The 144,179-nt window shown below is 37.3% G+C and overlaps 1 protein-coding gene across 3 annotated transcripts; it reads right to left on the minus strand.

The window, feature by feature from the left end:
* Positions 1-893: 893 nt before the first annotated feature.
* ESR2 (estrogen receptor 2) lies at positions 894-105,016 on the minus strand. Of its 3 annotated transcripts, none has more exons than XM_072629437.1 (10): positions 104,499-105,016; positions 103,968-104,365; positions 74,237-74,719; positions 66,761-66,936; positions 58,659-58,775; positions 40,070-40,366; positions 26,340-26,478; positions 12,670-12,803; positions 5,011-5,191; positions 894-3,064 (listed from the first exon to the last, which is right to left on the minus strand). In XM_072629437.1, exons 3-10 carry the CDS (start codon positions 74,668-74,670, stop codon positions 2,872-2,874), a joined length of 1,671 nt encoding a protein of 556 aa, XP_072485538.1. In that variant the 5' UTR covers positions 74,671-74,719; positions 103,968-104,365; positions 104,499-105,016; the 3' UTR covers positions 894-2,871. The 3 variants fall into 3 exon arrangements, with proteins under 3 accessions (XP_072485538.1, XP_072485539.1, XP_072485540.1); XM_072629439.1 differs by having other exon boundaries at positions 2,737-3,064; positions 4,997-5,191; XM_072629438.1 differs by lacking the exon at positions 103,968-104,365 and having other exon boundaries at positions 104,499-104,613.
* Positions 105,017-144,179: the final 39,163 nt, after the last annotated feature.

Here is a 144,179-nt window from a genome sequence, read left to right on the forward strand (position 1 = left end):
ATAAAATAATTTAAATCTTGTGGTTTCCTAAAAAAAAATTGTCTTTTCTAAAGCTCCAAAGTAATAAATATCTAGAGTGACAAATACATTCCTTGAAGCTTTTCAGGGATTGTTGGGTTTTCTTTATGCGTAGCAATAGATATTAACTCCAGTAGGGGAAGATACCACATCAAGTATAGAACTGCCCTTCTGGTAAGCTCCAAGATAATCTTCCAGTTTTCCAAAATCACACTCACCTCTGCACTGTATGAGATCCTAGCAAGACCAGAGAGAAGTAACTCACCGAAAACACTGTTAAAACCTCTCATAATACAAAATCAGTGACTTTACAATTCAGCTGTGATTCCTCTAAGTGTACTTAGCTATTTTCTGATCCCATTTGTATTATCATTTCTAACTACTAAGTAAAATGATTTTAAGAAATAATTAAAAACTATTATGTACAGAAGTCCCCTGGTATTAGTCCACCTGTCTAAAACTCAGGGTATGGTACCCAACATATGTTAGCCAAAGGAAAGATGGTTAGCTTTATTCCACTGAAGGCAATAAATACATTGAATCCCAAATCATAGGCACATTGCTTGTACTTTCCAAAGATGCTACCACCAAATTCATCAAATATGATGACTTAATTGCCTTTTTCTCTCCAAAATAAATGGAGACCTCAGTTTATGTATTCATTGAATTCCTAGAAAGTATGCATATTTGGGTGTTTGTAAATGGGATTTTATAGCAATTCTATTCCCTTAGCTATGTAGTAAAATTATTTAGGAGGCACTAATAATTTATGTCTCATTTTCCAACCCTACCCCATTAGTTGTCAATTACTGAATGCCATGTAAGCACACAGCTGAATTAGAGCCACTCCAATTAAAAAAGAAAGAAAAACTCTCTTAAAATGAAAAATTCTTTTATTATTCAACTACTTATGCCTTCAAGATTATCAGACTATCAGGTATTATAACATTTGGTGGTGAAGAAGACTGGAAACCATTCCTCAGAATAGGAATTTCTGCAGGATACTGTCCGTTTGTTATTAAGAATTCATCACAGTAAGCATATAAAGCTGAAAGCAATCAGACCTTCACATCCAGGATCCCCTACTAGTCTTGGAGGGAGGTGGTTCATTTTTTCTTTAAAGCATTTCACTCTTTCCTCCCTCCTCCTGGGCAGGGGGAAGACTTGGAAATCTGTTAAAAGATTTACCTCAACTTTGAACCATAAACCTGAATTTATCATCTCTTCATATGATTCTACAACACTCCAGTGCCAAACCCATGTTTATTTGTTTAACTCCTTGACACCAACCTTATATTTCATGTTGGAGGCTTACAACTAGGCTGCTCCTGTCTCCCACAGAGGACTCCAGGAGACCAAAGAGCCTGGGGGGTGGAGAGGCAGAGAGCACAGGGAAAAGACCCAAGAGATAGAGAAAGCTAGCTCACCCTTTCACATGGTTCACAGTGTGCCCACCAAACAGCTGCTAGCCGCATCACCACCCTTAACTTCATGTCCTACTCGCTATAATTTCTTTTCAAGTCTACTTTATAACCCTGGCCTCAAATTTTAACACTGCCTATAAAACCTATTTACAGGAAAGAGAGAAAAAACCCAGTTCAAATGGGATACATAGTCTTATGCCTACTAAAGTAAATAATACCAACATTAGGGTGAACAATGTTCTTCAGTAGTCAAAATTCACACTGTAACCAATAATCAGAGAATAAAAATACAACCAAAACTAATGGATTCTCCACCAAACAGTAATTTGCAGGTGACCACAAAGCATAGAAGGGGCTTTGGCCTCACTAGTGAGAGACTGGAGTTATGCATCCACTTTATGGTATACCTAAGTTGGTGCAGTCACAAAATGAGCTGGGGAGGAAGCTGGGGGATAAGTTTCATTTCTGGTCATCCCTACAGTCCCAGAGACATTCAAAGACTTCTGTGCTCAATAAAGTGTACACAGATGGTGTCGAGCATAGGCTATTTTGCCAGAGCATTAAAGGACTGGTTGGTGTCTTAGATGATTATTTGTCAGGGATGTTAGTCACTTGTGGTTGAGTTGTTGCAGTCATGCCTGACTTGTTATGACCCATTTTGGGGTTTTTTTGGCGAAGATGCTGGAGTGGTTATCATTTCTTTCTCCAGTTCATTTTGCAAATGTGGAAACTGAGGCAAACATAGTTAAATGACTTGCCTAGAGTGTTATAGAAGGGATTATTGATTTAGATTTAGAAGGGACTTCAAAGATCATCTGGTTCAATACCTTCATTTTATGGACACGGTATGTGAGACCCAGAAGGTGAAGTGATGTTGAATTCCAGCCATTTTCCTTGGTTTCCTAATTTAGAGCTCTTTCTCCCTATATCACAGTGCTTTGGGTAAGGGTTTTTTGTTTGTTTGTTTGTTTTTTGTTAGGTGACCAACTCTGAGGTCCCTTACAGCTCTGGGATACTCTAATGTTATCTCCTCTCTAGCCTCCTTTCCCATCACTCATCACAAAAATATTATGTATGTGTTTTTTAAAGGGGGCAAGGTAAGAGGGGGCAGAAGGGTGATGATCTGAGATCTAAGATCCCAGGAGATATAAACCCTGCATCCCTGTTTACTATTTAATAATGGACACAGTGGTTTTCTTATTCCAGCCCCTAAAAATCACAGTTGTGCTCATAAATAGGCCATCAGTGTCACATAGCTGAGCACTGAGTCTTCAACCAATGATGAAAGGTGACATAAACTGGACAGTTTCATTTCCCATGAGTTTCACAAGACACACAACAACCAAGAAAGGACACTACTTTGGCTCAGGTCTCAGTCACCTCTGTGTCCAAGTCAATTTCAGTCCAGTTCTTCCTGGGTAAGAGGAGATCACTGAGACAGCAGGTTCTGAGGGCCCACATCCGTGCTCTCACTCTGCTCTGAAGGGCCATAGTCTGACACAGTGACAGGTGACTTTTTGTATCCCCTCAATGTGTGGGCATTCAGCATCTCCAGGAGCAGGTCGTAGACAGGGACCACATTTTTGCATTTCATGCTGAGAAGATGTTCCATACCTTTGTTACTGTGGGGGAAAAGAGGAAAAAAGAAGAGAAAAAAGAAAAACTAGGATTCTGTGGGGGAAGGAGATCATGATGCTTATGGAATACAGAGAAAGGGAGTAATAAAATCATGTTTCTTTGTCTCCCATCCCTGGGTAAAATAATTTGTGTGTATTGTCTATCTCCAAATCTCTGACTTTAAGAATTTTCAGTGTTTTACATGGTTGCACATATATGAACTATATTGGCTTGCTTACCATCTCAGGGAGGGGGGAGGGGAAAGAAGAAGGGAGGGATAGAATTTGAAACTCAAAACTTTTGAAAAAATGTTAATTTTCAACATGTAATTGGAGAAAAAAATAAAATGATATATATGCATATATATGCACATGTATATATGTGTACATGTAGATGTGTGTATATATATACATATGAATTTTCAGGTCAGACCCTATGTTTCTTTTACTGTTTTATGTATTACTCCCACCTCATCCCCTCCCTGCCCATCAGGTAAAATGGGTATGGATACATGGTGGACTCAAAATGTTTATCATCATCTCATCATTAATATCAAGCAGTTAGTCCTCCAATGTAAATTTTTTCCTTGACCTTGGGTAAATCACTTTGCCTCCCTAAGCACTAGCTTTCTCATTTGTAAAACAAGGGAGATGAATCAGATAATCTCTAAGAGCCCTTTCCATCTTTAACATTCTATGAATCCATGAGCTTTTAAAAGAATCATTATATGATTATTAAACTAGAGGATACAGAGCTTTCTCTTGGAACATAACAGTATAATTGTATTTTTTTTCTTTCCTTGAAGCCTATTCTACCCAATGGGTCATTATTTTTAGATCTCTTTCCTCCAATTATCACAATAGTCACCCCTTCCTCTCCCCCAACTCTCCACTTCTTGCTCTTCCTCTGGGGATAATAATTAAATCAATACTATCATTACTACTGGAAAAAGAGTGACAATCCATTATCTAGTGGGAAACACCTTTCATCAACTCTCTCTCATTAGAAAATAAGTTCTTTGAGGTCAGGGCTTACCTCACCTTTGCCCAGGGTCTAACACGGTGGGGGTGAGGGGAGGGATGGGGATGGAAGTATTGGGTTTCGTCAAATGCTTGTTGATTCATAGCAGCTACATCAGTGAAGGAGAAAATAGGCTCTTTTTGGGAAAGTCTTTGGTAGCGTCCTCCAAATCTCATAGCTTCAGAGGGTTTTCTTACCTTGGAGGTGGTGGGGAGAAATAGATTTAGACTTTTTTAGGCAGGGGTTGTTAACCTGGGGCCTGTGAACTTCTTTAAAAATTATTTTTTGATAATTGCATTTCTATATAATTGGTTTTCTTTGTAATCCTATGGTTTTTGTTTTACTCCTTTAAACACATTATTGTGAGAAAGGGTCCATAGATTTCATCAGAAGTGGTCCATGACACACACACAAAAGGTGAAGAACCTCTTAAGGGCTCTGTTGTGAGTGGAACTTGCAAAGAAAAGTCTGAGGGTCTCTGTGGTCCCACTACGATAAGCTCTACGGTGAGTACTACTAGCATTAAACCAGAAAGACCATGCAATGCACCTTAACATCACTGGTTGGACAGATACTTAACAAAGCACCACTTTCCCATTCAGGGTATCTTTCTCCCTCTTTCTTTCTTTCATTAGAATTTTGCCTTATTAAGCTAAGTAAACTATGAAACTTGCACATTCACAGAATTACAAAATGTTAAATGGAAGGGATATTTGCCCAACCTCCTCATTTTACAAATGAAGAAACTGAGAACCCAAGAGTATAAATAGCTTCTTAAAGTCACAGGATTCATAAAATGTAGGGCTAAGATTTGAACTAAAGTTATTATTTTTAAACTTTGAATCCCATTGGATTCACTACACTGTCCATTCTTGTATCGACAACCCCCCCCCCCCAAAGTCCATTAAAGCATTTACCGCCACATGTGTACCTTGCGTGCCTAACATGAGAAAGAAGCATCAGAAGGTTAGCCAGACGTATGGACTGCTGCTGTGAGGAGATGCCACTCTTTGCAATAACCCACACCAGTGCATCAGTCACAGCATTAAGCAGGTGATGTAACTTCCTGCTGCTTTCGGGTTCTTCAGTGGCTGTTGCTAAAGGAAACATACCTAGGCAGAGACAAAAAAATCACAACACATTTTCTGTTGTGAAAGAAAGGAGTAAAAAATCCCTGCCTTCAGCAAGCCAGTGGGCATACCTCCTCTGGCAAGAAGACCACATTTGCTCTGAGTTGTTCTGACAGTTTGCCAACCCTGAATCTGAAAACTAAGGTTTTGATTTTATGCAAAGTTATTAAAGCACCTCTTTAGTCCTTCATCTTAGCTGTACAGCAACAATGCTCCCAGAGGAATGAATAATTCTGCAGAGAGATAAACTAGGTAACCTCTCTAGGTCCCTAGGAAACCTGGGTGGGGTTCACATCACCCCTAACATGCATATTTGCATTAATAAAGACAGAATAAGACTTCAATAAAATTCATCTCCAATTCAGGACAAAAATGTTGAGGAAAAGTAAAGAGGGATTTTGCTTAAATAAAATAAAAAATTACCAACCCTAAGCCAAGAGTCCATACCAAATCTTCAGTGGAGAAACATTAGAACGATTCCTACTAAAAACAGGTACTAAAATCAAAGGATTATTTTGTAAAGCTGGATAGAGTTCTTAACTTGGGATCTATAGATTCCCATAAGGGGGTCTGTGGATAGATTTCAGAGACCATGAACCGAGATGGTTAAAAAAAATTATTTCAATATAATTGGGTTCTTTTGTAATCCTATGTAGTTTATGTATTTAAGAATGATATTCTGAGAAAGGTTCAACAAATTGCCACAGGGGCTCATGCAAAAGATTGAAAACTTCTGACCTAAATAAAATCATCCGAAGGAACAAAAATTTAAGAATCTCAAAGAAAATCATGAAAAAAAATGTGACGGAAGAAGGCCTAGAAGTACCACATGTTAAATTATACCACAAGGCAGTAATCATCAAAATAATGTGGTACTGGTTAAAAATAAGGTTGATCAATTGAATAGATTAGGTACACTAGACCCAGAAACAATCACTGCCAGCTACTTTTGTGTTACAACTTCAACAAAAACTACTTGGAAAGCTAGAAAGCAGTCTGGCAAAAATTTATGTTTATAATAGTGTCTAACGCTGTATACAACAGAAAACTCTCAATGATTATGGAAGCTAGTTATAAAAAGTCACATAATAAGGAAATTAGAGAATCAAGGAAGTAGACGTTTTTCACAAAAATGAATATGGGGAGATGCTTTTACCGAACAAGGAATAGAGATGATCACAAAAGGTAAAATGGACAATTTCAGTTAAACAAGATCACTGTAGCTAGAATTCGGAGGGAAACAATGAACTGTGAAAAATATTTGTGGCAAATTTCTCTTAAGAGGCTGATATTCAATATGTGTGTAGAATTCATATAAATACATGGGAACAAGAGCAATTCCCCAATAGCTAAATGGCAATAAACAGGCAGTTTCAAAAGAAAAAATTCAAAGTATCAACAACCACATAAAAAAATGTTCCAAATCACTAACATAAGAGAAATGCAAATTAAAACAACTATCATTTTCTATCTCAGACCCATCAGATTGGCAAAGATAACAAAAAAGGAAAGTAACAATGGTTAAAGAGGTTGTGCACAAAACAGACAAACTAATGTACTATTTATGAAGCTATGAATTGTTCCAACTACACCAACCTAAAAAATCCTGTATACACCTTTTGATCAAGAGATACCACAACTATGATCTCAGAAAGAACAAAGAACAGGTTCATATGTACAAAAATACTTGTAGCTAACTTTTTTTGTAATAAAGAACTAGAAAGAAAGTGGAAGCCCAGCTGGTCAAATGATAATATATTAATGTAATAGAATAATACCGTACAATTAAAAATATTAAAAGGGATAAACTCAGAAAATTTGGGAAGATTAGCATGAACTAATGCAGAATGAGGAGGAATTATAAAGCAACTGAAGCAACGTACAGCAAAACAGCTTTGAAAGAATTAAGAACTCATTGCAATGAGTGGTCAGGCCTTCAGAAAACTAACAATGAAAACTAACACCTCTTGGCTGAGAGGTAAACTATAGATTTAAAATGAAACATACATCATTTTGAGACTCAATCAATGGGTGATTAAAAAAACAACTATATCCCTTTGTTACAAGGGATGATCTTTCTTGGTGGGAAAAGAGTTGTGTCAAGGATTGGTGAAATGAGTGATTTTCTTTTATTTTTTAAAGAATAAAATAAAGAAAATAAACTCAATGAAATCTCAAAAATAGAAGAGCAGAAGGGAGGTCAGAAAGGGGGACAGACAAGTATAGTATTATTGGTAATACTGTATTAAGTATAACAAAAAAACAAGCTGCATGTAATAAAGATTTATATAAAAGCCTCTTTTTCTGTTCACTATGTACTGTTTACTGATGTTTGTTAAGTCCATTAATTTTTTTTTTAAGTTAGTTAACAAGGATGTCTACTTTCACCACTTAAATTTGACAATGCACTAGAAATCCTACCAATTTCAATAACAGGAAAAAGACTCTTTAAATCAGATTGATGATCAGATGTATGATTTCAATGCATTTCACAATGAGGTAAGTCCCTTTCCTAGTGCAGATCACCAACTACTTTGCAACTACTAATCACAGAGAATTTTCTGGGGGATTGTGAGGTGAAGTTACTTATCCAGGGTCACATAACCAATGTCTGGTCACAGTCAAGACTTGATCCTTTTCTTGTCAAGACCAGATGTCTGTCACTAGGTAGCACTGCTACATGGAGAAAAGATAATAGAGGAATTAACATTGAAGATAAGGAGATTAAAGTATTATTTGCTGATGACATGATAGAGCATCTAGAAAATCCAATTTCTAACAAAAAAGAGGACAATGAATGAAAGTTGGCACATTTAGTCTACAGAAGAAACTCTCAGGGTGGGAGATTATAATTTCAAGGTGCTGCCACATAGAAAGGCAATTTTATATGTTCTGTTTGGTTTCAGAAGGCAGTACCAGAAGCAATGAGAACAGTTTGAATGAGGCACTTCTAAAAGTGGGGAATTCCCTCTGGATGGAGCTTTTCAATCAGAAGCCAAGATGACCTCTTGTCTGGTATGGTGGCAATGTGGGGATTTCTTTTAAACATGGCTTGGACTAGATAAGAACTGAGGTCCCTTCCAACTCACCCTGTCTGTGCCCCATGATAGTCCCTAGAGATGAAATGATCCAAATAATTACCCTTAAAGAGGTATAGTTACTATTCAATTTTGCAGATGAAGAAATTTAGGCATAAAGGTTAAGAAGCTCACAAGTTCTCAAAGCTAGTGAATTCTTCTAATTCTAAATCCAGGGCTCTTTTCACTAAACCATATAGGATACTTTTGATGATAGGACTTTTTGTCACTGGTGACTGTCTAATGCCAAAAATTCTTTTGGACAGTGAAACCTATTGGTAATATCCATCTACAAATAGGACCAATTTTCCTCTACAATGAGAGACATACTACCAGACTCAACTATCCAATCTCAACCAGTTGGGTAGTGCAATGGATAGAGTTCTGGGTCTGGAGTCAGGAAGACCTGAGTCTAAATTCAGCCTCAGACATTAGCTGTGTGACCTTCAGCAAGTCACTTAACTACTAATTGCCTCAGTTTCATCATCCATAAAATGGGGATAATGACAACATCTTCCTCCCAGGGTTGTTGTGAGGATCAAATAAAATAATTATAAAGATCTTAGCACACTGATAGTACATAGTAAATGCTATATAAAAGGTTTTTATTATTATAATTATTCCCCAAGATGTCATTAGGAGTTCCTCTACAAAAAGCTATATTGAACATGGTATACCTGTAATAAGAGAATGTCTTAAGTAACAGATTCACCTCATTTTCCACACAGAAAGATCAGAGGTCAATGAACAGCCATTAAATGATTACCATCAAGAGAACTCCCTGCCCCTTACTTCTCCTCTTAGTTGAAGATGAAAATTATTGTGGTACAATCTAGAATTCTTAATAAAAGTACAGAAAATCCTATAATTTGCAAAATATAGTGTGAGCTTTTATTATTATTATGTGAGTTCAAAGGGAAATAAGTCTCTTCTGGAGTTCTAAGCCTAACTCTTGGTCACAACACATTTTTTCAGTTCTTTTGGCTCAGGGATTTCTTCAGCCTCCTCTCATCCCTTCCTTCAGCTCCATGTGTTGTCAGCAGCTGCTTCCCAACTAGAGTAATAGAAAATGTTGGTAAACTTTCTCTTTCACATGGCATGACATAGTCTTTGACATGCTCCCTTTCCAATTCAACCGGGAAAATTTTTCCTAAAAACTTTATCCTAAAAGGATAATAACTAGCATGTACATAGCACTTTAAGATTTTCATATACATATACATGTATGTGTGTGTATGTATATATATACATACATATACATACACATATATACATACACACATATATATGTGTACATATATCTTTAAAATCTCATTTGATTCTCACAAACCTGGGAGGCAGATGCTATTATTGAAATAGTCCATTAGTAGATAATAGAAATCATCCAGAGAAACAAAATTCTACCTCAGAATAGCAGTAGCAAACTTTTTTTAGACAAATGTTATAGTTAACAAAAAAGTAAGGGGCTTTCTTAAAAGGAGGAAAAAAGAATAATATTGTATTTGCCTTAAATACACTGGCATGGCCCTTCTAGACACTGATTCCAAAGAAGCCTCATTTTCCTCTTTTGATCTTCTGAATGAGTTAGACATGGAAGATACTACTGACTGAACATGCCAAACATTAGGCAAAAAGCAAAAAAAACCAACAAACCTCTTTTAAAAAAACCAACTGTTTCCTGAGGAGTACTTTGCAGCACAGAAATGAGCTTTAAATTACTTTTGAAGATGAAATAAAAAATAAATTCCATGCCAGGAGGTAAATGTATTTCTCCAACCACATCTAACCCTCCCTTTCTCCAAGATGGCAGATGTGCCTGTGGCATCATGCCTGGTAATCAGGTCCAAAGAGAGGGCCGGAAAAATATAGTTTCCCCCAACAAATAACTTCAAAAGTTTTGGACTGAGATCTCCCGCACACATCAATTACATCCAGCATAGATGTAAGAGGTGCTTTCTTTGTAGTTAGAAAGGAAAATGACAAGTCTAGTTTTTGGCAAAGTATGGAAAATAATCACCATAAAAGACCAGGATAATCTTCCTTGAAAAGATCAGACTACTTTCTAGCTCTTTTCCCAAATTGAATTTTGTCCATCTTTCCTTTTTCATTGTTTCCATTCTATACGTTTTTTTCTCTACTTGTGCACCTTTCAGAATTAGAGTGTATATGGGCAAGGCCAACTCAAGGTCAACTGTTAACCTGAATTAGGGAAAGGTACCATATGTCATTCTTATCTCCTCTTTTCACTTTTTCCCAGTGGCTTCATATTGTCCCCTGACTACTTACTCATCTGTCACACTCAGGCCAGTCCTCTGAGTTTCCACATTCATCTGAACGTATCTGTCCTCTGATCTCCTCAAGCAGGATCTTATTAAGAGACTGAGCTAGCTAATTTGCTAGCTTAGCTCCAAGCAAAGTTGTCACTAGGTAACCCTAAGGTTACTACTACTCTACAGCTTCATTTCTCCATTGTTTTAAAGAAACAATGCCTTACCAAGGGATTAACTAATTTCAGATTCCCTTTTGAGTAGGTCTCCTCTCCATCAGAAGCCAAAAACTGGAAGCAGGTATAGAAGGGAGTGAAAGAATGACCGTAAACCCTTCAGAAAGCTGGCCACTCCTTTGTTCATGGAACTCAGGCTCATTTCTGCCTAATGGCTAATTTGATTTGTCTTAAGGGTCACAGTTCATATAAGAATTCTTAATAAATATACTTACATTCATACATACATTGAAATATATATACACATACACAAAAAATACATAACAATGTCTCTGGACATTTTCTGGGACTAAATTGTTGTAAAAGAGGTAGAATCATATTCCTAAAGGCATTACATGTTGCTTGCACCATGATGGTTCTAAAAAGTTCTCCTGGGATTAAAAAGTGGATACAGGTTATTTACCAAATATACAGAATCCCAAAATTTGAGAGTTGGAAGGGATGTTGAGGGTTGTTTAATTCAACTCAAACCTGAAAGGAGTCTCCACTGTAAACTAAGTCAAGTGGTCATCCAATCTCTGCTTGAGACCCTCTCCCTGGGCTCTAACTTTTCCAGTTTTCTAATCCTTAATTTTCCTCCATTCACTCTGTGAACTTGCTGTACTTGGCCTATTTGCAGTTCATTTAACACAACATTCCATTTTCCATTTTTATGCTTAAACTGACTGCCCCTCCCCCTGCCTCATGCCTAGAATATTTTAGCCATCCTTCTACCTAGAACTTTGCATTGTGCCAGGTGCAGAGCTCTTAATCAATGCTTGTCAAATGACCTCACATGACAATCCATCATACTTTTGAACTGCCCTACTTGTTAAGAGGTCTTCCCCAACATCAAGCCTAATTCAGCCTCTTCGTAACTTCTATTGCTTTGGTTTCTCCTCTTAGGGACAAACCAGAACAAGTCTTCAATGAGTGTCCTTCAGTTTTATTTTAAGACAGTTACCATGTCTGCCCCTGAGTATGCTCTTCCCCAGGTTACACATGCCTAGCTTCCATCAACCACTCCTTATAGGATATGGACTCAAAACTCTTCACTATTTAGGCTGCCCTTTCTCTACACAAGCTTCAAATTACCAATGTTCTCCTTAAACTATGGCGCCCAGAACTCAGCACAATATTCCAAATGTTGTCTGATAATGATAGAATATAGAGGGAATAGTATATCTTTCTTACTGGAAGCTAAGTATCTCTTAGGGCTGCTAGGTGGTACACTGGACAGAGTGCCAGACCTGGAGTCAGAAAGACTTCTTGAGATCAAATCTGGCCTCAGACACTTCAGGCAAATCACTTTAACCCTGTTTGCCTCAGTTTCTTCATCTGTAAAATGATCTGCGAAAGGAAATGGCAAGCCACTCCAGTACCTTTACCTGGAAAACTGCAAATGGCATCACAAAGAGTCAGACACGATTGACTGAAAAATAGATAATAATAGCACCTACCCCCAGGGTTGAAATAATATTTGTAAAGCACTTTGAAAACCTGAGAGTATGTCACATAAATGCTAGCTATTATTGTTTTCTTCTTACATTCTATTGATAGCATAAAATACGTAGTTATGTAAGAATAAAGTATATACAAAATTAATGAATCCAGAGACAATATCTTATCTAAGTTCGGTCTTGTTCCCAGCACCTAAAACTAACTGATACACATGGGATCATCATTTGCTGGATTTAGCAGAACTTCAGACCAATTTAGCTGTATAATTAGGAACTGATAAGAACCAGAGCGAAATCCATTGACTCATTAGCATGTCAGGAATTACTGAAAAAGTTTTCTTTTTACAAGAGTAAATATATTTTGATGTTGTCCTACTCTTCTCACTCTGGAAATATGCATTCTGGGGGAGAGATGCTAAACACAGCTGTGTGTTTACTCACTGGAATTCAGGAGAATCATAGCCTTGACACAGAGATACTCCTTGTGTTGGAGTTTCAACTCTCGGAACCTTGAAGTCGTTGCCAGGAGCATGTCAAAGATTTCCAAAATCCCTTCGACACATTTGCCCTCATCCCTACAAAAGAACATTTGAATCTTACTTAACATGTTTCATATAACTTTTTTTCTTTTAACAGCACCAGAATCAGTGGGGGAGTAGGTTCTGCGTCAAATCCATGCTTTTCTAACGACCTTTAATGGGGAAGGGGAAGACAACTATTTGGAAGAGCTGGAATTGTACGTAAAATTTCAATTAGTCAAGAAATTAATTACATTTATTTTTCCTGAGAAAAATAAGTTAAACACTTCTGTGTTTGATGGAAGTCTCCATATCTCTATGAATAACAAAACCCAGGTTATACCAAAGTTGAACCAAAAAAGAAATTGGGGAATGATATAATATAAACAGCAATGGACTTGGAGCCAAAATATAGTATTATTAGCAGCAGTATTAAATACCATCACCACCACCACACATTTATATTATTCTTAAGAAATTGTAAAATGCTTTATATGCAACATTTTAATTTAAGCCTCCTCACAAACCTATTGTGAGCATTAGAAGTATTTGCACATCTATTTTACCAAGTATGAAACTGAGCATCAGAGAGGTCAAGGGACTTGTCTAAAGTTAAGGTAGTGCAGTGGATACAGCCCCTGACTTGAATTCAGGAAGACCTGAGTTCACATCCAGTGTGACTCTGGGCAAGTCACTGACACTGTTTGCTTCCGTTTCCTCATCTGTAAAATGCGGATAATAACAGCATTCACCTCCTGGTGTTGTTGTGAGGAGTAAATGAGATAATAATTGTGAAGTGCTTTATAAAGTAAAAGTAAATTTCAGCCCCTGGAGGCCCTCAGTCATCTTGACTATTATAAATACCGAAATCAACTATAAAGGACATATGAAGAAAGATGCTATTTACATCCAAAGAAAGAACCGATAGATAGATGTATAGGATAATTTTACATACACACACACACACCACACAGTGCATATACACATACATACATACACATATATGTATATATATATATATGCCTATTTGTGTCTAATGGTAGCCATTTTTGAAGTGGGGAGATGGAAATTTACAAGATTGTTGTATATTTAAAAGGAATACCAAACTATACTTTGCAAAGTTACGGTTTCATGTGCAATCATCTTTTTATTGTACTATGCTATGGAAATGCTTGTTTTATTCTATAAATAAAAAATTAATCTAATTTTTAAAAAATGCCTGGTACATAGTAAGTGCTACATAAATGTTAGCTGCTCTTGCTGCTGCTGTTGCTGCTGGTGGTGATGATAGTAGTAGAGGTAGTGGTAGTAAAGGAATGAGGTAGGATTTGAACCTAGGTCTTCTCTACTAGGTCAGCATATTATATACTCTGCCACACTGCTCCGCGATCTGGATTCGAGTCCTGCTTTACTGCTTAATAGCAGTGTAATATTAAGCAAGTGGCTTCATATTTCTGAGCTTTGGTACTTTCACCTATAAAATTAGAAGACTGGACTAGAAGAGCTTTGTGCACACGTGGAAAGGAAGGGCTATCACAGAATTTCAGAATTGGCAAAGACCTTCACAAATCTCCTAGTCCCATTTGTACTTCAAAATGAATTCCAGTTACAAACACCCAGTAAGTGGTAATCCAACCAGTGCCTGGAGACTTCCAGTGAGAGAGAAACTTCTGCCTCCCCAATATAGCCTGCTCCATTTGAGGACAGTCCAAATTGTTCAGAAGTTTTTCCTTATGAGAAACCTAAATTTTCTTTGTTGTGACTTCTATCCACTGCTTTGTCTTAGCCCTCAAGGGCTAAACAGAACACATCTAACCTCTCCTGTATGACAGCCCTTCTCAAACACATGAAAACATCAACAACAAACATTTATTAAGCATCTACTGTGTGCCGGGCAAAAACCGTTCTACCCTCAAGGAGCTTACATTTTGATAACATGCAAAAAAAACTATGTACAAGCACCACATACACAGGATAAGTTGGAGATAATTTCAGAGGAAATGTTTCCTCCTTCCTTTCCTACTCCCTCCAGTCTCCTCTTCTCCAAGTTAAACATTAATAGTTTGTTCAAGCAGTTTTCCTATGGCATAGACCCTCACCTCCAAGGGTCCTAGTCCTATCTCCCTTTACACTCTCCCACCCAATTTTAACATTCTGTCACTTCTCCTTGTCACTAAAATCTAAAATTGATTTGTGCTTTGAGTCAGTCAGATAAAAGCCAAGTATGATCTTTTAAATATATTCTTGTAAATATATCTGGCCTAATCATCTTAATTGGTTAGAAAAGACATTGATGAGGTCAAAAGAGAATTAGTCCTTACATGCACCAGTTACCTCTGTATGAGCCTCAGAGTCCGGAGCAGGGGAGGGCAACTCTCTGAGTGATCTGCATTTCTAAACTAGGCCAGCTTTGGAAAATAGGTACCAAATACAGAAGAAAATGAGCTGGCCTAGTTTAGAAATGTAAACCATGAGCCCAGAAAATTATCACCTCTACCAGAAAAATATCTCAAATTACATGCTTAATAGCAATTGTATAATAAAGACAGAATTTTATTATAATTCCTAAAATACATTGCAGTTCTTCAGCAGATGTGTTATTTCACTGATAGGAGTATGCCTTCTACCAACGTAAATTAAAATCCCTCTACACTTAAGCACATGACTTCATGAGTTGCTATAGCCAAAACCATCTGGTCGTCAATTTTTTCTTGATAATGAGTCCCTCTGAACATTATTAGATTCATGCAAGAGACTTTTTCAGTTTATAAGAAATAGTTCTCCATGAGCATAGCTTTTGAATGCCAGGTAAAAATCCCATGAATAGATTTTTATTCATGCCAAAGTCATGTTAATCTTGATAATTGAAAGATTTTCTGAGAGCAACATCATTTCTCTGCATGATTTTGCTAAACTAAACTAGGTACAGCCAAAATCATTCCAGGACTACCAGCTACTAGAGAGGGTCAATCCACATCCTTAGAAAAGAACAAGGTCTGAGGAGCGGACAAACCAGATTGGATGTTCCTGTTCTTCTGTTGTTTTGAATCATTTTTCAGTTGTATCTGACTATATGGATTTTTTTTTAGCAAAGATAACAGAGGGGTTTGCCATCTCCTTCTCCAACTCATTTTACAAATGGGGAAATGAGACAAACAGGATTTAGTGACTGCCCAGGATCAAAGAGCTGTCTGAGGCCAGATTTGAATGCACAAAGAGGAGTCTTCTTGACTCTAGACCTAGCTCTCTATCCTTTGCCCCACCCTAGTTCAGACAAGAAGAACTTCTGATGACTGGATTTTGATGTATTCTTCTTGATGGCGAGTGAGGGAAGCAAGATAAATTCAAATCAGACATGTAGTAATTTTTCCTTATTATCTAAAGAAAGACCAATACTCTTTGATGGAGAAGACAGATAGATAATAGCTTCATTTATATAGTGATCAAAGGTTTGCAAAGCATTTTACAAATATTATCTCATTTGATCTTCACAACAAGTATCAGAAGTACCTGGCATTGAAATCTCCATTTTAAAGATGAAGAAAGGCAGGCAGAGATCACATAACTTACCCAGGATCAGCAAATAAGTATCTGAGTCCAAATTTGAACTCAGGTCTTTCTCAGTCTATCCACTGTACCTTCTAGTTGTCCCTTAGTCAGATTAGCACCAAGGGAAAGATGACAGAAGATATTTCTTTTCTTTTTCTTTCTTTTTATTTCTCTACTTGGAATTCCTCAATGAAAAATGTCATGTTTGTAGTTGTTAACGATGTTTTTGAACACAAGTCTTATAAGAAGCTTCGATTAGACCATTTAATCACATTTATTTCCTTTTCCTGGTAAACATGAACTATAAAAGATATATTACATGTTACATGATTTCAGATTTGGTTCTTTGTTCTGCTAAGGAAGAAATCTTTCAGAACTTTCAAGTAATTTCACTTAAATTTCACTTAGAAAATGGCAAATTTGACTCATTCTAGAAAAATTCACACAATTCTATGACTGTCCCCAATACCTAGAATTCTCTCCTTCCTCATCTGTGCCTTCTGACTTCTCTGATTCACTTGAAGTCTCAGTTACAACAGCACTTTCTGCAAGCAGTCTATGTTGGTCTCTCTTCATGCTGGTTTCTTCCCTTTGAGACCACCTCCAATTTACCTTGTATATATATAGTGTTTGAACACAGGTTTTTTCCATGTTGTCTCCTGCATTTGCCTGTGAGCTGCTTGATGGCAGGGACCATAATTTTTGCCTTTCTTTGTCTCCCCAGTGCTTAGCACTGAACCTGGAACATATTTGGTGCTCAATATATATCTGTTGACTTTCACCACTCAGTTCTCTCAATAACGTTATTAAAGCACAGCAGACACATAGCTAGGCTTAATTTAACAAACAGACATTATTATACTGTGACCTTTTTTTTCTTAAAAATTTGCAACTCATTTTTTTTTTTTGTTCAAGTCATTTCAGTTGTGTCCAGCTCTTTGTGGGCCCATTTGGGGTTTTCTTGGCAAAGATATTGGAGTGGTTTGCTGTTTCCTTTTCTAGATCATTTTACAAATGAGAAAACAGAGGCAAACAGGGTTACATGACTTGCCCAAGGTCACACAGCTAGTAAGTGTCTGAGGCTGGATTTGAACTCAGACCTTTCCAACTCCAGGCCTGGCATTCTCTCTACTATGCCATCTAATTGCCCCTAGTGGAGGGTTAATAGGTATGGAAAGGAGGGAACCATTTCTGTGGGATGTTTCTGTCATTCATATCTAAGCAACTACCCTTCTAGGGTTTAGAGATGAGAAAGTCTTCAAAAAGGACACTTTATGAAACCCTTTCACTAGAGGCAGCTAATGGTACAGTGGATAGGTTGCTAGGCTTGGAGTTCAAATCTGACCTCAGATACTTACTATGTGACTCTGGGCAAGTGACTTCTGTCTGACTCACTTTTTTCAACTGTAAAATTGGAATAATAATGCTATGTCCCTCCCAAGTCTGTTGTGAAGATAAAATTAGATCATATTGGCGAGGTTTTTAGCACAATGCCTGGCATATATTAGCCACATAATAAAGGTTTGTTTCCTTCCTTCCATTCCCTCCATAATATCTGGCAATTTAGGGTATGGATGATGGCCTTGAGGACTCAGGAGTCTCTTTGTAAAATTTTATTTAGCAGTACAAACTAAAATAGTCAACTCTGCTCACATCCATACCTGTAGTGCCTTTTCTTCCTGAACAAAAGAGTTTCCCCTCACTTCTTTCAGCCTTGTCAATGTTGAACAGGATTTAGGGTTGGATGAGAACTAGGCCATCTTGAGTAACACTTCCTCATTTGATAGATGAGGAAACTAAGGTCCAGAGCAAAAAGCAACTTGCTCAAGGACACAGAAATTATAAGCAGCATTAAGATTGGTGCCTGATCCACGGAATTTTTAGAATGTCACACCTCTCTGTTGTGACTGGGGAAAAAACTCCGTTGCTATTTCTTTAACTTTTCTTCAGGAAAGCATTTCAGGAGGCTTTGAAATGCTAGTGAGAAGAGCAATGAATTTGGAGTCAGGGTATGGAAAAAAGGTCTTCTAACTCCAAATGCCTTACTAAAGAAAAGCTATGGACATATGAACTGAATACAAGGCTCTTTGCCCAGTCCTACGGGGCAACTTCTGAGACATTCTGATTTGCTTGGTCAAGAATTAATATTCACTATATTACTAGAAAATCTCTTGGTTATGCCACCACTAGGCTTTCTTGAAGTTACAATGCATAAAATTCCAAGGCCTAAGGCAAAAGGGGACTGAGGATGATCATTACCTTGGCTATTAAAGATCCCCCTCATACAACATCTACCAAACTAACTTCTCTCTGGACAACTTTAATATTTTGGAAGTTGTACTTACTCCAACTTTTCACATTTATATAACACTTAAAGTTTACAAAAGGCTTTTCTGACAACAAGTTTATGAGATAGGTGAGATTTTGGGACATTATCAGTTATTGCATAGCTAGTAAATGTCAAAGACAAGATTTGAATGCACTTTGCTCCTCACTTCAACTTTTCCCATTACACCACAGTGACTCAAAGGCAACTCTCCCACCTCATCCCATAAAGGAAAAGTAGAAATTTTCTTTTGATAGTTCCCTAGGGGCTGCTTTCTAGGCAACAAAGAAGCAGCTAAGTGGTGCAGTGGAGACAGCTCTGAGCCTGCAGTTAGGAAGATTCCCCTTCCAGAATTCAAATCTAGTCTCAAACACTTACTAGCTGTGTGATCTTGGGGAAGTCACTTAACTCTGTTTGCCTCAGTTTCTTCATCTGCAAAATGAGTTAGGGAAAGAAATGGCTCACCATTTCAGTATCCTTGCCAAGAAAATCCAAAATGGGGTTACGGAGAGTAAGATGTGACTGAAATGACTGAACAACAACAACACGTCATAAATCTTGGCATGGATATGGGGTTAGGTGAGGAGTAGTGGGGCTCCCTTGAAGTCAGTCTTTGCTTAGGCCCCTAAAAGACTGGTGTGTGTGTGTGTGTGTGTGTGTGTGTTTGTGTGTGTGTGTGTGTGTGTGAAGAGAATTGCTATTTTTTTCCTCCAGAATACCCTAAGTTGTTAATGACACTCATGTATTACTGGAAAGAATAACTTGTTCCATTGTCTTCATTTTACTGTGAAGGTGAACTGATTTGCTCAAGGTCACACAACTAATAAGTAATCAGATGGGAATCAGAACCCAAGTCTCACGTCTCCCCATTCAGCGTTCATTGTTCCACAACACTTTTAGAAACTTTTCATGGATTTATTTCAAAGCCTTCTGTATTTTATTATCTTGGGCATCTTATCACCTTATACTGTAGCACAGCATTCAGAACGTGTATCGTAGGTCTGATTACTTCCTCTTCAGCAGACATGATGCCTAAGTACTTCATTTTAAGGGGTTGGAAGGTTAGAATATTTTTACTCATTTCAAGGCTTTCAAAACGAACACATTTCTGGCAAACAAATGAGAAATATTGAGGTGGTAATGTACAATACCTCTAAAATGACCCTATAATTAATTTTTAATGTAAGGTTAAACATGCAAAACAGCTGGGATAAGGACCTTTGAAAGAGAAAATTAGTAGAATTTGTTCCATTTAATTCTCAACTGCAGATTGATAATGAACAGTGAGTAAGAAATTAGGCCTATATTAGGAGAACTGAACTTAAAGCGAGGAGAATATACTTTGAAGGCTTAAAGATGAAACCCAATATGCCAGTCAAACCAATGCTCTGATGGGAGTTCACTTCTGTATAGACGTGCCATATAATCATATGCTGAATAAGACCAGTCCAGGTGTAGGATGGTTGTTAGTGGATACTGGCAGCACTTCCATGGAACAAAACACTAATGACCAAATAAATACTGAAAGAGAAGCCTTTGTTTGAGAGTACATTATTTTGCACCTAAAATAAAATCTTTCTAGAAACTCCTACAGGCATTCAGGGCCTGCAATTAATCAAACTCTCCCTCTCTCCATTTTGGAATTGTTTTCTCTTTAAAATTTGAGAAGGCATTTCCTCTTGCCTTGATCTCTTTCAGGCATAGGCCTAGATGGGGTAATCTGAGGGAAAAGATATACACAATTTGGGGCAGATTGCTTTCCAGAATGGTAGGACCAATTCACAGCTGCTCCAATAATATACCTGCTTTCTTGCAGCCCTTCCAACATCTGTCATTTTATTTTTTCAGGTCATCATTGACAAGGTATGAAATTAGCAGAACCAGGAGAGCAATTCATAATATAACACTATTATGATAAAAATAAACAATTCTGAGATTCAGAATTCTGATAAGCACGATTCCAACACAACACATTTGATTAACACAATTATTCCAATCAAACACAAAATGAGACATATTTTTGAATGTGACCAGTGTGGGAATATGTTTTGCTTGACCAAACTTATATGTTACAAGGGCTTTCTCTTCCCCCCCACCCAGTGAGGGATGTGGGAGGAATGAAAAAAATGCTTGATAATTTTTTAAAAATTAAAGAATACACACAAGGATCTGACACCACACAAAAATATAATGAGGACAAACGAAATAATTGACAAGAATGTTCCCTGATTATCTTAGAGGAAAAATACCACAAAATTATTATTGCAAATGCACTCTTGGCATTTATTAGGAGGTCTCACTGTACATGCTCGCTTATCTGAATAGATATATAAGAAGGAGGGAAGAGAATAAGCATTTATGTATTTATATATACAAGCATTTATACTATATTTATAGGAGTGCCTACTATGTTCCAGGCATTGCACTAAGTTTTTTACATTTGTCTCATTAATCTTTATAACAATCCTGAAAGGTAGGTGCTATTGTTACCCTTATTTATATTTGAGGAAACTGAGGCAGAAGGAGGATAAGTGACTTGCTCTGGATCACATAGCTAGTAAGTGTCTGAGGCTGGATTTGAACTCAGGTCTTCCTGACTCCAGGCCCAAAGTTCTATCTTCTGCAGCCCCAACTGCCTAGATATTGCACTAGCAATTCTGTTGCAAAACCTAAGATGATGATGGAATGGATATTAAAACAAACACACATTCTTAACTCTCTTTATCAGATGACCTGGGTTCAAATTTTGGTTCTACTATTTCCTACTTATGTAATCTTGGGCAAATCATTCAACTTCCTGAGCCCCACTTTCCTTGGATATAAAAGAATGGTATTGAATTAGATGATGTTTTTGGCCCCTTACAGCTCTAAGTGCACAATTCTAAGTGATGTGTCCAAGGTTATACAGTTAAAGAACTGCTTTGCTGGGGTTCAAACAGCCCAGGGTGTAATAAAAAGAGCTCTAGATGTAATTAAGCAGGTAATGAGGAGCTCAGTTCTCACTGTAGACTTTTCATAAATATACATGGCTCCTCTTTTCTCTAACAGGACAAACTGCCCTGTCAGAAATTAACAAGACTGGCCTGTCTGTCCACCCTTCAGCAGATTCGATCATTATTTCTTCTTTTCCCTCAGCAAGCATAAAGGGAGGACATTATAAGTTGCTTCAAGTATTAATAACTTCAAGCAAGCTAGACATTACCTACACAGGTGAACTCCTTTGTTAAGCAAACCTGATGTGAAAATCAGGATTTACAAAAAGGATTGTGGAAGTCTATCCACCTTGCCAAGCAATTTACAATTCTCTTTCTATGAAAAGTAAACTCCTTTCCTTTAAAAAATAGATCTTAGATACACAGATTTAGATACACATTTACAAGAATGTACTTTCTCTATAACATGAGATAGAATAATGTACTAAATATGGATGGAGGCGTAAAAATCAAATTCTAAAAGATAACGCCACTGTTACAACTTTATCAAAAAACCCATACCAGAAATTACACAAGGTGTTGTCTGAATGCATACACAATTCTTAGTAGTCATCAAGGGAGCAGCATTCTCCCTCCACACCCACGCAATCACAAATGTAACACTTAAAGGGGCCTTAGAGATAATGTAGTTCAATTCTCACCCTTAGCCTCATATTTCATTGGAGGAAGCTAAGACTTGCCCAGAATCACATGAGTCATAAGTGTCCAGCATGGGATTTGAACCAAGATCTTTTGATTCTAATAGCATTCTTTTCACTAGAACCCAATGACTTTCAAGGGTATTTGAATATTTTGCATTTTCTAAATATTTAGCAAAAGTAATATGGATTTTGCTAGGCAGTATAGTACATGCCTATAATCCCAGTTATTGGAGAGGCTGAGGCTGGTGGATCTCTTGAGCTCCAGAGTTCCGAGCTTCAGTGAATTATGTTGAACATGTGCCCACACCAAGTATGGCATTATTATGGGGGAGAGGGTTCAAATGGTCCTAGGTGGGAAATGTAGTAGATCAGATCAAAGTGGGAACAGACTAGTTGGTAGTTCCTGCAATTCTAGACTGGATGAGATAAGAATATAGATTTGTGTGTGTGTGTGTGAAGAAATAATATGGATTTAAAAACAAGAAACATGGAACAGGAATGGTACTTTGTCATCATTTGGTCCTGTTCCCACATTATGCAGCTAGGTGGTGCAGTAGATAGAGTGCTAGGTCTGGAGTAATGAAGATGCCTCTTCCCGAGTTAAAAACTGGTTTCAGACATTTACTGGGCAAGTCACTTAACCCTGCTGGCCCCAGTTTCCTCATCTGTAAAATGAGCTGGAGAAGGAAATGGTGATCTAATCCAGGATCTTTTCCAAGAAAACCCTAGTCACGAAGAGTGAGGCACAACTGAACAACAGCCACGGTCTGCAGATGACAAAAATGAGTCCCAGAGAAGAGAATCAATTTATCCAGTATCACACAACTAAATAAATGGCAGACTGAGATGTCAAACTTGGGTATTCTTACTCCAACTAAAAACTTGTGGTATAACGACTTGAACTGTTATTTCTCCACCCCTGGGCTAGCCTATCTTATGATTATAACATGTTGTGGTGGCTCCCTGTGGCAGGGGAAACACATTCTTTACCTGATTTTTCCCCGCTGAAGGAAGGCAGAGGTCACAGGCACTAGGCAACTAATTCTGTTGCAGTTTTGCCTAGGATCCACCCTTCTCCTAACCTAGATTGTAACAGGACTAATTATCTACAAGCAGTTCCCCACAATATGGGTTAGATTCACCTTTCTCCCTCCTTCCTGAGACAAGGATTACAAGAGGTAAAGCAGTCCCCAGGACCTCTGTTTCCTTCGAAATGACTTCCTAGTCACCTATGAGCATAAAGTCCCACCCACATGCAGTCAGTCCTCCTGACTTAGTGGATTTCTGAAGACCACTCAAGTCACCTTTGTTTCCCCTATATCTATCCTGATAACCAGATGCATTTCATAAAGAGAAAAGGGGAGGGGAGGTGGTCAGAGACCAACAATGCTAAGTGTCACTGTCTTTTTGTTGTGTATCCTTGCTGTATTAGGGCAAAGTGAGCCTCCTTTTTGTTAACTGTTCAATGACTTACAAATTGTTGCTGAGTCATTTCAGTTGTGTCCGACTTCTTGTGACCTCATTTGGAGTTTTCTTGGCAAAGATGCTAGAGTGGTTTGCCATTTCCTTTTCTAGCTCATTTTGCAAATAAAGAAATGGAGGCAAATGGGGTAAGTGACTTGTTTAGGATCATACAACTAGTAAGTGTCTGAGGCTGACAGATGACAATACATCTTCTGATTCTAAGCCTAGCGTGCCATCAAGCTGCCCTAATTTGCAGGTATCTCATTCTGAATGCTACCACTCTCTGTTCAGGTTAAACATTGGAATGAAATGACTTACGAGTACTTTGTTTCATTCCAATGTTGAACCTACACTAAGAGAGTGGTGGCATTCAAGTTGTCTCCAATACAGATGCAATGGAGAAAAGGGCCACATCACATGATACTATGTCACAAGGTGATGCATTAACAGGAAACAAGGGGCTTCTGGAGGGGACAGTGAAAAGGATGACAGGGAACTTCCAGTTAGGATGTGGGCACCCCTCAAATGTACCAATGTCTCCAATGTCCTAGTATGATTACGGTCCTGAGCATGGCAGGGAAGGGGAGGGAAGGCTTAATCAAAATGTTTGTGTGGGAGGCTTTGGAGAGCTGGGGCGTGGGGGGTGGGGGGCACAGCCTATGAGCCTGGGAAGTGTCTTGGGGGAAAGAAATACTAGAAAGGTATTGGAGGGATGTGGGCAAACAAGACAACCCACCTACTTTGTAGAGTTTATACAGAGCTCTAATGGTGGTGCTAAAAACTGAGCAGCCACTGGCATCATTCCATATGTTACTTATACCTAGAATACATTCTTTGTACAAGGCTATGTTTATAAACACTGTAACTGTGAAGTTACAGTAGCAAAATACTTCATAGATGGAAACACTAGTCATTCAACATAAAGTGTTTATGCATGAATCTGAAATTTCCCATCTGTGTGACTGAGGACTTGATTGAACTGAAAATATGGAGATCGGGAATCTAGCTACATGAAATAATTTAGCTCTATGCTAATCAGGTCATAGATGACTTAGAAACACCAGGATGCCACTATTCAACATGGGCAGAATAGTTAGAAAAAATTTTTCCAATAGATTCAATCAGGATCTTTCTTTTCTCCTAGCGTACAGTGGTAATTCATATATTTAGAGTCTCTGTAATAAAAGATGCCCATTGAACACCAACTTACCAAACACATAGTGGAATCATGGTAAGGTCAATGCACTGGGAGACAGAAGACCTAAGTCCTATTCTAGGATCTGCTATTACTGCTATAAACTCATTTTCATGTAGTTTTTTAAGTTTGAGAAAGGGTTTTCCTCATAATAATTCTATGAGGTAGGTAGTACAAATATTATAATCCCCATTTAATGATGAGGAAACTGGGACACAAAAAAAGTGAGTGATTTGCTTAGGGTCCCATAGCTAGCATGTGAACAGCACAGGAATCAGATTTATTTTTCTTGATTCTTCTCAACACAATGACCAACCATGGTTAGAGGACTCATAACAAACCATGCTTCCCATCTCCTAACAGAGAGATGATGCATTTCTGAATACAAATTGAGACTTTCTTTTTTGGACATGGCTAATGTGGGAATTTGCTTTGCTATACATGTTTGTAATAGAGGTTTTGTTTTTCCTGCTTTCTGGCAGGGGTTGGGGGAGAGAATGTAGATTTTTGTGAAAATAAGATAAAATTGAATTTTAAAAAATTTGTCTTCTGTGTTTAGTACCAGTGACTTCTAGTACACCATTCTATCACCCAGTATTAAGAAGTTACATGACACTGAACAAGTCACAACCTCTGTGGGTCTCAGATTCCCCATCTACAAAATAAGGAATTGTGCTAAGTGATTTCAAAGGATACTTTCAGCTCTAAAATTCTATGATTTTTAAATCAGCCAAATACTGCATGTTAACCTTTGGGTGTTTGTAATTATTATTCTTAACAATAACAAAAATAATGATAATTTCCCCAAAAGAGTGCTTGACTTATACATTGAATATTCAGGTAACTACATTTCATGGTGCACAAATCAACCTCTGAATGCTTATCATTAGTATTATTAATCATAAAACAACAATAATTTTCCCAAAACAATGCCTGAGTAACCAGGCAACTCAGGTCTTTTTACACTCTCCCTGTCACCCCCAAATTCAACCAGTCTATGGTAATTAAGCAGCGGCTGGAAAGAATAAGCAGTGACCTTTATGGGAAGTATAAGTTGAAAATGATATTTAATATAAAAAAAATGAATGGACCCAAACAGTTGATCAACCACGTATTTCACAAAACATAATTGACTTTTATGTTTAATACACCATTGGTCAAATTTTGGAAAACTTGGCCATTATATTGTTACGTAATCTAATAACATGATTTTTAAAAAAAAAAGATTCATTTGGTTTTCGGAAACTTGTAACAAAGTTCTCTAAGTTTGGAGTTCTTGACCCAGTGAAGGAGCTTATGACATTAACATCACCTAATTGCACTTTCAGGTGTGAGATTTTAATTGCAAGACAAGTAGCCAGGTTCTCTTTCACTAAGTGCTACAGACGGATCTAAGTCAGAAGAGTCAATTTATATTTTTCTCACCTGTCCAGAACAAGGTCTGGTGCAAAGATGAGTTTGCCAGGATGATCAATTGATCGCCACATCAGCCCCACCATTAACACTTCCATCCAGCAGCTTTCTAAAAGCCTCACTTGGTCATATAGACTGAGCTCCACAAAGCCTGACAGAAACAAAAGGATAAATGTCAGCCATGTCCACACATGGTAAGAGTTAAGAAAACACTTCACAGGTGATACAGAAAAGCGATCAATGTTTATGAAATGAAAAACAAAATCCTAGTAAAAGAAGAATATGAGTCTAACACATTAGCTATTCACATTTTCCTGTCCTTGGCATATGAAATTGATTTTGTTTAGAATTATAATGGACCCCCCACCTGGACCCTTGCCTCTTGAACTTCTGCCAAGGGAAACTGAGGGAGAGCAGGGGCAAGAAACTGCAACTCATCTTCATTAGCTTTACCTTTATTTGCTTTGAACTGTAGAGAATTTCAAATCAGTAACATTCAGTGAGTACCCACCATAAGCAGAACACTACGGGAGGTGCTGTGGGAATAGAGGTGGGAGGAGGGAGGAGAGAATAAGCATTTACATAGTGTCTAATGGGTGCCAGGCACTATACTAATCACTTTACAAACATTATCTTATGACTGGAGATATAATAAAGAATATTTTCTTTGGGGTCAAGAGAAGTGCTGGTAGAAGTGGAAAGGGGAGGGTCAGATAGAGTCTTGACCTTGGTCAAAAAGTTAGCAAGTGACAAAGATGGGATTTGAACCTAAGTTCTCAAATTCTAAAGGAAGGAAGAGTTCAAGTGAGAGGTCATTTTATCATGTGGAAGGATTTAACTTCTGCTTAGTCCCAGAGATCAGAAATAGGAGCAACAGGTAGAAATTACATACAGAAAGCTTGGTTTAGGCTTAAAAGGGAGGGAATGGCTATCTCTAGATGTAGTGAGCTATCTGTCCCCATAAGTCCTCCAACAAAGGCTTAATGACTCATCGTTAGGCATGTGGTTAAAGTGTCTGTTCTTCAGGTTTGGGTTAGACTAGATACTCTCTGAGTTCTCTTCTTAATTCAAACATTCTCAGACCATAAGGAAGACTTTAATAGAGAACTTGAAAGAGGACTTTGGGGGCTGGAGTTGCAGGGAGTTGGAAAGGGATTTCAGTTGGAGAAATAGTGTGTGTAGCAGAGGGGAGAATAGTGCATGATAAACTAAAAGGCAGGATTAGCTGCAAACAAGGTCCATGCATGATAAGGGTTAATAATAAGAAATTATTTCAGTAAGATGGGGGCCAAAAAATGGACCCATTTTCTATTGGATCATAAATTCCAACCTGGGCCCATTAGTTGTATCTACAGCTCACCAATGTAATCTCCTAGACAGGAAGTTTAAAGGGAAATCGTAAGAATGAACCTAGCAGTCTAGTAAGCACATTGAGTTTGAAAAGCCCTTACATATGATGCATATATAAAGTATTTTGTAAACCTTGCTAATAATTATATAAGTGTTATTTCATTTTGTTATTATCTCGTTTGATCCTCACAACTACTCCGTGAGGTAGGTACTATAATTATCCTTATTTTGCACTTGAGGAAACTGAGGTTGAGAGAGGTTGACCATGATCCCACAGCTATTAAATGTCTGAAGCAGAATCTGAACTCAGGTCTTCTCCACTTCAAGTTCAGTGCTCTATCACTAGCATAAAGTGGGGAAGAGGGTAGGGAGTAGATGAGGAAGAGGTAGGCATCAAGGACAGGGATATAGTCACCCAAGGAAAGGAAAGGCTGCTAGGTGGCACAGTGGATAGAGAGCTGGACCTGGAGTCTGAAATAACTGAGTTCGAATCTAACCTCAAACACTTACTAGCTGTGACTAAGTGAGTAGGTTATTTAATTTGTTTGCCTCAGTTTCCTCATCTGTAAAAGAAATGGGGATTATAATACACCTACCTCCCAGCATTGGTGTGAGGATTAAATGGGAAAATAATCGTAAAGTGCTTAGCACAGTGCCTAGCACATAGTGAGAACTTGTTAGTTCTTTGTCATATTCATTGTTATTTTTATTAGGGTGGTGGCAGTATGAGGCACCAGCAGGCAAGGCTCAGGGACTGGCCTGTAGCAATGGCCAAGAAGTCTCCTCTCAAGGATGGAGTACCTTCTCTTACAACCACATATCAATCCCCTGTGATAAAACCTTGCTAACTCTATGCTACTTATGTCTCAAACCGTGTCTTGTGTCAGTGTAATGGGAATTAAAAATCTCCACCCACTAATAGACCTCAGGTGCGGTTATTATGGGAAGCTTCATTAGGAGAGGCTTGTTTTGTATGACGGCAGACACTGGGTCATAAAGGGCTGTGCCTTCTGGCTCTGAAAAGTGTATATATACTCTTAGGTGAGATTTTGCTTTGGGGGCTCAAATCATTGGAAAAGTGTTTGTGTGATTAGTCCAGATGAGACTCTGGGTAGTCATTAAGGAGCCTCCTGACTTTGAAAACCCGCATGTTGGTGCTTCTCTTTCTGGTAACAATGTATGTATCATCTTTGGTCAGACAGTTGGAAGCCCTGTCTGTTGACCTTTCTGTTTATAATTTCTGCTTATATTCTTTTCTCTGAACTTCAGGGTGCTGACTTTTCCCCTTGAACTATGTGCTTGATTGAAGTAAGATTGTTTACCCCTTTTAAGGTTGCTTTCCTTAGAAAAGCAGATCTAAGAACCTATACAGCAGGCCCTCCTGTGTATGCCGGGGTGCTTGCTGTTGCAGTCAGCCAGGTTACCATTCAGTAACAGCACAGTCTTCTAATACACAAATATAAGTGGGTACTTCAACTCATCATGCAACAGTGACGAGTGATTGATATCTTTGACTTCTCAGAGATCTTGCACCAAGAAAGAGACAAGTGTTTTTGAACATGGCTAATGCAGGAAATTTTCCATTCCAAATTAATCTTGACTTCATATTTATTACAAGGGATTTCTTTTTCCTTTTCTCCTCAATGGGAAGTGGGACAGGGGTGAAGGAGAAGGTGAGAAAATGGGTTTTTGTTAATTGAAAAAAATTATATTACTATTTCCAGATGAGGTCTTATACCATCACAGCTATGTATAAGTCAACCCCTTGCCTGTTGGGATTTGAATTCCACCAGGACAGGTTTGCTACAGTACCTGAAGGCTCCATGATTGAAGTATGTTTTAGGCTGGATTTTGTGGTTGTTGTTCTTACTATACAGTCATTTTCAGTCGCTTCTGACTCTTCATGATCCTATTTCAAGTTCTCTTGGCAAAGATACTGGAGGAGTTTGCCATTCCTCCCCCAGATCATTTTAAAGATGAGGAAACTGAGGCAAACAGGGTTACATGACTTGTTCAGGGTCATACAGCTAATATGTATCTAAGGCTGGTTTTGAACTCAGGCCTTCCTGACTTCAGGCCTGGTCCTCTATCTACTGTTCCACCTAGCTGCCCCTTAGGTTGGATAGTATTACCTAAATCACAGGGTTACTATAAAGGAAGTTCTTACCACTATAGTGTTACATACTTATTGTGAACTACTTTATTATGTCACAATTTTTAAATATGTTTTATGATATAATTCCAGGTTTAGAGATATGGTAAACAAAAGGATAGAAAAGAGACAGGGCAAGAAGAGAATAAGAGATGATGAGAAATGCAGTTTAGCTATTAAAAAAATACCTGAAGCGAACAGTATGTGATAAGCCATGAAAGTTAGACTGAAACAAAGATTTTAAAGTGTCTAAATTGCTGGGAGAAGGAATGTAAACATTATTTGGTAGGAATGAAAAATCACTGAAAAAAAAAAAGATTGCCATGCTCTGACCTGAATATTGGAAAGATGGCTGAGACTTAACAATTCGAATGCAGCCAATGATGAACCAAAATTGTAGAGGACTGAGGATGAAGCAAGCTATCATCTCCTAACAGAGATGTGGACATGGCCAATGGGAGAATTTTTGGTTTATTTAACTATGGATATTTGTTACAAGGGTTTTGTTTTTCTTTTTTCTAATGAAGGGGAGGGGTGGGAGAGAAAAGAGGTAAAATTAAATTAAAATCAGAAGTAAAAAAAAGGTATTACTCAGGTAAGAGGCAGCTAGATGGCTCGGTGGACAGAGTGCTGGACCTGGAGTTAGGAAGACCAGGGTTCAAACCTGGTATCAGATACTAGTCATGTATCCTTAGGCAAGTCACTTTTTTGCCTCCACGCACTGGAAAAGGAAATGCAAATCACTCCAATATCTTCGCCAAGAAAACTCTATAATGGGTTCATGAAGAGTAGGACACAACTGAATGACAACTATGTTAATTACTCAGCTAATCATCCTTCCTGCTGCTGCATGTAGGATGGGCTAGAAAAAGGAAAGAACATATACAAGATTAAGAGAGACACTGGTGCCTTTCTTAGATCTCTTGACACAGATGCTGACTCCCTACTCCACAGATGAACTGTCTGGCTTCGCTGAGAAGGATATGTGGAAATACCAATGGAGAGATTGAAGACAGAATAGAAAAGAAGCAATAGATGAAAGACCGTATAAAAGACGTTTTAGAAGTAGAAATGAAAAGATGTGGCTAGAGATGGGTGGCAGTTAAGAGTGAAGGAATGGAGAATGATTCCAAATCTCAGGACTTCATAAACTCTGATATAGTTATAAAGCTATGTCTGAAAAACAGGGAAGGGTTCATAAGATACTATCAAGAACATAGTTGTTATCCTTGTAAGAGAATGTTCCTCCCTCCCTTCTTTGCTATTCTCTGTTTTTAAGACCTCAACTAGTCTCCAACATAACCTGAAACATGAGTTTCCCAAGGACACATAGAGAACAGGGGAAAAAAAACCCCAGACACAAGGAAAACTTGGAGCCTCATTGTTCTACCACAGAGTTCTTACCCTATTTTCCGGTTCTCCCTTTTCCTAATATTATTGTTTTGCCACTGTTAATATAATGGATTTACTGAAGTACCAGTCTAGAAACTCAGGCCCTTCTGATTTTCATATACTACATACTGGGAGCCTAAGAGTAAGAGACTGGTGCCCTTCCTAGATCTGTTGATAAAAGATGATGACTTCCTACTGTACTGATTGGATTTGCTGAGAAGGCTATGTGAAAAATATCACAAAATTTTGCCTTAAAAATCTGATTTAAGAGCTTTAAAATGAAAATAGAGAAGGGAGGAATTACAGCCAAATCAATATACCAAGTTAGACAGCCCAGAGAATTTAGGTATGACTTAGGAAGTAATTCATAGAAGATAATATCTAGGGGCAGTAATAACACCTACATATGGCCTTGGATGTCAATATATTCAAATATAGAGTATGACCAATGAATAAGATGATCACTTGTTGGGTGTATTAAAGAAGGAACTTTTTTTGGGGGGGGGGAGTAATGAGTTACAATAGACAGTTACCAAGTTATCTTTCAACTCTAAAATTGAACTTGGTGAGATGAAACTCAGGGATATGAAGAGGTATATTTTATGAAAAGGGAACAGATCAAAGGATAGTGTGTTCATCCTTTGTTGCCAAAGAAGACCATGCATCAGAGAAATGATGACATGACTTGCACTTGACTTTGTTTTAAGTTAGGGAGGGCTGTGCAGGTCACCAGCTTCACTTCTCCACAAAGGACAGTGGATTAACAGTGAATACCCAAAATGATATACTCATGTGAGGAAATCCATGAACCAAAATCAACATTTGGCTCAGGGACAATCGATCACCCAGGCAGATAGAGGAAGCAAATTATGAGAAAAGGAAGTAGGATATAAATCTGGCACAAAGATCTAATAATAAGAGTGAATTTCAACTATCCAGACATCTGCTGGTACTGTCTCATGGTAAAAGTAGAGTAGTGGTAGTAGGTGGGGGTATGGTAGTAGTAGGTTGTTGTTATTGAGTCATTTCAGTTGTATCCAACTCTTTGTGACCCCATTTAGGGATTTCTTGGCAAAGACACTGGAGTAGTTTGCCGTTTACTTCTTCAATTCATTTTATAGATGAGGAACTGAGGCAAACAGGGTTAAGTTACTTGCCCAGGGTCACACAACTAGTGTCTCAGGCTGGATTTGCACTCATGAAGATGAGTCTTCCTTATTCCAAGCCCAGTGCCCTCTCTATTGGACCACCTAGCTGCCCAAAGTAGAGTAGAATAACTAGTAAATTCTTGACTTTCCATAATGACAGCAACATTCTTCAAAAAGTGAGAGTGATGAGGCAGACTTATTCCAAACCTGATTCTGGACAAAACCATAAATTGTTTTCTGGAGTACAGGGAATGGGAGTCTTGGGGTGAAATGATGTACTGATACAGCAGAATCCAAAAAGTTTGGGGGAAAGGATAAGCCAGATCCTATTGTCTAAAATGCTACAGTGAAAGTCAGACTAGGAAGAATATGATGGTCTTTTAACAAAATTCTGATGACAGAAATAACAAGGATTCTGATGAGGAAGGAAAGGAGAGAAAGTGATAATGGTGATGATAATAGCTAATAGTAACTAGCGTTTATATAGCACTTTGAGGTTTGCAAAGAGTTTTATGTATGTTGACTTATTTGATCCTTGAGATATAAATGAATATAGAAGTTAATCAACTCACTTGGATTTTAGAAAGATGCCATAATAGAATCAGGAGAACTGATAAGTACAAAAGAGAGACACCGTGCTATTCAGAATGTGGTCAGGAATACCTAGAACTCAGAAGGAATTAAGCTTGGGGATGAACACTAAGGATAAAAGAAAGGGTTTTATCTTTAAAAGCTTTGTTAAGGGCCAAAAGATTTAAAAAAAGAATAAGGGGAAGGGAAAGAAAGGGGATAAACATTTATATAGCACCTACTACATGCTAAGGTGCATCTAGGTGGCAGAGTGGATAGAGTGCCGAGCCTGGAGTTTGCATGACTCAAACCTGAGTACAAATCTCAGACAGTTACTAGCTCTGACAGTCATTTAACCTGGTTTGCCTCAGGTTTCCTCATCAGTAAAAAGAACTACAGAAGGAAATTGCAAACCACTCCAAAATCTTTGTCAGGAAACCCCCAAATGGGGTCACAAAGAATCAGACATGACTGAAATGACTGAACACTAACACAAAAAGCATTTGTGTGTTTACTACATGCCAGACTTTGCTATGTGCTTAGTAAACAAGAAAGGTAAAAAACAGGCCCTATCTTCAAAGAGCTCACATTCTAATGGGGGAAAGAGTGTAGAAGTAACTAAGAACATACAAGCTACATACGAAGTGGAAGGTAATCTCAAAAGAGAAAACACTACTAGTTGCTAGTATCTAGCAGAGCTAGGAAAAGCCTCCTATGTAAGGTGAGATTTTAGTTAAAACTTAAAGAAAGCCAGGGAAACGAAAAAGCAGAGGTAAGGAGTGAAAATTTGCTAGAATTGCCAGTTCTAAGGCTTGAAGGCACAAGGAAGATGGAGTGTCATGTGTGAGGAACAGTGAGTAGACCATTTGGATTACAACTGGATCATAGGTGTGGAGGAGGGTAATGTCTAAGAAGATTGGAAAGGTGGGAAAAGGTCAGGTTATTAAGAACTTTAAATAACAGACTGATGAATTTATATTTTATTCTAGAGGTAATAGTAAGACATGGGACTTTATTGAGTAGAGGATGACATGGGCACTTTAGGAAAATCACTTTGACAGCTTAGACCAGTATGGATTGTAGTGAGGACACTCTTGAGACAGGGACACCAAATCGGAATCTTTTGTAATAGCCTAGGCAAGAGGTGATAATGGCTGTGTGAGTGCAGAACAGAGGACTTACAGGACTCATGAAAGTAAAAGAGATAGATTTAGCAGTAGATTGATTGAGAGTGAGGAATTGAGAATGACACCAATGTCGCAAGCCTGCATGAAGAGGAGGATGATTGTACCCTCAAGAGTAAGAGAGAAGTTCAGAAGATGAAAAGGTATTAGGAGAAAAGACGATGAGCTCTGTTTTGAACATGTTGGGTTTGAGTTGCCTACACTGTGTCTCATGTGAGATGTTCAAAAAGCTGTTACTGATGTGGGAATGGAACTCAAGAGAGAGATTATGGTTGAATAAAGACATATTTGACATATTGGAAAGACATCTCTATCATACAGGATGAAAGGAATGGAGGTTACAGTGAAGATAAATAGAAAAAGTAATGTATTGTAAGGCCTAAGGAAAGATGAAATAATAAAAGATATAAAGATATAAAGAAAGTTTGGTGTTCATGAACAAAGAAGTGGAACATTTGTGGGTGATGGCAAATTCAGGGTACCTGTGTGTAACTGAGGTAGTGAAGAGTAGGTCATGGAAATTGTAAGGATTGAGAAATTGGAAAGTAAAGGGATTTAAGGGAACATCAATATATATACAGTGTGAGGAAGAGAATTGAGGTAGAAAGAAAAACTAAGCCAGGTACTAAATTCACCAAGGAAAGAAGAACAGTCTGGGTATCAACAGATAATGGTGGATTCAGTGATAAATCTGAATACTATGGATCTCAAGGGAAGAGACAGTATGATGAATGGGGATCAAGGATTATCCCAACTTTCCCACCAAGACCAATGAGTTGGGAGAATGAGAGAAATTGCAATCAGTGTTGGAAAGAGTAGTAGAAGATGGGAGGGAGGGAGCCAAGTCTCAGTAAGTGCTGGAAAGTGGAAGGAACGAGAAAGAAGGATTAAGATAAGACAAAGCTTGTTGGTTATGAAGCAGACATTGTACGGGACCCAGTGCAAAGCATGGCTAGATTTGGAGAGGGACATGGGGGCAAGGCTATGAGGAAGACAAAGAGGCTGGATTGAGGTTAATGGGAGTAAAGGAGAGGGCAGTTGGGGATGAGGAATAGATTTGACATACCAGGTGCACAGAAATCAGAGCATGGGGGTGTGTGATCATCCTTCGTTGCTGAAGAAGACCATGCCATTGGAGAAATGATGACATGACTTGCACTTGACTTTGTTTTGAGTAAGGGAGGGCCATGCAGGTTACTAGCCTGACTTCTCCTCCAGAGTCATCTGAATCCAGTGACCAGATATTCATCAGGATGACTGGAGATAACCCAGGATGAGGCAATTGGGTTTAAGTGACTTGCCCAAGGTCACCCAGCTAGTGAGTGTCAAGTGTCTGAGGTGAGATTTGAACTCAGGTCTTCCTGACCCCTGCACTAGTGCTCTATCCACTGCACCACCTAGCTGCCTGCTTAGGGTTTTTTTAAGAGAGTACTGAACCTAGAGTCAGGAGGACCTACATTCAAATTTGGCCTCACATACTTACTAGCTATGTAACCCTGGACAATTCAGTTAACTGCTCCCTGCCTCGGTTTCTTCATTTGTAAAATGGGGATGATAATAATAACACCTACCTCCCAAAGTCATGGAGGAAATGGAAAAGGATGGAATCAAGGGCATGACAGAAAGATTAACTTAGGCAAGGAGGAGAGCTGTGATACTGGAGGTAAGGAGACGAAAGGGCAGTTTCTGCCATGTACCAGCAATGTGATTTTGGGACAAATCACTCAACCTCTTATCCTTATCTGCAAAGTAGGCATAAGAAGACTAACCCAAACAATCTCACAGGTTTGTTAAAATCCAGTAAGTGGATTCTAACTCTATACCCCTGCAAATGCTACGAAAGTGCTTCGAAATGCAAAAGGCCCATTACAAGTTTAAGTTATTATTATTAATGGTCAAAATACATATCCAGCGAAAGGAATAGTTTTAACAAAAAGTTTGATTTCACACCAATAAAACGTAAGTTATATGTTTTACCTTCATCCCCTTCATTTTTTCCCACTTTAAGAGTAAAAAGAAAAAAAAAACTTTTTAAATTAAAGTTTCCTCTGGGACTACATTGACTACAGGATCTGATCAGACCCCAGCAATAACAGTCTGACAATAGGAGTAAAAGATAAAAGCCTACTCCATCAGTTTGGATTCCAGGAAAAACATGCAAGAATGATTCAAAAATGAATAAGTAATTTCAAAAGGACAAAAATAACAATTGAAAGAAAAAATTCCCAGAGGGAGCCTGTGGAAACCTTAGCATTTTTCTCTGACAAATGCTGTTTTTCCTATGCAGGAAGAAAACAGAAAGAAATCCTTTTTTTTCACCTCTAGTCAGAGTAGCCAGATGAGTACCTGCAAGAGTTCACAGGTACCTTTCTCCAATTGTAGGAGGCATTTTCATAAATTGGCTTAAGTTTAGCTGCTGCTCTTTGTACCACTATTATAGATCTCCACCAGCTCTTAAGGCTTTCTACAAGGGAAACTGTTTTGTGAATTCTGGTCTGCTTTTAAATGAAATATCTTCCTCTTTCTGCCCCAAACTTAACATTTTACTTATGCTTTCTTCTGGATTTGCCTTTAGAGGCTGATCACTCCCAGTCTAGAATTTTCTATTTGTTTAAATAAGAATACAGAAGATTTAAATTTAATTATACTTCAGTGAATCTGTAACTTCATTACAATGCATATATTGGCACAAATCACAATCTATCTATGCTTGCTCATTCTGTTGCTGGAAGATTTACCTCCTCTAGGACCCGAGGTCTGGGGCTTCCTAACTTCCCTATTTCTGTTGATATCACCATCCTTCCAATCACACAGGTTCTCAACCTTTGCTACTCCATCACTCCCTCTGTAATGTTGGAATGGGCAGATCTTTTCCTCTCATTAATAGGCCTATGTGACCTGCTCTGAGCCTAGGCCCAGCTGACTGCTGTGATGGACACTGAGTCACATGAAGCCCATGGTGGGAGGGCTTGCCAAACAGGTGGAGCAAGAAGTGAGAGTGAGGCAGAGATGGGAGAGAGCAAGGCAGAGCTGAGGCAGAGCAGCTAGTGTGAGTGAGAGAGGGAAGAATTTGGCTTAGGGGAGCTTGTTTGTGGGGAGGCCTAATGGAGGGAAGACTTGGGGATGTTGGTACTCCTTGGATTGGTGTGTATAAACTTCTTTGTTATCATGATGAAATTGGGTTTCTGCTATTTGAATAAATAACTTTGGTTTTGCCTCTGAGGAAGAAAGTTATTTATATTTTGCAAATTTATCCTGGAAATACACATGCATATTCATAGCAGCTGCTAAGGGTATTACATTGGCATTACACCCTTGTATTCAATTAATTGCAAAATCTTGTTGGCTTTATCATTACAAAATGGCCTGTGTCCACTCATGTGGTTGCCACCCCACTTCAGGTCCCCATCCCCTCTTCTCTTGACTATGGAAGCAGCCTCCTAATTGGTCCCTCTACATTCAGTTGTCTCCCTTCTCCAATGTACCCTTCATAAAGTTTTTAAAGTGATATTCCTAAAGTAGATTTGACCTTATGACTCCCTGCTCAACTGGTTCCCTTTTGCCTCTAAGACCGGTCAATCAGTCAGTCAACTAGCATTTGTTATGCACCTACCATGTAGCAGATGCTGTGCTAAGTACAAATTCTTCTGTTAAACATTTAATACTCTCCAAAATCTGACTCCAGACACATTTCCAGGTTCACTGCATATTACTCTCCTTTATACATACAACATTCCTTCCAGACTGGACTATTTACCATTTTCCCCATAAACTACCTTCTTGCTCCCATCTTTAAGTCTTTATATAGCTTCTCTCCCATACCAGGAATACACTCCCTCCTTACCTCTTTGAATCCCTCAAAGACTCAATTTTAGGGACATAATCCATATGATAACTATCTCAATTCTTTACCCCCAAGTTACCATAGTCCTACCCACTCAATAGATCTTTACTTTTTACGTAATTTCTATTTACTAATTTACATACATGTTGTTTCTCTTAAAAGAACATAAGCTCCTTGAGTCCTTAAGTATTTGTACTGCCAGTGCCTAACATAGTGCATGGGCATTTAATAAGGGCTTCTTGGTTGATTACCAGGACAGTGCTGAGGTCATTCATCTTTTATCCTTCCTTCTTATTAAATGACCTTCACCCCTCCTCTTCTAGTCAGTCTGTCCTTGACAATGTCTTTTATACTACTTCCCACACACAAGACATTCTTGGGCTATATCCACTATGCAACTTTCTATTGCCTTTTTGGTCAACCACCATTATAATTCTTCTGAAAATTACATGATTCAGTCATATAGAATCACCAGGAAGAATTCTGATTTTTAAAGAGGTGCATTTTTAATAGCAGGAAGCAACTTAGGATCATTAAAAGCACTGTGAAATTTCCTAAATGTGACTAAACACAACCTGCTCCTCCTGTTCAATTATGAATCCAGCTTACCATCCATAGGTAGTGCCTGACCAAGATGTACCAATCTATTAAATAAGTGAAATTCACTATCTAAAATTTCTTTTTTAATTGCCTGCTGCAAACCCACACAGAATACACTGTGAATCAAGGCCTCTTTCATATGAATTTATTTTAACCTTCCTAAAGGATTTAACTAGTTACACAATGTTCAGGAAATATTTGTCTATATTTTTAGGTGGAGAAAAGTTGAGTACTTGGGTTAAAAAAAATCAACCATACAAAAGACAGAAGAGATGCACCTTGAAAGCAATTCGTATTAAAACAAACAAAAAGAGGACTTTCAATGACTTGGTATGACTCAGTGGCATGATGTGGCAGGTGATAAAAATAGTCATGAACCAAGCATCATGAAGGGGCAGATCTGAAATTCAAGCCCAGACTCTCAAAGTGGCTTATATATAGTACACAAAGCATTTCCCTCATGGCAATTCTGTGTGGAAGCTAATGCAATGTTTCCTGTTTTACAAAGGAGGAAACAGGCTCAAAGACAGTAAAAGTCTTGTTCATGGTCACATAGCTAGTTTCAGAACTGGAATCCAATTCTCCTGACTCCAAGTCAAGATATCAACTACATAGACCCAAACCATTTAAAAGGAATCTTCTCTCTCTACTAGCTCTTTCCCTTCTCCCTACAAACATGCTCATGTCTCCCTTATCCTAAAAGGCAAAACAAAAAATACCTTCTCTTTACCTTATTTCCAGGTTATGGTTAGATTTTATCTGTTCCTATTACCTTATATATACATTAAGATGAATAATAGCCATTGGAATCTCTGAACTATTCAAACAGTACATATGGTGTGTTTTGTTATTATTTCTAAGTTGGGCTGGTTTTTTTTTTTAAAGTTTATTCAGATGAATTTGCTCTCTTAAATACAAAGTATTTAAAAAATTTTTCAGATATTAAGACTGTTGTTTTTTATTTTAACATTTGAAGATTATGTAAAAACTAGTAAAGGCATTTTCTTGTACTGTCTTTGACATAGGGAATTCCCTATATGCCCTTTCACTGATGGAGGAAACCCCCAAAGAGGAAATTCCTTTATCAATATTGGGCACCTTCTCTGCAATTTACAGTCAATGAGAGTTGCCTGGAGCATTGCTAGGTTAAGTGACCAGCCTGTGGTCACACAAACTATGTGTGTCAGAGGTGGTATTTGAACCCATTGAACCCACTGAAGTTAGACTTTGAGTCTGGCTCCATCCAGTGTCCATGCTACTGACATGCCATCTTCCTAGAGGCATAAATGGCATTCAGCCACTGAAGAATGAGCAATAACAAGTCTGTGACATTTTTAGATTCCTCCCACAGTACCAGGCTGGCCATTTCCATTACCTACTTCCGAATATAAATGAATATATTCACATTTGATTCAGGGAGACAGCAACTGACCATAGAATTTTTGCTGGAACTCTCAACAGACCTACAAATCAATGACAAAATAAGCCCCCAAAACTCCTACCAGGAATTTTCTTGGCCCATCCAATCATATGAACCAACTCCTTGTCAGCAAGCTTGGTTAATGACATCATCATGGAGGCTTCGGTAAATGGTTTGCTGGGGCGACTCACAAATACATTGGGTGGCTCTGCTTCCAGGAGAGATAGCACAAACTGCTCAGGGCTCAGGGCATTCATCAGCAGCTCCTTCACTCGGGTTACATTTTCACTGTTTTTCTTGGCTTTGCTGAGACAAATTTGCTCATCTGCATTCCGCTGCCTTCGGATAACTCGATACCCGCAACGTTCTCTCCGGGAACCTACAGATGCAGGGAAAGGGAAATATTAGTAAAATGTTTTACCTCTATTTCTCCTGCCAAACCTTAGCATTTCCTGTGCCCCTCAGTTGTTGAGCCAGAAGTCAATTTTCTGGAGAGGTGAACTTCCCTTCTTTGTGTGTGAGCTGTATATTAGTAATATATTATATATAAAACAAACCCTATAATATATGATTAATTATTGCTGAGTCAATATAATATTATTATGACGTATTACTAGCATTATTATATAAAACTTTATCTTAATATATAATATATTTAATATCTACAATTATATACAATATATCCATGCAATTATATATTATCTATAATATTGTACACATAACTAGAATGCCTATAATAGCATATTATGTTACATTAATATACTACAATAGGCATACTATATTATTGTATTACTATACAATATTATATTATTATATATTATTTATATCATACATTGTTATATATTATATACTATATGTACATTATACATACATATGTGTGTATATGTATATGGATAGATTCCATCTCTAAAGTTTAATTCTGTTTTGCTGGTGATTACTGACTTTTGTTCTGTGTTATCAGTTTTAAAAGCGCTAAGAAAAGGGAAGGGAAAAGAAATATACCAGCGGAGGAATAGGGAAAAAACAGGAGGAACTTACTATTTTTGCATTATTGGAATGCTGGCCTTATACTGATTGGTCTTACTGTCTAAGTTCCTCCCCACCTTGCTTTCCTTCAGGGCCTCTCTTCCTTGTTTTCCCCCATTCCATGTACCTCTCTGTCTCTTTTCTCTACTCTCAGCAGAGGTACATCATTTTAAAACTGCGGATAAATCAAACTAGAAGGGTTGAAGGTATCATTTTATTTTGAAAACTAGAACAAAATGGAATAGGATTAAGAGACAGAATATTCCTTCTCCAACTCTATCTTCCCTGATTGACTCCCATCTCCTCTCTCCCTGTTCCCACCTTTTTCCCTATTGAGTTTACTACTACTACTACTACTACTACTACTACTACTACTACTACTACTACTACTACTACTACTACTACTGCTGCTGCTGCTGCTGCTGCTGCTGCTGCTGCTGCTACTACTAGCTAACATTTACTTAACTCTTACTGTGTTCCAGGTTGGTGCTAAGCACTTTACAATCATCATGTCCTTTGATCTTCACAATAACTCTGGAAGGTAGGTGCTATTCTTATCCTCATTTTATAACTGAGGAAACTGAGGCAAACAGAGGGTAAGTGACTGCCCAGGAGTCACACAGCTAGGAAGGGTCTGAGGACAGATTTGAACTCAGATCTTCCTGACTCCATACTCAGTGCTTTAGCCACTGTACACACTTGCCCTAAACGCTTTGTGTTTGTATTTAACTCTTCTTTACCCAGCTCAGATAAGAATGAAGTTCATGAGATGCCTTCTATCCTTGTGTTCTCCTACATATATTTTTATCAACTCCAATTCTGCAAAAACGGTAAGTTCCACTTGCTTTTTTCTCCATTTATACTCTGGTATATTTCTTTTCCGTTCCCTTTCTTACCACTATTAAAATTTATAACACAGAACAAAACTACACTTACTACTTGTGTGACCTTAGGGAAGTCCCTTAATCTTTCAGCCTTAGTTTCCTCATCTGTAAAATGAGGAGGTTGGACGAGATGATCTATAAAGTCCCTTCCAGGTGTAAATCTATGACCTTGTGATCCTTCCCCCAAGATTCCAGGACAAAGCTAGCTAGTTTTAAATAGAGACAGAGCCAAGCCTAAGATATCAACAGTTGTGAGAGGAACAGCACAGAGGAGAGCCTAACTGTAGCCAAAGCTGTGCTGAGCAAGGGAGCAAATCTGCACCATGTAGTGTAGTCCAGAAGAAAACCAGGAGGTAGAGAAACCAACCAAGGTGGGAGTCATGTGGCAGTAGAGAGAAGAGTGTAGTTATACTAAGGTACAATTATACTAAGAAAGATTGTCTCAGTCTGACTGAGACCTGTTGAAGATCTTAGCTTAAAAAAGGCCAAGGTCTCCCACTGTATCCAAGGCCATCCATATCCATCCTGATCTATGTCTCATCATTGGACTTAGATGGTTCTAGAGGATAAAGTGAGACTGGTGACTTTACACAGCCTTCCCTCACTTAAACCCAATTCACTTGCAAGTCGTGGCATCCCCTCCCTGATGTCATGGTCCTCTTGGAGAATGAAGTATCAAAAGCAACAACAACTAAGCAGGACAGGAAGATTTCACAACATAGGTCAGCAGAGGGCAGGATCTGAAGGATATGGTCCTAGAGTCACCACAGAAAAAATAAATGTCCCTAATATCAACACCCTGGGAGCAAAATCTCAGAGATACCTAGAACTCTAAACACAAAAATGGAGAGAGTGTTTTGAAAAGTATAAAGCTCTGTATAAATGTGAGAGAGTGGTATTGTTTTATAAAAAAGTGCTAGATTACGTGGTCAAGGCTAAATGCTGTACAAGTTCAGAGAAAAATGGTTAGGAAGACCTGAAATCAAGGACCTAAGGTTCAGGTAAATGGCTCTATCATTAGTTGGTAAGCAGCCCTAGACAAATCACTTCCCTTCTTGAGGACTGTTTTGCGTAAAATGAGGGAGACAGATTAGATGACCATCTCTCAGGTACCTCTCAGCACTAACATTACACAATTGCCTCCTTCTGCATGCCCTGCCCCAGATAGATCTCCACCTCTGGCTCTTACTGATTCCTGACATTTTACCATTAGGGTTTCATTCCTTCAAGCAGATCCTGACTCTTCAAAAAAATGTGAACTGTCCTAAGAAAAGAGTAATATATCAAATCATTTATTTATATTTTAGGATGAATCAATTTGGCTGGCATACGGGCATGGAATACCTAGGAAGGGGTCACTAAAAAAAGAGATCTAATTCAGGGGAAGAGAAATTGGGGTGGGGAGGTAAGTAGTGAAAACTTCATGTAGAAGGTGAGTGATGCCAACTCTGCCTATCTTCATAATTTTGACCAAGATAGGATATTTACAGGGAAATTCAAGAAAAAAAATTAAGTCAGACAGAAAAGAGGCTCCTCTGCCTTAGTTTCCTCTTTTACAAAATGAGGGAGTTGAACTCAATGGCCTCTAAGCTCCTTGCCAGCTTTAAATCTAGTTTTCTATTGTATGCCACATACCATCTAAAATAATTTCCTAAAGCATAGAACTGGCCATGTCACTCCTCTACTCAGATTCCAGTGGCTCCTATCATATAATATATCAAATTAAAAAATCCTCAGTTTGGCAAAGTCCTTTATAATCTAACCCTCTGCCACCTCAATCCACTACCTTTCCAATCTTCTTACATTTGACTCCTTGTCACATAATCTGTGATTCAGTGAATGGATCTTAAAGTATTTTTTTCTTTTTAAAAAATTAGTTTGTTTTCCCCCAGTTACACATAAAAACAATTTTTTAAACATTCATTTATAAAACTTTGAGCTCCAAATTCTTTCCCTTGCTCCCTGCCCATGTCTCCTCATTGAGAAGGCAAGCAGTTCAATACAGGTTATACATATATAGTCATGTAAAACATATCCAAAACAGTCATAGAGTGAAAGAAAACATAGACCAAGAAAGAACCCTCAAGAAAAATAAAGTAAAAAAAATTATGCTTCAATCTGTATTCAGACACTATCAGTTCTTTCTCTGGGGATGGATAGCACTTTCATCATAAGTCCTTCAGAGCTGTCTTAGATCATTGTATTGCTGAGAATAGCTCAGTTATGCATAGGCGATCATTTTACAATATTGCTATTAATTTGTACACAGTACATTTCACTTTGCATCAGCCCATGCAAGTCTTTTGATGTTTTTCTGAGAGCATCCTGCACATCATTTCTTATAGTACAATAGTATTCTATTACTATCACACACCACAACCTGTTCAGTCTCTCCAATTGATGGGCATCCCCTCGATTTCTAGTTCTTTGCCCCCAGAAATAAGCTGCTATAAATATTTGTGTACATATATGTTCTTTTCCCTTTTTTTATATCTCTTTTGGGATACTGACATAGTAATGGTACTGTTAATTCAAAGGGTATGCATGATTCTATAGCTCTTTGAGCGTAATTCCAAATTGCTCTACAGAATGGTTGAATTAGTTCACAACTCCACCAAAAATGCAATAATGTCTCATTTTCCCACATCCCCTTTTCTTTCCTATTAGCCAGTCTAATTGGTATGAGGTAGTACCACAGAATTGTTTTATTTTGCATTTCTCCAATCAACAGTGAATTAGAGTATTTTTATATGACTATAGATACATCTTTTGATCACTTATCAGTTGGAGAATGATTCTTATTTTTATAAATTTGACTCACATCTTTATATGTTTGAGAAATGAGGTCTTTATCAAAGAAACTTGCTGCAAAATTTTTTAAGTTACTAGTGCTAACTGTATTTCCCTACATCATATTCCCCCTCCCCCATTTATTCTGTTCTTTCTCTCTCCTTTTACCCTGTCCCTCCTCAAAAGTGTTTTGCTTCTGACTATCCGCTCCCACAATCTTCTTTCTCTATCACCTCACTCCCCTCCTCTTATCCCCTTCTCCTCCTACTTTCCTATAGGACAAGATAGATTTCTATACCCACTTAAGCGTTTATGCTCTTTCTTCTTTGAGCCAGTTTTGATGAGAGTAAGGTTCACTCACTCCCTCTCACCTCCCTTCCTTTCCCTCCAGTGTAAAAGCTTTTTCTTGCCTCTTTTATGTGAGATACTTTATCTCATTCTACCTCTCCTTTTCTCTTTCAGTACATTCCTCCATCACCCATTAGTTTTATTTTTTAAGATATCATCCCTTCATATTCAACTCACACCTGTGCCCTCTGTCATATGTATGTATGCATATATATCTCATATAATATATATATATACTCTTTCCAACTACCCTAATAATAATAATGAGAAAGGTCTTATGCACAATACATATCATCTCATATAGGAATATAAACAATTTAGCCTTATTAAGTCCCTTATAATTTCCCTTTTCTGTTTGTCTTATATTTCTCTTGTGTCTCATATTTGAAAGTCAAATGTTCTATATAGCTCTGAGGTTTTCATCAAGAATGCTTGAAAGTTCTCTATCTCATTGAATATCTATTTTTCCTGTAAAGGATTATATTCAGTTTTGCTGGATAGGTGATGCTTGGTTGCAATCCTTGCTCCTTTGCCCCCTGGAATATCATATTCCAAGCCCTCCTAATGTAGAAACTGCTAAATCTAATATTGTTCTGACTGTGGCTCCACCATACTGAACTATTTCTTTCTGGCTGCCTGTTATATTTTCTCCTTCATCTGGGAACTCTGGAATTTGACTACAATATTCCTGGGAGTTTTTATTTTGGGATCTCTTTCAAAAGGTGATCAGTAGAATCTTTCAATTTCTATTTCACTCTCTGGTCTTAGAATATCAAGGCAATTGTCCTTGACAATTTTTTGAAAGGTGATGTCTAGGCTCTTTTTAAAATCATGGCTTTCAGTTATTTCAATAATTTTAAAATTATCTCTCCTCGACCTTTTTTTCCATGTCAGGTGTTTTTCCAGTGAGATATTTCATAGACTTCCATTTTTTTTATTCTTTTGGTCTTGTTTTTTTTGTTTGATTTTTCATAAAGTCATTGGCTTCCACTTGCTCCACTCTAATTTTTAAAGAATTATTTTCTTCAATGGGCCTTTGGACCTCCTTTTGTATTTGGCCAATTCTGCTTTTTAAGGCATTCTTCACTTTATTGGCTTTTTGGACCTCTTTTAGCTTTTAGCCTAGTCTGTTTTTTAAGGTTTCAGTTTCTTCAATATTTTCATGGGTCTTCTTTACCAAGTTGTTGACTCATTTTTCATTATTTTCTTATGTCATTCTCATTTGTCTTCCAAATTTTTCCTGTACCTCTTTCACTTGATTTTCAAAATCCTTTTTGAGCTCTTCCATGGTCTGAGACCAATTCATATTTTCTTAGAGACTTTGGATGTAAGAACTTTGACTTTGTTATCTTCTTCTGAGTACGTGTTTTGATCTTCCTTGTCCCCACAATGACTTTCTATAGTCAGAGTTTTCCCCCACTGTTTGCTCATTTCCCCAGCCTGTTACTTGACTTACTGTATTTCTAGGGTTGAGGGAGAACTGTCCTAAGCTTCAGGGACTTTTGTGCAGCTGTTTCCAGAAATACTTCTAGGGACCTGTCAGTTTTCAATTCTTCCAAAGTGCTATGATCTAAGGAGAAGTATTTACTACCCTCCTGGCCTGTGCTTTGGTCTATGAGCAACCACAAGCATTGTTTTCTGCACTGCAACTGTGGCTCCAAATTCTGCTATTCTAGTTCTCCTCCTTACCCTGGGACTGCCACCCAGGACTAAGACCTGGACCCAAGTATGGGCAAAGCAACAGAAACCACCTCAGTGATAGCAAAAAGACCTCTGTAATCTCTTTCTGACTAGTTTTTTGACCTCCTTACCATTAATGGGCTGAGAATTCCAGAAAGGGCTGCTGCCTCTGCCATTGCCATTTGTTGATTTAGTCACTTCTAAGACCTGCTTCTCATTTGCAATGGCTGTGCTGTGCTGGTGTGGCTTGCACTGGGCTGTGCTCCTCTCTTACCCTGGTGTGATAAACTTTTCCTGCTGACATACCAAGTTGTCTTGGGATGGAAATTTGTTTCAATCTGTCTTTTTATGGGTTCTACAGCTCTAGATTTTTATTTAGAGTCATTTTAAAATGGCATTTAGACAGTTTTAGGGGAGAGCTCAGGAGGGTTTCTATCTTTACTCTGCCATCTTGGCTCCAATTCCAGTGATTCTGGACATTTTTACTGGTTGTCCCTCATTTCTGCAATTCTCTTCCCTTTCATCTCTGTTCATGTCATCATCTCATCTGGCTTCCTTCAAGTTCCAACCAAAATCCTACCTTCTACAGGATTGTGAGCTCCTTAACAACAAAGACTCTCTTTTGCTTTTGTTTGCATTCCCAGCACTTACAAGGATCCCTGGCACATATTAGGCATTTAATAAAGGTTTATTGACTAGCAGACCATCTATCAGTTCTCTTCCAGAGGGTGGAACTAGGATCAGTGGACAGAAGTTGGAGAGGCAGATTTCAGTTTTATATAATGGAGAAACTTCCTATTGATTAAAGTAGTCCAAAAGTGAACAGGTTGCCCTCTGAGGTACCCAGAGCCAGAAGTCTAAGTGGAAAATAGATGCCTATTTGTTGGGGGTGTTCTTGCTCAGAGTGAAATAGATGGTCTTTGAGGTCCCTTTCAACTCTAGGATTCTATAACATGGAAAAAATGACATTATCATCTGTATACTAACACAATGGCTGCCTTTATGATTTGTAAACTGACACCTTGAATAATAATATCTACAAGGATTGTTAAAAAGAGGCTTGTTTTCCGGATTTAAGATTGGTACATTTTCTCAGGTGATATTAAAAAAATCCTTGGTGGTAAAGAAATTGGCATTGGTGGTAGCTCTGGTGTAAACTGCTGGGATAGCATAAGACTAGGCATAGGCCTGATTTTATCAGGAATTTTTTCCCTTAACGGATTCTTTTGGCTTAAATGCAGTTAAAATATGTAAGCTTCTTTATCTTAGTATCAATGGTCTGTTGTCTAAATTCAGTTCTACCACTGCCTATTTTTAAAAGAAATGTTAACTTAAAACAGTAGCCCAGGATTGGAACCTAATCTTCCAAATATAAATAAACAAGCAAACAAACAAGTAAATAAGCAAATGAATGAATGAATGAACAAAAGAAATCAGAAAGGGTCTCTTACCTTCCACTAACTTCAAAATAAATATCCTCAGAGATAAGAGACCTTCCTTTCAGAGGCACTTTGAAGCAAATTTAGTCCATTTATTGGCAAGATTTAAAGTCTAAAATGCAAATATTTCTGGTAGTGACCTAATAGTGTTGTGCAAGCACTTGACCAGTTATATTTCCATCACAAAATGTATAGGTGCAAGTATAGCTAAGGAAATAATAGCAAATTTCTAATCATTCAGTTCTCCTTTCCAGAATGTATATGGGTACAAATGAACTTCCTATTCGAAGTAAATGTGATTTAATTTAATTCAACAAATGCTTATAGATAATCTAATATGAAGCTGACACTGTGCTAAGCACAGCAAGAGATAGAAATAGGAGTAAGATGCATGAGCTGCTTTCAAAAATTTCAAAATCTAGTGTGACAGAAAAGGGAAGAATTAAGGTATTTTTCCACAATCAATCAACAAGCATTTTATCAGCATGTGCTTATTTAATATAATTTATATATTTGCAAATATATTTAATATAACATGATTTATTATAACATATAATAAGTATGCTAAGTGTTAGGAATATAAGGAAACACCAAAAAAGTCCCTGATCTCAAGGAGTTCAGTCTTCAGGGAGAGACAACCAACAACTATGTACAAAGAGAGGGAAGAAGTTTGCATTAAGGGAATCAACAAAGTCCATGACAGAAATGATGAATAAGAGAATTGAAAATCCTGTCTAAGAAGGGAGGAAAGAATGCCCAGCCTTCTTAATAGACAGGACAACTTTTTTTTTTTTACTGAGATGTAAGTCATTCTCACATCAGGAAACCATTGACTTGTTACAGCAAAGATCAATATTTATACAAAACTAGAAAAATGAAAAAATGAGAAAAAATAAGTAGTGTCTACTTAAAATTCTAATCTGACCTTATAAGAAAATTATTAAAAAATAAGAAATGAAAGAATGTACATCAATAACAACTGAACAATTTCAAATAGATTATTATAACTAGCAAAATTATCTTAGTTTGATTTTCTTTCTGAGTGGAAAGATAAGGCAGTCAAGGGCCACACCAATTTAAACTGAAAATTCCTTTGTAAAATCTTACAAAAAAGGATGATATAAGGTGATACTGTAAGTACTATCACCTTAGACAGGAAATAGAAGGAAAAACAAATTTAAAGAAAGCTTGGTATTATATGAAATGGAGATAAGCTAGATGCATTTCCAGTAAGAGCAGGGTTGAAACAAGAATGTCCATTATCACCACTATTATTCAATATGGTAGTAAAAATGTTAGCTGTAGCAATTAGAGAAGATAAAGAAATTGAAGGAATTAGAATAGGCAAAGAAAAAACTAAGTTATCACTCTTTGCAGATGATATGATGATATACTTAGAAAATCCCAGAGATTCAAATAAAAAGCTACATGAAATAATAAACAACTTTGGCACAGTTGCAGGTTACAAAGTAAACCCATCCAAATCTTCTGCATTTCTATATATTACTAGTAAAGCCCAATAGCAAGAGATAGAAAGAGAAATCCCATTTAAAGCTAGGGTAGACACTATAAAATATTTGGGAGTCTACCTACCAAAACAAATCCAGGGACTATATGAATACAATTACAAGACACTTTTCGCACAAATAAAATCAGATGTAGGTAAATGGAAAAACATCAGTTGTCCATGGGTAGTCCGAGCAAATATAATAAAAATGACAATTCTGTCTAAATTAATTAACTTATTTAGTGCCATACCAATCAAACTATCAGATAATTATTTTCTAGAGCTAGAAAAAAATACTATAAAATTCATTTTGAAGAACAAAAGGTCCAGAATAGCAAGGGAACTAATGAAAACAAAATGCTAGGGAAGATGGCCTAGCACTACCATATCTCAAATTGTATTATAAAGCAGCAATTAGCAAAACCACTTGGTACAGGCTAAGAAACAGAAGGGTAGACAAGTGGAATAGGCTACATACTCAAGACACAATAGTCAATGAATATAGCAATCTACTAGTAGTTTCATAAACCTAAGGACCCCAGCTTCTGGGATAAGAACTCACTGTTTCACAAAAATTGCTGGGAAAACTGAATAATAGTTTGACAGAAACTGGGCCTGAACAATGCCTGACACCATACACAAGAGTAAAGTCCAAATGAGTACATGATCTAGGTATAAAGAGTGATACTATAAACAAATTAGTGGAGCAAGGGATAGTGCTTTTATCAGATTTATGGAGAAAGGAAGAATTTTTGACTAAAGAGATAGAAAGCATTATGAAGTGCAAAATGGATAATTTTGATTACATTAAACTGAAAAGTTTTTGCGCAACCAAATCCAACGCAACCAAGATTAGGAGGGAAGCAGAAAACTGGAAAAGAACTTTTGCAACTAGTGTCTCTGATAAGGGCCTCATTTCTAAAATACATAGAGAACTGAGTTAAATGTACAAGAATACAAGTCATTCCCCAATTGATATATAGTTAGAGGATATGAACAAGTAGTTTTCAGAGGAAGAAATAAAGCTATCTATAGTCATATGAAAAAATGCTCTAAATCGCTATTGATTAGAGAGATGCAAATCAAAATACTCTGAGATACCACATCACACCTATCAGATTGGCTAACATGACAGAACAGGAAGATGGTAAATGTTGGAGAAGATGTGGGAGAGTTGGAATACTAATTCATTGTTGCTGGAGCTGTGAGCTGATGCAACTATTCTGGAGAGCAATTTGGAACTATACTCAAAGGGCTACAAAAATGTGCATACCCTTTGACCCAGCAGTTGCTTCTAGGACTGTATCCCCAAGAGATCATAAAAATGGGAAAGGATCCTACACGTACAAAAATATTATAGCAGCACTCTTTGTGGTGACCAAAAACTGGAAATCAAGGGGATGCCCATCAATTGGGGAATGTCTGAATAAATTATGGTATATGAATATAATGGAATACTATTGTATAAGAAATGATGAACAGGAAGACTTCAGAGAGTCCTGGAAAGACTTACATGATCTGATGCTGAGTGAAAGGAGCAGAGCCAGGAGAACTTTGTACACAGCAACAACCACAGTGTGTGTGGATTTTTTCTGGTAGACTTAGAACTTCACTGCAATGCAAGGACTTAAAAAATTCCCAATGGTCTTTTAAGGCAAAATGCATTCCACACCCAGAGAAAGAACTATGGAATTCAATTGCAGATTGTAGCAGATCATTTTCTTTTGTATTATGTTTTGGCTTGTTATGTGATTTCTCCCATTCATTTTAATTTTTCAAAACAACATGACTATGGTGAAAATGTATTTAATAGAAATGTATGTGTAGAACCTATATAAAATTGTATGTCATCTTGGGGAGGAAGGGGGGATTTGGAGGGGAGGGAAGGGGAGTGAGAGAAAGAAAAAATCTAGGTTGTATGGTAGTGATTGTGGAACACTGAAAATAAATAAATAAATAAAATAAATAAAGCTTGGTGAGTTGTATGTAATAAATTCATGTGTCCTATTCAAGCTTCTTCTTTTTAGTTCCTTATGTAAGAAAATATTCATATTTGTTGGCATTTATCTACTTAATAATTTTTTAATTAAAAAAAGCTCAGTAAGAGGATGAGTTAAGCAGCGCTATTTCAAGGGCTTTGAAAAATGGAATTATTTTGTAAAGATTTTTATTCCAAACTATTTTCACTATCAAGGGTAGTAGAGCCACCATTTTAGACTCTAATATCATAGTCCTGGACATACTTCTTGAGGAAGTAGAAAGGGCACCAAGAAAAAAAAAGGGTGAGAAAAGCAGTTGCAAAAATATTCAGAGATCTATATTGGTGGCAATATAATTTTGATGGTATTGAAGGTGAAAAGTGTATAACTGCAAGTTATAGAACATAGTAGTCTTTGAGGAACTGAAATTCAAGACCACCCAGAGGTTAAGAGAGAAGTGGATGAAGGCCACAAAAAGGCTGAAATACATGACAAACAAGGAATTCCATAGAATTCCATAGAAAAAGAAGCGAGGGAAAGAATGTCAAAGAAATGTCCAACCATAAAAAATGATATGCTGGTTCTTTTTGTGGTAGCAAAGAATTGGAAATCGAGAGGCTGCCCATTTATTGGGGAATCGCTAAACAAACTGATAGCTAATGTGCTATGAGAAAGCAAGATGCTTTCAGAAAAACCTGAAAAGACTTATATGAACTGATACAAAGTGAAGTGAACAGAACCAGGAAAGCAGTGTACATAAATAACAACACTGAATGCTGGTCAACTCTGAAGGACAGCTTTTCTCAGCAATAAAATGATCCAAGTCAATAGGCTTTTGTTCAGCATTCCCTACAATAATGGCCCTATTACTTCTTTAAAACATCATGATGTTAGAAAGTGAAGGTATTGATTTTCAAATCCCGTTTCAATTCAAACATTTATTAAATGTTTGTCTATTATGTCCAAGGCACTGTAGAGATGAGAGAGAAACAGATACATCCAGGGCCTTCAAGGAGTTTATATGCTAGGGAGTTAGGAGGTAACATACAACATGAACACAGAAATGACCTCAGATATTTACTGTGTGACCTTGGGCAGGTCACTTAACCTTGGTATGCCACAGTTTCCTTATTTGTAAAATGGGTGTCTTAATAGCACCTACCTCCGAAGTTGTGAGGATAAAATGAGATAATAATTGTTAAGTGCTTAGCACAGTGTGTGGCACATAGGAAGGGCTATATAAATGCTAACTATGATGATGATTGTTTCTATTATTATTGAAGTGCTTTGCATTCTATAAAAGTTTTCTATAGAAATAATAATAATTATTAAGTAAATAAAGGGTAATTTTAGGCAGGAGAGAGCTGTTCTTGAAAGCAACTGGGAATTCCAAGAATCAGGGTTGAGGAAGCAGTGAATTCTGGGTATATAAATCTATGTTTATACTCAGAGAGAGAAGATCATTAAAAAAATTATATCTAGCATTTATATAGTATTTTAGGATTTTCAAAGAGCATTACCAATATTTTATCCTCAAAACAACCTGGGCAATTAGATATTATTATTATTATCACCACCATTTTATAGATGAAAGAAACTGAGGCAGATGGATGTTAAGTGCCTTCCAGAGCATCCCACTGCTAGTAATTGCCTGAGGCTAGATTAGAGTTTAGAGTTTCCAGCTCCAGGTTCCATTGGAATGGCAAGAGTTCAGGAAAGATTTAGTAGTTCAATCTGACTGGAAAGTAGAGTGTGTAAAAGAAAGAAATATAAAATAAGGTTGAAAAAATAGTCTAGAGCCAAATTGCAAAGAGCTCTAAGTGTCAGACTGAATTGTTTGTATTTTATCCTAGAAGTATAGATTAGGAAAGATGTGAGGAGGGAGAGGAACAGAAGGAAGAAATATAGTGAGACTGGTGACATAGGATTGCAATACTTCGGGCAATCTTATTTTGGCAGCTGTGTGGAGGATGTATTGGAGAGCAGGGAGATTAGAAGCCAGAAAACCATTAGCAGGTTAGTTTGACTTTGAAGGGAAAGAGAGAAATAGCCTAGTAGTTGAAAGGATAGCAGACCCTAGAGAAGATTTTTCTGTGTTTGATTTTTTTTTAATGATAAGGGAAATCAGAAAATATTTATAGACAGAGAAGGGAAATCAGTGGAGAACCAAAAAAATTGAAGATGTAAGACAAGGTAGGATGATTACTATTAACAAGGCCATGCAGTAGACTGGAAAATATATGATCGAATGCACATGTGCAAGGGTTAGCCTTGGCAGGGAGGAGGGATCCTTGTTCAGGGACGAGGGCAAGAAGATAACAAGAGATTCTAAAGTTGAAAGAAAGGAAACTTAGGGAGTTCATAAGGGAGATCTGTGGTCTTGGAGTCAAGAAGACTTGTGTTTAAACCCCTCCTCTCAAGTTTATTCTTTATATAACCATAGGTCAATCACTTAATCTCCCTAAGTCTGTTTCCTAATCTGTAAGAGAGAAGATAATACTTATTGTACCTAAAATGAGATAATTTATATAAAGGACTTTGCAAACAATGGAGATGTAATATATAAGTATGAGTTATCATGGTTATTGATGATTAAAGCTATGACAGCCATTAGAGATCAATGCTATCTCATTTTAGAGCTCCAGTTCTGTGAATAAAATAAGTAAGTAATGGTTTTCTATTATGATAGAAATCAAAAGATCTTCTTCTATAAGATATTCAGTTATACCAAAGAAGGAAGTGATTCAAAATAAGGAAAGAATCTAGTTATGGGAACCTAACTTCGAGAATGGTTGGGAGACCATGAGATAATTAACTTTTTATATATTCTTTGCCCTTGTCTGTCTTATAGTATTCCATTTTATTTAAGCACCACTGTTTAGTTACCTATCCCCCTTTTGTTGGGCATTTAAGTTGGTTCTAGTTTCCCCAGTAGCAAGATTAAGTGGTGTGAAAGATGATGCCTCTCAGGTTTTGTTTTTTTGTAACACTCTCATTGTATATTTTGAACAATACTAGTGATGTTTTAACTGCTAAATCAAACAGCTTCTTCTCAGTTCCTACTCCATTTGGCCCTTTTATTCACTTTCTTTTGTTGTTGCTCAGTCATTTCAGTCCTGTTTGATTCTTTGTGACCCCATTTGGGATTTTCTTGGCAAAGATACTGGAGTGGTTTGCCATTTCTCTCTCCGGCTCATTTTACAAATGAGGAAACTGAGGCAAACAGGATTAAGTGATTTGCCCAGGGTCACACAGCTAGTGAGTCACACACCTGAGACTGGAGTTGGACTCAGAAAGATGAATCTTCCTTATTCCAGGCCCAGGACTCTATCTAGCACCCTGTAGCTATCCTTATTCACTTTCTACCCTGGTGACATTCTTCCATGAATTCGGATTCTCTCATTTAAACTCTGTTTTCTCTTATCATTTCCACCTGAAAAATCAAACAGCATGTCTAAAATCAATGACTGCTTTTCCTCTTAAGACACCACCCCATCCTTCTAGTCATCTAGATATGTAAGCTTGGAATGATTATTGATTCTTGCTTCTAAACTCACTGGCCATACCCAGGCAATCTCCAGGTCTTGTCAATTCACATCCCTCTCCTCTTCCCTTGAGTAGCTCCCATCTTAAATCAGGCCCACACCATCATGTAATAGTGAATTCATTGAGGATGGGGACTGTCATTTGCTTCTTTTTATATCCCCAGCACTTAGCATTGTGTTTTGCACATAGTAGGCACTTAATAAATGCCTATTGACTAAATGACATCCGACAACTCTACAAGCTTCCCCATTGATCTCCCTGCTTCCCTTGTCTTCTACACCTCAGCCAAAATAACCTTATTACATTAAAGATCTGACAACGTCATTCTCCCTCTTGAAAACATCCCACTGATGCAAAACTCTTTAGTTTGCATTTAAAGGTTTCTGCTACCTTACTTTGACTTACCTTTCCAGAATGGATTTGGAGTCAGGAAGATTTCTGTTTGATTTCTCTCTGCAATATGCTCTATGGGACCACAGGCAAATTACTTAACATTTATTACCACCTTATGCCTGGACTATTAAATCATGTTGGTGATGTAGCCTACTGGCTAATCCTCCCTGCCTGAAATCTCTCCCCAGTCCACTCTCCACTCAGTTATTAAACTAATCTTCCTAAAGTGCAAGTCTGACCATATCACCTTCTATTTAATCAACCTCTGTTGTGATTGATTAAGTTGCTCCCTATTACCTCCAAAGTCAAATATAAAAATCTGCTGTTTGATTTAGAAAGTCCTCTATGACTTGGCACCTTTCCAGTCTTCTTACATATCCTCACATGCTCTGGGATCCAGAGACACTAGTGTCCCTCAGTGTTCCATCTCCAGAGTCCAAGCATTTCCCCTGCCTAGAATTCTCTCCAATTCTATGCCTGGAATTCTTTCCCTCCTCATCTTTATATTCCATAGTTCCTGGTTTCCTTCAGTTACCAGATGAAATCTCACCTTCTTCAAGAAGGCTTTCCCAGTCCTCCTTAATCTTGGGGCCTTCCCTCTGTGATTATCTACAGTTTATCTGGTTTATATCTTATTTGAGCAACTAGGTGATGCTGTAGATGGAGTGCTGGGCTTGGAGTCAGGAAAACCCAAATGAGGTCACAAATAGTTCAGACATGACTGCAAATGACTGAATAAAAAGACCTTGTTTGTATTTACTTACTTACATGTTGTCTTCCCCAGTAGACTGTGAGATCCTTGAAAGCAGGGGCTGTCTTTTGCTTTTTTTTGTATGCTCAGTGCTAAGCATAGTGCCTGGCACACAGTAGGTGCTTAATATATGCTAGATGACCGCCTGAGCCTCAGTAACCCCTTTGTAAAACTGGGATAATGATAACCCCAGAGGGTTGTTAAGATGTGCTTTGAAGCTGAAGTGCTTTAAAACTTTCAAACTTCAAAGTTGTGTGTAAATGTCCATTTTAACGATTATTCACAAATTCTGCTCCAACCAAAAGGGACCACTAGCTAGGCCCAGAACTAAATATCTCATCTCCTGCCTCTACGCATTTGCATAAATTGTTCCCCATGCCTGGAATATGCCTTCACCTCATTTCTAACACCTGTTCTGTGAAGTTTCCTAAGTATATCAATTTGATGTAGGTTTTCTTCCTTAAATTACCTTATCTGATACACATTTGTATGTACATATATATGCATACACATATACATACATGTACACACATACACAGGCATATAAATATACATACAGATATGTACATATGCATACATGTGCATTTATGTGTATACACATACATATGTATATACATATATAGATATATACATACACATATCTATATATGTATTTTCCCTTTGTTGTCACCTGCCAATAGATTATAAGCTGCCAGACAATGGGGATTTTGGGTTTTTTCTTTGTATGCTCACCATGGATGTACTTTTCTTTCCTTTTCTCCCTTTCTCCCTCCCTCCCTTCCTTCCTTCCTTTTTTCCTTCCTTCGTTCCTCCTCTGAAAATCTTAAACCCAGTGCACTCGGAAGCCCATAAGTTGGACAACAACAAGTCCTTGCCCAAGTTCTACTTAATGGCTGCCTTATAGTGATTATCAATAGTAACAGTTTCTCTTTCCCTCTCATTTAGTTCTTTTTTTTCTTTTGCTCATTAAAAGGACCATTTCCTGACTGCTGCTTAAAGAAGTCTATTCATTCAATAGCCATTACCTTCCTTGAAGTGAGTACATCAAAAGGCCTAGCCTAAAATGGCCAAGGTCTCCCATTGCATCCTGGCCCATCTCCATCCTGGTCCATCCTGATGAATATCTGGTCACTGGAACCGTATGGCTCAGGAGGAAAAGTGAGGCTGCTGACCTTGCACAGCCCTCCTTCACTCAAAACAAAGTCAAGTGCAAGTCATGTCCTCATTTCTCTGATGTCATGGTCTTCTTTAAAAACGAAGGATGAATACAACAACAACAGCAACAACCAATCTGGCCCAGTGCTTTGCAATTAATAAATGGTTCATTGAATGTATATGACTAACCCAGCCTCAGACACTTACCAGCTGTGTGACTGTGGGCAAGTCACTTAACCTCTGCTTGCCTTAATCCACTAGAGAAGGAAATGGCAAACCACTCTAGTATTTCTGCCAAGAAAACTCCATGAGCAATATGGTCCATGAGGTCATGAACAGTTGGATATGAATGAACAACAAAAACATGTAGAGGGCATAAGGGGGGAGGCAGGGAGCAGGAAGGAAAGGAAGTGAAATTCATCATCAAGGAGAAACTACAAGTCCTTGATTAACAGTCAAGGCATCCTTTTATCAAAGAGTCACACCGAAAGATTTTAAAGCATTACAGAAATCATCCACAATCTTCTCTGCCTCTGCCGTCTTAGGCTTGGCCCAAATCCTGTCATATCATGGAATGGCTAATCAAAACCCTTCTAGATTCATGACAATCATTGTAGCCTAGCTTCCTTTACTCCTCTCTCTGTAGCCACTGGTCCATTTCGCACTGCATTTGCTATTTGATAAGCTTTTGGTTTCACTATAAGTTGAATTCAGTTATCTACAGAAAATATCATAAGACTTTGGGTGAACAGCATAGAATAAACTGGTGCATTTTGTTAAACTTTTGGTTTCATTAAAGTTGAATTCAGTATTCAAATAATATAATTAATGATATGGTTATATAATTATATATTTTGTACATAATATATAATTATATTAGGCAATATAATTTATATATTTATATATGATATATGATTATATTAGCAATTTATGTTCACATATGAATATATTAGGCAATTTAATTATATATTACATTATATATATATTAGGCAATATAATTCTATATTACATTAATTAAATTATATTACATATTCATATAATATGCAATTATACCAGCCAATATAGCTATATAGTCATATTATATGTATGTTATACCTAATATAGCATAAAACAATATAGTTAATAAAAAGACCTTGGGTGAGTAGAATACAATAAACACAGAAGTATGCTCACCACATTTCATCATTCCAACTTCATAACATTTCCGAAGTCTACAAGCCTGGCAACTTTTGCGTCGATTCTTATCAATTGTGCACTGATTCGTAGCTGGGCAAATATAATCATTATGTCCTATTTAAAAAAGGCCAGAAAGAAGGAGGTTTATGGTTACGATATTTTGTTTAGGCACTTTTTAGTGAACAACACTGGTAACACAGCATAGCTGAAATGCTTTGCTCTCTCTTCCTACCAGGTAAAAGACCGAATGCTAACGGCATGAAGGAAAACCCACGAGGTGTCATTGGAATCAAAGAAAAGCATGCAGGTTCAAAGATTAAAGACATTTAGAATATTCCAGTGTTCTTGGCTCTAAGTAACCTGACTTAGATTACTATTTCCTGCCTCTGCATTCTTACTTTATTCTGAAAATATGGGTACAATTAGAAATCTCTCGAACTTATTTGTACATGGAACAAAATTGAGACAGTCATGCAAACAGGTGGCAGACTTCCATGCTTATCTACGTTTTTCTGCTTTGTTCCCTACATTCTCAATATAAAATTTAGTGTGTGTGTGTGTGTGTGTGTGTGTGTGTGTGTGTGTGTGTGTGTGTGTGAAAGACCACAGCATTCAGATAAGGGGTAAACAAAAAAGGCCAAGTAACTTGCAATCTTAATGAAAATTAAGACAAGAAACAATGCCTCAACATGGAAAATCTGATGTGTTTTGTCAATAAACTTCTTCTGGAAGTGTTCCCAACTTTTTCTTGGTCCTTGTTTTGAATTCTGAATCTATTTCCCCATAGCAACAATATCATAAATGGTAATTAGGTTTCAAGGTTAGCCCACAGAAGCCTAGCAAACCTCACGTATTCATTAAGTAGAATATTAATGGGACTATTTCAACTATACTTAATTACTTTTTGAAACATTGTTTCTATGAGTCAGTGAGTCAATAAGTATTTATTTAGCACCTGCAATATGCCAGGCACTGTTTTAAGAGATGGAGGATACAAAAAAGGCAAAAGACAGTTGTCCCTGGTCTCAAAAAGCTCTAGTGGGGGAGACAACATGCAAAAAACTATGTACAGACAAGTCACACACATGATAAACTGGAAATAATCAACAGGGAAGGCACTAGAATTAATGTGGTTGGGGAAAGACTTCCTGTAGAAAGTAGGATTTTAGCTTGGACTTGAAAGAAGCCAGGAGGAGAAGACAAGCAGGGAGAACATTCTAGTCAAGGAATTTAGTTATTTAAAATGTCCAGAGTATCTTGTGAGAGAAATAGCAAAGAAAGCAGTGTCAGTGAATCACAGAGTATTGTTGTGTTTGTCCTTCGTTTTTGAAGAGGACCATGACATCAGAGAAATAATGACATGACTTGCACTTGACTTTGTTTTGAGTGAGGGAGGGCTGTGCAGGTCACCAGCCTCACTTTGTTCTCCTGAGCCATCTGGATCCAGTGACTAGATATTCATCAGAATGATTGGAGACAGCCCAGAATGCAATGGGAGACCTTGGCCTTTTAAGCTAAGGCCTTTTCAGGTACTCATTTAAAGTGAGATAATATCCATTCAGTGAACAGGCCTCTTTAAAAAGCAGTCAGGGCGATGTCCCCTTTAATAGAAAAGAAAAACTTTCTTTCTTTCTTTTCTTTTTCTCTTCCTTCCTTCCTTCCTCCCTCCTTCCCTTCCTCCCTTCCTCCCTTCCTCCCTTCCTCCCTTCCTTCCTTCCTTCCTTCCTTCCTTCCTTCCTTCCTTCCTTCCTTCCTCTCCCTCTGTCTTTCTTTCTCAGTATATGAGGGGTTAGAAGGTAGTAAATAGCATTCTTAAGAAGGGTGAAAAAGAGTAGAGCACCAGCCCTGGAGTCAGGAGGATCTGGGTTCAAATCTGACCTCAGACTCTTGACATACTTACTAGTTTCATGACCTTGGGCAAGTCATTTAATTCCAATTGCTCTCCTTTGCCCCTCTCCAAAAAAAAAAAAAAAAAAAAAGAAGACTGGAAATGTAGGGAGAGGCCAGGTTATGAAAGGGCTTTGAATGTCAAACAGAAGATTTTATATTTGATCCTGGGGATGATAGGAAGCCACTGGAGTTCACTGAGTAGAAAGGTGACATGGTTAGACCTGCACTTTAGGAAGATCACTTTGACAGCTGAGTGGAGGATGGACCGGAATAGGGAGAGCTGTGGCAGGGAGCCAACAAGCAAGTTATTACAATAGTCCAGACATGACCAGGTGATGAAGACCTGCACCAAGACGGTGGCAGTGTCAGTGGAGAAAAGCAGTCATATGTGAGAGATGATTCCAAGATTAAATCAACAGCTCTTTGCAAGATTTGATATGAGGGAGGAGAGAGAATGCAGCATTGTGAATTACACTTAGGTTGTAAGCCTGAATGACTGGGAAGATGCTGATACCTTCAACAGTAACAGGAAACATAAGAAAACAGGAGAGTTTGGGGAAAGATAATGAGTTCAGTTTTAGACATCATAACTTATTCAATTTGAGATGTTCAAATGTAGTTCTGCCAAGGTAGATAAGTAGGTTTCTTCTTCCTCATTAGATAATGAGCCTCTTGAAGGCTGGGACCATTTTAAATCTTTTTTAGGTATCCCCAGTGACTGGCACATAGTAGGCACTTAATAAATGATTGTTGCCTTGATTTCTTAGAATAAAGGAAAGCAGCTGTCTAGGTCAGTCATTCCCTTGGTCACCATTTCCCTAATTGTGTTCCCAACCATATCACAAGAGGTTCTATGGGGAAAATTTTGATTGTATCAATTTATTTTTCATTTCAAATATTAAATATTATCCCTATGAAACATTTCATATACCAAATTTTTCCCATATAATGCTCACTCCAGACATATAGAATGTTAGAGTTGGAAGAGATACTGGAGATCATCTAATCCAATATCCTCATTTTACAGATGAGGAAACTAAGGTACATTAGAGTAAAATTACTTGCCCCAAACTGTATAATCAGTGTGAAGGAGAGGCAGGGTACAAATTCAAGCCTTTTCACTCTAAGATCAATGTTCTTTCTACTACCATACATTGTTTTCTTATGTAACTGTCCCAAAAGTCTATTAGATACTATTAAAAGTTTTGAGATTATAAAAGCTTAAAACTCCTCTAAGATTTTTGGGGCACCCTAAAGTTTGCTGCAATGTTTGCTTGTCCCATTCTATTAAAGGATTTTTCATATCTCTACCTACCCTAAAACCATTTAAATGTTCCAGAGATCTATATAGAGGCAGCTAGGTAGGACAATGGATATGGCACTGGACCAGTATTCAGAAAGATCTGATTTTAAAGGTGGCCTTAGATATTTGCCGGCTATGTGACAAGTCACTTACCCTCTGTCTCAGTTTCCTCATCTACCTCCCTAGGTTATTGTGAAGATAAAACAAGATAGCAGTTTAAAGTACTTTGCAAACTTCACAGTACTGTGTAAATCTTGGCTACTAGTATGATTTAATATGGCCTCAAAACACTCAGTGGACTTATTAGTTTGGGAAATGCTACCTTAGGAGTTCAATTTTGGAACAAAAGTCACCCAAGGAAATTCAAGGCAGACTACCGGGCTAGACTTTTTACAGGTAGGTTTTTGGATGTGTGGGCCAAGTGTCACGAGTGGGCATTTCTAAATCTGTTCCTGAAAACAAAACTGCTACTTCATTCTGTAACTACAGCAATTTCTGAAGGCAGAGGAAAGATAATCAAAAGATTTTCAAGGACAAAACAGTCATGGCCACACCGCTTCTAAGATGATTTAATTAACAGCTGAACTAATTTAATTTTACACTCCCCTAGTATCCACTGATTCATGAAAGTGATTTGTGATTTTCATCACAAACACAAAAACATGCAGTTTGGATAATACATCCTACAGAACTGTTCTATCATTGAATTTTTTTTAAATGTGAATTTGTGATATTGGAATAAATATTCTTCCAAAGAGAAGGAGAAAATATACTTCAACATAGTTTTGCTTTTTAAAGAAAATAGAAAAAATTCACTTTTCTAAAATGAAGAAATTCCACTAGGGCTATCATCCACAAATTCTCTTCATGTATGAGGGAGTCAAACCACTAACAAATATACCAAGAACACTTCCTCAGATTTCTCCTTGCCATCTTCACTCTCTACCTTTCTGTGTACTTTTCTGGGTATATAAATAATAGGGATAGACCCTAGCACAAGGCCTTGCAGAAAGCAGGCACTAATTAAGTAATTAAATTGAATTATAACAATAATGAACACCCTTCTTCAAACGTCCTTTGACAAAAAAAAATAAAAATCACTTTAGACACAGTTGTCTAAGTAAAGACACAGTAAAGACACATATTGTCTTTCCTTGGTCCTACCATGTAAAAAACTAGTGGTTTGGAATCCTCTTAAAAAACAAAAAACAAAAACAAAAACAGGTAAGGTAATTAATTAATTATCCTACCATAGTTTTTTTCTTCCCCTATAGTGTTTTAGCCAGCACCCAAATTCTGCAGCAGAGAGCACAATTCCTATGGATGAGCCAAATTGTTTGAATGCCTAAAGGACATTTGTGCAAAAGATCGTTTTACGGAGGACTCACACAAGGCAAAGTGCTCACAAAGTAGAGGTCAGTAAAGGCAATATGAAGACACTCTCAAGGTCTCTCTGAAGAACTTTGGGATCAATTGTGAGATATGGGAGACACTGGTACAGAACCACCCAGCATGGTGTGCCTACATCAAAGAAGGCCCTGTGCTCTATGAGTAACTCAAAAGAAACGTGAGGATGTGCAACTTCAGAGACATCTACATTCCAGATATTCATATGGCCAATTTATGTCCCATCTGTGGTAGAGCCTTCTGAGCTTCTATTGGTCTGATCAGCCACAGCTGGACTCACTGTTCTTTGACCCCGACAGTGTGTTGTCATTTTGGTCCTCTTTGAGAACGGAAAACAACTATACATTTTAGTTCCTGAAAATGATTATAACTGAAAAGCCTGCTAATTCCCTTTGAAATTTAAGCATAATTCTACTGTCTTCTCTAGAGCATATCTCCCTGAATTCCAAAAACCATTCAAATCAATTTCACTAGTTTAATAAAAAGATTCTACAAGGATAACCTCGACCCAAAAAATTCATTTAAAAAATGATTAGAAAACAAAGTAAGATGAAGAGTTCAGAAAGAGTTTAGAGTCACAAAGTAGCTAATACAATAAAAGATCATGACTTTACTTCTGAAACAAAGCCAAATACTCTAGTATCAAAATTTTGTCACACAAAAGAACATGTGACAGCTATACTACCCTTTATAACTGTAACTGAAAGATCACTAAAACTACATTAGGAAAGTTTTTATAATAGAAATGCCCATTTTGGGGGGAAATGTTCTTTTAAAAATGTGAAAATTTAGTTAACTTAAAAATATTCTCTTTTTTTCTCTTTTTTTTCTCTGATAAGTTTTTGTTATAATAATATGTATAATTTCTGATTATCAGTCTTCTAAGTCACCTTTCTTTGGCTTTATTGGAAGCCAGAGAAATAAAGGAAAAAATAAAAGGAATGAATGAATCTTATACCTTCTTATTCTGTATCCCTCCCTCTTCATTCTACTTCTATCTTTCCCAGATACCTACTTCATGCTTAACTAGATGTTAATTAGTCTTTGAATGAAAATATTAGTTTGGTAGTAGTAACCTCTTCTGTTGTCTGGACACTATCTCTTGGTTTCAATTCAATCAGTGTAGGGGTACGAGTCAGCAGAGATGAGCTGTCAACACCTTCGGTCTTTATAGTAATGGGGGAATAGCAAAAAAAGAGAGACAATTTTATTTTTATGTGTTACTGATGTTTCATTACATAACTCTCCATTCCCAAGGACTCCCTAAAGAAACTCAAGAGAATTCTCCTTTGTAACAAATAATAGGAGTTAAGCAAAATAAAATACTAATCTGGAAACACATGCCTTATTCTAGGTGTCTGGTCTACTACCTTTCTGCCAAGAGACATGCTTCATCATCAGTATTTTACTGATTTGAGATTTTACAAAGAACTCTGAATGAGCAGAGGGAAGAGAAAACAGAAGGCAGATAGGAAGTAGAAAGATGTTGTAGATGAAAGTAAAGGCAAAGATGCAGGAGAATAAAAAGAAGATAGACAGTTTAATGCATAGACAGATTAGATCTGGTCACCTACAAGTTATGATAATATCATGAAGAACCTGAGATAGAAATACTTTGTGGGGCTGATATTCCATTAAGGATTTATTTTCTTGGGCAAAAATGTGAATTTGACATCTTATCACCAATAATTAATACCTTAGAGCAGGAATTAGTTTCAGCTTCATTTGCTCTTTGACTGCTAGTTAAGACAGAAGCACTGAGAAATTAAAAATTTTCAGGGAAAATATGAAAGGTAATTTTTGGGTAACGGACAATACTAGAAGGTAGCCTAGAAGGTAGCAGTTAGCCTAGGTGAGGTGCTGGAGTAAGAAAAGGCCAACCATAAGATGAGAAGAGACTGAAGACAAACTGTTTACCTCACAATTGTTCCTTCATTGAAGGAGCACATGGGTGGGGGGAGGGAGAAAGCTTTATAATATAACAGAAAGAATTCTAAACTAAATCAAAAGATGCAAATTCTAGTCCAAGTTTCATCATTTAGTAGCAGTGTGAACTTGATCAATTTACCTCTAAAAGATTCAGGTTCCTCATCTGTACTATGGAGATATACTATTGATACATACTTTATAGGACTAAGAACTTACATAAAGGGGTTTGCAAGTATTTACCAAATGCAGTTTTAAGTTATTTAAATAACCCTACAACTTTTGGGACACCCTATGCAAATGTGAGCTATCACTTAGAATAGGAAAGGGAGAAAAAAGGATAGATGACATAAGAGGATTGGCAGTAAGCTTGAAAACAACTACATATTGTTTAAATTTGAAATAAAAATGATAGAAGGGGTGCCTATGGATTTTGAGGAAAAGAAAAAATGGTCTCCCAAAAACAAGCAGCAAGTGAGATGAAAGTAAATAAATAGTAAAGATAGTAAAGGAAGAAATAGTAAAAAGTAGCCCACAAAATGGGGCAAAAAATGTCTAGCCCAATGCTAAAAATACTTCATGGCTAAATATTTTTCTTTTAAGACACTGAATGCTACCCTATTTGCTTGAAAGATTGACTTCATCTCCAAAAAATGGATATTTTCCATCATGATTTCATTAAGATACATGTTAATTGTTCTAAAAAAATGCCTCAAGGAGAATCATGCTATGTTATCAGGTCCTTCTGGTCTTGTTCCTGATGTACTAGGGTTCAAAATCATGGCTGTGTTGTTTCGTCCTGGAACTTTACTTAGTGACTGAACATCTTATTACCTCTGTGACCTGCTCACCATGAACTATTCCTCTACAGGGCTCACCCAACCCCTTTCCATTTCTGAGTTCCTTCAGGAGCCCCATTTTGCAAAGGACTCCGACTGGCCTGACTCCTGGCCCTGTTCATGATGAGATATGTTCCTGATATGTTAAAATAACACCTTTGCCCCAGTTATATTCTTCTCCACTGACTCTCCCTTTTCAACTCCTTCTTGTGCGTTGTTTTCCCACAACAGAACGTAATAAATTCCTTGAGGGCAGGGAGTCTGTTTCTCTTGGCTTATATTTGTATGTCTAGTGCTTAGCACAGTTACCTGGCATGTATAACACTTTGGAAATTCTTGTTTCTTTCTATCCTTAAATCAGTGCTTTCCAAAGAAAATGAATCTAAATGAGTTTGGGGGAGAGTTGAAATAAATCTTTCCTTTTGTGGATTATATTTAAATTGTCCATCAAGAAAAATAATGTCTGTCGATGCCATATTCCAGTTATGAGGATGGAAATTGGAATTATTTTTCATCTTTTACATTAAAGAGGTCTCCTTATATAGTACAATATTAACTTTGCCCAGCCTTGAGAGGAAATCTAGTACACTCCATCTCTTTTATTTCTGTGCCATAAAGACTTAGTTGAAAGATTTTGTGAAAACACCTCTGCAAAATATTTATAACAAATTCTGGAAAAACAAAACTAAACAAAATTTAAACAGCAAAACATATAGCTAATGACACTTTCTTACCTTGGATGCTCCTTTTAAAGAATGCCTTACATCCTTCACATGACCACACACCATAGTGGTAACCAGATGCATAATCACTGCAGACGGCACAGAAGTGGGCATCCCTCTTTGAGCCTGGGCTATTGATAATGGGGCTGTTACAACTGTTCCCATTAACTTTTCTTTTCATTGTCTCTCTAGTGGTAAAGAAAACATCATTAGAAAAAAAAACAAAAGAAAAATTATTTTTAAAGACAATAAGGCAAATATCATAAGAATTCATTGTCAATTTACTTAACTCTTTCTCTTTATTCTCTGGGGTTTGATATTTCTGTTTTCTAGTGATAACTGTGGCAAGGTTTTAGTTAATCTGATGTATATGTGGACATAAGGAATGGATATGCTCTTGGAGCAGTCAAAAGCCAATGGGTTCATAGCAACTGATTCATACTGGGTAAATTCAGCATTAATAGTCCATTTAATTACAGCTTTCGCTGTGCCATTTCATAAGGCAGTCTATGTAACAGACAAAGACTAGATGAGTAAATTCCACACCACATATTCACAGTTGGTTTAATCCAAGGTACAATAGGAAGTTATTTTGCTACAATGATTTCAGGGAAGCAAAAAAAAAAAAAGTCTTTTACACATTTTGCAATACATCTTATCAAACTATGTAATGCTAACTAGAGTTAAAGATCTTCCCCACTCATGGGCCTGCTCATTAAGGGAAGCTTGATTAGGGGAGATTTTTTTGATGTAATGAGGTACTGATTCTCAAGGGCTGTGATGCCTTCTGGCTCTGAAAAGTGCATATATACTGTGAGGTGAGATTTTACTTTGGGGATTAGCTTTTGGAAGAAGGTTTGTATGCCAAACAAAACTCTGGGAAGCCGCTAACAAACCCCCTGGCTTTGAAAACCCAGATGTTGGTGCTTCTCTCTTTGGTGACTGTGTAGCCCTGTCTGCTGATCTTTATTTCTCTGTATTTTCTCTGAAGCTCAGGGTGCTGACTTTTCCCCCTGAACTAAGTGAATGATATATATGCTTGATTAAAGGAGACTGCTGACCCCTCAAAAATTGCTTTCCTTTTAGAAAATCAAATCTAAGAACCTGTACAGCAGGCCCTCCAGTGTATGTCGGGGTCTTTACTGTTACCGACCTATACAATTCCTTTAGAAGAGCCAAAGTCTTTCATTCCATAGCTGCAGACAAGGCTTAAAATAACAATAACCTCAGGAGAAGTAATACATAGATTTATAGACAGCATAGTGCATTGAAAGCAGACCTGGACTTGCAATCATATGACTTGAGTCCAAATCCTAGTTTTGACACTTCCTAGCTGTGTGAACATGTTCAAGGTGCAATCTCTCTAAGCCTCATCTATAGAAAGGATAATACAGGTGAGCTGGAACCAGCTCAAACTGGCTCATGATAACCATGTTTAAGTTTTCCATGTGAGCATTTACATCTCAGAAATGAGCAAATGCTACAAATAAGGTCTTGATTTATTGTTTTGTTGATTGTCTAGACTGAAGAAAGTGATGGAAAAAATGATAATAATGCAAACTGGAATTAAAAGAGCTAATATGCATTTTTTGGTTTGGAGAGCCCATTGTTAAACATTTACCAGCATGCTGCAGATAAGAATGATTTGGAATAGCAAGGATTTTCATTGATAAAGTCATAGAATCATTGTGAGGAAAGTATTTGTTAAACCTCAAAAACTATATAAATTGCTTATTTTATTATGTATGTAAAACATAAGGTCCATAACAGCATGGTCTGGCTTACTGTTTCGTTTTTGCTTTATTCTAGTATTCCCAGTGGAGTGCCTCACATATAACTGGTATATAATTATTTGGAAAGGTAGTAGTCACAGGTGTTTAATGAAAAAGATGTAAAGAAGCAATGGATTCCCATTAAATTCTCTAAATCTTAGTATAGGACATTTCAGTGAATTGGAAGTCCAAACATTTTTTTCAGCTATACCACAGAACCACTATATCTGTAAATGTTAAAAGAAAAATAATAATTAAAAATTCAAATGAATCTCCTAAATTCCTTATAGAAACAAGGAACTATGGGTATGGCTTACTGCATATGACATCAGAGTATTTTTTTATATATTGTTTAGCTTTGCAGAATTTGTTTCCCTTTCTTGATATTTTATAAGTAATTGCTCTCTGATAGATTATGAAAGGAATATAGTAGGTAATATGGATGATATAAAAAGATATCAAGAAAAATGAAAATAACTAAAATATACTAATAAAATAAAAAATATAATAAAAAGATACACTTGAAATCCCCAAAATGAAGAATGAAAAGGCTGTTTTAAATCTCTTATATTTGAATATGACAAATTTCAAAGCCCACAATAACAAAAATAAGCCAGAATTTTTCCCCCATTCACACTTAAAAGGATGGCTCTGGAGTGTGATAGTGGCATCCACAGCAAAATACTTCAGTGGATTGATGAGCTCATTGATGTGGATATGTTCTCCACTAAAGATGAAGAGATAGAACTTCATCTTCTATGGCTTATGCTAAATGTTCAAAGTGAATTTAGAGAGTATAGACTTTCAATTTATTTTGTTTTAATAATTTTTATTGATGACTTTTGGTTTTACATCACCATTTCTGTGTGTTATTCTCTTCTGCTCTCCTCAGCAACAAGGGAAGACCATACTCATAGAATTGCAGTTTTGTGATTTTTGTACATTTTCCCCTCAGGCAAATTGGACATCTCTTTTTCTATTCAATTTGTCTTTCTTTCTTTTATTTTAAATGCATCTTTATATGGTGAAAAAAATTGTAGTTGCATTGTTTGTAATGTTTTCCTGCTTCTTCTTACGTTACTGAATCAGTTCAATTAAGTTTTCCCAAGCTTTTCTGGATTCTCCATGTTTATCTTTTCTTATGTTGTACTAAAATTCCATCACATTAATATACCATAATTTGTTTAACTATTCCTCAATCAACAGGCACCTAATTTGCTTCCTGTTTTTTGCCACTTAAGCAGTTCTGCTTTGAATATTTTAGGGATAAATGGAACCCTTAGACATCCTCAGATCATAGACATTTCTATTTGTGCGTATGTATAGAAGAATATGTCAGAAGTTTATGGGAAGAATATTTTGTCGCTATTGTCCTTACCATGCAGTCAAAGAATTATCTTTGCTATGAGCTAATTTTGCCTACTTGTTAACTGTAAATTAGAAGGATACTGGTAGAGGCTTATATGCTATCAGTTTAGGAGTACCAGAAGATTACTTCTGGAACCCAAAGTAGCAGACATGAATTGGAGGAGTATCACTGAAGAGATGCTATAAAAACTACAAAGGAAACTAGCACAAATATATGAGAATAGAAGTCATTTCCCAATAATTAGGTAGTCAAAAAATATAAACAAGGGTTTCTCAAAAGAAGTTGTTGCTATTCAGTCATGTCTGCTTCTTTGTGACCCCGCTTGGGGTTTTCTCGGCAAGATACTGAAATGGTTTGCCATTTCCTTCTCCAACTCATTTTACAGATGAGGAAATGGAGGCCAACAGGATTAAGTGACTTGCCCTGGATCATATAGCTAGTAGGTGTCTGAGGCCATATTTGAACTCAGGAATATGAATCTTCCTTACTTCAGACAGGTGACTCTATCCACTGTCCAACTCAAAAGAATAAATGCAAGCTATTCATGCCCATAAAACAAATACAATTATTTAGTTTATCTTTTGTCATCTGGAAGTCTTTGTTTTAAAAAACAAAATCAAACTATATTGAACTTGGTTAGACAAATATGTAAGAATGTCACATCTACATGGGTAGACAACCATAATCAATGACAAAATTTTGATAGAGATAAAAAATACATTAAATTCTCCTATGCTTGAATGGCACAAAATTATTAAGACCTTAGGAAAGTTTCAAAACTTACTGTAACATCTAAACAGTCAGATCTTCATCTGTTTTAACAAGACCACATTATTATTTTAATACAGAGGTTTATGGTAAAAAAAAAATCCAAAACATTTCCTTCCCTGTGTTCATGTCTAATACTCCACTGAAGTCATACTTCTACTTTAATTGTTGCCATGGTAATAGAGGTTCATGAATACTAAGTTACAATTTCTTTACAAGCAGAAGTCAAAGAACCCCAACTGACAGGGAAATAGTTCTGTTGCAAGCCCAAATATTTCCATCACGAGAAAAATGACTTGCATATAATCCTCACTCTCTGAAAGCAATAATCCTAATAGAGACCTCAGTTTTGGTCTAGATTGCTAATCTGAAGTAATACTAAAATATTGTGAGTCTGTTTTATTTTACATCTTTTCTCTGGGAAGATTTCTAAAACAAATAAAATTTGAAGGTTTAAATGTGAGGCAGTCAATCCAACATTTAACCTTGTGTCTACGTAGTTCTAAGGTTGCATATATGGACTGATGAAGTGAATTCAAATTGATGACCTACAACTATCTATATGTTTGGATCAGAGATGCAAGCAAATCACTTTATCTCTCAGTGAGAATTTTGATTGAAATTTACAGACACAGACATTTGCCTCAATTCATTTTGTTCACGATGAAGTAGAACTTCAGACCAATGTAAATAACCAAATAAGGTCATTTAGGATTAAAAAAAATCAAATCATTCTAGAATCTAAATTAATTGAATTACCTATTGACATTGATCATGAACATAGACTTATGGCTGAAAGGAGCCTCACAGATCATCTATATTTATCCTTTTATTTTACAGCAAGGAAACTGACTCACAAATAACTGGTAGTAGAGTCACTTATGGAGCAGACCTGGAATTTGAATCTAGGTTCTTTTACTCAAAATCTATCTCTCTTTCCACTGTAGTATGCTGCCTCCAGGTAGTAACTTATTTTTCATTTTACTTTGTACCTTTCACAGTATATTTTCTATGTGGGGACTTTTAATTTGTCCATAACTTTTAGTCTTAAGAGAATTGCCCATTTCGCACAAGTGTAAAGTATGAAAAAAGGAATTTAACCCACATTCTTTTTATTCCAAATTCACTCTATCTACTTTGCTGTGGAGCCTGTGCTTTAAAAAAATTAGAAAGGAAAATGGAGCCTAATTATTTCACCTTTCCCATTAGAATTAAGAGAGAATTCATATATCACTGTCATTTTCAGGGGAAATAAAATTCCAAAATACTGACGCATTAAAGAGCTAATTGACCTGAACCACTTAATATAGGAATACCAGTGATGCAAAGCTTTCAATTAGTGAGTATAAGAGATAAAATAAAATCATTACTCATAGCACTATCTTTTAACAAGGCTACAAAAGAAGTGAATGCTTGGTGGGGCAAGGCAGAGAAAAGATCAACTAGACATAACTACTTCTAAACGAATGTTTCTCAAACTGAGGGAAGAAGGGCAGAATTCTTGAGGGTTTTTCAAGATCAGCTAAACCAGAATTGCAGGAATTCAAATATGGTTTTGGCGGTGGTAGCTGTGTACTCATATATGCAATATGAACCATTCTCTTTCCTTCATTAGGTCCATGCCCAGCTCTCATTTCCAGGCTTTACTTTCTTTTTAAAAATGTTTTATTTATTTTTTACTAAAATCATCAAGCCCATCATTTTTCATAGCACAATAGTATTCAATCAGAATCATATTTGTTTAGTCTTTCCCATCCTTGAAATGTCCACTTCTTTATCACTACAAAGAGAGCTGCTATAAACATTTTAGAACATACAGGTTCTTTTCCTTTTCCCCTAATCATCTTTGGAAATAGACCTAGTAGTAAAAACGCTGGGTGGGTATAGGTAATTTAAAAACTCTTTGGGCATAATTCCAGATTGCTCCTCAAAATGGATGGATCACTTCACAATTCCACCATGAATTAATGTCTCAATTTACCTTACCCAGGTTTTACTTTCTAATGCAATGCTAAAAAGATGACAATGATGAATCTCCAAGAAAATTTTGGAAGTGGTAGTAGTGATATATTTGGAAGTGATAGTAGTGATATCCATAAGACCATCTAATGCCTTGCAATTACAAGTTGAGTCTGGTGAAAGACTCATGTAATAAATCTGCCTTGAAAGTCTCACAATCAACCAGAGGTCTTAAATTCAATGGTGTCAAGCTCAAAATGAAATACAGCATTTCTGACTTCACGTTGACTTAGAAAATCACAGATTAACATTATCTGTGTTGTATTATGACATCTAGGTGGCACAATGGATAGAGCGCTGGGTCTAGAGTCAGAATTACCAGAGTTCAAATCTGGCCTCAACTTGCTAACTGTGCAAGTCCCTTAGCCCTGTTTGCCTCAGTTTAGTAGCATTTTACTGTAGTACTGCATTTTTATTAATTTTGTTAGACATTTTATAGGCCCCACAGCATCTCCATGGTGGTGAGCTTGACACTTATAGATGATAAATTTGGAGTTACATGTAAAAACCTAGATAATAATATTTAAGGAAAAAAAGTTTTCTGCCTGTAGGAATAGTTAGAGGTTGTTCAATTTACAGCAGGCTCCAATGGTTAATCGCATATTTCAAATCAAAAGAAGGCTGGCATGATTTTACAGAGTTCATGTGTTTTAGAGAAAATAGTTAAAAGACAATCATGTCAAAAAAGAAAAATATAACTTAGTAGAGAGAATTGGGGGGAGAAATAACAAAGCTATTCAAAACTTCCACCACTTGGAAGATGGTATACAATACTGGTATTACTCTAACTTTATAGATGAAGGAATTAAGGTTCTAAAGAGTCAATGCATATTGAAAAGTTAAGAGTACTGTATTATGTAAAATGACTAGCCCATGGTCATACAGCTTTTCCTTAAGTTGCATTCCTCTATATTATACAATGCATCCACACCTTACATAACACATAATGTAGTATGTGTGCATTACATATAACAGTTGTATATAATATATATAATTTATACAATGTGTTCCAAAAATCTTGGAGATATATATATGTACAAAATCTTGTGTGTATATATATATATATATATGTGTGTGTGTGTGTGTGTGTGTGTGTGTGTGTGTGTGTAGAGAGTTCATTTTCAGTTACAGTTCACTTTCTAGTAAGTTAACATGTACTACTGAAATCAGCCAAAAGATCATTTATTGGCTGCCTACTTTGTACGCAATACTGTTAGGGGTACGTAATAAAAATAAGTATGCTCTTACTCTTAAAAACCTTACAGCCCAGTTGGAAAGACAACGTTAATACATGGAACAGCAGTACATTGTAAACACTGAGCGCTAAACATTGTAGTACTAACTGAAAAACTGGCAGTTTAAAGGAAAGGGAGATCAATGAGATTTAATGGGAGCAACAGAAGTAGAGCTAATTCTGGAAGAATGTGTAGAATTTATAGAGGCAGAAAACAGAAAGAGTACTCCATGTACTGCTGAAATTTTAAAATATATAAACTGCTTTATATTCACTAAAACAGTCACATAAAACACTAGCAAGAAATACAAGTCAGAAGTACTTACCTGCTCATGGGCAACACATGTTCCACTGCTCTAGCTTCACACCAGGGGCCTTTTGGGGGTTCTGCGTATAAGAGTGATGACTGGCAGTGCAGTGTTAAGGGTGAGAGGTGTCCAGGAGTTGGCCACAATATATTGGGGCTGGTTGTCTGTCTGACAGCTCCACCTTCCGAGTCATTGGCATTGCTAGGAATGCTGTAGTTCATCACCGTGGGACTATAGAAGGCCATTGCTGAATACTCATGGCAGCCTTCAACATAAGATGAAGGAATATAAAGGGGACTGTGTTCCAGGGGCACAAGAGCTTGGCTGCAGTTGTAAGGAGCAGGAGAACTAAGGCCAGATGGTGAGCTTTTGATTTCGGCTTTGTTACATCCAATTTCTTGAATGGGGTGCAGCTGAGAAAACTCCTTGTGCGAAGATGCACAAAGAGACATTATGATGCCAAATGTCTCTTACTCAAATGCTTATCAGCAGGTATTTCAGCTAGAAAAACAAATACAGCATGATACATTAGGGCTATATTTCTAATTTTGGCATAATTGCTAAGGAGATGAGAAATAAGACCTTTGATGAAACATTAAAATAACTAGAATAATTTAATCTGGAGACAAGGCTGATCACTTACCATTTTAAGGATAAAAACAGCACAAGAGGAAATAGGTTCCAAATGACAATGAGTGTTGCTAGTCAGCAAACAAGAACACTTGCTGTATACATTAGACTCTAAGAATATATGTGTTTTTAAAAAAGCATTTCCTGCAAACTAAGATATTATTATCTACCTCAAGGAGGTAGACCCCAGCTCCATCCTTACTCTCTTTCTTTACTCCTGTTAGTTACAAACCCCAAAATCTGCAATAGTTTTAGAAAGATTTTTATCAGGTCATTTGGCAAAGAAGAGAGCCAGAAAAAGGTGTTCAGACAAGGGCATGATGACATTTGCCTGTCTGGTACCTCATAGGCAGTAGGTAGTTTTCAGAGGAGGGCAGTTTGAGATTTACATACATACATACATATATATGTATATATATATATATATATATATATATATATATATATATATATATATATATATATATATATATATCAGGCAACTAAGTGGTGTAGTGGATAGAGTGCTGGTCCTGGAGTCAGGAGGACCTGAGTTAAAATCCACCCTCAGTCACTTACTAGCCATGTGACCATTGGCAAGTCACTTACCCAGTGCCTCAAAAAAAAAGAAAGAAAGAAAGAATATAGATATAAATGGAGAACCCAATACACAGGCTTTGGGTGGAAACTAAAACACAAGACCTGAATCCAAAACAAGCAATGGGTGGAATCTAAACATCCCTTACAGTCACTGGGCTTCCCTGGAGCATTTCTGAGGTCAACCTGACCTCAGTAATAAGCTTTAGGATCAGACAATTTTCTAGCCACACAAAGCTAGGTTCAAACAATGTAATAATTCATACGGTTTTCAGAACAATACAATAAAATATTTTCCCACACTCCCTCAAACTATTGTCATGTAGCTCTCATTCCGTACACTGACAAACATACAGAAAGAATAGCCTCTTCTTGCTGCTTCCATTTCAGCACCCATCCCCTCCTTAAGACCCTGCAATCCAAATGTCTTCACTGTATCTACCCTGAAATAGCTCTCTCCAACATCACTCATTATCTGCAAGGTCACTGGTCTTTTCTCAGTCTTTACCCTCTTTGAATTTTCTGTGGCATTTGTTACTGCTGGGCTCTTCTACCTTGTTACCCTGGCTTCATGATAGTGCTCTTTCCTAATTTTTCTCTCTTCATATCCAAAAGTTAAGGGGTCCTCCAATGCTCTGTCCTATTCTTTCCAGTCATTCTCTTCCTTGTTGATCTCTTTTACTCCTAGGACTCTATTGCTTCTTATGCAGATGACTCTTAAATCTATTATCTCCACCCACTCCTCATTGTTCTACTTCGGAATTTTCAACTACTTCCTACACATTTCCATCTTTATAATATTTTGCCAATGTCACAAATTCAACATTTTTATATCTTAACTTCACATTAAAAAAAAACAGAAGCAAATTAAGACCCTATACCAACCTTCTATATTTCTTCTAATCATACTACTATGGTCACCTGGAATAAGAACCTCAGAATCATCTTGAATTCATCCTTCTCTAACACATGAAATCATTTGCAAGTCCTGTTGATTCTAACTCCAAGATATATTTCTAGAATCCATCCCCTCTAATGGACTACTGTAATAACCTAAATGGTGGGCCTGTTTTCACTCCATTCTTTCACATTGCTAGTGGAGAATTCTTCCTAGTGCACAGATATAATCCACTCAATCAAAATTCTTCAGTAGCTTCATAGCAGTTCTCCAGAACTGAACACAAGAAACATTAACAAGAATGACAAAGAACTAAAGATTTAACTTCTGGAAAGTATAGAGAATTAAGGGGAGCACATGACAGTTGTTTCTTGGTTATAGCCAACTATCCTACATGTGCTCAAAGTGAATGCTTCCCCTAGAAGAGAATGAAAAGGAGATATACTTAAGTAAGGAAATCTAGGAAACAAGGATTTCTTTAGTGGAGAGCAATTGGTAGAAGATCAATACTGGCAGAAAGACAAACGATTTTGTCACTAAAATATAGCAACTGGACATAAAGAAAATAAGTGAGCTAGGGAAACAGATTTGTAAGCCTGCAATGGAGGGCTGATATAGTAGTAAAGGAAATTACAATGTCCCAATAATATGCTGGAACGCTTTCTATAGATAGAAAGGTAGCATCACAACTAATAAATTGCTTGTCTTGTCTTGATAATCTCAGCCTTCAAAAGGTTGAGGAAGCATAGAGAGGGGGGAACCACTATTCTGGATGTGATTTTCATTAGCAAGGAGGAACTGATTGCTGATGAAAAATGATGTGAATTTAGTGGAGAAAATCAGAAATATTAAGACAAAGTAAAAAGGTTGAAAAAAGGGAAGAAAATATAAGGTATCAATTATCAAAAACAAATAACCTGTATAAAACAGGTCAATTATCGTTCATTTAAGAATCATTGGATATCCTGAAAATTATGACCAAGGAAAAGAAAACTGGATAACATTTCAAGAAAACACGAAAGAAAACTGCTTAGATCAATCCCGCCCCCCCCCCACACACACCTATACCAGCCCAAAAAAATGAAAGAAAGAAAGAAAAGAAATAGAAAAATTCAAATAATTATCAAAAAATCTTATGGAGAAACTAAAGTTAGTGACTTTTTCCCTCCCAGAACTAAAAATGTTCATAGTTGAGAGAAAAAGAGGCTCTATGCAAAGTTACAACCCACACAAAGTGTGTCCTGATATGGGCCAGAAATACATGTAGCCTATGAGGTTCTGGATCTAGAAGTGGTCAGAGAAAAGGGGACCCCCACCCAAGAAATCTCCAAAGTGGTTGGAAACCCAGCAGTGGTAAATTGAAGACACTGGGAGAAGCAGAAATCTGTGTGAGCATAGCAGCACTCAGATTAGCATAACCCCAAGGCTCTGAGTTGCCTAAATTCTCCTAAAATATCAGAAAGCCCCGAAGCCCCTGCAGTCTGAATCTAAACAATTCAGAGGGGCCTAAATCCTGGAGGCAGAGTTCAGCATAAGAACACAGGTGACTAAGGTTAAGACCAGAGACAACCATCCTCATCCAAAAGTACAGCAGAGGGCAGTAACTGATGCTGACCTTGGCACAGAGCCCCAATTCAGGTACTAAGGCTGGAGAAATAAGTAAATCAAAGAAAGCACCAACCACTCTAATTATTGTAGATCTAGTGATGCCCCCAAATCTAACCCCAAAAGAGGGAGTATTGTCATAACAACTGCAAGCAGAAACTTAGGGGAAAAATGGATTTTCTAGAGGGATGCATAGCTAGAAGCAAGGAAAGAAGAGATGTAAAAGATGAAGGTGAAATTCTAGAAGGAAAAAAATAGGAGAATGTATAAGTTAGACTAGAAAGCAGTAAATCACACTCAGGTATTGAACTCACTGAAACTTAGAATAGACCAAACACAACAACAATGAGATATAAAGAAATGTTAGAATAGAAGACACGGATTGAAAAAGAAAACTAGAAGAAAATGTAAAATATCTGATATCAAAAACAATTTACCTGGAAAACAAATTAAGAAGAGCTAATTTAAAAATCATTATACTCTTCAAAAATCATGATTATTTTTTAAAAATTTAGACAGAACATCCAAGAAATTATAAATGAAAACTTTATTTATTAGATCTCTTAGAACCAGAGATCAAAGTGGTTGGAAAGAATCCACCAATCACTTACCAAAAATAACCCCCAAAAGCCAGCCCAGCGGTGTCATAGCCAAAATTCAGAGCCTCCACAGCAAAGAGAAAATATCTATATCAAACATCTATAAAGAAGGAATTAAGTTCCAATGAACCACAGTCAGGATCACTTACAACCTGGAAACTTCTACTGTAAATAAGAGAAGATCTTGGAATACAATATTCTAAAACTCCCAAATGGGCTTGTAACAAAACAGCCATGAAAGTCAAGTATAATCCTATAAGTGAAAAAAAAATAGGTTTTTATTGGAATAGAGGACTTTGAAACATTTCTATTGAAAAGACTATTGCTAAGTAGGAGCTTTGAAATATAAACACAAGACACAAGAGAAATGAAGAAAGGTTAAGCCTATTTGAGCAGAAGATGGTATATGATGAGGTAGTGCTAACTTTCTAATGGTGGGGGGGGGGAGAAATATATCCCTTTAGAACTTCAGTTTCTTCAAACAGTATAGAGTAGAGGGTCCTTAACCTTTTCTGTGACATGGATTCCTTTGGCAATTTGAGGAAACCTATGATGCCTTTCTCAGAATAATATTTTTAAATGCATAAGATAAAATACATAGGATTGCAAAAGAAACAAGTTACACTGAAATACAATTATCAAAATATTTTTAAAAACAAAATACTTTATCAAAATATTTTAAAAACACCAAGTTAAGAAGCCCTATAATAAAGGGAATTAAAAACAGGTTCTATTCTACTAGTTTTTAAGAGAAAAATAAGAAGAGAAGGTAAAAAGAACATATTAGTGTAAAAAGGTGAAAGAAGGGGATGGAACTTGCTTGACATTTCTCAGAAGTGGGTCTGTGAGAAAACACACACACATGGCAAGAATGGATGAGAGAACCAGGCATCGGTTATCAAATGAACTTCATCTGAAGTAGATGAAGAAGTGTTTTGTGTGTGTGTGTGTGTGTGTGTGTGTGTGTGTGTGTGTGTGTGTTTACACAAGTATACACATAAACAAGTGTAGAAACACATAAAATTCAATAGAGAAGAAAGAAAGTACAGGGATGGATTAAGAGGGAAGTTAATATTAGAAAGTAAATATTTAAATATGAAAAAAATTTCCACACCTGAAGAAGAGATTAAGAGGGGTGAAAAAGCAAAAAACAAAAACAAGCAAACAAAAAACCCCTAGATTCTAATTGAGTGACTATATTGGGAAAAGACTGAACAAATTGTGGTATATGAGTATAATGGAATATTATTGCTTCATAAGAATTAATGAAAGAAATTATGGTAGAGAATCCTCGGTATTGTCAACTAATGCATAATGAAGTGACCAGAATGACAACAATTTACACAAAGAGAAGAACATTATAAAGAAAAATAACTTTGAAAAACTTAAAAACTTTGATCAAAGCAATGACCAACCATATTTGTATAGGACTATGAAGAAGCATGTTACCTATTCACCTAACGAGTGAAAGAATCAAAGGGCAGAAACAGACAATTTTGGACATAGCTATGGTAAATATTTTTTGATTGCTTTTCATTTTATTATAAGGATTTTTTTCCTCCTTTGTTTTTAATTGGAAATGATGAGGGAGGGATATAGAAGGGTTACCAACAATATTGGTGGGGGGGGGGGTGTGTGTGACGAATTATATAAACAATTTTTAAAATGTATAAAAAAGAATAGAAAGTTCAGACAAGATAGTTTTGAAAGTAATAAGTAATTTATTGTATACTTTTTTAAAAGGTATGAAATGGACACTCTCCATTTCAAATACAACTTTTTATTTGTGTTGTGCTATTTGTACAGAAATGTTCATTGGGGGGAAGGAATAATGTTTAAATCCAGAATAATGATATAAAATTTAAAATTTTAAAAAAAGAGAAATAAAGGGAGGAAATGCCCAGATCTATTTGTGAAAATAGAATCGACTGGTCACTTGCTTAAATAATCCTCAAATCCTCAAATAATCCTCAAATGCTGGAAATGTCATAGTCAAAATGCAGAATTCACAGGTCAAAGAAGAAATATTTCAAACAAGCAGAAAGAAAGCATTCAAATATCAAAAAATCATAGTCAGAATCATATAAAACTAAGCAGCAAATGCCTTAAAGTAGAGAAAATTTTGGAATTTCCTATTCTAGATGAGGAAAGATAAAGGCTTAAAATAAATAATAATTTACTCTCTAAAATTGAGTATACAGGGGGAAAGTGGACTTTTACAAAATTAAAGGATTTACATGAAATCCTTACCAGAAGACAGGGACTGAGTAGGAATTTTGAAATGCAGGAGACTATAGAAGTCTAGAAAAGAATACATTTTAGCAATTAAAAGGGACTAAATGATGAACTGCTTAAATTCTAGTAAGTGGGAAAGAGATACCTATCTCTATATAATCCTAATGTCTTTATGGATCACAGTGGGAATTAAATTTAAAAAAACAGGGGCTGGGTATGTTTTCTTATTTCTCTCTCTATTTCTCTTTCTGTCTCTGTCTCTGTCTCTCAAGAGAGGAGAGGTAAAAGAAATAGGCTAAGGAAGAAACTAGAAGGGGGAACTTACTATTTTGCATCATTGGAATATGTGAACATGAAGGAGGTAGGGAGCAGGAATCTCAAGATATATCTATCACAGCTAAATAAAGGAGAAACATGGTTTGGAGGAAAAGTACATGAACTCAACAAGGGAACAAAGAGGTCTAGGAAAAGGGGACATAAGGCTATAAAAGAGAGGGTAGAGCTGGGGAAGGAAGAATCACAAACAAAATAAACTTATACAGTGGGTCACAAAGAGTTTAAAAAGAAAGTATAAGAAGTGAAGCTGAGTTCTAGGACTGGTAAAGAATGGCAGAGCAAAGGAGTAGGAACAAGTCATTTCAATTATAGATTACTAATACTGATCATACTCCTTCTCTTTCTCCACCTCCTTTAAAAAGGAGAGGAGAGAGGAAAAAGTATAAGAGACTATGATGGAAGTTGCACATACAACTGACAATCATAACCAAGAATGGAATGAACCCATCTATTAAATGGTGGAGGGTTTCATAATGATTTAAAAACCAGACTGAAACTATGTTGTTTGCAAAGAACCTTAAAAAATCAAGATTTGCACCGAGTTAAAATGATAGGCTGAAGCAGAATTTATTATGCTTCAGACAAATTCCAGTAAAAAAGAAGGGTAGAAATTATGAACTTAGAGAAGAAATTACAATACAATTAAAAGTACAAGAGATAATGAAATAAAATTGATAGTACATAAATACATATACACACATAGTATGTATACACACACACACACTTACACATATATAAGAACCTCATGACATAGCAGCTAACTACTTAAAGTTAATAATTAAACAGAAATAGCAAAATTATGATAGTTGGGGGTCTCAGTCTACACTTTTTAGAATCAGGAAAGATAAACAAGGAAACATTTGAAAAGTTAGGTATGCTACATCTCTTAAGATTACTGAACAGGAATGGAAAGGCGTATACATATTAATCAGGAGTGTATGTCACGGTATTTCAGGTTTGTTGGATATCTCAAGATTTCTCAAGTTAACATACTTTGCCCTACCAAATCTGCTCAGTTTCCATATGGAAGTGATGCAACTTGCATCTGCCTATACCAGATGCTATATAAGTATTCTTTCTTTGCATTGGCTAAGCAGGTCTCTCTCCTCCCCTTTTTTAAACTAGTATCTCATCTTGTTCCAATATCAGATTTAAACCAACAGACTTGTCCAAGTCAGGTCAATCCCACTACATCAGAGGTTCAGTAAAAGAAAAAAATATCTTGGAATATTTTTGTTTTAAGGCTAAATATAGCTTGGCTTTTTCTCCCATTCCATTAGCTACTGTCCTATGCAATGAGAACTCATGTCTAACATATATTCTGGGCTCACCTTCCCCAGTCCCCATTCACACTAACAAGATGAGTTCCCAGAGCTACTAATCTTCTCAAGGTTCTAACGGGTTAGGTAATTTTTTTGTTTTCAGTACTATTGATCATGATCACCCACACCACTGTTCTTCTGCCATTGCTGGTCAATTAATACTCATTAGCCAGTCAAGCCTAATTCTTAGAAATTTTACAAAAGTGGTACAGTAGGAACACTGTATACAACAAGTGGCACACTTCCACAAGAACATACAGAATCTAGAGGAAAATGAACTCAAGTTTAAAGAGCACATGCAGAAAAGGGATAAATCCCAGGCTCTGGTTGATCAAAGTAATTTTCTCTCCTTTATTGAGTCCTAAGTTCCTCTTAGGTAGCTTTCTGCTTGGATTCTTATAGAGTCGTGAAGTTGCCTTTCCTCAATGCATCTAATTTGTCCGTGGTACCCAAGGTTGACATTGCCATTAGGTACTGCTGTTCCTGGGACCCTACCAGCACTTTCATAGTAAATTCAAAATCTGCTGATCTTTTGAAGTTCACAAAGTCATCCCACAAGCAATTCTTTTTCAAGGGCTTGGCTAAAACAGCTTCCATTGCTGGACTGGTCCAACCTTAGAATCCTAGGTTATAAATTGGTTTAATATTTTATCCAAATCTCACAGGATGTGACTGAGTCTCCTCAATCAATACCAATTAACTTTCTATGTGACATCATTTCATTTCATCCAATGGGTTCCACTCCTTTCAAATTGATTAAGAGTTTTTTATCAACTAGTTTAGTGCTTTTTGTTGATTGATGGATTCAGTTGAAACATTCTCACCTAATAAGGGTACCTGAAGTAAGCGGGATGGAGTTATTGATTCAATCAGCTACCATCACCACCACCATTAGTATGATATTTGCTCCCTCAGGAAATCTACTTCAGTACATTTGGTAAAAGTCACGGTTCCAAATCTTGGATGGCTCTCTAGTAAGTTGGAGAGGTTTGGTAGTATCCCTTTGATAATCTTCCTTGGTGCTTTGTACTAAACAGCCTCAGGAAAATCTATGTGGCACAGAGCATAATCAAATTTGGTAATTAACATTTTTCTATACTTCCAAATAGCATTATTTCCCAGTGGATTAATCATTATTTTCTTGTCTTGGTGCTTGCAAAAAGGTTTTTCCAAACCCAGAAACAATAAAGAAGAAAGGAAAAAAGGTGAAGACAATATCTGAACCCTAAAGATTTCTTCAGAGTATGTGGGGGTCTCCCCACAAAGATTAAGGATATGGGATCAACATCACCCCATAGAAGGAGCAATATCCTAACCCCTTCCTCCATGCAAGTTAGACTAGTTTTTCCTTAAAAGGCATTGAGACTATTCTCAAGATATGGTTGGTTCAGGGGACTAAAAGTTCAGGATCTTCTGCGACACCTGAGTATAAAAGAGCCACAAGGATCTCTAGAGGTTCTGATACTTGGCTAGTAGATTGTGATGGGCAACTCTGGCATTGCTCAGCTGAATAAATACAAGGTATCCTCAGTGTCTATCCTTGTTGAATACTTCCTCCTGCTATAGCCAAGTAAATCTTCTGTTAACTGTTGAATGACCTATGAATGAGTATCTCATGCTTCTCTGTTGAACCCATTCTAATAAGGGATTGGCCTGAAACTAGTCTAACCTGGAACACACTCCCTCACCCTTCAAGGGAGAAAAAAACCCTAAAATCTCTTGCATAAAAACTCTTCTATAATTTCCTAAGTATATAATTCCATGTAACAAGGATATCTGTACAAAATATCTATACAAAATTCCCCTTTACACATGGGGCATGCCAAGATTTCTCCAATGGTTGCTGTATGATAGAAAATCTTGCAAATCCAGGCAACTTTCTTCTGGATCCCAACGTAAAAGGACATCTGCAAATTTCCCCAGTGGATCTCTAACACTGTAAGAGCAACCCAGATAGAGTTTGTTTCCTTCATTAGGTGTACAACTTAAAGGAAACCATACTAAAAAAAGTCCTCAGACAAAGAGGTATGGCCCTCCCCAAAAGGAATTAAGAACTTAAGGTTGATTATTCAGGATTTCTAGACCATTTAGACAAACCTTATAGCATAAACCTGCATTGCATAACTAACTCAGGCAAACCTTCTGAGCTCATATCATGTCACAAACAAGGCAAGAATCCTAAGAGTATTTAAAAGTTTTTGTTTTGGAAGACATTTATGGTCTATAATAGTATGTTCTAGAAAACTACTAGGCACTAGTATTTTAGAGATAACAAAAATCTATTTAGTTTCTAATCTCAATATTCATACTAAATATACCAGTACAACAGATTTTGCTACATAAGTATTCATGCAAGGAAAAGGTATCATGAAGAACTTGTCTTATTTATAACAAAACACACTGGAAAAGTGTGCATTTCCAGACAAAAACAAGAGGAGGAAGGGAATTGTTTAATTTTTTTCCATCAGGGAGGAGCCAAGATGGCGGAGTAGAAAGACATACATATGCTAGCTCCGAAACCCACAGCCCATAAAATAAGAACTCCCAACAAATTCAGGAGCAGCAGAAGCCACAGAACAATGGAAGAGAGGAGATTTCTGTTCCAGAGAGACCTGAAAACCTGAAGCAAAAGGTCCGTCGCGCATTGGACCCAGAGCAGAGCCCAGCCCTGCCTTGGCCACACAGCACCAAGAGCAGCAGATCCAAGCAGGCTTCAGGGACAAAATCAGGTCCCTCCACCCGGAGGTGTCGAAGGTCGGTGAGAGGGTCTCTTTGGCTGGTCAAGAGGGGAGTGGGGTGTCCCCATAACTCAGGCCCCCTCGGGAAGCAGCAGCGGAGGCAGCAGCAGACAGGGGCTCCCAAAGCAGTTAGGAGCCCAGATACATTGTTAAAGGTCTCCACATAAACCCCCTGAGGGAACTGAACCCCGGGTGGCTGCCCTGCCCCCACCTGAGCACCTGAACTTAATCTCACACTGAATAGTAGCCCTGCCCCATATATCACCGCCTGAAAGAAATCCAAAAAGAGAAACTCCTAGGAACATTGTGGCCAAATTCCAGAGTTCCCTGGTCAAGGAGAAAATATTGCAAGCAGCTAGAAAGAAACAATTCAAGTGCTGTGGAAATACAATCAGGATAACACAAGATCTAGCAGCTTCTACATTAAGGGATCGAAAGGTGTGGAATATGATATTACAGAAGACAAAGGAACTAGGACTAAAACCAAGAATCACCTACCCAGCAAAACTGAGTATAATACTTCAGAGGAAAAAATGGTCTTTCAATGAAATCAAGGACTTTCAAGCATTCTTGATGAAAAGACAAGAGCTGAAAAGAAAATTTGACTTTCAAACACAAGAATGAAGAGAAGCATGAAAAGGTAAACAGCAAAGAGAAGTCATAAGGGACTTTACTAAAGTTGAACTGTTTACATTCCTACATGGAAAGACAATATTTGTAACTCTTGAAACTTTTCAGTATCTGGGTAGTTGGTGGGATTACATACACACACACACAGACAGAGAGCACAGAGTGTATGGAATAGGATGGGATCATATCTTTAAAAAAATGAAATTAAGCGGTGAGAGAGAAATACATTGGGAGGAGAAAGGGAGAAACGGAATGGGGCAAATTGTCTCTCATAAAAGAGGCAGGCAAAAGACTTTTTAGTGGAGGGGAAAAGAGGGGAGGTGAGAGAAAAACATGAAGTTTACTCTCATCACACTTGACTCAAGGAAGGAACAAAATACACACTCATTTTGGTATGAAATCCTATCTTACAATACAGGAAAGTGGGGGAGAAGGGGATAAGCAGGGTGGGGGGGATGATGGAAGGGAGGGCAATGGGAGGAGGGAGCAATCTGAAGTTAACACTCTTGGGGAGGGACAGGATCAAAAGAGAGAACAGAAGCAATGGGGGGCAGGATAGGATGGAGGGAAATAGAGTTAGTCTTAAACAACACAACTATTATGGAAGTCATTTGCAAAACTTCACAGACATGGCCTATATTGAATTGCTTGCCTTCCCAAAGGGAATGGATGGGGAGGGAGGGATGAAGAGAAGTTGGAACTCAAAGTTATAGGAACAACTGTCGAGTACTGTTCTTGCTACTAGGAAATAAGAAATACAGTAATGGGGTACAGAAAGTTAGCTGGCCCTACAGGAAAAAAGAGAAGATGGGGACAAGGGAAGGGAGGGATGATAGAAGAGAGGGCAGATTGGTGATAGGGGCAATCAGAATGCTCGGTGTTTTGGGGTGGGGGAGGGGACAAATGGGGAGAAAATTTGGAACCCAAAATTTTGTGAAAATGAATGTTAAAAGTTAAATAAATAAATTAAAAAAAATTTTTTTCCATAAGATCCCTCCAAACTCAATGAATCCAATAAATACAGTCTTAGTTGAGGAACTTCTTCAATGGGATCCCAAAAATTTAGAGTGTAGTATCTATCACAGATGAGGCCCACCTTGTAACACCAGTTGGCTTGCAGATGATACTGTATAGTTGTGACTGCCCTTTTCTCCCTACCCCCTTTCTTTCTGGTAATTTGATCAGCCATATGCTATTACAACAATTAGCTATTTTTGTTGTTGTTCAGTTGTGTCCAACTTCATAATCCCATTTGGAGTTTTCTTGGCAAAGATACTAGAGTGGTTTGCCATTTCTCTCTCAGGAAACTGAGGCAAACAGGGTTAAGTGCCTTGCCTAGGGTCACACAGTTAGTGGGGGTCTGAGGCCTGATTTAAACCCAGGAAGATACATTTCTCTGATTCTTGGGCTGGCACTCTATCCACTGCACCATCTAGCTGCCCCAGCTATATAGATAGATAGATAGATAGATAGATAGATAGATAGATAGATAGATAGATAGATAGATAGATAGATAGATATAGATATATATCTATATATAGGCATATATATAGATATGTATATGTATATATATAATATATACATATATATAGATATAGATATATTCAAAATATATAGCAATAAATTTCCATTTCAAGAAAGCCTATGTGATAAATACCACACATGTTGAGAGCTGTTCATCTCTTCTTTGCATCTTTGTAAGTTTTCTTTTGTTCTCTGCTGTGTACTTTTTACTTTGTTCTTTTTTCCCCCACCTTCCTCCTCACAACCCCTCAACCCAGAAGGCTACATTTAAGTGTGGATATATTTATATAGAGACATACATACATAAACATACACTTTCCCTAGTAATTCTACTCCTCATCTTTGTTTTTATGTTTTTGCATATCTCTTATTTCCTATCCCTCCTGACGCCTCTATTTTATTTCTGCCGGCTAACTTGTCCTACCTATTACTTAACCTACCCACCCCCCTCCCAAGGATCCCTACCTTATTCTCCCATTCCCATAAGTCTAAACACCCTTCTATATCTCCCTTTGATCTATTCCCTTATCCTCCCCTCTAGAGATTCCTCCCTTATCGTCTCCGCCCTCCCTACCCCCCTTAGTATTTTATTTCTTTCTGAATTTAGAAGATTTTTATACTCCTCTAGATAGATATGTATTATTTCCTCTTGAACTCATTCCTGATGAAAGTAGGTTTGAGAATTAACAGCTCTCCTCCCCCATTTAATTCCTTTGTGTCAGTTCTTCCTCTTGCTCCTCATTTGTATGCTTGGGGCAGCTAGGTGGTGCAGTGGATAGAGCACCAGTGCAGGAGTCAGGAGGGCCTGAGTTCAAATCTTATCTCAGATACTTGACATCCACTAACTGTGTGAAAGCTGATCTCATGGATATTATAGTCAAGAGAAAAATTTAAGAAAAAAACACACAAACTTTGTTGGCATTCCCAGTACTTTTGAAAGTGGACCCATAGTGCCTCATATTGTGAAGTCTTCTTGGGCAAGTCACTTGACCCCAGTTGCTTCATCCTGGGTTATTTCCAGTCATCCTGATGAATATCTGGTCACTGGATTCAGATGGCTCTGGAGGAGAAGTGAGGCTGGTGACCTGCACAGCCCTCCTTCACTCAAAACAAAGTCAAGTGCAAGTCATGTCATCATTTCTCTGATGGTATGGTCTTCTTCAGCAATGAAGAACGAACACACCATCTGTATAATTACTTTTTAAAACTGTTCCTAAATAGTTTTACTTTTTAAAGTCATATAATACTCAGGTCTACCCCAATCTTTTTTACAAACTACCTAATTACCAATAATAATCTTAGACATATGTTTTACATTTCACATACACAAAAGGTAAACAATTGGTCCTTATTGAGTCCCTTGTAATTAGTCCTTGGTATGTACCTTATCTTTTTCTTGACTCTTATACGTCAAATCTATCAAATTCAAGATTAAAAAAAAAAAGCAGTCCTGAAAATCTGACAATTTATTAAACATCCATTTTTTTTCCATTCAGGGTTATGTTTAGCTTTGCTGGGAAAGATATTTTTGGCCAGAACCCCAGTTCTTTTGCTCTTCAATAGGTAGTGTTCTAAGACCTGTCGTCTTGTAGTGTTGCCATTGCTAGATCTTGTGTGATTCTAATTGCAGCATCGCCATGTTTAAATTGCTTTCTTTTTTTTTGTTTCTTATAATATTGTATCTTTGAGCTGAGGGTTTTGGAATTTGACTATTAATATTCCTGTGGCTTTTTCTTGTAGGATCTCTTTCAGGTGGTGATCGGTGGATTTTTTCTATTTCTACTTTCCCTTCTTGTTCTAATACTTCAGCACAATTTTCTTTAATTATTTCTTGTATTATTGTATCAAGATTCTTTTTTTTGATCATAGCTTTCAGGTTCTGATTATTCCTGTGTTTACTCTTCTTGATCTGTTCTCCAGATCAGTTGTTTTTCTTACGAGATGTTTCACATTCTCTTCTATTTTTCCATTCTTTATGTTTGGTTATGTTGTTTCTTGGTCTCATAACTTCTCTGGCTTCCTCTTGCCCAATTTCGATTTTCAAAGAGTCATTTTCTTCCTTAAGATTCTGGATCTCCTTTTCTAATTGGTTGATATTCTCTTCATAATCTTGTTTTTCTTGTATTGTTCTTATTTTTTCCCCCTCAATCTCTCTCATTTGATTTTTAAAGTCTTTTTAAAGTTCTTCTATGAATTCTTTTGGGGCAGGTGATCATTTGACATTATTCTTTGGGCTAGAAGAGGGTTTCTTTGCTTCAATATCCTCCTCTGAAGATGAACCCTGGTCTTCTCTATTCTCATAGCAACTCTCTATAGTTGTATTCTTTCTCCTTTGCTTGTGTATTTTTTTTTTTTAATTTTTGGTGGCTTAGTTTTTGTAATTACCTCTAGTTCTGGGGTATTGGGGTTAGTGTCTCTGGCCTCAGGTCGTCCTTCAATTCTCCTCTCTGGGCTGGAATTGAAACTAAGATCTCCAGCCTCCTGTAAGTTCCCACAATCACCTGTGTCCCTGCCCCACTGCTTATGCACTCAGTGGGCATGTGCTGGTTCTTTCTCATCCTGGCCATGTCTCTGTAGTGCAGCTAGGTCTAACATTCCTTGTCAGTAGAGGTTCTCTTGATCAGAAACTCAACTCTCCTCATTGTCCCAGAGGTCAAAGTTCCTGTGGCAGGTCAGAGGCAGCCTCTCAACCCAGCTAATCCCAGGGCTTGCTGCTTCTTGTAAAGAGGGACCAAACCTTGTCCTGAGATTTTTCTTAAGATCTTCTCTGATTGTCCCAGGAGGATGACTATTCTACCCCTACTCTTATTTATTTTTACCTCCCTCCGTTTCCCCTCAGGTACTATTTTATCTCTTTTCTGGGAAAAAAAAATCTTAAGAGCTTGGAATTTTCTGATCTACTCTGCCATCTTCCCGAAATCCTCTCAGTGATAAAGATTTTTAACCAAACCAGAATAATGTAGTAGCAAAGAATCTAAATTATTAAAGGCTTTCCTTGTACTAGAAGAAATTCTTTTAAATAGAAAGTTTTCTGCAGATGAGAATTCACATATTACATAGTACTTTCAGTTTTTCAGAGGCCTTTCCACATGACTGTCCTTCAGTACAAGTAACAATACACAGAGCCGTGAAAAGCAGCATGTAAATTCATGAACCTGAAATGACACATCTCATTACCTAGTTGAAGAGTGAACACAAAATTTAAGATGTTATATTCATCTCTCTGGGGGACAGAATCAATCATATCACTCATTTTCACCTAGAGGTGAAGCTTTCGTTCTCAGCACAGCCATACAGAAATGACCCAACTGGCAGATATAGAGTTCTAAATGGAGAGTTCCATGATTAGAGTTAATAAACAAAAGCTGCTACACCTACTTGGTTGATAAAATAGTGTTTTTTAAACTCACACACCTTAGTATCAGATTTAGAGTCAGATGACTTGGGTTTGAATTCTATTCTGTTTCTTGCCATCTGTGTAATCTTGGAGAAGTTGTTTGACTTCTCTGGGACTCAGCTGCCTAATCTATAAAATGAAGGGGTTGGAGTAGATGGTCATAGAATCATTCTTTTAGAGCTAGAGCTCGTCTAATCTAACTCTTTCATTTTATAAATGAGGAAACTGAGGCCCAAAGAGATGAAGTAGCTTGTCCAGTCGTACAAATGGTAAGTGGTTGAAATAGGATTTGCTTCAATCCTTTGTTGGATTTGGTCTGGTTCTCTCACACCTAATCCAGCATACTTTCCCCTGGAACATGCTGCCCTCTGCATGTGTATTCTCCTATCTAGCACTGCCAAATAGGCATAAACTTGATGCTTATTTCTTTCCAGATTGCACTACAGACTTCTCCTATCACATCTTAGCTCTTCTGAAGACTCACTTGGGCCCTGGAATTCACACACAGAAGTACTATCCACTCCTGCAAGTACCACCCTTTCCCTCGGAGTGGTTTATCCCCAGAACTTCCATTTAAGGATGGCATCTGACTCAGCAACGTCTCATTACTCTCTAGGCTGCACTCTAGACTATCTCTACCATGCTCCCATGCTTTGGATCTTTGATTCCCCATACATCTTCTATATGTTGTCTTTCTCCACTTACATATAAGTTCCTTGAGAGCAGAGACTGTCTTTCCTCCTACTTGTATTTCTATTCCAAACATTTAGGATGGTGCCTGGTGCACAGTAAGCAGTGAGTAAATGCCTTTTGACTGACTGTTCAGAACCATGACTCCCCAAAGTATCACAAGATGACATGCTTTGCTGGTAAGTGGTTTGAAGTGTTTGGGGTGTACTCTACAACATATGGTATCCAACAGATAACAGATGACATGATGTTACCAACAAGTGAATAAATTTCCAGCCAACGTAATCACAAATGGCCCTTTGCTTCCTTTTGCAAGGACAAAATACAAGAGTGCAAGAAGATAAATGTAGGCAAGACACCAAGAACTTCTTGATAGTGAGCATCCTAAGATAGCAGAATAAGATGCCAAGGGAGAATTTTTGCCTGTGAAACTTCTGAAATTGGAAGAAACAGCATGAGTCCAGACTGAGAAGTATTCTTACTGAGAATTAAAGAGCTATATACTACCAGCTTAACCTCATCCTACCTGTGCTTCTGAAGAATGAAGGAGGGGTTTTTAATTCTTACATGTGGACTTCGTTAAATTTTAAAGTGTTAGGCACCAGAAAAGGAAGCTGAAAAATTCTCAACAAACTGGAATGATGGACAGAAGCTAAAAACAGGAAAGTTAATAGGTATAAATATAAAGCTCTGCACCAGGGATTTAAAAAAAATCAGCAACACACACATGAGATGAATGAAATGTACTTAGAGAACATTTCCTGTTAAAAAAAAGGTTTGTAGGTTTTAGTGGACAGCAACTTCAGTAAGAGCAATATGATGCAGTAGAGAAAGAGGCGTTATCTAAAGCTATAGAAAGAAGTACAGTGTCAGAATTGACAGTGGGATCTAGAACACTGTATCCAATTCTGGGTGCTATATTTTAGGTTTTTGAAAAGCTAGAATGTATAGAAAGGAGAACCACCAGCACTGTGAGGGGAGTAGAAATCATAAGGATCATTTTTGGAAGCAGTTGTTTAGCCTGAAGAAGACAAGATTTAGGCTAGAGAGAGCTCCTGTCGTCAAAAATCCATAGGGCTGAGTTGTAAAAAAAACAAAAAAAAGGTCAGGCATCTTCTGCTTTTTGTATACGTATATAGAGGGAACAGAATCAGAATCAGTGAGGGAAGGTATAAGAAGGCACATTTTGATACATTATAAGGAAAAAATCTCTAGTTATAAAAAATGTAAGAAGCTTTTCATCCCCCACTCCATAAGATATCCCTTTATAAAAAAATAAATTCAAGCAAAACAAATCAACACATTGGTCACGACTGAAAATGTGTACCTCATTCAACACCTGTAGCCTACCACCTTTCTATAAGTAGACTGGAGACATGCTTCACCATTAGTTTTGTGTAATGGCCAATTGATTGGCCAATGAAATAATCAGAGTTCTTAAATCTTTCAATGTTGTTTTCTTTTACTTACTGTGATCATTATGTAATTTATTCTTTTTTTTTTTTTACTTTGAATCAGTTCACACAAGTCCCACAAAATTTCTATGAATTCTTCGTATTCATCTTTTCTATAGTGCAATATTCCATTATATTCATATACCACAATTTGTTCAGCCATTTTCGAACTGATAGTATCTGCTTTTTTGTCTTCCAGTTCTTTGCTACTACAAAAAGTGATGCTATATGTTTTATATACATATGAGACCTTTCCTTCTATTTTTAACATCTATAGGGTTTATGTTTAGAAGGGTATTACTGGGCCAAATTGATAGTTTAGTGACTTTTTAGTATAACTCCAAATTGTTTTCTAGAACAGTTGGACCCAATCACAGCTCCACCAAGGGTACATTCGTATTCTGTTTGTGCGTACCTCTTCAAACACCTTTTTTTTTTGTTTTTGTCAGTCTGATGGGTATGAGGTGAAATAATAGGGTTGTTTTGATTTGTGTTTCTTTATTAGTGATTTGGACATTCTGTTGTTGATGCTTGCATTTTACTTTTAGAAAAGTGCCTAATTACTTCCTAATTCGAACTATATTGATTTTGTTTGTGTTAAACTTTTCAATTTATGCCATCAGAGTGTCCATTTTACCTTTTATATACTGAGGATTTCCTATCACTGGAAATCCTCAAGCAAAAGTTCAGTTTGTTAAGGATGCTGTGGATTCATGTTTTGGGTTGAATTTTGGGATTGAACGGGGTGACCTCCAGTCCCTTCCAATTTTTGGATTCTGTTGTATCTGGGCTTTTAGGTATCTTTCTTTCAAATAACTGAAGAGAAACAAGCAACAGTTTGCAGGTACCTGCCACTACATACAAAGAGGGTTATCTTCCATTAGCTTTTAGTTTTGTACTTATCATGAGGTACTGGCACATACATGTACAGAGCATTTCTAATGCTACTCATCATGTGAAAGATCCTTAGGAACCTACTTCTGGGATAGCCATGATGATGTATAATGGAAGTACCCTGGAAAGACTTGAGCACAAAACATATATAGACAGTTACTTGTTACCAGTTGTTACCCATGAGAATAGGAGCAGCCTTCTCAATGACCAGAACTGGGAAGTACTGACGCTAGCTAGAAAAACCTCAGCCATAATTCCTTGCCTGCTTTCTCTTGATTTGACAGTCTATGAGAGACAATATTATGACAGGAGAGGTCCTAGGTTTCTTCCCTTTGAGACTGATACACACTGTGACAAATGGACACTTGTTCATTTCCATTTAAGATGAAGGGATTGGAGATTCTGAGCTTGTCAACTTTGAGAAGTCAGGACAGCAAGCCCCTAGGTATTTCAGTGTGCCCAAATCCCCCCAGAGTCTAGCTATTGCAGCCAGCATTGCGACCAAGAAGTAAAGAGTGAACTTCAGAAGTCTGCTCTGTGATACTTGCAACAAGGATTCATTTAGCAATCGTGCCACATTTGGACATGAACTTGATGGGACCAATTTTGTGTTGGAACTCGACTAAGTCTGAATATATTTTCCAGAAATCAAGGGAAAAGTGCGATTCTCTAAGGGTTGGGGGAAAATATGTGTATTTATTTTTATTTCTTTATCTTCAAAATAAATATACTTGTGTACAATCTAATTGACATTTAGTGGTTAAATGGAATTGGGGCACTGGTCATTGGCACTTAATAATAGAGGAGGAGGGAGGGAACACAAACAAAGGGAGCTCCAGCCAATAGCCTTAGAGAAGAGGTATTCTCAAATCCCTCGAATTTTGAGAGGGTGATGTGGCTAGCTTAACTCTGGCTGAGTAAGCTACAGCACATTCATTATATCTAGATATGGAATAGGGGAAGTCTTATGTAGCAGAGAAAGAGTTGGCCTTGAAGACAGGAAACAAATAATTTAAGTTCACAGGGCCTCAAGCAACTCTTTGCAAGTATAGACTGCATAGTAGACATTAATCTGCCTTGGTAGAGAAAGTTATGTGTGCAGAGGAAACTTCCCATACTAATAAAAATCAAACACTGAGTCCAATAGGGAAAAAAAAGAGAAGAAATCATTAACTATTCCTGATTTTTTTCCATGTATACCAGCTTGTCTGAGGATTTTCACACAAACTCAAAGAATACTAGAATGCAAACATAGCCCCCAGCATCATTCACAGATTGCTGGATAGGGTTTTTCAGATTTGTTTAATAAGACAACAAAGTATTTATTGAGTACTTACTATGTGGCAGGAGCTGTGCTAACCCACTAAAAACTTAAAACAGTTGGCTCTGGAAGGCAGGATACCTCTTGTGGCCAGCAACAGGGCACGCACCCGGACATCCTCATTTTGAGGATTAATTATCTCTTTGCACATGTAACTTTCTTCTATTAAATCAGTATGGCCTAAATTCTTTGGCCCTTATTCTTTTTTGCTAACAACCCTTTCCTTCTTTCTGAAGACGGTTCCATCCCACTCCCGATACACACACCTGTGTTTGCCTTCTATGGGGCGTGATGGGGGCATTCAGTGGGAAAGCTCTCTGTACATATGAGACAAAACAAGATGTTCTAAAGTCCTGGCTGGTGTTCTGGTGAGAAAGGAAAGTCTTAGGACCAGAACAGAAAGACAATACAGAAATTACTGTATTTTACCAAAAGGTAAAATACACAGCTATCTCCAGAGAGATATGTATTTTTTCTCTGTCATTTTTCCAGCTGTATACTTATACTTTGAGTGCTGGACCAGGAGCCAGGAAGATCCAAGTTCAAATCTGATCTCAGACACTAGCTGTATGACTCTGAACAAATTATTTAACCGTTTGCTTCAGTTTCCTCATTGGTAAAATGAATTGGAGAAGGAAATGGCAAACTACTTCAATATCTCCGTCACTGTGATCCAAAAGGTGTCACAGAATCCAATTCAACTGGAGCAACTGAACTAAATTTACTTTAGCATATTCATCCCTTCCTTCTCCCCATCCCCCTTGATCTCCCCGCTCACAAACTTCCCTTTTCAGTTTATGCACTACAAAATAATATTAGGAAAATATTTACATACTTAGAAATAATGCATGGACAATACTTAGTATGCAGTCCTTGGTCATAAAACAAAACTTGTCAGTAATTAATGAAAATCCTAATCTGAACATTAATATTTTAACATTCTTTTCTAAGGTCTAACCTCATCTTAATAGGAATCTAAGTCAAAATCCAGGTAGGAACTCTGTCCTCCAGAAGATAGAATTAAGGTAAAGATCAGAGTGGGAAGTCCTTTATCAATCCATTTAAGAGCAGTGCTTCCATTTCTCCATGCCTTGACTGAATTAAAGCAATGATTCTGTAGGATGCAGAAGTTAAGTTAAATTAAAGTTCTGCTTGAAGAATGAAAAGTGTCACCTACTCTTTTGTCCTATTTAATCTCAGTTATGGAATTTGTCTTTGTTCTCAATTCCTATAAATTATAACTTGAAAAAGACTTGGGAAGAGACAGTTTCAAAGGAATGATAAATTTTTGTCCCTTTGAATTTTTTTTCTCTGTCTCAGCAAAGATGTCTAGAATCTTGATGTCCAAAATCAGAATTATTTAATTAAGAAATTTATCTCTGACACACTTCTGCCAAAATTGTAGAGGACAGAATTTTTCTTCTACGTTAGGCATAGTGGTTCTCTAAGTCAGAAGGCAGTAAGTAAATAGATATTGGGATAAGGCACAAAGGGCTCAGGGAACAAAAGTCATGACTTATTCTTGGGTCTGTGGGAAATTTTCTAGTTAGTTTAGTTTAGTTAGCTTCAACTAGATTTTTCTCCTTTACTCAAAAGTAGTATTTTTAAAATTACTGTTTGGGGGCAGCAAGGTAATGCAATGTATAGAGCACCAGTCCTGGAGTCGGGAGATCTCAGTTCAAACCTTGCCTCAGACACTTGACACTCACTACCTGTGTGACTGGTCAAGTCGCATAATCCTGACTGCCTTGCAAAAAAAAATACTATATCTTGAAATATATAGAAAGTCCACATGTATATATACATATTATATATACAATATATGAATATACATTAATATGTATATATTATTACATACTATATATACATTACAATATTTACAATATTATGGATTATATAAAAATATTTTTACCTACCAATATTTGTCCTCAGACAATTTTCCCTTTAAAATGTCATCATATTTTCACTTTGAGTTTTCACCATTATAATGTATGTTTCCATGCAGCTTTATCATACTATAAGTTTTCAATTTGAACTGGTGGAAAGGATGTTTCCTCAGCTGAAATTCTCAACAGCAGTTGTGTCAAACTCAAATAGAAACAGAGGTCACTAAACTATACGTAGGGGTGCTTATGTGACACATATTGATTTAGAAAACCATTACATTTTTATTTGTATTGTTAAATATTTCCCAATTACATTTTAATCTGGTATAGGGTTGCGCTTAGGAGTGTCCCATGGTGGTATGAAGCCCACATGCTAGACACCCATGTTCCACATCCATGGAATCACTCATCCAAATTTTATAAGAAAATTTTTGTTATTTACCTGTCAAATCCAAATAATTTATGCTAAGAAAAGTATACTAGAAGAGTAAGGCAAGGGAAAAGAGGGAAACCACTAGACACTTTTATTGAATCAATTTCTTTAATCCATAAAAATAGTTACCTATTAAATGGATTTGAAAGAGGATTTGGAGAAAGGTTCTGTGTTCAAATTCTACTTATCTTTCTTAATACCTGTGTGACCTTGGGGGCTCAATTTCCTTATCTCTACATTTGGACTAAATGACCTCTAACTTCCTTCAAACCCCAAAAATATTATCTATAAATTTCTTTTCTCCCAAATAGTTGTCATAGTGGAAACCATTGCCAATTGAATAATCAGATACAAAGAAAGCAGCCTGACCTGAGGAAAATCAACCAGTTCCCACATAGTATCTTCAGAAAAAACCCTAAATTTCATTATAAATCGGACAAAGATTAAGAAATATAATGTTATGCCAGAAATGCAACTATAGAAAGAATTGACCATAGTAACTATACAAACAATAGAAATCATATGATTTATCAATAGAAAAGTTTTTTTGGAAAAAACATCAATTTCTTACTTAAAAACGAGAGAGAGAGAGAGAGAGAGAGAGAGAGAGAGAGAGAGAGAGAGAAAGAGGTGGAGGGAACTTTGTATAATATGTAGTCAAGTAATTGTAGTATCAGATATATGCAAATCTTATAGGAAAACTAATAAGTGGGAGACTCAATTAGGTGAACCAGAGATATACACATCAGGTACATTACTGGTGTGATAGTATACAAACTGCATACATATTAAAGGTGATGAGTCTCCTCATTTTAGTAAGGCATATTATTTTTAGTTTTTCTTAATCTAAGGAATGAACTATAGCTTTCGTTATGTAGGATTATCATAAATATTATTTTTATCATTTGGTGTTCCTATCATATATATATAGAAAACCTGAGTAAGTCACTTAACCCCATTGCCTCAGTTTCCTCATCTGTAAAAATAAGACAGAGGAAGAAATGGTAAACCAATCCAGTACCTCTGCCTAGTCATGAACAGTCATATAGTTCTTATATATTTCAAAGTTGTTAGTCTTTACATTGTTGCTATTGTCTTAATTATTCTCCAGGTTTTACACAATTTCATTCTTCATCAGTCTATTAAAAAACCCTCAGATTTGCTCGTTTATATGGTACAGATGTTGTAGCACATATATAATGTGCTTCTGGTTCTGCTCATTTCACTCTGCATCAGTGAAAATAAATTGCATCGATGTAATGCCAATGCGATACCCATAGCAGCAAAGGCAAAACCAAAATATTTATTTAGAACGTCACTATTAGGATACCAGGAGGTAAGATTTAGCAGGGTACTCATCACCAATCCAGACAAAGCTGACATCTTAAGCATTCTTTCTGTTAGGTCTCCCCACAAACAAGTTCCCCTAGGCAAAGGCTTGACTCTCTCCCCAACATTCTATTTTAGTTAACATTGTTAGACAAGCTCCACCCACACTTTTTCCATTAGCAAGCTCCTCCCACAGAGCTCCTCCATGTGACTCAGGATGTGTCACAGTTGTGAGCTGGGCTAGAGTTCAAAGCAGATCACACAAGCCTATTAACGGACGGGGGAGACCTTCCTATTCCATTAACATTACATTCCTGTCTCTTTGAAATCACCTATTTTCTCATTTCTTACAGAGCAATAATTGAATTCAATTACATTCGTATGCCCTAACTTATCCAGCCATTTCTCAATTAAGAGACAACCCTTTAGTTTCCATTTTTTGCCACCAAAAACCATCCCCCCAAATATTTTTGTACCTATTAGATCTTTTTCTTTGATCACTTTGGGGTACAGACCTAGCAATTGTATATCTGAGACAAAGAGCATCTTTAGTATTTTGTTTATAATTATAAATTGTTTTCCAGAATCGATATAACCATTCACAAGTCCACTAAAAGTACAATATACAGTGTACATCTTTTGCCACAGCCCCACCAACATTTATCATCTTCTTTTTTTGGCATCTTTGCCATTGTAATGTATGGGAAAATCGCAGAATTGCTTTAATTTGCTTTTTCCTAATTAGCAATAATATAATGCATTTTTTTCAGATAGCTATCTAGCTAGCTAGCCTGGATTTCTTCATTTGAGAACTGCCTGTTCATATTCTTAGACCATTTGTCAGTTGAAAAAGGACTCATCCTCATAAATTTGAATTAGTAACTTACATCTTAGAAATGAGGCCTTTAACAGAGAAACTTGCAAAGAGTTTTTCCCCCAGATAATTATTCCATTCTTAATCTTAACTTTATTGGATTTGTCTGTGCAAAAACTTCTTAATTTTATATATTCCAAATTGGGTGGCTAGGTGACTTCACTCTCTCCCCAGCATTCTATTTTGGTTAATACATACTTAACTATCTATAAACTAGATAGATAGTTAATATCTATCTATTAACTATACATAATAGTGGATAGAGAATTGGGTCTGGAGTCAGGAACACCCAAGTTCAAATCTGGTTTCAGACACTTGCTAGCTGTGTGAGTGCAAGTCACTTAATCCTCTTTGCCTCAGTTTCCGCATCTATAACATAAGCTGGAGAAGGAAACAGCAAATCAGTCCAATATCTTTGCCCCAAAAAAGCCTTATATGAAGTCATGAAGAGTCAGATACCACCAAACAACTAAATAACCCAAATTGTTCATTTTTTGAATTTTTGTCATGGATTTTTCTTTTAACAATAGATCTTATACATGACATTTTCCAAATTTCTCTAATTTGTTGGTAAGGTGACCATTTATATTTAGGTCACTTATCCAGTTGTCATGAAGTGTGAAGTGTTCTTCTAAGCCAAATTTCTTCCATACTGCTGTCCAAGTTTCCTAGCAGTTTTAAGAAGTCTTTTCTAGCTCCCCTTCCCAATCTCAACCAGTACTTCTCACGCTCAACGACTAATAGTTGTCTTCCCTCCCAGATTATTTCTCATTAGCTCTGAATCAGGCTTAGTTACTTGTATGTTGTCTCTTCCATTAGAATATGAGCTCTTTGAGGGCAGAGACCATCTTTTTTGCCTTTCTTTTCATCCCCAGACTTTAATACAGGACTTGGTATATAATAGGACCTTAAGAAATGCATGCTATTGAGAAGTGTATCAAATTTTTATCTGCAAGTGGGCAAGGAGAAGTACCGCCTTGGTGGCAAAAATATGGAGGATCCTAAGGTCCAGAGCTAATAATTTACCCTTTCCAGATCTAACATTCTGTATTCCCTACCTCAGACAAATAAAAAAAATGAGCTTTCTCTAGCCCTTTATAGAAGGATCTTCTTTCCTCCCTCTGTGTCTATGCCTCAATTCAATTCCTTTCCTCAAGAAATTATGCAAATGAATCAATGGGCATGAAAGAGGCTCATTTCTTTCTCTCCTGAAGCACCCCTTCTACTTGTTATTGCAAAACACAGAGTCTAAGTGGATGACTAAAGGAACTCTTTAAAATTCTCTTCTAACCCCATCCTTGACTTCAGGACCCAAATACCATGTTTACCAGCATGGTTTCATCTAGTTGCAATGGTAAGAAAATATGCAAGTAATCTTTCTATGTGAACTTTTTTCTGTACGTTAAATGCAATTATACTTCCAGTTTCAAAGACAAACCCTTAAACTTCAGCTAACAGCCAAGATATCAGCTAGTAATGCCCATTGACTAGTTTATAGAATTCTTAAAAAGGTGTTGAATAATCCAAGTTATTTTCATATGCAATGAATTAGGGGGGATGAAAGGGTTAGCATTTATCTAAAACATCAATGCTACCTTATTTTTTACCTCGCAAAGGAAATGTGAATTTTATATACATGTATATAATATGCACACACACATATGAAGAAAACACACATATATGAGTAGTGCATATACATGTATATACACATTATATATATGTATGCATATACATACACATTCTAATGTATATTTGAAAATATTTGAATGACCTGCAGGCCTTCTCTCTCCACACTCTGTATTTGTTCCTGGGAAGTCATCAGATGCTTGAATACTTCTGTGTGTGTGTGTGTGTGTGTGTGTGTGTGTGTGTGTGTGTGTGTGTGATCTGGGGTAGGTATATGAGTGAATTTTTAACTGAGTGTGTGTTTGGCTGTCTAAAATTGCTCTGATTTCTTTTTTCGGGGGCAGGCAGCTGAGAAACTATATCAAGGGTTCTTAACTGTGAACTTTTAATAGCTGTATATTAATATAGTCAATTTACTTTGTAAACGTATGTTTAGCTATGCATTTAAAAACACTGTCTTGTGAAGGAGTCCATAGACTTCCCCAGTCAACCAAAGGGAATCATGGCACAAAAAAGACTAAGAATTCCTGCTTTAATCTCTTTTGTCCCCTTCACCCTTACTTGCCTTGCCCCTGGAAAGGGAGTAAAAGATTAGGAGCTCAGCTCCTGCCTGGGCCCTATCACTGGCCCCAGAGTCTTTCTGGTTGCAGAAGTAGGCAGAACCTTACCAACTGGACCCACCTGAGCCTCTGGGCTTGCCCCAGGGTTTCACATATTCACATTCTCACATTTTCTTTGTGTGGTGAAAAATAAAGCAGCACTGGTATTTTAGACAAAAACTTCTCCTATCATTCACTGTACATGAAAATAACTTGGATTTGCAGAAATACTAGAAACAAACAAATCAGTTAAAATAAAAACATAATGCATTGTTTTAAACTGTACATAAAATCCCCCAAATCTGTGTTTCTTACAATGGCCTCTAGTTCTGAAAGTACCACTCGGAAGTCCAAGCATTAACACAGTGAATGAAATTAGGCTAAAAGGAATAAAAAGTGTGATTAATAGGAATAAAATTATATATATGTATTTTATACTTAAGTCATTTCAAAACATATACATCATTTATTTTAACCTTGTGGTTCTCCACTAAAAGTTGCCATTTTTCAACCACTGTCTGCTCTCTACCATGCAACTAAATACAGCTTCAGGCAGCCTTCTTTATATCAAATGGTATGAAATTAAGGTTAAAATGCCAGGATTGCAGTGGGATTATAGAACTCAGGGAACAACAAAAGGCATAATATTTTAACTCAGGGAAGCTAATGATTTAAACAAAAGCAACTTAATTTAATGAGTAATTAAAAATTAATGTCCTAATGGGAATTTTCAACTAATGCTAGGTGTCATTTCCCTATAATGTTATTAATAGCTTAAACATTTTCCCAAAGTCCATAACTTTAAACATTAATGGCTAAAACATTTTCTCAAAATTCATAATACTAAAGCCTAAAATGTCACATTCAACAAAAATGAAGCGTTTTCTCTTATGGACAGAAGCAGCACAAAATATGAGCCCAGGATAAGTGAAATAAAGCTCTGAAGGGCAGACATTTCTCCTAACTAAAAGTACCCCTCAGAGCCAAATCCAAAGGCTTGTTGTATTCGTAACACTTGTTGATGCACTAAATATATAACTTCCCCCTTCCTTCCAGCAACTAGATTCTAAAACAACACAAACTTTTCTCCGAAAAAAGGCAAGATAATGACCACAAAGATTAGTTTCTTTATAACCAAAGTACACTTATAAGATAGAATATTTTTAAGTGCTTAAGTGTGGTAAGTGCTGATAAGAAAAAAGACTATCCCTAATCAAAGTATATGAGTTCAATGAATATGTAGTTAACCTTTACGATCAAATCAAGCATTCCCTTCACTACTCCTATTCTCATCTCATGTGTACAGGGCAAAAACAGACATTTAAAGATAGTTAGCAAGATAATTAATTTCTCCAAAAGAAATCTTTTCAGGTTGCTAAATAAGACCCTGAGATACACATATCTATGTATCTACATGAATAGATAGTTATAGACGGACATAAACTCAAGGGGTGATATTATTCAGTAGCAAGGTAAATAAAGTTTCATTTTAAAAAAGTACACCATTTGACTGTCCTGAACTATGATTTCCTCCTGTCAAAAAAGAAACCATTACAAACCTCACTTTCATTTCCCAAAAAATAAAATATTTTCACCTGAATGACATTCTCATTCTATCAATTTCAGTTTGCCAGTAAGAAATAGACCACTGATAAATCCCTATTTCTTTAAAGCTTGTCTTCCTTCTCAACCAATAAAACAGCCACATCTTGCCCAAACCTCTCAGACTAAAGTCCATCTACCCTTGAACAGGAAATATCACTAATTGATTTAATTCAGCTAGAACAACTACCATCTGACCAGTCACCCCACCACAAATCTCCCCATCCCCAGAGAAAAATATTGTGTTGCATTCTTTTTTTTTTTTCAAATTTAAATCAAGTGGAGAATCCCTGAAGAAGATACTTTAGAAGGAAAAACCAGAAGGAAATTTTAAAAATTCTTGTGTACAAATCAACACAAAAGTGTTTCTATTTCACAGATGGCACATACCAGTAGAAGAGATTAACTTTCCTCTGCCATAAACGCAGCAGTTATTAGTTTCCTAAATTTTTTTGTTTGTTTGCTGCTCTCTAGATGCTAGTGCCTCTGCACTCCTGAATTTCAAAAAATTAATCCAAGCAATTAGATTCTGAATCAACTGTTGTACCTACCTGCAGGGAAACAATCCGTTTCTTCAGAACAATCTGGCCAGACTAAGCATGCACATGGTTATCTTGCAAGAATTCTCAATGCTCTAGGAATCCCAGTCTCCCCAAAGCTGGCTTTTAGCTTCAGGAGGGATCCCTCGCAGCTACTAAGACTGTAGGACGCATCCAATCCCCACAAGCACAAGCTAGTCAGTGACCGTTTTTACTGGGCAAGAAGATACCAAGTCATCAGTACGAGTCTATTACACCTACAGCGGACCCTCTTGCTGTCTGTTTTCCAAGGGAGGAAGGTAGAGTTTCTTCCTCCTCCTTCCTGACACAAGTTTCAAAGCAACGCGTTTTCAGGAAAGGCAGCTTTCGTTTTCTCGAGCATCAAGTGGTTAAAAAAAAGTCAAAAAAGCCTAAGAAAAACGAAATCACAAATAATTCACCAGCTGTTGTTCATGTCCCCTCTCCCCTCACCCTTTCCTCTTTCCCTTTGCAAATAATCGCAATGGGGAATTGAAGCTGACGCCCCCAAATGAGTAAGCCCACCTTTCTCTCCAGAAACACTTTGCTTCTTTTTTCCTCCAGCTTGGGCAGGACTCTAAAGAGCCGGCATCATCCTTTGGGGGACCCTAGGACAGCTCAGCTGCTCCCCTAGCCACTTCCAATAGTCTTAGGGGGACCCTAAGACCAGTAGTCTTATTCGGATCCTTCCAAGACTATTGGAGGTAGCTGGGGAGCAACTGAGATTTGTGAACCACATCTGTGCCAGGAATCAATGCAGGTTTCTGGCTCCTGGTGTTATAAGCATTTCCCAAGAAACCATAGTTCCCTGCAATAAAAAACAGGCGGGATGGTCCGTGCTTCTGAAGATACAACATACACTTGAAGGGGTTGAAGCTGAGTCCAGCTCTCAGGCACCTGAAGCACAGGTTAAGAAAGGAGCAGGGGAGCATGGTGCTTGCTCCACTAATCAGTTACAGGAGTCTCAAAGATCAGACCAGCCATTCCAGACTGCAGCTGGATAAGGCAGTAGTACAGCTGATTCTATTGGGAGTTGAGACGCCAGAAGCTGCCCCAGCCCCAATTGCTTATGAAGGAATTCTCTTCTCAGCCTCAGGACCCTCCAGTGTGGAAGCTGCTGCCCCCTTGTGGCATTTTAGATCCCTCCTTCTCCCACCCCTCATAAAACAGAATTTGTTCATTGAGTGTGGGTGGAGAAGAAAGGTGGCAATGAGTGTCTCAGATCCAACTAACCAAGTCTGTTTAGGGGATAGGGCTAAAATACTTCACTCCATTAATCATATATTGCTAGAAGAGACCTTGAGGTTACTCAGTTCAACAACTTTGTGTTTACAGACAAAGAAACTGAGTCCCAGATAGGTTAGGTGACTTGCCCAAGCTGATACAGATAACAGATCTAAGAATCAGATTCAGGTACTTCTCTTCCAGAGGTAAGTTCTTTCAGGAGTAGCTAGCTGGCAGCTAGGAGTGGTGAGCCTGGAGTCAGACAGATTCATCTTCCTGAGTTCAAATCTGACTTCAGATCTTTACTTGCTGTGGGACCCTGGGCAAGTCCTTGAACCCTATCTACCTCAGTTTCCTCATCTGTAAAATGAGCTGGAGAAGGAAATGGCAAACCACTCTAATATCTTTGCCAAGAAAAACACAGGCGGGGCCATGAAGAGTCAGGCACGACTGAACAACAACAAAAGTGTTCTTTTCACTATAGTTTGAAAGAATATGGTTGTATGTGTTCATTCAAAAGCAAATGACAAGGAACTATGGAAAGAGCCTTGGATTTGTAGAGAGAATCTGAATTTAAACTCAGTTCTTCTATGTTACCATGGACAAGTCAATTAACCTCCTTGAGCCTCAATTTTCTTATCTATAAAAAATGACAGGGTTGAACTAAATGATTTTGATGGTCCTTTGTAGCTCTAAATCTGTGCACACTTCTATGCATGGTATAAGTGGTGATGCGATAAGGGTGCGATCCCAAGCACTTTTGTGAAGGAAGGACAAATGTTCCCAAGCATAAATGTCAGAAGGCATCAGACCTGTGGTCCATCTATTTATAATCCAATACTGCCTCTTCCAAAGAGACAAACAGCTGTTTAGAAGTTGTCCTCTGTGATACCAGCCACAGCAATGTGAAAGAAAGGAGTCAGTCCTGGGCCTGGAATCAGGATACCTGACTTCACTGTCTATTTGCTGCTCAGAATAAAATCAACCTGACTTGCCCAGAAAAAATTCTACTAATTGATGCAGTTTGAAACTGCTATCATCTGCTTCCTACATACAGGCTCCCCTACTTTGTGATATCTAAAAGAGATCCCTTTTCAGGTCTCAACTTCTCCATTGCAAAATGAAAGGAATCATAGGTTCCTTGTAGCATCTGATCCTAAGACATTAAGTATCTAACCTAAAGCAACCTAATTTCCCTTAATAGTGTAATATAGAACTATTATTTATGAATCTCTAAGTTCTTATCTTAAACATATAATTTTAGAAAAAATCATCCATCTCTTGATGTACATTTTTCAATTAGTTTTAATTTCCTAGTTAGCACAGAGAAATCCTTCCTTGCCTTTGATTCATTTCTGAGTTCCAACTATGTTCAGGGTAGGGTTACTGTTCTCAAAGTGCTTACAGGCTAGTAATGAAGATAAATTAGAATAGAATAGAATAGAATTCAGTGAATAGAATTCAGTGAATATATGAACAAGGCACAAAGTATTATGAGAAGGTAAAGGAGGGACTGGAAAGTTAGAGGTTATAGAGGTGACAGGGAGGACTTCATAGAAGGTGTGGCCTTTTGAGATGGAACTTGAAGAATGTGATAGCATTTGAAAAAGGGATGCCATGAGAAACGTTCACTGGGGCAGCAAAACACAGAACTTCTTTGGACAATGAGGGGTCTGTTTTGGCTGAAACAAAAGGTATACATGTGGGAGTAATATAAACCTGGAAAGATAGGTTAGACCAGAGGATAGAGGACCTTCAGTGATGAGGTTAGGAGACTTAGGCTTGTTAGGTAACAATAGTTAGCTATTGATTTTTTTTTGTTACTTTATTTTGAAAGGTTATATGACATATTAGAAAGAATATCGACCTGGAGTCAGAAGACCTGGTTTTAATTCCTGACACTTACCCTTTGAGGTTACTAGATGACTCAGTAGATAGAGCTCTGGGCTTTGAATCAGACAGACTCATTTTTATGAGCTCATATCTGACTCCAGACACTTAGCTGTGTGACCCTGGAGTGTTAAGTCACTTAACCCTCTTTGTCTCAGTTTCTTATCTGTAAAATGAGCTGGAGAAGAAAATGACAAACCACTCCACTATCTTTGCCAAGAAAACACCAAACAGGTTCATGAAGTATTGGACACAACTGAACAAAAACTTATCCTTTCACAGTCTCAGTTTCCTTATCTCTAAAATGGGAATAATTCTTATACTACCCACCTTATAGCATTGTTATGAAGAAAGCTTTTGCAAAACTTAAGCAGCCTATAAATATAATTTTTTGCTGGGGGGTAGGAGAGTATCATGATCAGTGTGTTGTAGGTAACATATTGAGTATAAAATTTTCAGCATTTACACCTTAGAAATCAGTAAGTGCTACAAATCAGGGCTAGATTTGTTGTTTTGTTGCTCGTCTAGACTTAGGAAACTGATGAAGAAAATGTTAGTAATACAAATTAATCTTAAAAGTATATTCTGTGCATTGTTTTCATTTGTTTGTTTTTGGAGAGCCAGTTGTTAAACATTTGCCAGCATACTCTTGCTCAGATATGTGTGTGTGTATATATACACACACACACACACACACACACACACACACACACACATATATGTATGGATAGACAGACAGACAGACAGACAGACAGACAGACAGACAGACAGACAGACAGATAGATAGATAGATAGATAGATAGATAGATAGATAGATAGATAGATAGATAGATAGATAGATATAGATATTCTAGATTACAGGGGACAAGAACCTGAGGCAGGGAGAAATAAAAGATAATGAGGATCTGAATTAAGGTGATGGGAGTGGAAGTAGACATAGAGAGACATGAAATAATAACTCCTAGATTTCTCTATTGAGTAACTTAGAGAAAGGTATCTTTAACATAATTGGGTGTTTGACCTAATTTATTTTTAAGAGCATCAAGTGGTAACCTCTAGTTCTAGTAGTTTAAGATTTGGTAAACAAAGTCTACACTTACCCTATTTATATTCTTTTTGTATTTTTTGTATTTTTTTATTTTATTTTTTTTTATTTTTTGCGTTTTTTTTATTATTTTTTAATGTTTAACAATCATTGCCATACAATTGAGATTTTATCCCCCCCACACCTACTCCCCACTACCCCCCTCCCTCCCCACGACTGCATACAATTCTGTATAGGTTCTACATATACTTTCCTATTGAGTACATTTTCACTATAGTCATGCTATGTAGTCGGACTAAAATAAATGGAAGAAATCATATAACAAATCAAAACGATACACAAAAACATACACATACACAAACATGATCTTCTACATTCTGCGAATGACTTCCATATTTCTTTCTCTGAGTGTGGAAGGCATTTTGCCTTAGAGAACCACCATTGGGATTTTTTTTTTTTTTAAGAAGTTCTTGCCTTATTACGAAATTCCAAGTCTACCAGAAAAAACTCTCGCACACTGTGGTTGTTGCTGTGCACAAAGTTCTCCTGGTTCTGCTCCTTCCACTCAGCATCAGGTCATATAAGTCCTTCCAGGCCTCTCTGAAGTCTTCTTGTTCATCATTTCTTATGGCACAATAGTACTCCATTACATTCATATACCATAATTTATTCAGCCATTCCCCAATTGATGGACATCCCCTTGACTTCCAGTTTTTGGCAACTACGAAGAGTGCTGCTATAAATATTTTTGTACATGTGGGACCCTCTCCCATTTTTATGATCTCTTGGGGATACAGTCCTAGTAGCGATATTGCTGGGTCAAAGGGTATGCACATTTTTGTAGCCCTTTGGGCATAGTTCCAAATTGCTCTCCAGAATGGTTGGATGCGCTCGCAGCTCCACCAACAATGAATTAGTGTTCCAACTCTCCCACATCCTCTCCAGCATTTATCATTTTCTTGTTCTGTCATGTTTGCCAATCTTATAGGTGTGATGTGGTACCTCAGAGTTGTTTTGATTTGCATCTCTCTAATCAATAGTGATTTAGAGCATTTTTTCATATGATTATAGATATCTTTAATTTCTTCTTCCGAAAATTGCCTGTTCATATCCTTTGACCATTTATCAATTGGGGAACCTATTTATATTCTTTATAATTTTAAAGACAAGAAGAATGACAAGTCCTAAGTGGCCAAGAAAGTATGTGGAGAAGTAATATAAGGCATCTAGCAGGTAAAAAAAAGGTAACTTGGGGAGGAACACATCCTAGGCAATGGAAAACTCTCAAATTTGTGTACACATGAGGATGGAACTATCAACAACCCACTTACCCCTTTCTTGCTACCTTTTCACTTCTGGCTCCTCATGGCACTAATAACAGCACAGGTTTAAATAGAGAATGGGCTGGGAGTGCTGGCACCTCATCTGTGCTCTCCTATGAAGCAGTGTCATATGGGAGAAAGAGCACTGGCCTCATTAGAAGACCCATCTTCAATCTGTGGGTCTGTCACTCACTAGTTCTGAGACCTTAGATGGGTTACTTAATGTGTCTGAGTCTCATTTACTTATCTGTTAAATAGAAATAATGCCTGCTCTGTTCTGCCCCATAGAACCCTGAGGAGTTAATGCATTTAGCAAATATAGCACCTAGTATTATATAAAGCTCTTTGTAAACATAAACTACATACATTACATTGAAAAATATTAGCTATTATGAACAAAATAAGAAAACCAAAGTGTAATAGAAAGACTGTTGGATTTGAAGTCAGAAAACTGGATTCAAATTCCAGCTGAATTTGTCATTGGTCAAGTCATTAGTTCTATGTAAGCCTCAGTTTCCTTATATATAAAATGAGAGTATTGGATTAAATGGTCTCTAAAGTCCCTTCTAAGTCTTATGAAGTATCTTCTTAGAAAGAGTATCTCTCATGGCAAAAAAGAAGATGGGAAGGAAAAACAATCCTATCCTATAATCACAACTTTGCTAGTTTGCCCTAAGTCAACACTATGTATAGCAGATCATCACTATCCAAGAGAATCAGATGCCACAGTATTTGTTTTTTAATTATACTATGTTTTGAAAATGCCTGTTTTATTAAACAAATTAAAAATAAAATAAAAAAATTTAAAAACACAGTAACTTAAAGTTATTAAAAAAAAACCCAAGAGCTTTCTAGGTCTGGTATAGGGGTGAGATCAATTTGTAAATAAAATTGTAACAAAGAGAGGCCCTGCCCAACCTTGTAAACAGATCTTTAAAAGTTTTAAACCAAGGGGAACAATCCTCTGGGGCTGCCAAATTTGCATTGGCCTTGACTCCATTTATAAATGACAATAACCAGGATGAAAATCAAAGCTTGGCCTCCACACACTCCCTTTCCCTTTTTGTTTTTCTCATTCTGACTGACATTCCAGGTGCCTTGTGCTCACCTGCTGCTTTCAGGCTGCCTCAAGTACCCCACTCAAACACTAAGTAAGTGCCCTGCTTAGATATGCCCTCCCTAGGTTCCCAAACTATTCTCCCTTCCACCTCTGCCTCACTCAGAAATGGATCAGGAGTCCTGGCTTCACCATTTCTAGCTGTGTGACCCTGGACAATCCAACAGTCTTCTCTGAGGCTATATATATATATATATATATATATATATATATATATATATATATATATATATATATATATATATATATATATATATATATATATATATATATATAATGGAGATGATGTCTGCTCTACATGCCTTCACAACGGCTGTTCAAAGATCAGAAAAAATATATAAAACTCATTTGTAAGGACTTGCAAATGTTTTATTTTTGCAAAGCATGTCAACAAATGTTTATTGAATTCTACTATGTACAAGATCCTGTACCTAAGCCTCAGGGATCTACAAAGACTAATAAACGTCCCCTCCCTCTGGGTGTAGGAGCTTAAGTTTAGTAGTGGGGAATAAGACCTAAAATCAGACAAAAGCCTATCGCAGAAGAGACACAGGAGAGGCTAGAAAATTCAAAGGAATAAGGGAATGCTCAGTATTTGAATTTTAGAAGATGAAAGAAAAGACAATACTGCAACCCAAAGATGTGAGGTGTGAAATGATAGCTCAAGGATGTTTTAAAATCTCTAGAAATTTTCACGGAAGAATACCCAATACTATTAAAAACACTAGAGTGTAGGAATAAATGAAGTTTTCCTTAAAATGATAAGTAGCTTCTACCTAAAAATGGGGATAAGCTAGAAGCATTTCCAGTAAGATCAGGGATAAAAAAAGGATGTCCTTTGTCACCACTGCTATTCAATATTGTAAAAGAAATGTTAGCTTTAGCAATAAGAAAAAGAAATTGAAGAAATTAGAACAGGTAAAGAAGAAACAAAACTATTACTCTTTGTAGATGATATGATAGTATACTTAGAAAATCCCAAAGACTCAACTAAAAAACTACTTGAAATAATTAACAACTTTAGCAAAATTGCAGCATATAAAATAAACCCATATAAATCACCAACATTTCTGTATATTATTAGCAAAACCCAAGAGTAAGAGAAATTCCATTTAAAGTAACTGTAGACAATATAAAATATTTGGGCATCTACTTGCCAAAGACAAACCCAGAAACACAACTAAACACAATTACAAAACACTTCTTACACAAATAAAGTCAGATCTAGCTAATTAAAAAAATATCAGTTGCTTATGGGTAGGCTAATATCATAAAAATTACAATTCTACCTAAACTAATGTACTTTTTCAGTGCCATGCCAATCAAACTATCAAAAATTATGTTATAGAGATAGCAAATATAATATCAAAATTCATCTGGAAAAATAAAAGGTCCAGAATATCAAGTGAATTAATGAAAAGAAATGCAAGAGAAGGTGGCCTAGCCATACCGGATGTAAAACTGTATTATAAAGCAGAAATCATCAAAACTACTTGGTACTGGCTAAGAAATAGAGTGATGGATCAGTGGAATAGGTTAGGTATACTAGACAGTGTAATCAATGACTATAGTAATCTTCTGTTTGATAAATACAAAGACTCTAGCTTCTGTGATAAGAACACACTGACAAAAACTCCTGGGGAAACTGGAAAATAGTGTGGCAGAAGCTTGGCATAGACCAACATTTTATACTGTATACCAAGATAAGGTCAAAATGGGTACATAATTGAGACATAAAGAGTGATACTATAAATAGATTAGAAGAAAAGGGAGTAGTTTACATTTTGGATCTCTGGAGAAGGGAAGAATTTATGAACAAATGAGAGATAGAGAAATGAAATGCAAAATAGATAATCTGGATTACATTAAATTAAAAAGGTTTTGCACAAACAAAGCCAATACACCAAAGATTAGAAGGAAAGCAGAAAGCTGAGAAACAATTTTTATAGGCAAGGTCTCATAATGACCTCCTCTCTAAAATATACAGCAAATTGAATCAAGTTTATATATTCATTTTAAAAATTATTTTATTTGTTTTCAGTGTTCTACAATCACTTCCACATATCTTAGATTTTTTCCTTTTTCTCTCTCTACTTCCCTCCTCCCCCATACTCCTTCCTTGAGACAACATGCAATGTTATATAAGTTCCACATGTACATTCCTATTAAATACATTTTTACCTTATTCATGTTGCATAGAAGAATTAAAATGAATGAGATAAACCATAAAATAAAACAAAGCATAATAAGAGTAATAAGAGAGAAAATGGTCTTCTGCATTCTGTGTTCTGATTCCATAGTTCTTTCTCTGGATGTGGAAGGCATTTTGCCTCAAGAGTTCATTGGGAATATTTTGCATTCTTGCATTGCTATGAAAGACTAAGTCTACCAGAAAAATTCCTTGCACACTGTGGTTGTTGTTGTGTACAAAGTTCTCCTGGTTCTGCTCCTTTCACTCAGCGTCAGTTCATATAAAGTCCCTCCAGGCTTCTCTGAAGTCTTCCTGTTCATCATTTCTTATAGCACAATAGTATTCCATTACAATCATATACCACAACTTGTTCAGCCATTGATGGGCATCCCCTAGGTTTCCACTTTTTGGCCACCACAAAGAGAGCTGCTATAAATATTTTTGTACATGTGGGAACTTTTCTCATTTTTATGATCTCTTTGGGATACAGTCCTAGAAGAGATAGTATTGAGTCAAAAGGTATGCAAGTTTTTGTAGTAAATTGCTCTCCAGGATGGTTGCATCAGCTCACAGCTTCATCAACAATGAATTTGTGTTCCAACTCTCCCATGTCTCCTCCAATATTGATCATCTTCCTGTTTTGTCATGTTAGCCAATCTGATAGATATGATGTGGTACCTCTGAGTTGTTTTGATTTGCATCTTTCTAATTAATAGTGATTTAGAGCATTTTTTCTTATGACTATAGTTAGTTTTAATTTCTTTCTCTGAAAACTGCCTGTTCGTATCCTTTGAGTACTTATCAATTGGGGAATGCCTTGTATCCTTGTAAATTTGATTTAGTTCTCTATATATTTTAGAAATGAGGCCTTTTTCACAGACACTAGTTGCGAAAATTCTTTCCCAGTTTTCTGCTTCCTTCCTAACCTTGGTTGCATTGGGTTTGTTTGTGCAGAAATGTTTCAATTTAATGTAATCAAAATAATCCATTTTGCACTTTGACAAAAATTGCTGGGAAAACTGAATAACAGTGTGGCAGAAACTGGGCATAGAAGAATGACTAACACCACACACAAGAATAAAGTCCAAAGGGATACATGATCTAGGTATAAAGACTGATACTATAAACAAATTATGGGAGCAAGGAATAGTGCATTTATCAGATTTATGGAGAATGGAGACATTTTTGACCAAACATAAGATATAGAACATTACAAAGTGCAAAATGGATTATTTTGTTTTTTTTTTATAATAAGAACAGTGAGTTCTTATCCCAGAAGCTAGGGTCCTTGGGTTTATCAAACAGTATATTGCTGTATTCATTGACTACTGCGTCTTGTGTACCTAACCTATTCCACTTGTCTACCCCTCTAGTTCTTGGCTAGTACCAAGTGGTTTTGATGATTGCTGCTTTATAATACAATTTGAGATCTGGTAGGACTAGGCCACCTTCCCTAGCATTTCATTTCATTAGTTCCCTTGATATTCTGGACCTTTTGTTCTTCCAGATGAATTTTGATATTATTTTTTCTAGCTCTAGAAAATAATTTTCTGATAGTTTGATTGCTATGGTACTGAATAAGTAAATTGATTTAGGTAAAATTGTCATTTTTATTATATTAGTTCAGCCTACCCATGAACATCTAATGTTTTTCCACTTACTTAGATCTGACTTTATTTGCGTGAAAAGTGTTTCATAATTGTATTCATATAGTCCCTGGATTTGTTTTGGCAGCTAGACTCCCAGATATCTTACAGTGTCTATCCTAGCTTTAAATAGGATTTCTCTTTCTGTTTCTTGCTATTGGGCATTGTTAGTAATATATAGAAATGCAGATGATTTATGTGGGTTTATTTTGTAACTGGCAACTTTGCCAAAGTTCTTTATTATTTCAAGTAGTTTTTTACTTGATTCTCTGGGATTCTCTAAGCATATCACCATATCATCTGCAAAGAGTGATAACTTAGTTTCTTCTTTGCCTATTCTAATTCCTTCAATTTCTTTTTCTTCTCTTATTGTTACAACTAACATTTCTAGTACCATATTGAATAATAGTGGTGATAATGGATATCCTTATTGGATCTTATTGAAAGTGCATCAAGCTTATCCCCATTGCATATAATGCTTGCTGATGGTTTTAGGTAGATACTGCTTATTATTTTATGAAAAGTTCCATTTATTCTTATGTTTTCCAGTGTTTTCAATAGGAATGGGTGTTTTTTCTACAAGCTTTATCTGCATCTATTGAGACAATCATGTGGTTTCTGTTAACTTTGTTGTTGATATGATCAATAATGCTAATAGTTTTCCTGATATTGAACCAGCCCTGAATTCCTGGTATAAATACTACCCAATCATAATGTATTATTTTCATGATAAGTTGCTACATTATTTTTGCTAATAGCTTCTTTAAAAGTTTTGCATGTATATTAATTAGAGAAATTGGTCTATAATTTTCTTTCTATGTTTTGGCTCTTTCTGGTTTACATATCAGAACCATATTTGTATCATAAAAACAATTTGATAGGACTCCTTCTTTGGCAATTTTCTCAAATAGTCTATACAGTATTGGAATCAACTATTCCTTAAATGTTTGACAGAATTCACTTGTAAATCCATCTAGTCCTGGAGATTTTTTCCTAGGGAGTTCATTGATGGCTTGTTCAATTTCTTTTTCTCAGATGGGGTTATTTAAGTGTTCAACTTCTTCTTCTGTTAATCTGGGCAATTTATATTTTTTGAAAATAATAACCCATCTCATTTAGATTGTCAAATTTATGGGCTTAGAGTTGGGCAAAGTAATTTTGAATTGTTGTTTTAATTTCCTCCTCATTGGAGGTGAGTTCACCCTTTTCATTTTTGATATTGGTAATTTGATCTTCTTCTTTCCTTTTTTTAAATCAAATTGACCAAAGGTTTATCAATTTTTTTTTCATCAAACCAACTCAGTTTTACTTATTAGTTCAAAAGTTTTCTTAATTTCTATTTTATTAATCTCTCCTTTGGTTTTCAGTATTTCTAATTTGGTATTTACTTTGGGATTTCCAATTTGTTCTTTTTCTAGCTTTTTCAGCTGCATGCACAATTCATTCTCTTTCTCTATTTTATTTATTTAGGCATTCAAAGATATAAAAATTTCCCTAAGAACTGCTTTTGCAGTATCTCATAAGCTTTGATAGGTTGCCTCATTATTGTCATCCTCTTGAATGATGTTTTTGATTATTTATATGATTTGTTGTTTAACCCATCCCTTCTTTAGGATTAGATTATTTAGTTTCCAATTAACATTTGGTTTATATTTCCATGGCCTTTGATTACATACAAGTTTTACTGAATTATGATCTGAGAAGGATGCATTGACTATCTCTGCCTTTCCGCACTGGATTGTGAGGTTTTTTGCCCTAGTACATGGTCAACTTTTGTATATGTGTCATGTACTGCTGAGAAAAAGGTATTTTCCTTTCTATCCCCATTCAATTTTCTCCAGAGATCTATTATATCTACCTTATCCTTTGTTCACCTCCTTAACTTTTTTCTTGTTTATTTTGAGGTAGATTTATTAAGTTCAGAGAGGGGGCGGTTGAGGTCCCCCACTAGTATAATTTTGCTGTCTATTTCTTCCTATAACTCCCTTAACTTCTCCTCTAAGAATCTGCATGCTATACCACTTGGAGCATATATATTTAGTAATGATATTGCTTCATTGTCTATGATGTCTTTTAGCAGGATATAATTTCCTTCCTTTTCTCTTTTGATTAGATCTATTTCTGCTTTTGCTTTGTCTGAGATTAGGATTGCTACCTCTACCTGCTTTTTTTACATCAGCTGAAACACAATATATTCTGCTCCAACCTTTAACCTTTATCCTGTGTGCATCTCTCCCCCCATCCCCCATTTCAAATGTGTTTCTTGTAAAGAACATATTGTTGGATTACAGTTTTTAACCTATTCTGCTATCCGCTTCCATTTTATGGGAGGGTTCATACCATTCACATTCGCAGTTATGATTACCATCTATGTTTTTCCCTCCATCCTCTTTCCCTCTGTTTATGCTTTTAGTTCTCCCTTATCCCTTTCTCTCCACAATAGAGTTTTAGTTTTTGTCTTCCCTCCCTTCTTTTAGCCTCCCCTCCCTTTTCTTTCCCCCTTTCCCTCCTACTGTCTACAGAACTAGTTAGATTTCTATACTTAACTGAATTTGTTGTTCCTTCTTTGAAGCAGATCAGATGAGAGTAAACCTCAAACAATGCTCATCTCACTCCCCTCTTTCCCTCTACTGTAATACATTTTTGTGCCTCTTCCTGGGATGTAATTTACCTTTTTCTCCCTCTTCCTTTTCACATCTCCTGTTACAATCCCTTTGCACCCTTAAATCAGATATTTATCAACACATCATTTACTTTATACCCACTTTCTCTATCTGTATATCCCTTTTATATATCATAATAAATATACAATTCTCAAGATTAACAAGTATCATCTTCCCTTATAGGGATGTAAACAGTTTGCTTGTATTGAATAACAAGTTTTTTTCTCCTGTTTGCCCTTTTATGCCTCTCCTGAGATTTGTATTTGAAGATCAAATTTTCTACTGAGCTCTGACCTTTTCATCAGGAAGGTCTGGAAATCTGCTATTTCATTGAATGTCCATCTCCTTGCCTGAAATATTATTCTCAACTTTGCTGATTGGCTGTAGTCCTAGCTCCTTTCCTTACAGAATATCATATTCCCATCCCTTTGACATTTTAATATACAAGCTCCAAGGTCCTCTGTGATCCTCACTGTAGCTCTTTGATATTTGAATTGTTTCTTTGTGACTGACTGCAGTATTATCTCCTTCACTTGATAGTTCTGGAATTTGGTAACGAAATTCCTTGGTGTTTTTAGTTTGAGTTCCTTTCAAGAGTTGAATGGTGGATTCTTTAGATAACTATTTTGCCCTCTGGATCTTGGACTTCTGGGCAGTTTTCCTTGATGATTTCTTGGAAGATATTGTCCAGGCTTTTTTTTCATCATGGCTTTGTGACACACCAATAATTCATAAATTTTTTTCTCCTGGATCTATTTTCCAGTTCAATCGTTTTTCCAATGAAATATTTTATATTTTCTTCTATCTTTTCATTCTTTAAATTCTGTTTGACTGATTCTTGATGTGTCTTAGAGTCATTAGCTTCTACTTGCCCAATTCTAATTTTTATCAAATTGTTTTCTTCAGTTAACTTTTGCATTTCCTTTTCCATCTGTCCAAGTGTTCCTTTTAAGGAGTTATTTCCTCCAGTTAGTTTTTGTACTTCCTTTTCCATTTGTTCAATTTTCCCAGTTAGGTTTTATGCTTCCTTTTCCATTAATCCAATTTTCCTTTTTAAATTCTTCCAGATTTCTTTTTTATAATTTTAAAATCATTGGCCAGTTTTTCTTCTACTTCCCTAATTTGACTTTTCAAATTCTTCTTGAGCTCTTCTAAGAATTCTCTTTGAGCTTGAGACCAGTTCATATTCCTTTCTGAAGTTTCAGGTGGGATTATAGTCTCAATGCTACCCTCTTTGGTATTTGTGTTTCAATTATTGTCTCCATAGAAAGATTCTATGGTCTTATCTTTTGTGATTTGCTTCTTGCTCATGATGATCGCCCTTTTCCTGGCTTTTAAAGTGGATCTCTGCTTCTGGCCACAGGGGGCTCTGTGGCACTGTTCTTGTGTTTAGAACTTGAGGCTTTGTGTATTGTGGCCTCTGGTTCTTTCAGCTGGAAGCTCAAATGCTGAGGCTTATCTGGTGCTAAGCTCTCTGGTGTGCCAAAGCAGAAGCCAGGTGAAGTTTTTCTGAGTTTCCTCAGAGTTACCCTGGAGCTAGCTGCATCAAATGAGGGGTGATCTCGCCACAGAAGGTGTCCTCTCTTGAGCACAGACTACTCAGTGGTTGGTGATCCCCATTTGTACTAGTGTCTTTCCTATTCCCCTGGCTGTGCTGAGGCATACTTGGGGTCGTGGTGTTGGTGTTTGCAGGCTCCACTCCCCTGGGGCTCAAGATCTCCTCCAGATTTGCTGAGGTGGGGCTGTCTGGGACAGCTCCAGTCCCCTTTAGCCACAGCAAGAGGGATCCCCCCTTTGCAATTTTCCTAGCCTCATGGGTTAAGAGATTGTTTGCCCCTTTTGTTGATCCCACTGTTCCAGAATTTTTTCTGGGGAAATATTCTATGGGTTTTTCAAGGTCAACAAGGGGAGGGGTAGACCATTTAATGATCACTCCACCATCTTGGCTCCCAGAAGTTCAAGTAGGTGACTCACAGACATTTAATCTGTGGGCTGATAATCTTAGGAGCTGCTGCTGCAGTTATCTGGGGCTCTGTGGCTCTCTCTCACCCAGTTCCACAGGACTCCTGTCCTGGGCTGATATGATTGAGATTCTGCAGTGTGGTTGCTGCTTCAGATTGCCCAGGGCTTCCTGCTCTGCCCTGCTTCTGGTACCAAATCAAATTTATAAGAATACAAATCATTCCCCAATTGATGAATTGTCAAAGGATATGAACAGGCAGTTTTAGATGAAAAAATCAAAGCTGTCTGAAGTCATATGAAAATATGGTCTAAATCACTATTGATTTAGAGAAATGCAAATTAAAACAGCTCTGAGGCACCACATCATCCCTTTCAGACTGGCTAGCATGACAAAACAGGAAAATGATAAATGTTGGAGATGTGGCAAAACTGGAACACTAATGCATTGTTGGTGGAGTTGTGAATTGAACCAACCATTCTGGAGACCAATTTGGAACTATACCCAAAGGTCTATAAAACTGTGTATACCTTTGACCCAGTAATATCACTTCTAAGGCTGTATCTCAAAGAGATCATAAAAACTGAGAAAAGGACCCACATGTACAACAATATTTATAGAAGCTCTTTTTGTGATAGCCAAGAATTGGAAATTGATGGGATGCCCATCAATCGGGAAAGGGTTGAAAAAGTTGTGGTGTATGAATGGGATACTGCTATGTTATAAAAAATGATGAGTAGGCAGACTTCAGAAAAACCTGGAAAGACTTATATGAACTGATTCTGAGTGAAGTGAGCATAATCAGGAGAACATTATGCACAGTAATAGCCACATTGTGAGATGACCAACTTTGATAGACTTAAGTCTTCTCAGCAACGCAAGGATGTAAGACAATTTCAAAAGACTCACATGGAAAACACTATTCATGTCCAGAGAAAGGTCTTGGGAGTATGAATGCAGATAGAAGCATATTATTTTCTTTGTTTGTTTGTTTGTTTCTTCTCTCTTGTATTTTTCCCTTTGGTTCTAATTCTTCTTTGCAGTATGACTAATGTGGAAATATGTCTAATATGATTGCACATGTATAACCTATATCAGATTGCACACCATCTTGGAGAGATGGATGTGGAGGGAAGGGGAGAAATTTAGAACTCAAAATCTTACAGAAGTGACTGCTGAAAACTGAAAACAAATAAATATATAAAATTTTCAATAAAATAAAATAGTTTGCAATGAAGGAGAAGAAGATGAAGAAGAAGAAAGAAGGAAGAAGAAGAAGAAGAAGAAGAAGAAGAAGAAGAAGAAGAAGAAGAAGAAGAAGAAGAAGAAAGCAGCTGTGACATGCATAGCAATCTGGCAAATTGTGTGTACAGATGGCTAAACTAGGTTGAGAGTGGCCAACAGGCCTCACACCCATCTATGAGTTAGAGGGATGTCTACCCAAAGTTGCGAAGGCTTTTCCTAATGGAGTGGGTAGATGAAAACAATTTGTTCTAATGGCCAAGAAGGTAGCTAAAGCAGGCATTTAGTAGTGCTTAGAGCTTGGTCAGACATCAAAGATGCCAAATCCATCCACTGTATCCCCTAGGGCTTTGCCAGTTGTCCTGACTTTTGTCTTGCCAGTGGACTTTGATGACTATGGAAAAGAGAGTGAAACTGCCTCACTTAAATCCAATTCATGGGCACTTCAAGACATCACCTCATGTGGTCACTGGTCCTCTTCAAAAATAAAAGAGATACAACAACAACATAGACCTTTCATTTCTCAATAAAAAATCACAGATGACAACTTTGGTGGTTATCACTACCAGTGATTTTTACATTTAAATGGGGATGGAAGCCTCAAGTTTAAAGCAAAGAAGGTCTGCTCCTAAAATTCTAAAGATGAGCTGGCAGCTCCAACATCTAATATGTACAAGCTACTAACCCAAGCTGGTAGGTTGCTGCCTAGTCCATCTATGAATAAGGCCTTTCTGTGACCTGATCTAGTCAGTGACAAAAAAGGGGTTTTGCCAGCAGGGTCAGTAAAGCTGGGGCAGCTCCCTGGATCCTGTGGGTTGGAAGTTGTTGTTTTTATAATCCTCAAAATGTGTCCCACTCACGAGAACACGCTGTTCTTTGTTTAACCTAATTCAAAAGCCATGAAATCTGCTTAATAAACTGTGAAAAACTCACTCCAGGAAGCATTAAACAAGAGACAATGTGGGCACACAGTATTTTGATTGATTCTCTTGCTTATGGGATAATGGTAATTCCTGCAGTGGTTCTGGCTTCACCTTCTTTCATTGTGGCCAAAACTGAGTTGACATTAAATTCTTCCTAGGACAGTTAATACCATCCTAAAAAGAGGAAGCATATAGAGTGGGGAGGAAAATTAGCATAGAGTTTAAACCTGGAAGACATCTTCAAAATTAGCTAGTTCTGACCTCTTTACTTTACAGACAAAAAGACTGAGGTCAAAGAGGATAAGTGACTTGGTTTAGGTCAACAGACAATTAAGTAGCAGATTCAAGAGTCAAACCCAGGTCTTCCATCTCCAGGGTTAGTGATCCTTCCACTGAAATAATTTTTGTAGAGTGTTTTTAAAACCTTAAAGCCCCATGTAAAGCGTATTGATAATGCATTTTTTGTTTTAGTATAATCTAGTACCTCTAACTGAATATTGTGATTAAAGAAGATCTTCCCTACCCATTAATGGGCCTGGAAAGTTTTGTAGGAAGGCCCACATCTTTTGTTAATGAGGCATTGGTTCTCAAGAGTTGTGATGCCCTCTTGCTCTGAAAAATGTATAAAGACTCTGAGATGAGGTTTTACTTTGGAATTTTACTCACTGGCAATATTTGTTTGGCCAGATGAGACTCTGGGCAGCCACTAAGGAGCCCATTGGCTTTGAAAATGCAGATTTTGCTGCTCCTCTCTGTAGTATCTAGGTATGTATGGCCAGACTTCTCTGTCTGTTGATCTGTGATATATGTATTGCTTATGTCAGGCAGTTGGAAGCACTGTCCGTTGATCTTGATTTTTCTGTATTTTCTCTGAAGTTCAGGGTGCTGATTTTTTCCCGTGAACTAAGTGAATAATATTTATGTGCTTGACTAAAGTGATTGTTGACCCTTCAAAAGTTGCTTTCCTTTTAGAAATGCAGATATAAGAATCTGTGATAGCAGGCCCTCCTGTGTATATCAGGGTTCTTGCTGTTACATAATGCTAGCCATAATCATCATCACCATCATAGGCCACCATGCCACAGAACCTTGATTAGCAATTCTTATACTTGGAACTTGCAATGCAAAGAGCACCAATGGCAAGGAGTTTAAAAGCACTCTCAAATCAATTTTCTTTTTCTTTTTTTTTGTGTGTGTGAGGTGGTCAGGATTTAGTGACTTGCCCAGGGTCACACAGCTAGTGTGCGTTTGTCCTTCACTGCCAAAGAAGACCGTGCCATCAGAGAAATGGTGACATGACTTGCACTTGTCTTTGTTTTGAGTGAGGGAGGGCTGTGCAGGTTACCAGCCTCACTTCTCCTTCAGAGTCATCTGAATCCAGTGACCAGATATTCATCAGGATGACTGGAGATGACCCACGATGAGGCAATTGGAGTTAAGTGACTTGCCCAAGGTCACACAGCTAGTAAGTGTCAAATGTCAGAGGTTAGATATGAACTCAGGTCCTCTTGACTCCAGGACTGGTCCTCTAATGACTGTACCACCTAGCTGCCCTTCAAATCAACTTTCTAAGCCATGTTCAATTAAAGAGGAAGGGAGAAATCTCAGAGTTTGGGATAGAGAGTACCACAAGCTACTGGACAAGCTGCCATTAGGAGCAGGACAGGGCCAGGACCAGGTCAGGGAGGAGTACAGCCTATATACGGTCTCCAGAAGCTGACCATCTGGTAGCTTCCTATTTTCATGAATGTAAGCCAAGTCCCAAGGACCATTAGTAGGGGACTCTATCCTCATTTGTGGAGATCAATGCCCCATACCTGGGTGAGGGTCAGGGAAGAGAGGGTGAGAGCAAGAGAGAGTTCTAGTCTCTTCAAGTTTCTTCAATTTGAGAGAAATGATTATTAATAAACAATATCTTGGGGAGTTTCAGTGTCTTTAAGGATATCACTGGCAATGAGATTGAATTAACTCTCCTCATATATTTTTAACATGATTGTACATATGTAACTTATGTTATGTTGCTTGCTCTCTTGGGGAGGGGAGAAGGGAGAGAAGGAGGAAGAAAAATTTAGAACTCAAAATTTTATAAAAATGAGTGTTGAAAACTATCTTTATATGTAATTAGGAAAAAATACTATTAAGGGAAAAAGCAGAATTAACTCTTCTCAATCTTGGTCAGACCCTACCCAAATTTACAAGGAATTTAATCTAAGGTGGGGCCCATTAAGTTCTACTCAAGCTTGGCTGCAAGCAGATCCATTTGTCTAGATAGCCCAAGGTTAGGGATGGTCTGAGTATAGAGATATTTTTTCTATCCAAGGGTGACAGGATATCACTCTCAGTCCCTCATTGAACACCTACTCTTCAAAGGATATATAAACTATGAGCCTGCCACCCTGTCATGGATTTGAGATGGCCAAATGATTTTCCTTTTATTAATAATCCACAGGATTTATTAATAAAATGATAAATTACCCAGAAACTATATCTGCTCAACAGTTTTAGTAATCACAAGTCTCTTTGGGCTTTGGGTGTTTTAGGCTTCAAGCTCTAAGAGAGAAGATGGAAGATGCCAGCCTCATTTCAGGTTGTGGAAGGGAAAGACTCTGGGAAGAAACTGACATGAGTCCTCATAGAAGCCCAGGTTATAAAAACAATCCTTATTAAGTAGGTTCTAAGTTTAGTTGTTTCTGCTTTCTCTGTTGTTTCTTCAAATGTCATCAGCACCTTCTGACTTTCAATCCCATAGGACCAAGATCCAGTTGCTTTGGCCTTTTATGATTCTGATCTGCTGATGTTGGAAGTGTTGAGGAAAGAGCATGTCAATATCTTTGAGGACATTTGTTGATTGATTCATAAAATCAGATACAAAGTTAGAAGAAGCCTTGGAGATGATCTAATTCAATACCCTCATTTTACTAAGACTTAGAAAGGGTAAGTTGACCCAAGGGCACAAAGGTAGAAGTATATGGGGTATTCAGGGAGGACTAGCACCTCTGGTATGAGAGCTTGCTGAACACTTTTCAGGGCTGCACATCTACTTTTGGGGTATACCTCTCACTCAACTCTCACCTGTGGCTCCAAGAAGCTGTGACAGGAAAAGTGGCCACAATCTGATAAAACCATCTAAGTAGACAACCTAAATCAGGTTGAGGGTAACCATTAGGGGGAATGTCTGGGCCAAGCATGTGAAGATATGACCGCCAACCTTCCCCCCTAGTAAAGGCAGATGAAAACAATTTGTTCCAATGACCATGAAGGAGGCTGAAGTTGGTGCTGTGTAGTACTCAGAACTTGGTTGGACATCAAAGATGCAAGTTCATCCACTGTATCCCCCAGGCCATTGCCAGTTGTCTTGACTTTTGTCTTGCCACTGGACTATGACTACTGTAAAAGAGAAAGTGAGGCAATGACTTTGTGCAACTCAGTCTCACTTAAATCCAATTCACCTGCAAGTCAAGACATTACCCCATGATGTCATTGGTTCTCTTTTAAAATGAAGGATGAACAACAACAACTAAAACCCATGGCCCTTGACTCTTATTCCAATGTCCTTCCCAGTGTGCTGGAATAAATGACTACTCTGATCAGTCCTTTATAATTAAGATAGGTCCTGGTAGTAGCATTCATTTCTTCCAAAAGAAGAAAGCTTATTTTGTTGCTGATTACAAGGTCCAAGGTCCAAGGTCCAAGACAGAAGTAAGGTCTAGTCTCAAGCTCATGAATCTGGAAGAAAGTTGGAATCAGGTTCTAACAGGCTTTGTGACCTTGTGAAAAATACCTTCAAACACAGGAAAGTTTTGTAATTTCATCAGTAAGGGAACTGGTGAGAGAGCCTCCTCCACACTTCTAGACCACTACCTAGATGAGGCCAAGGGACTGACAGCCTAGGACACAAAGCATTTAGATGGGGATTTGAACCTAGGTCTTTCCAACTCCAAGTCAAGCATTTAATCTATTAGAGTCAGTACACAACACTACTCTTTATGACAATAAAAGAATGGAAAGGATTATATCTTTAATGAGAAGTAATCATTTCCATTGCCCAAATTCAAAATGTTAAACCATATTCTAATTGTCTTAGAATATTTTCAAGCTATGAAATGGCTTCCAAGTACCTAAAGAATAAAGTTTACTCCCTAGCCTACCTTTCGAAGTTCTTCACAATGTAGTCTTCATACCCCTTTCAACCCTCTCACTTTATCCAGGGTGTCCCAAAAGTCTTAATGCAGTTTTAAGCTTTTGGGATACCCTATATTAACCCTCCACTCAACAGTAACTGGCCAATTCTCATGCTTTCCTGTCTACTCAGGTATTTTTCAAGTTTTTCTTTTTTGTTGTTTGATGTTTCATTTTTTCAGTAGTCTAATGCTAGTGCATTTGTATAAGACTTTCCTTACAGAGAGTGGGAAGAATGATCGACATCTCTACCCCATATGCAGTCCCAGAACACCAAGTTATCAAGCTTTCTTTCCATCAATGAGGAAAGTCCTATGCAAAGATTTAAGCCCTAGGTTATACTTATAAAACCAAAAAGTGAAGATATAAGTACTTTCATTTTCAATGATTTTTTTTTGTATTACTAAACTACTTCATCTCAAAGTTTCTTTAAAATAGATTTCCTAATCCACTTGATTTACACGAATCGCACTGACATGTACCTTTTTAGTAGCATAATTTTTGTACAAAGTGAGGTACACTAACCCTCCAGTTGAGTTCAAACTGTAGCACTTGCCCATCTTTGGAGGAAGTATTATAAAGGTTTTTGATGGACATGACATTCCAAGAGGAATATCACCTAGTATTTTTTTCCATGGGTACTCTGTCTGACTAGTGTCTTCCTTGGGGAAGATGATGAGGTAAGTAATAGAGTAGACATTAGCTGCCCCCTCTCTGCCTCCAATTCCCCATTGCATAGGGGATTATATTATATATTATTATTATATTATGTCATAGGTATGATTGAGTCAGTCAGAGTTAGCAGCTAAAAGGAGCATAGACCTCTGGGAAATTGACACCACAAAGCAATCTACCCTTTATCCAGGCCATGATGGGAGACCACCACTGGTCTTTATCTGTCTGAATCTTAGGATTAATTTTTGACATCTGATTTTTTTTTTAGGATGTTAGGACTGACTTCCACTTTATGTTATAACTGAGGTGGAATAACCATGTTCCTTAAGAGAATATAAGCACATGTAAAATTTACCTGTCATAATTTCCTCATGGTCTTAGATTATTGACTATATTAAACCAAAATCATGGAGAATTGATATTCCTTGAAAGCAGAGATTCATGCTATCTTCTATTGAGCTTGATATAGACAAGTAACCAGACAGAGGTTTTCCAAAGTGGGTAATAATTCCCCCTGGGGGACCCTGGAAATATTACCCATCCATATTCACGTAGCTAATAAGTGTCAGAGACAGGATTTGAATTCAACTCTTCCTCATGTATCATCATCTACTATGCAGTTGTATTGTATTCTGTCTCATATTAGATAGAAGGTGAGCTGCTTGACAGCAGGGGCCATGTTTTTGCCTTTGTTTTGTTATTGGATTAGCACAGTGTCCATCTTATAGCAATGGTATAATAAATATCTATTGACTGACTGACCAGCCACAACATAATCCTGCCTCTCTCTCAGTTCATAGTTACTGAAATGTACAAGAACTTACTAGTTGTGCGATTTAGCTCAAGACACTAATTTCATCAACCCTTGGTTTCCTCATTTGTCGAATGTGAATAAAAATTTCCAGCCATTTGCTGTTATTAGTATTGTTTATTATTATTATTATTATTATTATTATTATTATTATTATTATTATTATTATTATTATTATTATTATTATTATTATAGGAATTGTTGCTTCTTCCCTCATATTATACAGCTACTAAATAACAAAACCGGGGTCTGAACTTGGATCTCTTCTGGCTTTTCAAAATTTCCTTGAAATTAGAAAGCATAACAAAATGACAAAGAAAGATCTCCCTATGCATACTTGGGATATCTTCTCCCATGGGTTACCAAATCCACAGTGGAAGAGAGGCACACATTTAGAAGGTACATGTGACCAGAGAACATGAAATTGAAAGAAAAAATGTGGTCTGTTTGATTAAAGTACATGCCAAAAGCCAAGTCACCTAGACTGTAGAAAGCATAAGGACACATGTAGTTTGGGTGCATATGTAGTCAGGGCAAACTACACCTCCAGTGCTACAGTGATATAATCATTACTCTTTTTTGTGATCTCTGCTAAGGATTATATTTCCAGTCTCTGTCATGTCATCACTTATGTATACTCCAATGGTGTCCTAGCCACCTAATTGCTCTGTGCTACCATTTTCTGGGTTTTGGGTTTCTTCATAATCAACTACTTTTCTTTCTGCTCCCATCTTCTGGGTGTAATAGCTAGAAAACTTCTTCCTGATAGGGAAACCTACAATCCTTTCATAGTTGGGGGGTATGAGCCATCACATGCAGCTAGGTGGTACAGTGGATAAAGTACTCAGGTTGGAGTCAAGACAACTCATCAAATTCAGGTCAAATTCAACCTCAGACATTTACTGTGTGACCCTGGGCAAGTCACTTAACCCTATTTTCCTCAGTTTCCTTTTCTGTAAAATGAGCTGGAGAAGGAAATGGCAAACCACTCCAATATCTTTGCCAAGAAAACTGAAAATTGGATCATGAAGAATTGATCATGACTGAAACTAAGCAACAAATGAGCCACCACATGCAACCAAGCATCAAACAAAACCCAGCAAAATTGCCCCAAGCAAAAATTAGTCTACTTTCTTGACTTCTTTCTCTTGCACCCATTCACGGTCCTGGGTACTTTACAACTATCTGACTTCAGGTGAGAAAATTGATTTTATTCATTGTGATTGAATGCCTGGTTGAAAGTTTGTGTGACCAACCTGAGTGGGGCCAATCCTCTCTCAGTCCCTACCCTTAAACTACAATAACTATTCAAGAGATTAAGAGAATGGAGCTCCTCTTCTGGAATTGACACACAAATGAAGCTAGCTGAAGGACAAAAAATTAAATGAAGTAGGCAGGGCCATAGTCCTCTGCCCCAGGCCAAATTTCTTCCATTATTATATAAATTCCAGTAACAAGAACACTGGACATTTGAGCTAACAGCAAAAAGAAAACAACTCCAAAAGAACAGAAATTATCAACAATAGCACTTGTACCCAAAAAAGATTACTGAAATGGAACCAACAGCCAACCAACCCATATGCTGACTTTCTCAGTTCCATAAAACCTTTGAGAATAGACTTGGCAAATGTCTAGGACATTGTTAATGAAAATAGGAAAAGAGATCAAGTATGCTTTTCCAGATTTGTTTTCTGCTATAAACCACACCTTCATAGCCCTAAAAGTGAAGGAGAGATCTAGAGAATATGATTCCAATCTTGTGGAATCTCTTGTTCATGGATTAAAAAAAATTATTCTCAACAGAAAGGAATGTCATATACATTTTAAAATAATGTGTAATTCTATGACAAGTAATACCAGAAGATAATTCTGTTCATATCTCCAACTACTAGCAGGGAACAAACAAAAAGATTTATGTCTGCTAAAGGAGTTTACCTGTGTCATGGAGACAGTCTTCTAGAATTCACACCATAAAGATGCTGATGGAAACATTGTACTTCTACTATTAACACTCCAGTCTTTGAAAGACTTTATCAGGAAAACTAGGAGAATGAATTTGATAGTCTTTTATAGTATCCTTGGGGTCCATATATAGAGGTATGGAGAAGACAATAGATTAAGTAGATTCAGAATTGCTTAAATTCCAGACTCAAGGGGTCTGATGGTGAGAAGTCAAGAGGACATGGTAGGTCCCATTAAAGAAATTGAGTAGCATTATTTATTAAGCTTAAGATTTCTTAGCCTTAACTCTTTTCCCATCTGGAAGAAATATTTGTTCTCTCCTAAACATTCTATGACGAAAATTATTTTTGTCTTATTTAATAAACTCTTTGATGTTTTCTCTGATTAAAAATAAATATTTTAGTGTTTATAAGGTGCAAGGTATCAAATGGGAACAGAACTGGCACATGCTTTCTGATCAAAGCTTTTCCGGTCTAGTAGGGAGAGATATAGGCCACTAGCAAAGAGTTGGACATGACTTTGTAGGAAAGATATCCAATTGAAAGTGAAGAGTTTTTCTATCAGAGGTGTCAAACTTAAGAAAAACTCCCTAGTGGGAGCTTGGGATATGTTTAATATAAAATTGGGATATGTTTAACAAAATTTAAAAAACAATAAACATAGCTAATATTAATTTGTAGTTTTCTAAGTCAATATATGACCTGCAAGGATCTATTTCCATTTGAATTTGAGACCATTACTCTAGGCAGTCAAGTGTTGTTGCCCTCGGGATAGAACAAGAAAACAAAAAAAAAATTCAAAATAAAATGCTGGCATTCTCTCTCAAAACTTGTTTGCACAGTCTAACTAAATTATGGAGTTGAAATTGTGGGGTGAAATGGAAAGAGGATTCATCTATCTACAAACAAGTCCAAGACTACTCCTGTATTTAACTTCAAAGTATTTTCATTGAAATTCAGCTTCTAGACTAGATATACCATGGGCTCAAGACAATAAGTGCTGCATGTAGTAGTATCTAGACCTAGATTCTGAGGCTTAGCATATCTTTTTAGTATGCTTCATTGATTACTTGACTTTACATCACAGCTAAATCAGAGGTTCTCAAACTTGTTTGGTCTATCACCTCCATTAAAAAAAATTACTCAGTGCCCCCATGGAAATTTACTTTAACCTTTTAATGTTTTTTTAAATTTGTGTCATTTAAAAAATCTAAACTATATATATATTTTTTAAATGACATCTTAAATTTAAGAATTTATTGTAAATTTATGGGATTTTTCTGTATTGAAATTTTGATAATTCAATATTGTGTCATGTAACCATATAGTATTGTACTGTAAGCCATTACATGAACATATTCCTGCTGATGCATGCTAGACTTCCTGACAACGCGCAACGAGCTCACTTGCCAACATTTGCTTGTTAAGACCTGTTAGTGGACTTGACCACTGATTGTGTGTTTATTGTAACTTTTTGTGTGTGTGCATTTTGTGTGTTTATTATAATTACTATAACTTTAACTTTGTTATACAACAGATGAAACGTATAAATGTTTTTTCAAAATTTTCTTATCTTCTTTTTTTTCCTTATGCTTCCACCTCTGCCTTATTTTTTACTCGACCCCCAATTGCACCCAAAGCTACCCCACCCCTGGACCATTCCGGCACCCCTTAGGTGGCTGTATTTCTCACTTTGGGAAACCATGTGTCTAGATTAAAACCTCCTTTGTAAAAAAGAAAAATAATTGAACAAAACATCTGACACAGAGACTGTGCCTAACAGTATGGATAATATTCTGACCTAGTGCCCCCCACCTCTCTACTATTAGGGAAGAAAGACATTTAATTATCTGCCTTTGGGACCTTCATTGCTTAGAGTTTGATAATTAGAGATTTCTTAAAGTTTATTCTAGAGATGAATTTCATTTGATCAGTCTTTTCATTGTCAGTGTTGTGGTGACTATGTATATTATTCCTTCATTTCTGTTCATTTTGTCTTGTGACAGTTCATATGAATCTTCCCATGTTTCCCCAAATTCCTCACTGCACAATAACATTCTATTACAATCATATGATATAATTTTCACAATGAACGATTACTTTGTTTCCAGTACACAAAGAATATTCCCACGAATATTTTGGCATATATTGGGCCTTTGTTTCAATTTTTTTTTCTTTTCAGTGTTTAGCATCTTGACTTAATATGCAAAACTTAATAGAAATTGTTAGTTCTCTATCTTTTGGCCAAGATCAAGAATATTGTATAATGGAGTAGATATATGATACTCAATGGAATCATGTCTCCCTCTAGTGGTTGACCATCCAAAGGAGAAGATCCAGAAATTTTTTCATAATAAAGGTGTTTTTCCACACAGGATGCTCATACTGTGAATTCATAATCATGTTTAAATTTATCCCAACTCATCCAGATACTCAAATCCACTGAATATCATGACTTACAGTCCCATGCTTATTGTTTCCAATTCTATCCAAAAATTTCAACCATATCCTAGAACCTTAAATTTTGTCTCCTACACATATAAGGTCCAGTGGATTCCAATCTTTGGCATTGATTGGGTAGTCCACTCAATGTTAGTTTTCTTACTTATATTATAGTAGTCCTATAGCATCTTATGCCATGACAGATTGGTCCCAATACGTTTGCCATGCCTGGCCTTAACATACTATGAGATGATGCATTTAAAAGTACACAGTATTCAGTCTTTCTTTGCTAAACATACTAGAGATTCCCATAGAATTTAAGGAAGTTTCCTTGTCTTGCTTCTAAGGCTTCCCATCTGTGGTGGACTGACTTTTAAAAAAAAAGAAACAAGAAGGGATTTATATTATCCATCAGTTATCCTTATTTAGACTATTATATCTATTCAGAGCCCAGATGGTTTGCACTTCATTTTCAACCGCAAGGAAAAAAAAACAACTCAGCTTCCTCAAATTATTTTTTTAAGAGAAGGAATCCTTAGTTTCTTCTGAAGCCTATATCTATCAATCTATTTATCTATCAATCCATCTACCTACCTACCTACCTACCTACCTACCTACCTACCTACCTACCTACCTACCTATTTTTTGTTTTCAGTCTTTCCTTTTTTTTACTCCTCTCCCCAGGATGGAACAGTCCTAGGGAAAGTTGACTTTCAATACTCTCAGTCCTTCTTTACTACAGGAATGTGGCTCTCCCTTCTAGTGTTTCTATATCCCACCATGATAGAACTATTCTCAGATCTTTTACTCACTCTAAGGTGCAAATGGTGATGATAAGTTAGCGTGTCATCTTTCCCAAGATTATTTATGCTTGGACATGGCTCAAAATTTCAAGTTACTTCAGTGTGTAAATTACATGGGACAAAGTAAAATAATTAAATTTATTACCCTATGTAATAAGCCCTAAAATTTTAAGACCTTAAAAACTTTTAAATATTTAGTGTGGTATTTTGCTACACTTTTATTTTGCATAATTTGTCTCTGAGTTCACAAAATTTTGTTATGTGTTCTTTGATTCTTCATCCTGAAACTTCCAGTCAGAATCAGTCTATAGTAAAGTCAATTCTTTTTTTAAAAACTCACTTATTTGTTTTTAGTTCTCAACATTTGCTTCCTCAAGATTTTGAGTTCCAAATTTTCTCCCCATCTCTGTCCCCCATCCCATGCATTCTGATTATTCCTACTCCCAATCTGTCCCCCTTCTATTCCCTTCCACCTTCTCTTATCCCCTTCCCTTACATTTTCCTGTAAAGCAAGATAGATTTCTATATCCCATTGTCTATGTATCTTATTTCCCAGTTGCATGTAAAACAATTTTTAAGATTCATTTTGAAAACTTTGAGCTCTGCATTCTATTGTATCCTCCCTCCCCATCTACCCTTTTTGAGATGGCAAGCAATTTGATGTAGGTTATACATGTATGGTCATGAAAAACTTTCATAATAGTCATGTTGTGAAAGACTCTATTTCCCTCCCTCGTATCCCACCCCGCTTATACTATTCTCTCCTTTGACCCTGTACCTCCTGAAAAGTGTTTGCTTCTGAATACTCTCACCCACATTTTTCCCTCCCTTCTATCACCCAGCCCCCTTTCCTTATTCCCTTCCCCTCTACTTTCCTGTAGGGTAAGATAGATGTCCATACCCAATTGAGTGTGTATGTTATTCCCTCCTTAAGCCAAACAGGAAGACTTCAGTGAGACCTGGAAGGATTTATATGAACTGATGATGAGTGAAAGGAGAAGAACCAGGAGAACTACACATAAATTCTTATGAAATACATTTTCACCTTAGTCATGTTGCATAGAAGAATTAAAGAGAATGGGAAAAATCATAAAAATGAAACAAAACATAATACAAGAGAAAATGGGCTACTTCATTCTGTGTTCTGATTTCATAGTTCTTTTTCTGGATGTGGAATGCATTTTGCCTTGAGTCTACTGGGAATTTTTTAGGTCCTTGCATTGCTGTGAAGGGTTAAGTCTATCAGAAAAAATTCTTTGTATGCTGTGGCTGTTGCTGTGTACAAAGTTCTCCTGGTTCAGCTCTTTTCACTCAGCATCAGTTCATAAAAGTCTTTCCATGCCTCTCTGAAGTCTTCCTGTTCATCATTCCTTATAGCACAATAGTATTCCATTACATTCATATACCCCAACTTGTTCAACCATTCCCCAATTCTTTTTTTCTCTCCTTCTCTCCTTCCTTCCCTCTCTCCCTCCCTCCCTTTCCTCTCTCTCTCTCCCTCCCTCTCTCTTTCTTTCTCTTTCTCTGCTTCTCTCTTTCTTCCTTCCTTCCTTCCTTCCTTCCTTCCTTCCTTCCTTCCTTCCTTCCTTCCTTCCTTCCTTCCTTCCTTCCTTCCTTTCTTTCTTTCTTTCTTTCTTTCTTTCTTTCTTTCTTTCTTTCTTTCTTTCTTTCTTTCTTTCTTTCTTTCTTTCTCTTTCTTTCTTTTTCTTCCTTCCTTCCTTTCTTCCTTCCTTTCTTTCTTTCCTTTCCTAAAACCTTAAACACCATGCACTCTGAAGCCCATAGAATGGAAAAAATAGGGCCCTGCCCAAGCTCCACTTAATGGCTGCTTTCTGGACCCTCCTGGCTTAGAGTGATTATCAATAGCAACCCTTTCTCTTTCCCTCCTAGCTTGATTTAGTTATTTTTCTTTTTTCTAATTAAATTGGCCATTCCCTGACTACTTCTTAAAGCGGCCTATTCATTGAATGAATGTTTCCTCACTCTAAGTGAGTACCTGAAAAGGCCTCAGCCTTAAAAGGCCGAGGTCTCCCATTGCATCTTGGGCCATCTCCTGTCATCCTGATGAATATCTGGTCACTGGATCCAGATAGCTCAGGAGGTGAAAGTGAGGCTGGTGACCTTGCACAGTTCTCCCTCATGCAAAACAAAGTCAAAGGCAAGTCATGTAATCATTTCTTTGATGTCATGGTCTTCTTCGAAAATGAAGGACAAACACAAAATCATCTTCCATCAGTGCTATATTCTTCCATGGTTTCACCACTAACAAAGTGAATGACCTTTCTTGGAATTTTCTTTTTTCCCCCATGACACCCAGCTCTGCCTTTTCAAAGTTTCCATCACAATTCATTTGTATGTGTTCCATGGGCTCCCTGAGTTGTGCCACTGCGACCTCTGCTCCCAGAACAGTTTCTCCCCTTGAAGGATCCTTGTTCATGGCGTGACAAGTGGCAGTGGTAGAGAAACTCCTGGGGCAAGTGAAATAGACTGCAATTGCTGGTAAAACAGCATCCATTCTCTGTTGCCCAAAGGAGTCCATGCCAGGGCCACTTCTGCCCCTAGTAGCATCAGCAGGGACTGGGAGCACAGGTCCTGGTGGGACAATTTACATCATTATACTTCTCCCTTTCTTCTTCTCCCAGTACATTTGTCTCTCACTCGGTTATTTTATTTTTAGATATTATCCCTTCATATTTAATTCACCCTGTGCCCTCTATCTATTTATCTAGCTAGCTAGCTAGCTAGTTATTCCCTCCAAAGACCTTAATACTGAAAAATTTCTCATGAGTTACAAATATCATCTTTCCATGTAGGAATATAAATAGTTCAACTTTAATAAGACCCTTATGATTTCTCTGTCTTGTTAACCTTTTCATACTTCTCTTCAGTCTTGTATCTGAAAGTCAAATTTTCTATTTAGCTCTGGTCTTTTCTTAAGAATGTATGAAATTCCTCTATGTTCCTGAATGTCAATTCCCACTCCCCCCATTGATTACACTCAGTTTTGCTGGGTAGATGATTCTTGGTTTTAATCCTAGCTCCTTTAACCTCTGCAACATCATATTCCAAGCCCTCTGTTCCTTTAATGTAGAAGCTGCTGGATCTTGTGTTATCCTGATTGTGGTTCCACCATACTTGAATTATTTTTTTTTTGGCTGCTTCCAATATTTTCTCCTTGACCTGGGAACTCTGGAATTTGGCTAAAATATTCCTGGGAGTTTTCATTTTAGAATCTCTTTCAGAAAGTAATTAGTGGATTCTTCCAATTCTATTTTACCCTCTGTTTCTAGAATATTGGGGAAGTTTTTCTAGATAATTTCTTGAAAGATGGTGTCTAGGCTCTTTTTTTTTTTCATCATGGCCTTCAGGGAGTCCCACAATTCTAAAATTATCTCTCTTGGATCTATTTTCCAGGTCAGTTGTTTTTTCCAATGAGATATTTCACAAAGTTTTCAATTTTTTCATTCTTTCGGTTTTGTTTTATAATTTCTTGATTTCTCATAGGGTCATTAGTTCCCATTTGTTCTATTCTAATTTCTGAGGAATTATTTTCTTCAGTTAGCTTTTGAACCTCCTTTTCCATTTGGCCAATTCTACTTTTTCAAAGCATTCTTCTCCTCGTTGACTTTTTGGACCTCCTTTGCCATTTGGATGTTATTTTCTTCAGTATTTTGGGGGGTTTCTTTTAACAAGCAGTTGACTTGGTTTTCATGATTTTCTTGCATCACTCTCATTTCTCCTCCCAATTTTTCCTCTACTTCTCTTACCTGATCTTCAAAATCCTTTTTGAGCTCTTCCATGGCCTGAGACCAATTCCCATTTTTCTTGGAGGCTTTTGATGTAGGAGCTTTGATTTTGTTGTCTTCTGATTATCAATGTAAGTTTCTATAGTCTGAGGTTTCTTCCCTGTTTGTTAATTTTACTGGCCAGTTATTTTTAACTCTTTGTTAAGGTAGGGCTCTGCTTCCAGTGTGTAGGGTGTGCTGTCCCAAGTTTCAAAGGTCTTCTGCAGCTGTTTTCAGAGATACTTTTAGGGAACTGTATGTTTGCAGTTCTTCCAAGATGGTATGATCTAAGGAGAGATGTTTAGTCCTCTCTTGGCCTGTGCTTGGATCTATGAGTGACTATAAACACTCTTTTCTGCCCTGGAAGTGTGAGGAAGGTTCCCTCTCCATGCTGCCACAAGCTCTGCTATACCAGTACTCCTCAATGCTCCAGGACTGCCATCCAGGACTGTGATCCAGAGAGACCCCTGTAATCTCCTTCTGATTGCCTTACCATTTGTAGGCTGAGAGCTCCAGGAGTAGCTTCTGCACTACTGCCACCACTGCCACTGCTTTTACCACAGGACTGTGCTGGAGTCAGATCTGGACTGTGCTCCTCTCTCACCCAGGTCCAACAGATCTTTTCTACTGACCTTCTAAGTTGTCTTTGGTGTTTGTTGGTTAAGAAATCTGGAAACTGCCACAGTTGCTTGAGATTCAGTCACCTGAGGCCTGCTTTGGGTTCTCTAGGACCCAGGTTGTGCTTATTTGGTTTGTGTTGGAATGTGTTCCTGTCCCAATCTGATGCAGCAGACCTTTCCTTTTGACTTTTCAGGCTGTTTTGGGCTAGAAATTTGTTTTGCTCTGTCTTTTTGAGGGTTCTGCTGCTCTAGAATTTTAGAATCATTTTTACAGGTATTTGGAGGGGTTTGGGTGAGAGTTCAAGTGAGTCCCTGTCTTTACTCTGCCATCTTGGCTCTGTCCCTCCACTCTCCCTTGTAAAATAAATTCTAAAAATGATTCAAGTTTTGGAAACTGAGGGAATTCCTATCAACTGGGCATGGTTGAATGGGAATATTATTGTGATATAAGAAATGATGAGCAGTTTGATTTCTGAAAAACATGGAAAGACTTACATGAACTGATGCATAGTGATGTGAACAGGATCAGGAGAACATTGCACAGAGTAATAGCAATGTCAATTAACCACTGTGAATGATTTAGCTATTATCAGCAACCCAATGATCCAAGATAATTCCAAAGTTCTCATGTTCATAAATGCTATCAGTCTTCAGAGAAAAAAAACTGAGGAGTCTGGATACAGACCAAAGCATATTCTTCTTCTTCTTTCTTTTTTGGTCTGAGATGTGGAACCAGCCTTTAACCTGTCAAATAGAGCAGATGCTGAAAATAGGGCAAACAATCCTTAAGTTCTGTTCGATTCCAGGTATGAGTTATATCTCATAATCAATCATGTAGTCATAGTGTATCAAAAGCAAGGCTCAGGATTAACCAAGTGAGAATTTTTCTTTTCACAAAGGAAATAGAATCAGGAGGATTCTACCTAGGCCATGTCTAAAGTCATCCTCAAAACTTTTCCCATCCATCTTTAGCAGATCCTAGACTGCAGCATGTGCCATTTTGTAATATTGGCTTCATGACAATTCAGACAACTCTTCTTCTAGTCAAAGCTCAAAATCATAGTAAATTAAAATCCTTGGAATTTTTACCTTGAATAGTAAAATTTCACTAACTACAACTTAGGGTTGAATTTCTTTTCTGATGTTTCCCTAATAGTTAATGATAGAGTCCTAATAGAGCTGTCCTTCTAACTTCATTATAGACCTCTTCTCCAGACCCACTGTATCTACCTATCCCCCTGCACCAATGTTCTAACTTTTTCATACATGCCTTACTATTCACTAGAACAGCAGGTGTGTCCCTAAAACTCATAGTTCTCATAGAAAGAGCAGGTGTGGGAATCTAGCTATTGCCTCTACCCAGACACTTCCCCCAGACCCATTACTTCATAGTTCCCACAGAAACAGGCATGTTCTTGTACTCAACCACAATACATCATGCATTCGGCCCAAGATAGGACCACAATACCTAAGTATCCATCTTGACCAGACTGTACCACAATAGCTAGTACCCTCACAGCAAATGTTGGCATATAATAGACTATGTGATTGTAAGGAGAAGAGACAGATAAGATGTGGCAGTGATAAAGGCAATGTGTGGTGCAAAATGCTGGACTGATCATAGGCTTATCCTTTCCAAGCTAAATATTCGCATTCATCAAAAGTGCTACCCCCCAAGGCAAAATGACTACCAGAAGAATTAATGTCAACAAATTAGAACTCTTCTCTGAGCTTGAACAGTTTGTTGCTAACTTAGAGGGAAAGTTGAGCCAGCACAAACTTGGCAACAGTGGAGCAGAAAAGGAGTGGGCAGCTTTCAGAGATTTGGTGTACAGCACTGCATTTGGTCATCTGGGTCAGAACACCCACAAACACCAAGACTGGTTTGATGAAAATGATGGGGAAATTCAGAAGCTGATAAATGAAAAATGAGAACTCTACAGGGTATACCAGCAGGATAGTTCACCCACCTCTAAGAAGGCAGCATTTAATTCCATCAAAAGCAAAGTACAAGCAAAGCTTAGAGGGATGCAGTATTCTTGGTTCAATAAGAAGGCAGACGAAGTTCAGTTTTATGCTGATGGTTACAATCCAAAGTGCTTTTATGATTCCCTGAAAGCTATTTATGGACCTAAAACCCATGGTGCATCACAACTATACGGTGCTGAGGGAGCCACACTGATTAGTGATAAGGACATGATTCTAGAGAGATGGGCTGAACTTTTCCATATTATTCTCAACAGACCATCATCAATCAATGCTGAAGCCGTTGACCATTTACCTCAGGTTGAAGTCAATCCCTTCTTGGGTGAACTTCCAATTGAAGAAGAGGCTTTGAGTGCCATTAGGCTCCTTTCACGTGGCAAAGCACCTGGTGCTGAATCTATTCCAGTCAAGATTTACAAGGTAGGGGGACCATCGCTTATACAAAAGTTAACTAAAATTTTCCAGGTTATATGGCAAGATGTTATCCCCCAGGAGTTTAAGGATGCCTCCATTGTTCATCACTGTAAAGGAAAAGGGAATAGATTGTCCTGTGACAATCACAGGGTGGGTCTCTCTCTTAGTCATTGCTCGCAAAATTCTTGCTAAAGTCCTCCTTAGTAGGCTGATCCTTCACCTGGAAGATGGTCATCTACCTCAGAGCCAGTGTGGCTTCAGAAAGGGCCAAAGAACAGTTAATATGATGTTTGCTGCCTGACAATTCCAGGAGAAATGCCAGGAGCAGAACAGAGGTCTGTACACAACATTTGTACATCTGACCAAGGTCTTTGACATTAGTTGTGAGGGCTTATGCAAAATTATGTCAAAACTTGGTTGCCTGGAGAAGTTCATCAATATTGTACATCAATTTCATGATGGCATGTTTACCTGGCTTCTGGACGGTGGACAATGCTCTCGTGCCTTCCCAGTCACCAGTGGAGTGAAACAGGACTGTGTGCTTGCTCCCATGCTTTTTAGCATGATGTTTTCAGCCATGTTGTCAAATGCTTTCAATGAGGATGACCATGGCATCAAGGTCAACTTCCACACTGATAGTAAGTTCTTCAATTTGAAAAGGCTATAAGCCAAGACCAAAGTGGAGGGAGTGATAGTGCATGATTTTTTGTTTGAAGAAGATTGTGCACTCAATGCAGCCTCTGAATTTTAGATGCAACAAAGTATGGATAAATTCTCTGCTGCCTGTGCTAATTTGGGCCTAATTAACACCAAAAAAACACAGGTGCTCCATTAGCCACCATCACATCATCCATACGTGGAACCATTGATTACAACAAATGGAGAAGCTTTGAATGCTGTGGATAAGTTCACTTACCTTGGTAGTGTACTTTCCAGGGATGTACACATTGACAATGAGATTGATGCACACATTGCCAGAGCTAGTTCAGTGTTTGGGAGGCTTCAAGGAAAAGTTTGGGAGAGAAGAGACTGATTACCAAACTGAAGGTCTACAGAGTTGTTGTGCTGACCTCATTGTTGTATGCATGTGAAACATGAACAGTCTACCAGTGCCATGCCAGGAAACTGAATCACTTCCATTTGAACTGTCTTAGGAAGATTCTGAGGATCACCTGGCAAGATAAGGCGCCAGACACTGAAGTCCTTGCTCAAGCTGAACTGCTAAGCATTCAAAATATGCTTCAGAGAGTGCAACTTTGATGGGCTGGTCATGTTGTTCAAATGAAAAACATACGCTTGCCAAAAAGACTATTTTGTGGACAACTCATATGGGGCAGGCAATCACACGGTGGTCAGAAGAAATGATACAAATACACTCTCAAGGTCTCTCTGAAGAACTTTGGATTTGACTGTGCAACATAGGAGACACTGGCACAGGACCATTCAGCATGGTGTGCCCACATCAGAAAAGGTGCTGTTCTTTGTGAGCAAAGCAGAATTGAGGCAGCACAAAGTAACGGTAGGATGCACAAATTTGGGGTATTCACCCCAAATGTTGACATGAACTATCTGTGCCCAACCTGTGGTAGAGCATTCTCAGCTCTTATTGTTCTGATTAGCCGTAGTCGGACATACTGAAATTTGACTTTATCATGGTGATGTCATTTTGGTCCTTTTCAAGAACAAAGGACAGCAACAAACCAACCAACCAACCAAACAGCTAGCCAATTAGAAGACAGCACCACCAGGATGTAGAGAAGGATGCTTGACCATCAAACTGTAGAAGGGGCCCACCCTTTGATAACACCTGTACAGTAATAGTAAAGAACTGACCTAGAATGAACTTATTACGTAGAGAGGCTTATTATAACATCATTACCATATATACATATCCCCCCAACTATATGCATTATGGATAACTGCATGCAGTTCCACTGAGACCAAGACCCCTTTTTGATTACCTAAACCCTTAACAAATTCCTCCTGTCTTTTTAATATTAATCATATTCCTATAGTCTATGCAAATTTTGATTGTGTAATCGGCATCCTATTCTCTATAAAATTGTATGTCTTCAAGGGCTAAATTCCTCTAAGGGACTTAGCCACTCGTCAGAGTTCCAGATACTTCAAAACTGTAATAAATCTTTTGAACTGGCTTGGAATCGACTTTAGTCTTTGAAATTCTGTAGAGATGTCCCACTGCGACTCTATATGAACCTCACCAATTAGCTTTTCATTAATCTTTACTTGTCAATTAAACCTACCCATATTATGGGGCTTCAGACATACTGCAAGTACCTGATAGTTGACTCATCATTAATATGTTGAAGTTATACACTTTTCATAACAGCCAAGATTTTCAAATGAAAATTTACTACTATTGTAAATGTTATGATTCTTATAATAAGTAGCATTACCTGTTTTATAACAAAATATACCTCATTAAATGTTTAAGTTGTCAAGCATCTATTTTTGTCACATCCTTTTAGAAGTCCAATTCATAACCTAATAGCATACAGATGAGGTGTACAGTGTGTTCAGAGAAAATTAGTACCTCTGGTGTAAGGGCTGCCAAGCCTATTTCAAGGCTGCCTTCCACATTTGGTTTCCACTTGATCCACCTAACTCTCACCTGTGGCTCCAAGAAGCTATAGCATATGCAGTAGCTACACCCCAGTAAATCATTTTGGAAGATGGGCTAAACCAGGTTAAGGGTAACTGAGGGGTCTCAAACTTTTTGGCGAGTTAGGGAGCTATCTACCCCAACCACTTGAAGACTTTCCCTGGTGGAATGGGCAAATTAGAACAATTTCTTCCAGTGGCCATGTAGGCAGCTCAAGCAGGTGCTATGGAGTACTTAGCACTTGGTTAGACAGGGAAAATGCCATCCATTGCATCTTGAGCCACCACCAGTCATCTTGACTCTGTCTTTCCTCTAAACTGTGATGACTCTGGAAGAGAGAATGAGGCTGATGACTTCATGCAACTCTGTCTCACTTAAATCCAATTTATGCACAAATCAAAAGACCACCCATATTTATTTATCTCAAAGTCCTGTGGCAAGAGGCAAGTGACAAAGCAGCAGGTGTAGATGTACTGGGAGCTATAGTCACAACCCTGATCACAGGCAACTCCGGCCATAGGGTAATATTCTCACTGGAAGCAGAAGTGGGTTTTAGTAGTCCCCTGAGAGGCCTTTTAAGGATCTTGTTGCTCACTTCATGATGTGAGGAAGGGGCTAGAATAGGTGCTAGAAAAGGTCTTCTTGCCCAACTCTGGCCTGATTACCATAGCAAATAGGGATCCCACCTGAAAGCTGAAACACAAAACAATATACAAAAACTTCTGCAAAGATGATTCCACTTACCATTGTCTCACGGAATGTGTACACACTTATAGACAACAAAAAGTCAGTTTGACCTAATACATGAACAGCTCTTTGCAGTTGCAAGAGAACTCAGCAATATTGCATCCAAATAGCGTACCTGAATGAAACAAGACTGATAAATGAAGGTCAGCTTACTGAAGTCGGATCCACCTTCATACACTACTACAAGGTATCATTCTGGCAAGTCTCTGTCAATTAGCACTGTTGTCAAGTGAACACAAAATGCTCAAATCTCAGAGAGGAAAATAGAGTAGTCAGTTCTCATGGCCACCCAGGCACTCCACTGGGTTTTATGATTTTAGCTAAGGCTGTTTACAAAATGTCTCTTAGTTGTGCATGGTGATTAATTACCTAAGCTTATATAAAGCAGATAAAAATAGCACACTTGAGAGTTGTTAATACAGGTTCACTCTTGATTTGGTCAGACAGGAAAGACACTAAAAAGGGGTTAATAATCTTACTTTATTCTAGTCTAGTTTTCTCAGAAGAGGATTGCTGATAACAGGAGCATAACTCATACAGCATTCCCTAATCACCCTTCTTGCAGGGGCTGGTAAGAAGAGGGAGTAATTACCCCTGTGTCTCGATGGGGTTAGTTGAGACAGGCACAACTTGTCCTTCTACTAAATCCCCTCAAGTGTCAATGGGGGTAAGTTGAGGGAAACACAGATTGCCCCCAATTCTTGATGGAGGCCTAAAAAGGCATGCACAGCATCTGTGCATTCAACATTAAGGTCCCCCATTCATGAACCAGTGACTACCTGCTTTATAGGGCATCAGACAAAGAAGGCATATTGCCTGCAATAGCCTCACAAATTTACATCACCTCATCCTTGTATCTCACTGCTCATCTGCAGTGGATGTTTAGGTTATTCTTCATTATATAATGCTGTGCAAGCATAGTAGAGAGATTTTGAACCATAGCTGTGGGAACATATATCTAACACCTGGGAACAAGAGTTTGTCATGGCTATGGATCTTAGGAAACTGAACTTTAAGAAATAATAGCAAAAATTCACTTTACACACACACTAAAATCCACCTTACTTACACTAAATTCACCTTACATACAGCTTATAATGAAACAATATTAGTTTCTTAACATTATTTGCAAGCGTTTGTTAATAATTTCCCAGATTGAAGATGTAAATGTGCCATTAGCAGTTTACTAAATTTGAGGGATATTTGCTTACAAATTTTCAGGAACATACAAATGTCATTACAAATTGTTTGCCAAATATGTTGGGATTGCACATAGTAACAACTGTACTACTCAAATCTTTACATTATTATAGAAAAACAACTTGCATAACAACTATTCAGTCACAAAATGGAGGCTTAAAACAAAATGGAGTTGCTTATCTTAATGTAACATTAGTTATTTTATGCTGAAATTATTAATTCATAATGTGAATAAGTTATTCACACTACACTGACTCAGGCAGGCCCCCAGTTAATTTAAGTTCACTGTTGGAATGAAAGATATCCTCAGGGGTGTGCTGGTAAATATTTAACAACCAAATCTCAAAGTATGCATACACAACATATTCAAAATTTAATATGCATTATTAATATTTTCTTCCTCACTTCTTAAGTATAGGTGGCAATTCCACTGTCCTCAACACTGTTCAGGCCAAGTCTACAATGCTGCATTTTACGAAGCATATTGACAAACTGGAGAGAATTCAAAGAGGAAAGCAAACAGGCAGTTATTCTTGAGTTCTTGGAACATGGAGAGGAATATATAAATGTTATCTAATATGTCATCATCATCACCATCATCATCATCATCATTGATGGAACTAGGGATATTCATTCTGTAGAAGAAAAACAATAGTTAGACCCTGAAAACTTTCTTCAAGGTTTTAAAGGATTGTCAATGGAAGAGAGCTTGGACTTGTTCCATTTGACCCCAGAGG

Source organism: Notamacropus eugenii, chromosome 1 (genome assembly GCF_028372415.1).
Source record: "Notamacropus eugenii isolate mMacEug1 chromosome 1, mMacEug1.pri_v2, whole genome shotgun sequence".
NCBI lineage: Eukaryota > Metazoa > Chordata > Mammalia > Diprotodontia > Macropodidae > Notamacropus > Notamacropus eugenii.

Coding starts and splice junctions, on each gene's coding strand:
- ESR2 (XM_072629437.1), bottom strand. CDS start 74,670: ATGTCTCTTTGTGCATCTTCGCACAAGGAGTTTTCTCAGCTGCACCCC. Junction 58,776..66,760: donor CTTTAAAAGGAGCATCCAAG/GTAAGAAAGTGT, acceptor TTTTTTAAATAG/GACATAATGATTATATTTGC. Junction 12,804..26,339: donor CCAGACCTTGTTCTGGACAG/GTGAGAAAAATA, acceptor GTTCTTTTGTAG/GGATGAGGGCAAATGTGTCG.